We start from the raw sequence: 144,179 nt of genomic DNA, 5'->3' as shown, positions 1-144,179 counted from the left end.
AGTACACGTCCGTGATACATTGCAAAGTCCCTTTTGGTACCTTTCTTACTTAAATATTGCAGCTAAAATTATCCGTGTTACTAAAAGTTGGTGTAAAATAAGTTCAAGGACAAGTTAAATATAGTAGATTGTCTTCATATTATGACTAGTGAAAAACAGTATAAAAGGTATCTGCTGAACGATTGGAGAAAATTTTGCAAACCATAGCGACATAAATAGGTATGTGCTATTAAATTTTAAGTTATGCATCCTTTTTATTATTGTTTTGTATCAATGTCTAAGGAGTGTAGGTTTGTTATTTTGAGCATAGCCAGGTTCCAGTGCATTCACACAGAGAAACATAATTTTTTCTTTCCCTTAAGCACTCCAGTAATTTCTGCCTGACAGTCAGAGATGAGCAAACTGAATGGCCAAAACTTGACCTGGTTTGTTTTCCCTTTGGCAGTGCCTGATGTGTTCCATGGCCAACATTTCTCCACCTTCAATCTCCCCTGCAGATTTTCTCTTTCCTGGAGAAATCATTAACGTTCTGTGCACTGTTCAACATCTCTACAAACCTTGTGATGCAATATGGACCAACATACCAACAGCCAGTGTCCCTAGCGATCCACAATTCACTCAGCAATGTGTCAGACAGAAACTGCACCTTCTTTTCCTTCCTTGAAGCCCAATGAAGCAATAAAGTGTTTTTTAAAAGAGGGAGGAAAAGGAAGGAATGAAGGCAGGCTGGACAGCTGGTCAAGGGAGAAAAGAGCAAAAGAGCACTTGGGAGAAATCAGGAAAGCTGCCTCATGATGAATTTATTAACTGGATTCATTAATGTGGATCCTTCCTGGTAGTGCTACCGAATACCCGAAAAAGGCAGTTTCCATCTGCGTGGGCCAGAGTACTGTCTTTTCTACCAGATCACACACCTGCCTCCGTTGATGCAGAAATCCTTCCCTCCCAGACTTGACTAATGCAATTCTCCATTCCCAGGAATGAAGGAATGATGTTTCATAAACCAACAAAGCCACTATTTGTTTGAAGCAGAACAGCAGGGCCCTGCTTAGCAATGTGCCATCCTGAACACGCCGCCGTGCTTTTCTTCTCTGACCATGCTGAGCACAGGAGGGTATTTAGGGACTCCCTCATGATGTTTTTGGTGTAGATGTGTAAATTAATAATTGGGTTTTTTTCCTATTTATTATGATTTTCATAGGCAATGCATTCATTATGATAAATATATTATTTATATTATATTATATATTATATAAAAATATTATCATTGCAATAATAATTATAATGGTAATTTTGTTATAATAATAAATTTGTACCTAAGACTATTTTTAGTCTTACTCCAAATTAGAGACTATAATCTCTTGAGGAACAGGGGCAAGAAGAGACTGGGGGAGTGTCCAGAGGGACGCACAAAACCTCCCTGATGAAGGAGGGGACATGCTGTGGCAAGAGGTGCTGCTTTACATCAAAGCATTCTGCTTAGCTCTGCACCACTTCTTTGGGGCTTGTGTCCTTCATCCCTCTGGAATAATTTCTAGCTATTCCAGCACAGGAATAATTTCTAGCTATTCCAGCACAGCACTGCTGGCAAGGTGAGGTGGGAAGTGGAGCTGGCCAGCCAGGAGTGGGTGGACGTGACTCACCAGCTGAGTGGAGCTGGCCCAGGCATGAGCAGTCTGGGGGAGAAGATATGTGTGTGCAGCTCATCCCCTGAGAAAGCATGGCTGCAGGCCTCATCACATTTGTAACAAACCAGTGAAATTCCCCTGTTTAATTTATGGCATGTCTATTCTACAGGCCACACTGGAGAGTGGGATTAGCCCAAGGTAGCTGTAAAGGAGCCAATTCGTGCATGAGACAGCATGGCCACAGCAGGCTGCAACGCGAAGGTATGAGCTTTGCTTCTCAGAGGTGCATTACAACCTGACCACATCCCAGCCTCACTTGTTTAAAACCTACTTCGGGTATCTCTAAATTATTCTTCAGAAAAAAGCATCCTTTTATTTTTTTATTTTTTTATTTCTTTTTCCTGAGCCTTTACTCAAGCTCAGAAAAAAAAAAAAATCAAAGTCAAATAGATTAATCAAACTGTGTTCTGTAGACTGGAAAGACAGGAAATAAGAGAGAGAGATTTATTGGTTTTAATTTTTAAATCTTGGGAGGTGCTCAAAACCTATGCTGATGGGACCATATAAGTAGCTAGATAAAGACAGTAAATATCAGGAGAAGCAATGGTAAATCTCGTTCATGTTTTTATTGGGGCAAATCCTGAGTTTATATAGCTAAATTACATGCCAAAAATTTTTCAAAGTTGAGTGTCTAGAAATAAGTACCTATATCCACGTGGGAATCAGTGAGAACTGTGGGTTCTCAGTACCTCTAAAAATTGCATTCACATAGATACAATTTATAGGACTACATTTAGACATCGAGCTTTGAAAACTTTGGCTAGGATTCCTACCTATTTATTGTTTCCTGGGCCAAAAAGAGTGATGAAAGTAGCTGGCTTTTTATTATTATTTCCATGTGCAATGTATTTATAAGAATATTTATGCAAGGAATGTTACAGAAATTCCATGATTTGTTTCCTTTGTGAAAGATACCTTCCTCATAAGAAACACATTATGCTTGGTCAAATATTTCTCTCTATGGGAGGATTAGATCCACAGAACTGTGGTGCTCTCATTTATCAGAAGCACTTAATTTATCACCTGGCTTTTATTAAAAAAACAGAGAGAGATCTATTCTGTTTGGACAGCCACTGTACACTGGATTTAGGAGATTAAGGGTTACTCTAGAAAAGTGTTATTGTGAGATATGATATGAATAGCATGACATCATTTCTGGCAATATGGTATCAGTGAGTGAAAGGGAGGAAAAGAAAAAGCCACCAACATGCAGACAGCTTTCTGATAAAGGGAAAGAGTTCTATACTCTTTCCAAAATTTACTGTGTTTTAAGATTGTGTGTGTTATATACCAGTCTAGAAATAAGAATAGACAAAACAGCAATAAATTCTTCAGAGGGCATTATTTGAAAATACATTCAAGTTTCTAAGTGTGGGAGAAAGAGGAATTTAGGGCAGATTAATGAGAAGCCAGTGGGCTTGGATATATTTTCTTACTTAACAGAAAGCTAAAGATTTCCAACTTTTACTTTAAATCCTTGCATGGTTACTTAAAATTAAAAAAAAAAAAAGAAAAAAGAAAAGAAAAGAAAAGAAAAGAAAGGAATCTATTATGTCTCTCTTTTGACCAGCTGTATGACCTTGTTCTAACTTGCATGACAACATGGGAGGACATATTTACTCAAAAATTAGTTCATTATAATCACTATATTCTCCCCAAATCAGGACAAACTTTTATTAAATCATTTTGGTTATTATGCTTGATAAATTAATTTGCATGGAATAAATAGATATGAACTATCTATAACAAAATATATTTAGTTACACAAGATTTTGTTCTAGCAAAAAGAAAAAAAGGCTTACTCAGATTTGGCTTTGCTATGCAGTTGTTATAACATATTTTCCCTACTTTTAAAATAATTTAAAATCTGGATATTATCTGGTTTATCAATACTAAATTTCACTCCCTCCCCCCAAGTTTGGTGTTTTAGATCCATTGGATTTAAAGCCCATGAGATACCATCATAAACAATACTCGTTCCTGGGTGGTCTTAACAGCAGAAATGTTGAATGCATATAAGGATAAAAAAAAAAGTACATGTATTTTTCTGAGCTTTTGGATTGCAGAAAAAAAGCTTAAAACCTTTTTTTACCTTAAAAAGGCTGAAAGGTATTGCTGGTTCTAACTGGGGTGCTAAGAGGTGCAATAGGCACACTAAGAGATATTCTACACCCCAAAGTTTTTAGCCAAAGGTTTAGACATCACACCTCATAGTTGCAAACTCAATGACTGTTTTTTGCTGATTTCTTAGTTTCAAGATCTTAATTACTAGATCACATCACATCTACTATGTACCACAACACTATTTTCATTGTTGAGTTTCTATTGTCATACCAGTTTGCATTACGTTCATAGATCACTAGATTTAGTTTTCATTTCTTTAGTGTACCCCCTAAATTAGTCTTTACTGTAACACATTGTTTGCCATTCTTGAGCAGCCATGCTGTGTATCTATAAAGTATTCTTTACAAGAAAAAAGTTATAGATGTACCTCCATTGCTGCAGTTCAGTTGAGCTCTTTAGTTATTAATTACATAATTTCTGTATAGATTAATTATATAGTTTCTGTATCAAGTTATTCTTATATCAATTTTTTTGAAAGGATTTTGTATGTCTTATAGTCTGTTTGTCACTGTATTCACCCTGTATTTTAACAATCTTTGACAACTTTCTTACATTCTTCAGATTAGTTTATATATTGTTTTGTCTTATGTTAATATTTGCAATCCTTTCCGTTACGTCAATTAACTGCTAGGACATCTATCTAGACACCGTGTACTCAAGTATAATAAAGAAAAGAAAAATACTTCAAGATGCTAACAAATTATAACCATGCCCAGATATAAACCAGATGTATGAGTGATAAACAAAGAGATACAAAATTGTCACCACCCTTCAAAATCACAATTTAAAGTGTCTCCACATTTGGCCTGTGGTAATAATCTTTACTAGGGCATAACAGATGTAAATCTAGCCTTTGTTTTCTTAATGAGTTTCTGAAAAGTTTTTCATTGTTTTTTCTTCTTTTTTTTTTCTTTGTTGCTTCTTTAGTAGCAGCGTCTCTCACACTACCCCTAAAAACGTTAACAAGAGTGGGGAAAAAGAAGTGGCTGATGGAGTTGTGGGTGCCTGTTAGCATTGTTCAATGCAAACATGTGCTTCAGGTTATAAAATGGAGAAAGGCTCCCACTACCACAGAGTCTGCTTCCTTCACTCACTCTTTCACAGCTGTGTTTAGGGCTGGAGGATATATGTGCTGATATAAACCAAGAGCACACATAGGCCAAATACATTTTATCTGTGCTACCTAGTAACAGCATAGCTCCTGATCAGGCCTCCAACTTTGGAAGATTGATTCATTTCTAAAGACAATTTTGTCACCTTTGATTTGATAGCAGTGGCAGTAAATTGACTTTTTTTAGCAATCCAAAGAAAACACAAATCATTGAGAGAAAAAGGATTTTTTTTTTTCTTTTTAATCTCTATGAAGCAGTTCTTATGAAATATGAAGTCAGGCAATATCATCTGGATTTCAGTTTTTTTTAATAACTGTAAAATGAAAGCAGATTTTTTAGGTTGTTTTCTTGGTGTTTTGGTTTGTTTCCTTTTGCCTGAAAGATGCATTTTAGCATAGTGGTTTTCAACTTGTACCCTGTGTCCCCATGTTGTTGCAAGGAAAAATCATAAGGGTTTTAGAAAATGTGATTACAGAGAGCACAGCTGACACTCAAAGGCTTTACTTCCCTGTACTTCTACTGTAGTCACTGGGGTCTGAGTCAAAAAAGGTGTCAAATTTTTAGTTCTAGCACGAATGATAACCAGAAGTCTTGAGGTCTCTGTTGAGCAGGCTGTACCTGCCCTCTGACCTTCCAGGCAGTGAGATTTGGCTGGGCTTCACATGACCTTGGACCAAATTTCAAGCATAGCAGTTCATCCTTGTACAAGGAAATCATGAAATTGACTCATCTAATACAGGTTTTCTCAAAAGTTAGAAAGTGATAAAAGGCAGATTTTTTGTGGTTTTGGTTTTGGTTGTTGTTTTTTTTATCACAGTTTAGCAATGGGATAGTCTGGTTGTACTTTCTGGATACATCTGTGAAGGATCTGCATTAATATAAAGTATGGGGATTATAAACCAGCAAAAATACAAACTAAAAACCCTACTGTGAGCTGAGGACAATATGGTTAATATACAGTCAGTGCTGTAAATACAGTAGAAGATAATTCTATGAAGGTCAAATTGCTGAGCACAATTTTACTTGAAAAACATTCTTGGATCAACTGTTTGATGAGCCTGCTTGAAAGGTTCAAACTAACCCCCAAATTCAGCTTTGAATGTTGGGGAAAATGAGTGAATTCAAATCTCAGTCTTTAAGTTTTATGTGCAATGCAAATTAAAAAAACCCCACTTCTCATTTTTAAGGAAAGTTGCTAAGTATTAGCCAAATGTGAGTGTTATTAGCCAGTTGCATTTAAAGGAGCTAACTCATTTCAAACACGAGGTACCTAAAGGCCAGAAGGGATTCCCACCTCTGAGTACTTGTATCATATAGATGCATTTGCATTTAGGACTTAAATTTGCAAGAGGCAGAAAGGATTTCATATGCATGAGTCACCTTAACATTTCTTATTTAAATATCCCGATGCTCAGCAGGCTGCCCATTGTACCCTGTTTTATTTACTGGCAGGGACATCAGCGTAGTGTTTGGTGCCTATGAGTCTGGACAGAGTGGCAAATTTAAGCTGGAGCTCCTGAACTGAATCTAGATGCTGTCAGCATCAAGAGGCTGCCAACACAGGCATTGCATATCAAAGACAGGCTTAGCTGCAATATAAAAAAAAAAATCAACAAAAAAGCTACAACTTTTAATCCTTTAAAGGATGGCTGTATCATTTCACCCAGTGCAGGCTGCACATATCTATTGTTCAGAGGATATTATGTAAACTGCCAAAGTCCCTGTAACACCAGGGGTAGTTACATGTGTAAACAGAAATAATTCTATATTTAAACATTATAGTTCTTCTGGTTGTTAAACTATCATTAGAACAGGATAGAAGCTGGTTTACAAGCTCCAATGTTGTATTTCTACACTGTGGGTGGTAGAAGCCAAGCCATTTTAAGACAATAAAATTTCTTTGTCAAATATACTGTAGATGACTGTTTATACATAGCAAGATTTTCCTCTCACCTTCTGAACCTTCATGATAGAGCATGGGTGAAATGGATATGTTATTTTTAGTTGTTGTAGCAGCCTGGAAAGTCAGGGCGTGAATCTGCTGACATGGCTGTGGTTATTTGCCAGTTCTTTCCCTCTGTTGGAGAACTAGCCCTACTTTCTTCCTGAGTACATAAGACATGCTGAAAGATGTCTCCTTTAATACTGCAGAATGAAAAAAGTGAAAAGTTGGAGCCTGCATGGACTTACAGGTGCTCTGCTGTCTAAAAATAACACTAGTTATTGAGAAAATAAATTTTTGCTATATAAAAGATGTTAGAAACCTACTGAAAGTACTGTTAGAGTGATGACAGTATTTACCATGTTTCTGTGGTCCCCAAATGAAAGTGTTATTTACCACATAATTTACACTTTAATTGAAAGTAAAATTAATACATATTGACAAAAGTTAATCCTGTTAGTAAGATATTAAGACTAGAATCGAAAAAAGTTTCAGCTGTCATGTATCAGTGTTTAGTAAGCTGAAACGCTTTGAAAAACTGGGGTCCTAAATCCACAGAAGGACTCATCCTGCTATTGTCATTTAAAACAGTTGCTTTTTTAGGTCAAGCACCCTTGGGGATTTGGGCCAAACAAACACCGTTAGCTGCAGCAGCTGAGTCTCAGATTCACAGAGATGTGCCACCTGGCTGTGCAGTCTTTGCAGAGCTGCTTTTTGAAGACCATTTGGGAAGAGAAACATCAGCAGCAATCCAGCCTCAGAAGCAACCACGGCGACACAGTGCATGTGCTTGGATTCCTTCCCCCTTGGTCATGCAGCCCAATAGGATATAGGAAATGGGAGTAGATTAATTTCTCTTGAGGGAAGGGAATTGCAATTAAGTTTTGAAAAGTGCAGGCCAGGATGTTTATTTTAAAACACATTATCAACCCACCACTTTACCCTGTAACAGCCTGGTGGTTAGCGTACTTATCCAGCGCCAAGGCAGTGAGTCGATGGCCTCCTGACCAAAGCCTTGGAAAATGTGCTGACATTTAAAGGCTGTTCTGAATGGGGATGTTCTGCAGGAGCCCGTTCTGGGTGGAGTAGTCCGCAGGAAAGGCTACGGGATTTGTGATGTCAGAAGAACAGCTAAGAGGTCACTGACATGGGAAAAAGCAGTCCTGTACACCTGCCTCTGCCCACAGATTTATCTCTGCTCTTTTCCTTCCCCTTCCAACTCCCTGCTAACTGTGTAATATAAAATCCCAGCAATAATTAATTAAAAAGCATGGTATTTCTGGGTCTGAGTGCTGGATCCAATGGATAAACATTGAAATTCTCTTTTTGGAGATACTTATTCATGAAAACCAAGGAATAAAGTTTTATTTCAGGGAACGCTTTGGGAAAATACATAATTTACCACATTTTTCTTATAGGCATAATTCTGCTTCCCTGACATGAACAGTGTTCAGGGCACTGTTTAAGGTAGCATTTATAGTACATTTCAATTAATTTCAGTGCTTCTTTATTTTTGATAACTTTAAATATACAACTGACATAACTCTAATCTAGACTCTAGCCTAGCAGATTGAATACTCGGGAATTTTCTGTGATCTATTCAAGTCTACCTATAAAGGTAAACATTCTTTCCACTGCTATATCTCAGGACACATAAATACCACCATTATAAAAAAAACAACCAAACCAAAACAAATGAGAACAAAAATAACCCTGAAGAGCGAGCTAGGGTTTGAAGAAAGTACATCAGCTCCTTTCCTAATACATATCCCAGAAGATGCATGCAAATAACCCCTGAATCAAGTCACACTGTTATTCATACAAATAAACTGTATCTAGTTTTGGTGAAGTTGTTTGATAGTATTTGAATTGTTCTGAAAAATCAACACATTTCTTACATGAAGTATGAAATCAAACCAGATCAAGCTCATTTACTGAGTGAAATATGAATTCAACTATCTGTGAATTGACGTATACAATTAAATGAAACTTTTTATCTGTTTTCAGCTTTGTCATGATGTTTTTTCAGTTGCATCAAATTTATGATCTGATCATTTGTCAACAATTCATTATTGCAACTTGTATTTATTGAACTCATTATCTCATTAAGTTCAGCACATGTAAGATCAGATTGCTCTCATTTTAAGACTGCATTGTTAACAATTTTAAATACATTTGAAAGAAAACTAAATCACATTCAATCATTGAAAGATACTCTTTATCATTCCCATCTTAGCTTCTTAAAATAATTTATAAACTACATCTGGTCAGTCTTCATCTAATGTACAACAGCAACTTCTAGTTGCTGAAAACATTACCAGCAAGTTTTCGGTTAGAGAGTATGGAAATATCTATTTAGATAGGGGAAAGTCCTCAACATTTCCACTCATTTGAAGCTGGTTTTGGTTTGTGGTTTTGTGTTTCTTTTTTTTGGGTTGGTTGTGGGTTGTAGTTATGTTTTTGGGGGGAGGGGGAGTTCTTCTGAATGCATTTATAAAATGAAGATTAGAATGCAAACGTGGCTATCAAATATTGATTTCTCAACCTATCTGATCAATCTCAGCATAATTTGTTGACTGTGCAGCATAAACAAATGGTCAGTTACCTGGAAGAAAACATTTATTTTTACTGTTCTATTAATTTGTAGTAAATTCAAGGTGTCCCAAAGATAACATAAACAGGGTTGGAGGTGTGGTTCCTGCGAGGAGCAGTCAGTGCCCTGGGCTGGACTCAGTCGGCTCCCACTGGCCGCAGCCAACCCCCTGCAGGGCACGGCTGGGCCCCTTGGCTGAGTAGATGGCACCCTGGGGAAAATGTACTTAAGAAAGGGTGAAAAATGCCACCCAGGCAGAGGAGAAAGAAGGAAAAATAGTGAGAAACAGGAGAAGGAACCAAGGTCAGAGAAGGCAGGTGACACCACTGCAGGTGTCCAATGTTGTAGGGGAATGAAGCTGAGTTAATTATCATTGATAATATACAGCTGTGGGTTAGCTTCAGGAGCGGTGGGTTGGCTGATTAGATAAGGTGCAGGTGTGGCTGGTTAAGTGGTTGAGAGCCAATGAAGAGAGAGCAGCCGAGGAAGAAGCGGAGAGAGGAGAAAGCAAGAGAGGAGAGAGTGGGCTCTGGATGAGGTGAGGAGAAGGCAGTGGAGGGACTGTGTGAAAAGTATGCTGGTATGAGATGGTGAAAGACCTTGTTGCAGCTTGATAGTTTGGAGAGTGCTGTGACACACTGTGGCCCATGAAGAAGACCATGCTACAGCAGCTAGATGTTTCCTGAAACCCGTGGAGAAGCAGAGGAAATGTGCGAGGAGGAAGGAGCAGCAGAGAGGAAACCATTATGCACTGACCATAATGCCCTGTTCTCTATTACCTGGTGCTGTTCAGAGGAAGGTAGAGGAGGCAAGAGTGAAGGAAGCGTGGGAAAGGGGGAAAGAAAGGTGTTGGTTTAGTAATTGTCTTATCAAAGTCTATTTTAATGGACAATAAAATTAATTTTCTCCAAATAAAGCCTGTTTTGCTCATGGTAGTAACTGGTAAGTGATCTCCCTGTCTTTACCTTAACCCATGTGCTTTCTTTTCCCCATTCTTCAGATTTTCTCCCCGCTTCTGCTGAGGGGGGAAAAGTGAGTGAGCAGCTGGGTGGTAGTTTGACTGTTAGCCAAAGCTAACCTACCACATACAGAAAAAGTGATGGTTCACCTATATGTGTAGTCAGCATCTGAGAGATGAAAATGGCAGTCTGATATTACAGAAAGATGCTCTGGACTTGGAGGGACTGCGGCAAGATTAATATCATTAAGAACAGAAGATCCCAGATCCAGATTTAAAAAAAGACTTTGCTTTTACGAGAACACATTTACTTAAGATCTCAGTACTTATCACCAGAACAGAAATTAGTCAAAGTCTGAATCACAATAATAAATAGAGCTCCAGAGAGTTCAGTCCTATTCCCAGCTGTACCAGGAAGCTGCATTAGTAACCTGGGCAAATTGCTTGATTCTTCTTTCAAACAGACTTTGCTGACAGTAGTCAGATTGCTTTAGACCAGTGCTTAAAAATGCTTACAAAAACAAGTCAAGGTTTCATATATGGAAGTGTAGCAATAAGTTAAATACAGGCTGCTATGCCTCTGCTTCCCCTGCAAGACTTTGTCTGTTTAGTCTATTTAGCTTACATGCCCTTGAGGAGGAGTTGTCTGTATATAGTGTTTAGAACAATGATATTTAATCCAACTGTATTACCATGCACAGTTTTTAACTATAGGAATGGTCGCAGAGAGGCCATTTGCAAATCCATTTGCAGAATGCTAAGCATGAGCACAAATGTTTATGGGACTTGAGCCTCCGCGTGCCTGAAAATGTAATATAAAATAAGCAAAATTGGGAATGGTTGTACTGAGGTTAGCCGGGAGTTGGGTCTGTGTTAAACCAAGGATGGAAGTGGTTTTTATAATGAATGAAAAAAAATCAGGTCTATCTTGAATTGCTAGTCATATGAATGTCTATTAAGTCACATGTTTGTGGTTCTACAGAATCATGTGGAGTTTTTTGAATGTGTTTTTGCTTTTCGTGGTATCCAAACACATAGCAAGGGGCTGTTGAGCACCGCTTTCAATATGAAAAGGTAATTTCCATTAGGATCCAAACACAAGACTTCTCAAATAAGACATCTCTGCAGACTAAGACATCTTTGAGAATGGCGTTTGTGTAGGGTTTATCACAGTTTTTTAGTTTTCTTTCATATCCAGTCACTGATTAGTCATAGAAACATAGCTCAAAGTTATTTTCCATTTGCGTATGTTTAACTCTGCTGTTATACTCAAAAGGTTTTGCTGCTGAAACAAGGATGATTCTGAAACACATTTACAGGAAAATTGTTCTGTCTTTGATTTCTGACACTTGGCTATCCACAGATGTATAATAGGAATCATCCATGTTAGGGAAGTGTTCCTTATAATTTTGGGAAGATACGCTTCCAGTTAAGTCAGGAATAAGATTTTGTGCGTTTTCTCCTTTCCCTGAATAAAATGCCTTGCTAAGCATTTGTCAAGTGAGGTGTCACTGACTGGACTGTGAGCTGGGCAGAAGGCCCTACGGACCATGAGTGATTAGACTGGTAGGTGAGAAGCGTGGCGCTGGTGGTAACACGGCGCTTGGTTATAGAGATTGTTCGGTGTGTGTCAGAGGTGAAAAAAAATGCTGTGCTGAGAAATATAAACCAGATTTCCTTTTGTTGGCCTGAGGATAGGAAGTGGAGAGAAGAAGAGAGAGGGGGAATACTGTAAATTGAGGCTGAAGTGAATTTTCCACAATAAGACTACTATATGAACTAGTATAAGATCCCTGAGGGTGAAATTCACTCTTCTGTACTGGGATAACACATGACTGGGGTTGAATTTAAAATCTCTTTTGAAGACTTTAGGGCAGCTACAGCTCTGTTCATATAATCCACTGGCTGGTAGCCCTCGCTCCCCTCTGTGCCTGATTCACAGTGCTTAATCCCCATGTGTTTGATGTTCACTAGTCAAGGTAGCAAATTCAGCACGTTGAGAACTAGAAACAAAATATGCTCTGTAGCTTGAGCCAAATACTGAATCCTTATTTGCTGAGATGTTACAAATCTATGTTCTTTGTGCACAGTGTAGTGGGGGTGGTGCAGAGCTTGCTTTCTCAGCTAACATTAGCATTTGCAAAGACTGAAAAATTAATTGAAAAGGCACAACTAGAAAACCTAGTAATGCAAGAGCAGAGTAAGAGGGAAAAAGGAAGGAAATTTTTATCATTCATTAATGTAATGCATTAAACACTGCCTCTTGCAGCACAAACCCCCCACTAGAACCAGTTGTGTGGGCTCAGTGTGGCAGATGGAAGAATTTGGTCAACCATTTATTTTTGTGCCTATTTTTTCATTGCAGTGAGCCATTAGAGACTTATTTTCCCTTTTAAAGAACAAACACTTTGAAAAGTTTCCTTTAATAGTGAATTTTATGTATACTTTCCCAACGTTGCTATGTTAAAAGAAATTGTATAGTAAGGACTGTTTCTGTGGTCACCTCTTGAGTTAACACAGCAAATTTACTTATTGTTTATAACACCTCCATGGGCCTGACTCTCAAAGCATAAATGAAAATTCTTAATAGCACTATAGATTTCAACAAGGAGTTATTAATCAACCTGAATAAGAAGAATCTAGTCTTAATTTCATTTGCAACATGCAAAGATACTGTATGATCTAAACTGTAACATAAATCTTAAAACGAGCTTTAAAAATATGCTAGAATTGTTTTTTCTTCCACTGCTTCCCTAGCAGTTATGATTCATGACCTATTCTTCCTGTGAAAGGATAATGGATGTTTTAAATTCCTTTAACACCAAACCTGCAATTTCAGGATAAAATGCTCGTGGGTGGAATGATTCTTAATGCTTCCTTCCTCCTCTCAAAATGTTAACATACCTCTACCTGGATGGTCACCTAATGTCTTTATTTCTTGGTGTTCTTGTTTTATCTCTCCCTCCTCAGTTGTGAGGCCTGCCATCCTCTTGGCATTTCCCTTGAATTTATTAAGTAATTGAAGGGAAGGCCTCCTGCTCTATAGCTGCTGTCTGCCTTCCCCTTCTTTTTTTTAAAGACAGCTTAATTCCAGAATGCAGGTGTGTGTTTTTTATTTTCCTTATCTCCATTTTCACAGTAAGATTAATGACAGAGCTACTTAGTGAGCAAGGTTTTCCGGGTAGAAATGTAGTTACTAAAAGGGAATGACAAATATTTTAAATGTATTACCTCATTATTTAATGTCATCATACCATTCAACTGCCTCAGCTGACATCAAGACATTATTGTTCTAGGAGACGTATATGTGCTTCGGTGATGTGAAAGTGTCTTTTGCTACAGTGAATCACCTCCACTTTAAACTAAACTGTACAGGGCCTTTCTACTCTGATACAAACTAAGGTGCTGCTAAAGAATGCCAAGTGATTCGTACTACCGCTTTATTTCTCATTCCACTGAGACTTTTTTCAGTATATATACTCTATTGTTCCAATCTAAGTTCTAGTGATTTCTTATGTATTTAAAAAAGGTTAAAAAATCACCAACACTTGTATAAAAAACACCACATCAAGACGGTTGTCCTCTGAAGAGAATAAAGATATTATAAGATCCGTTCTTTTTCCTTTGTTTTCTTCCAGGCCCTGTTTAAGGCTTATTTCCCTTCACCTTCTGCCTTCTATTTTTTTTCCTCTTTTTTTTTTAATATAATGATTAATCATTAAGTAGAGGTACCCAGCTAATATACCCAGACAACTAAACCTATAAGCCTGCAGAGCACCGTTATCGTAAAAGGAAAGTAAATTCCTCCATCAGAGGTAGATTCAGCCTAAAGGAAGCTGAGTATGCCCATTTTCTACAGAAGTGATTGAGCCTCGCTTTGCAAGGGAAACAAAACTATCATGACCTTTTAGTCCATGTCTAATTGAGAGAAATGACATTGCTGCTGTACTTTGTTTTGAGCTCGATGCTCTTGACACAGAATGGGTTTACTTTGTGCACAGTGATTTGTTTGAACTGCTTGGGAAATGCATAGGTGAGCTCAGGTATCTGAGCAGTTCCACAGAATTTTCAGTCCTATTACAGTGCTTTTAAGTAACTGAAGTTGGTTTGGGGAAAGAAAGAGGTCTTTTTCTTAAATGATTTAAATATATTATTTTCTGAAGATAACTTACACCTTGGAAGGCATAAGCTATGTCCACTCTTCTCAGGAGTCTGGTGAACACTGAAATGACAGCATTAAACTTCTTACTGATGATATTTGGCTAATCATTCTGAGTATCCCCAATCTGCTGTAGTGTGGCACTGGGAGCTTTCTATGACAGGACTCTGAAAAGTTTTTTTGCACATGTGGCAGTGTTTTAGAAATCTAATTTAATGTCACAACCATCACCACCTTAGTTCTAGAGTTCATCTTTTATTTCTTAAAATTTTTATTTAAAAATGATGACCATGCTGCTACTGTATAATGCTGTAGAATTTCTAGTACATTAGAGTCTGACTAAATGAAGTTAAACTTTCTGTTTTTATACATACTTTAACTCATTTATCCATAATATTAGTAATACTAACCCCATACACTTAGAGACTGTTCTGAATATGAGGCATGATTTTCAGAAGCAGATGGCTTGGGACTACTAAAGAAATGGAAAGAAACTTAATCTACCATGTATTTGTTTCATGTTTTCTGGAAAAAAAAAATGTGTGCTTTAAATTGGATATCAAAGTTCCCAGACTTTTCTGGTGAAATTTTCAAATTTCTTGTGATTCAATTTTGTATGAAAAACATCTAAGTTATGCACTTGCAGTACTTGGGATATTTTCATTCTACTTCCTTTCGCTACCTCCTTTTATATAGTAATTGGAACTTTTGAAAGGTTAACAATAGTAGACACTAAAAACTGTTTTAGGGAATAAAATATCAATTAGGGATGGATATGTAATAATTGGAAACAGCTTCTCAGGTGCTGAATGAATCCTGTTTCTCTTTTGCATCCCTTAAGGATTTGCTGGCAAACTTAGCTCTGGCTAATGTAGCCTTTTTCTAATGGACATTTTATGTCCTAGGCAAATCATCATGGTAATTAGCTTACAATTTAAGGCTGAAAGAAGTGTATTGTTTTGGTGAGGAGCCCAAGAACCAAAATAATTGGTTTAAAAATATGATGGTTTTCAAACATTGATTTATGCTAAATGCTGTGCTGTGAGAATGACATAGGACTCTGCCTGCATCTGACTGTCCAGAGAGAATTAAAACTGAGAACCTTACTCTCTGATGTTGATTATTTGGAGCTGGGGAATCCAGTTGAAAGGATACAGCCGCAATTTAATGCGATTAGCCTGCCGTATCAAGTCATTGGATAATTGTAGACCTTGCAAGACACTGCTCTTACGGTGTTGATATGCACTGGCCTTTGGGAGCACTGATTGAAGAGAGCTGATGAGAGTAAAACAGATTTGGATAAAATTAGAGACAACTGGGGCAAATAGATGTGGATTTTCTCATTTTAACACAAAAGAAACCTAGCTGAGGTGAAATGGAATCTGGCTGTAATGCTGAAAAGCTACTTATCACAACTCCCCCTGGTATATGCAACAAACATATGGAATAAGCTTGAGGCTTAACTGGTCTGCTCAGGTTTGTATGACAGATTCATTATTTTCCGCATTAGAGAGAGAATATCAAGATCAAAGACGCAGTTCTGATTAGCTGGCAAATGTGCACTATTGTAGTACAGAGCATGCATTCATGTACAACCACTTTGCTGTATTTGGAAATCAATTTGTTTCATTCCTGTTGAGGAAGTACTATAGTATCATTTCACAAGAATGAAAGGCCTCAGTTTAATTTCTGGTTGTATGATTCTGAACTCTTGTTCATTGCCCCATACCTCCCACAAAGCCTATGTGGACTCCACTGCTGTAATTCTGTTTTTTTCAGAGATTACACCAATTTTGATTCACAGATACTAGCTCCATGCCTGCCATTTATCTAAGGATGGAACAATCCAAGGTTCATCAAAACAGATAATTGATTTGCTGTTGCAGATACAAGCCACTGATACTGCTACATATGGACAGCTCTAATTGAGTGAATGGAAGCTGTGCCTTTGTAGTAAAAGCAAATTAAATTTGGGTTGCTATTTATAATCCAAACTTTACAGTTACTTATGCAACACTATAAAAAGCAATATTAACACCCTCTACAACCTGAGGGATTTAACTTGCTTAAGTGTTTTTAAGGATCTGTGTTCAAGTCATTAATGGTTCTTATTTATATAACACATTATGAATTGCCCACAGTCAATTAATGATGATGAATCTAGATTAATGACATCATACCAACTGCTCAGTGTTAAAGAACACAATCACATTCTTATGATAATCAGAAACCTTACCTTGCTGCTTTTCCCTATTCCAGATCATTGCATCTGAGAGAATAGTTTCCACTAAAAAACAAACCCAGTGTGTGGCCTGATCTCACTATGAGGGGTCACAGTGTTGTTTCATTCAAACATGCAAATAATTTAAATTTAGGATTGAAGAATCGAGGTGTAGAATCATAGAACCATTTAGGTTGGAAAGGACCTTTAAGATCATCAAGTCCAACTGTCATCATTGGGTCCAACCATATACAAGCATGATAAACTCTCATTGTAAATTTTAAACTGTAAATAGACCTGTAGAAGCCACCTGTGCTAATGCCTGGTTAATTTGAATTTGTAATCATTGGAAGTTTCATTTTATTATTTCACTGCAGAATAAAAGTCAAGATTTTATTCTTATTTGTATTTAGACATGGTGCCTCCTGGCATTTGCACTACAGTAAAAGTTATAGATCATTAGCTGGTAATGTCATACATTTTATTAAATATTCTAATGTGAAAATATTCCTCCTAAAGTAGAGACTTTGTATGAAAGGACTGTAGGAAGCTCCTTCTTCAAATTCTTCAAATTGATATTAATGATCTAGAGTGCAGAAAGTAAAAGTGGGAAATTCAGCCTATTTTCTCGTAGCAAGAAATGCAGATGACTGTATAGTAAGATAGTTTTTTGTATGTTTTGTTCTTTACAGGCTTGCACACATAACCATACTCATTCACCCAGATATTTCTAAATAAAAATAAAAAACAAACCAAACCAAATTAAAAAATAAAAATAATATAATCAAGTTGTTATGCCTACAACTCTCTGCAGCTTTCTAAAAGCTGCCAGCCCCAGGCAGTGGACACGAATTCCTGTCAGAGCAGGCATTAGCTGCCTCTACAAACCCAGGAGATACTACAGCTGCCAGTTAACTGCAGGCCTCTGTCTTGTCAGAAGCAGTCTCAACTAATATAATTATAATCAGAACTTAACCCTGTGAACAATAATCTAAATTTCTGATGACCACAAGCTGGGAGACTAAAAAGGGAAGGGTCATTCAATAGTTTCCATATTTTCTATGAACTTTCTGTGGTATTTTGATGGACATAGGATGACCCTTCAGTCACTGATCAGAACTCTTAACTGGTTTTAACTTTCTCAATGTTTTTAATTGATAGTAATATTTTTGGGGACTATCCTTCTACCCAGTATCTTTTTCAGTTTTTATTGGATCCCGAATGTCAGGTATGAATTCTTTGATTTTTAAAAGCATCCACATGGAATTTCTCAGTCTGCTTAGAAATTCTTATTGTACGCAAGTTCTTGCAAACTACTTAGACCCATTCAAGTTCTTAAGAGTGACTGTAAACACAAAGTTTATTAATAGATCCATAATAAAATTTGGAGCATAGGAAAAAATGTTTTTATATTAAGCCTGCATAAAATTTATTGCATGGAAAATATGTTTCTCCAAAATATATTCCTTTAGAATTTATTAAGAACTAGAAGAATCGAATTTGTATGTTGTGATTCCATGTTGTATGCAACTTCATTCTCTCATTCAATACTGTTCTGTATATTTGTTTTTAATTTTTGAAAATAGTTCCACAAATGTGGAGCAGTCCGATAGTTTAACTTTTGCATTAGTTGTTTGTGATGATATCACTTTTACAGTTGAAGCTATTAATCTTAAGACCCTGAAGATGTCTTTATATCAGCATATTAAATGTGAAAATATTCTCTGGTCCTGAGTCCAGACTGCATGGAATGACTTCCAGCCATACTACGAAAATATCTCATTATCTCAAGGTACTTGACTATAAATTGCCAATTAGAAGCAATGCATTATTTTTTTATCTTCTGAGCTATGCCCAGGAAATATTTGGGAAAGTGCTAGTTAGTCCATGACAGAGGCTGTGAAAATTTAACAGTATGAATGGTGAAGCTTCCTAGTGCCTGGAAAAGTTTCTTAGTACCATTTAATTGATCAATGTAATTTTAGCCTTAGAATAAGTGGACTGCATTTCAGGGTTCTGCAAAAGGAGATTAGGGAAAACAAATTCTTAAACATTGTACAGCAGTCTATGTACATGAAACTCCTAAAAGAAAGGCGCTTACACTTCTCTTTGAAAAACGTTCATGGGTCCACGTATCATAAAAGTTTGTAAACTTGTTATTTAGTTAATTCCCTGGAGGTTTTCCAAAGCTCAAGTTCCTTCATTTTTGATGAAATATATCTTAACTACATATAGTACTTTTGTTCTACTTATAATCAATGGCTTGGCTATAGATCTGTAAGACATCTCATGGTTCTTACAGGGTTTGAAATGGTTTTCTTTGCTTTTCCTCCAAATTTTTGAAATGCCATCTTAATTTTCCAGTTTTCATATTTGAATGTAAAATCTCAAAGTTAGGTTTAGTCAAATCTGAATGGTTTCTTCCGTGTTTGCCTCAGATCTAGAATTCCAAATTATTTTCTTGCAGATTATAAATCAGACCTGTTTTGTTTGATACTTTATCCTATCACGGAAGAAGAGGGTGTTTAGATTTCATACCAGTTTGCATATTTTCTGCTTTATGTAAAAAACAAGGACATGAATTTCACATGATATGCATTTATAGATCAAAATAATATTTTTTTAGGCACTCCTCCAGAGCTCAGATATGAACACTTCAAAGGAATTTAACCAACAACCTTTTGGTGTTTCTTTCACAAAATATGAATTTTTAATTAATATTTTATGCAGTGTTTTTATTCTCTCTTCTCATTATTTGTGACACCTATAGACATCTGTGAAAGATATGGTATTAAATTCTTCCCTGTCTGAAACCAAATACAAAAGTTCTCAGTAAGACTGGGCTTTACTCTATATCTCACCAGACTTCAAAAAGCTACCTTCTAACTTTAAAATAAGTTCTGATAATTGTTTGTCTTATTCTGCTTCTCTTCACTTTTGTTGCAAGGAAAGATTTAAGGGGTACCTTGCTTGCTTAAACACAACGTAATTTTACATAAGAGAACATCAACAGTGAAGTTACTGATGTTAAATTTTTTAAAAAAAAGTCAGACTTCACTGCAGCAGTAGGTCTCTACAAGATTTGATAGCTTAATAAATTAATACAAGTGTTATTCAGATGCAACAATCATCTGTATTACTTTCTAAAAAGGGAGCTTTTTATATACAAGCAATAAGGTTCACAGATTTTTCTCTTCAGTTCTGTGTTTCTTTCAGAGGATAATACTAAACTAATATACAAAAAAGGTTTGTAGAACTGGATGTAAGCTTGCTTTTTTATGAAAGGGCAAGGAAGAATAAATCTGGTGTGTCTTATGAGCTATTCTAAAACAATTAAAATTTAATTTCTAACTCCAAAGTCACATTTCTTCATCCTGACTTTACAAAGCTGAATTATTCATCATTTTATTGTCACTGCTTTTTTACATTTTGCAGTAAACTGGCATTGCCAATAACTTAAATTCAGAACAGATACAAATAAAGTCTCACGTCAACATATATTAAATCTAAACATATAGTAAATCAAAATAGTACTTCATAAGAAAATAAATTGTGTTTCAGTTTCACACTATATTCATGGGTGAAAAATACCTTGGTAATGGTAATGATAGAAGCGTTGCTGCACATATTCTTGCATTCCCCTTTAGCTCAATGACTTTGGATATCCTTGGAGAGGACCCTGAGGAACCAAGACTTCCATGAACTCTGAGAAACCTTTCCAAACAGAGTAGAGAGTAGACTAGTCTAACAGGGTCAGCAAGCACAACGTGGACACATTCAAAAGTATTAGTAACCTTCTAACTTCTTTTGGAACATTTAGTAGAGAGACATTCCAGAGTAAAGTTAAAAGATTAGTGTTCTTACCAAGTTCTTAATATCATAATTCATAGCAAAGTAAGTAATGATGTCAATGACCTCTGCATTCTCCCTGGGTTTTAATGGACTTCTTCCATAAAGATCTATTCTTCCAACATATCTGTGATGAAGTTTTATCACAATCATATGCACAGAATAATTATTCCTGTTTCTGGTATTCAGAATGCAGCGTGAAGATGGTGATATTTTTTTTTTTAATTTAATGTTCTGTTACAATTGTAATTGTTGCCTTCAGTGTCCCAAAACTTACACATTTTTGCTGCTGATGTTTAATTTTTGCTGATCAGAATACTGACACTGGTGTGATTCAATAGCTTGATGAAGCTCAGTATCATTCGCCTCTGCTGTCTAGGTTATCAAGTCAATTGCTAGTACAATGACAGTGATGATATTTCCTTTCCTCTTATCCTTCATACCACGTAAATGTTGAATAGATTTTGTCTGGAAGTAACGCATTAAATTTGGCTTCTCGTGCTTGATGGACCTGGAAGAATACTAATCCAAAGGGAGCTGTTCTGCATTGTAAATCATAAAAATCTTGAGAAAGAGGAGAAATGTGTCAAATATGGAGCAGACATGAGTTAGAGGACAAGTGTCTTCATAAAATTCAAGTCCTATTGAGTATATTTTCTTCTATTATGTCAGTGTGAAAGCAACACTATCCACATCTAATTTGAAATGCATTTTCTTGTGTTTCAGTCATTGCTATTTTCACCCACCAATAGGGAAAAAGTTAAACTTAATTGGGGTCAAGAAATGAGAAAAGTATATTGAAATTCAAAGTAATAGCCTATATCCATCTTAAAATTTAGATAAAAGATTGAAACATTTATAGTTGTTTTCAGCATAACTATAATCTAGCTGTAACATGTCAGTAACTCCTGTACTACTGCTGTAAAAATGCAGTTTACCATATGGCCAGACCCAAATCATAAATCTACTGCATGAATTTACTTGTGTGCTGAACCCTATACTGCTGAATGAGATTTTTTACGTGGATTTGCTAGATTAAAGGTGTCTCAGATGTGTTAGATGCCCTGATTTTGTGCTTCTCAGTTACATTATTAGGATGCTCCTCCCCAGCTGGATTATGTACCAGGTAAGAAAATATAGAAGAAAAAGAATCAGATTCTGTTCCCACTCTCTTTCCACAAGAAAAAGGTCTTATTAATGCTTGTAAGATTTTATCACATTATTTAGGAGCAATGAAGATATTTGTCTTGTTTTAATTAAAATTTCCTTCGCTGTAGGTGGCATGGCATGGGGAAAGGATATGGAGGTATTACTGTCTGGGTAGACTCCATTACATTGTTGGGAAAAAGTTACAAAGTAGACCAACAAAGAATTTAGCTAAATATTTAGCATAACTTCCACTACCAAAGCATGCAATAGTCACCGGAAGATGCTGGATTCTCAGTATCCATGTAATCTTTGAAAGATATTATTCCCTTAACCATTATGGCAGGTTATGAACTCACATCTCATAATATCAGCACTTTTATTTATTTATATTAAGCCAGCCATTTCTTCATCCACCAGGCCCAGAAGGGGAAATAAAAGATACATAAAATGTAGTCAGGTGTAAAAACAGACTCTCAATCCCCTCCATGAAGCATGTCTTAAAGCACATATGTAAACAAACCAAAGTGAGTCATAATTAATAATTTTTACATAAAGTAAAGGTAATAATGACTGCTATTTCCATTTTGAATTAGGACTCACTAACCTTACAGAACAGAAAAGACCACTGTGACTATCCATTCTCTCCTCCTTTTCAGTATTCTGTGATCATTTCTGCTCTGATTTTTCTTTCTTTAAAAAATAAAAGCCTTTCAAAGATACCTTCTAAACTAATTCTTTCTTTTTCTTCAATGTATTTGCCCTGTTGCCAACATCATTCTGTTAATTAACCTTTATCAGCCTTTTTTAGATCACTTTTCTAAACTTAAGCACCAAGTAAGAGAACTGTTCATAGAAAACTTATGGGAGAGTTGACTGAAACAAAAGCTTGAAAATGTTTTCAGTAATGAATTTCAGATTGGAGTATTCAACTGAACTTGAGGAGATTTAAAGTACATTTTTATTATCCATTTTCTAAGTTGTGTTACTTAGATATAGTAAACGTCTCGTTTTAGCAGCTATTGTTTACACCTGAAGCTATTGTAAAAATCTAGGATCTCATCAGTTTGGGGTTTTTTTCCCATCATTTTCTTGGTTTTTGGTTTGGTTTTTTTTTTTTTTTTTTTCTTTTTCTTTTTTGTGACAAACGAGGCTTTTATAAATTAACTCAGCTGGTGCACATTTGACCCCAATTTTTGAATGTATTCCCTGGGTCAAGTATTTTTGTGTGTGAGAATAGAGTCATTCTTCCCACCCCGAGGCAATCAGAGTACTCATGCATTTAACTTACCATCAACACATTTTTAATCACAAAAAGTTTTCTGAGTTTCATCTAAACAAACTAATCTAATGTGCTTAAAAAATTAAAGTCAATTACCATTTATTCTCCAGCCTCTGCTTACCCTTATTAAATTATTTTATGGAATAATAAATTAATAATAAATATCTGTTACTTTAGCTAATATTTTTCAACATATTTAAGTGAAAAGTTATTTTGCTCTGAAAAATCCAACAAATCTTACCTTCTGATTTTTATGTAAATGTAGGAATGATATTGTTATATATGTATGTGACTGTCTCTCTCCCACACTGTCTTATCAATTCCTTCCACTGCCGGGAATTTTGCTTCTACGACCTAAGTGCCAACATATGGTTGCATTCTGTAACATGAACTCATAGCTAAATCTATGAAGTTCATTCTTTAGTCTCCACCGTTGGGACATCAGTAGGTGGTAATCTTAGCAACCTGGATGTGATATCACCATTGTGGCATTTTCATTGACACAGCTCGCTACAGAGACCCATTGCCCCCAAGTATAATTCCTGAAAAATTAGCCTCTCATTACAAAGCATTAAATCTCTTGTCACTCAACCCTGTAGCCTGGTGGAAGCATTGGATATGCAGTGGGGGTAAAAAGCTCCCCATAGGATTAAACTTGGCACTTCCCTGCTTGGTGATATGGGTTCTGGATGGGTGGTCCCTCTGGATCTCCTTTCAATAACAGGTTCATGGGCAAGTAGACAGCAGCTCTAGAGAGGATTAAAAAGCTTTAATTCAGCAACCCTAAAAATTTATGAGTTTTTATGTGCCAACTATATTATGCTTATCCTTTATTACATCGGCAAGGGGAATGGATTGCCTTTGATGGGCGAGTAGTTTCTTATTTATTATCATAAAAGATCTTACAAAATCTTCCCTCCTGGGTGGTTTACCTTTTCTTAACTTAACTTTCTAGTGAATGCTCAAGTTGCCCCTTCTTCCCTCCTTGTGCTGGTTTAGGTTTGGTGAAATCTAAATAATGTGTTTCATATTTCTTATTTGCTGAGAGACTTTTAGGGAAAGGCTCAAAGAACGCAGTGCTTTTGGTTAACATCTCCCATGAAAGCAATATATCTAGAATAATTGTCCTGGGAAAAGCAAGCCAAAGAAATTTGCTGAGTGACTGACTGAAGAGCTCAACAATGTGATAAATAGCTTACTTTATCTGAGTGCCGAACAATGTCAACCTGTATATAACAGCTTTGATATACATGCAAATTGTTATCATATTTAGGTGAAAAGGAAAGTTCCTCTAGGAATGTAAATATTAAAAATGTTCCCACTCCCTACAAAACACTATTCATTAGGGTTGAATACTCAGAAAAAATCATATGTAGTAATCATGTTTATATAAAATCTTTCTGGAATTAAAAATGTATAAAATAATTTAAAAAATCTTAATAAATATTTTGTCTATGCTTAAAAACTAAACGACTGAATAATAATCATCATCATCAATCATTAACACAGAAGTTGGCAGAAAGAAGAGAAACATACAATGATTTGTTTATGGTATCATCAGGAAAGGACAGTTTAGGACAGTACTTTTAAACATTGCTCAAGAATTTTTCAGAAAACTTGGTCAAAGTCATTGTTATCTCGTAATTTGAAATAAACCACACTTTTTTTTAAGCAAATGAATGAATTAAAAATGAGACTCTAATTTCTCCTTTTGAAAGGTAAATTATAATGGCAGTTTAACAAATTTGCATTACCATTTTGAAATCTGCTTTTACAGACATATTTTATTTAAACTATATGTTAAGTGTGCAATACATCAGCACAGAAACTGGAGAGCAATAAGAACCCCAGTTCAAGTATCAGAGGATACAATAACTAAATGACCATGGCTTGGCTGGATTGACTTTGACTATAGTGTTAGTATTTATATGCATAAGTAATAAGAATTAAAAAAGAGGCATTTATTCACTTCAAAGAACATAAAATGACCTGCTGAGCTATGTTCACTATAGTTTATTTATACTGCTTTCTGGAGCTGAAGGGCACTCTTCATCTTATTTGTGGTTTAAATTAGAAGGTCATACAGCCCACGGTAAAAAAAAAAACAACCAAAAAACACAACAAAAAAACCACACCCCACCCCCCCCCACCCCCTATATTTCTGGCTTCTGTTGCCTATTGGCCAGCTTCGTTTGAAATAGCACTTGGAAGAGATTCATTCCCTTGAGGTCTCATGATCATTTTTCAAGTACAGCCCCTGCTCATTCTCTCTGGAGATGCTTTGATTCACTTTCAACCTATCAGCTACATATGTAAGGTACTTTTTCAAAGTATCTATCAGTGAAATTCTTCTCCTGGCTTTTCACCTACTAATTGCAAGCAGGGAGCTAGTTCTCCTTTTTCAAACAAAGCACAATTTTTAAATCTTCCCTCTGTTTAACTATGGTTGTAGAGCCATATACTTCATAAATTGTCATCATACTAATGTAAAGCTTTCTTTCATCTTAGCTTGAAATAGCATCTGTCTGTTACAACATCTTTGAAATCTTGATTGATAAAGGATTTAGACCTGGTTTTAATTATTGACTTATGTACTTGGCAAAGGTTAATATTTTGCATGGGGAAAAAGATCAGGCTATAATTCCTGAGTTTAAGGGAAGCACTCCAGAACTTTGCTTACCTATGCCTTCCAATGCTAGGGAAAACCTACATTTTTGAAATGAAAAATTTCACTGTTTGTTTAGAAAAATATGAATATTTTTTTTTCATGGGTGGTTTGGTTTATAAACAGAAAGCTTATTAGCTCTGTGTAACCGGGAACCAAAATAATTCCGTATTTATTTGTTTCGTAAATCAAGTTTTTAAAGTAAAAGGAAAGTCCTAGATTGGAAAACATTTTTTTTTTTTTTCCTGTTCTGTCTTTCAAATTCATTAATGACTCATTAGTCCTAAAGTTAAGGGAATTACACTAGCTGTCATTTGGCCATATTTTTCTGATAAACTAAAGCTGATCAGACCCAACCATACACTAAATCAAAGAAGTTTGCAAACTCTTATTTCTTCAACTGCTGCCAATTATATGAAACATATAATTAAATCTTACTGTGTCATATTAATTCTTGTGATGTTATATTTTAGGACACGACCAGCATCAAAAAATAGATATATTTTCATTTCAGCTGTCAGCATTTTTTGAGGTTTTGGGTTTTTTTTATTATTGTTATTTTTTCCTGCAAGTATTTCTTTGCCAGCTGGATCTATTATCAAATATCAATATAAAACCTGGATGAATATTGCATGACATTAGTATTTTAAGGAAATAAAAACCTCTGCATTTTCTAAAACAGAAATGGAGTTTTCATATCATTCTAAAGTCACACACTGAGTTTATTTTTCTATACAAAATGTACAATTGGGTTTTTTTAAGTTTATAAGAATCATGTCCTGTGGTTTTAAAATGGTTCCTAAATTCTTATGACTAAGAGGATTGATAAAGTCACTGACGTTGAACTCATAGGTTTCTGGTTTTATATTTTAATCAATAACTCTCAATACTCAAAGTTATCATCCAGACTATATGACTGTCATAATCCCAATTCCTAATCCTCAAAAGGAAGTAAATACAAGCTAAATTAAAATACAACCTCGTATCATCTCCCCAGTCTCAGCCAAGAGCAAGAAACAATTTGACATAAAAACTGGTTACATTTTCTTCTGTAAAGATTATGTGTTCTTATTTGAAAAGGGATTCTGAGAGTTCAGTGTGTTCAAATTGCAATCATCATGAAATTACTTTTATACAAAAAATTAATTACTGCAATGTGAAGTGGCTGGAAGAACAATTTCATACACTATTTAGTGTATAATATGTCTTTACCCCAAATCTTCAAACTGGCTAAACTGACTTGTGCAAGCTAGTGATATTATTCAGAGACTATAGGCTATTTGTAGATGATTACAGTAGGAAAGTTTGTGATCTACTAGTTAAAGAGCTGTGTTTATACTAATGTTAGTTTATTCTAAATATTGAAAAAGCTCTTTAATTCACCAAATATCCAGTTTTTTCAGAGGTTTTTCTGAATCTTCAGGACACAAGAAGCAGGAATTTATCCAGTCTCTGTGGTGTTGAATGTTGGGTTGATAAAGTCTTTGGTTTCCAGACTTAATTTACTTTTTTTTTTTTGTGCCTAAGACTTCCAGAGTGACAAGCTCACATAATTCAGTGATTTCACTTATTTAGCTTTTGATTTTCATTAAATCTGCTTGTGTGATATTATGCAGAACACACTCATAAAGTAATTTTTTGTTTACTTAAAATATGGTATACATTTTTTATATTTCACAGAAGTTGTCTTTGGCTGGCTGACAGTTTATTTGAAAACTGTTTTAACTACTTTATTAATAAACAGTGCTACTTAGAGATCATGGCAATATGTTTTGCATTTTCATTCCCCATTTTTGCATTATTCAGACATGTAATGAAAACAGTATAAGGGGCTAGCTTTTAAGCATTTATTTTTAACTACTGTTTATGCCTCCAAATTCATTCCTTGTGAAAGATGTCCCTAGAAAGTCAATGAATATGGATGAGATTGACCCATGTTCCTATATTTTCACATAATTTCTGCAAAAGACAGTTGTCTGTGCTAGCCTCTGTGGGAGAATTGTAAAATATGCTAACTTTGAAAGAGGATTGAAGAGATGATATAATAATTTTTCTAAGTCTAGTTTGATGATTCTTTATGATGTGATTATGAAGCGAGCAGCCAAAAGATAAATAAAAAAAGATGAGCTTTCAAACCCGAGGAATAGCAGTTATTCATATTTATCTTTCATAGAATAAAGAAGGAGGGATCAAATCACTTCATATATACATGTCAATTCAAGAGAAGACAACAACCTTCTCTGAAATGCCAAAGGAGCTTTTAGGATTCCATAAAACTTATTTGTTGTGGATGTGTCCTTTGCTGAAACACATTTTCCCAAACAGTATGACATGCCAGACTGCTATGGCAAGGAAAGTCTCTCTCATGCAGAAACGTCTGTTCTGCTGCATCTACATGAGTAATTTTCTACCCATGAGCTTTAGATCATGCTTTTTGGTTTTACTTTATAAAATATGCTTATAAACTATTGAAGACTGGGAGATAGGGGCCTAAATGGAAGAAAAACCCCCACCAACATCAAAACACAGGGAATTAGAAACCCAATTTGACTCGCTTTCACTGTGACTTCTGGATTTTGAAGATTCCCCTCAATGCTCCCTCTTAAATCTTGAAACATTTTCCATGAAGCATCATTCATTAGTCCAGGTTCCCCTAAGATTTGCTGCTGCCATTCAAAATGTATTCTGCTAATGCAAAGAGAAATGATCATTCCAATTGTGTGGTCTTCTGTAATCTCTGCTGTGAGGCCAATAAACCTGAACTAAGCATTTGTAAAAATGTACTGTAAAACACTCCCCAAGGCCACCAGTGCCAGTTAAAAGGACATTTTTTAGTTTTTCACAGATAAAGAAAAGCACTTAAGGAATGAAAGGTTTAGTTTGCTGGTTTTGTGCAAACTAAAGCTTGGCTGTAATGGCAAATATTTTAACATTGACCTGAGAAATAGAAAGACATTTGACACTTACACTTCCATAACAGAGCTATTTCAGGGATGAAGCAATTTTGTTTATTGCACAAAAGGAAAATCATATGGAAATAACTGCAGGAGAATACCAATAAACAAAATATACACATACTCTCAGTATTTCTTCAATATATTCTGGTAGAGTCACTCCAAAATTACCATGGGTTTGCAAAACTCCTAAAAAGTAATGTTTAGTTACAATACAGCCTGCTTGTGTGATGATGTCTTGTTATGTGGTCTAATTACAGCTAGCATAAACAAAGTGGTGGTTAATCACACACAAAATGTCTAACAGTTTATAGGCTTTGGCTTCAGTTGTACATTCTGAATGTGTAGGAGATTCTAGTAAAGTCCAATCCTGCTGCAGTTCCCCACAATTATCTTCTACCCCAATGTATACACAGTGACCTACATTCTGCAGGGAAACAGCTTCTGCTGGAGGAGCCCACATTTGGAGGAGCCCACATTTGGAGGATGTTCTGCCTTTTATGGGCACAAGCAAAAATTTTTATGTGGTTCATGAGCAGAAAGCAGAGCAGAGATCTCCTGCATTGTGTTTTGTTCTCTCTGGTTTCCCTGGGTTAAGTATGACAAATCAACAGTCCATCAAAGTTGCTAATGTCCATGGAGACACCATCTTTAGGAACAGGCATAGTAGTATTAATACAGGCAAACTCTCCCTTAACCGCATCTAGGGCTAAGCAAGGGTTCACAAGAAGAAAGCTACGTTTGAAATAGTTTGTTTTCCTTTTCTGACTTCTGTGATCTACTTTTTATTTTTGTGGTTTATCTTTTTTGTGGGTTTTTGGTGTTTTTTGTTTTGTTTTCATTTCGTTTTAAATATTCTTCTAACATCTCCTTCTGGTCAGGCATGCAATGGAAAAGCTGGTAAAAGACAAGAAATTAGCCTTTAGAATGCTATAACTCATCACAGAATTTCATTATGTAACAGATTTTAATGTGCAGTGTTTTATAGTGGTTTAAATTAGTAAAATTTAATGTTAATGTGTACTTTCACTCAGTAAATGACACTGAAAAAACAAATAAAGATTTACATCTGAAGACTTGCCATCTACTAGTATTTTTCATTATCTCAGTCACTAGTAGCTTACTTTTATTAATAGAAAGTATTTGGGGAAACCAAGCAGTAATAACTAACAAATGTAGAATTTTTTTCATTTCTACTTGCAGAGTAATTAGAGTTCATTCAAGCCATATATAGTTACAAGGATAGTATGTAGGATTATCTGCCCTATTGCTATGTTGGCACAAAAGAATACGCTCAGAAGATAATGAGTTTAGTAATTTTGATGATAGGCAGCTGGTAATATTTGCCACCAATACAAGAATGAATACCACAGGGAAAACAAATGGGAAAATAAGGAAAAACTGAAAGGGAAATCAAGATGAAGACAGCTGAATTAATTTTTTCATGTATGTCAGTTCATTCTGTCTTCGTATCACATATTTTAAGTGATTTATCTTCCAAGTGTGGAGAAAGCAGCATATTTAATTGATTCTATAATTTCTTTGAAATTAATTTGTAGTTATCACTAGGGGTCTATTCTTATTTATTATAACATCAGCAGGTACATGATTACATGTGAAAATATTTTAAAGCTATGTTCTTGTACTATTTTAAAGCTATGTTCTTGTACTATTTTAGTATTTCTTCATCCTTTCTCACCACAATATAATTTTCATATTTTTGAATATGGGTTTAGGTTAATGACTCCTTGTTTGACTAGTCTGAAAAAGACACTATGCTTACTGTCTGCAAAAGAATCTATAAATAACAAAGCAAAACAAAAAAGATTTTAAAAGGCCAAAAGTCAAGAAAACAAACAAACAAAAAAAACCCTCCTCACCAAAACAAAGTGATGTGAAAAAAGAAAAAGAAGATCATCTTACCTGGCAAATAATAACACAGATGGCTTTCAGGTGTTTGTAAAAGGAATTGTTATGTACAAAGAGGTTATGAAAACATTGATCCCAAAGAATGTGTTAAAAATTTCTTCTATAAATTACATAGTTTTAGGGACTGAGGTTGATAGGTGTAAAATATAAAATCCAAAAATTATGTAAATTGCAAACTGTGTAAAATAGCAGATTGGAACAGTTGAAATAGAATAATCACGGGCAGTTGCAAAAAAAGTGATGTTGCAAATGTCAAACAGGTAATAAAAATATAACAAAACAGATTGATGGAATTTTAGGATGTTTATATTTATTCAAGCACTGGCCATTGAAAGGATATTTTATGATGCAAACTGGATTACTTGAAAAGACAGTAAATAGTGGAATAGTAATAATTCCTGATTTTAATGCAATGCTTTTTTAAAAATATACTTATATAAAGAAATTATTTAGAATGAGAATAAGCCCTCTCAGGAACTGCATATAAGCTGAGGCTGCTTAGCAAACCTACAGATCAGATCTTGAGTAGGAAAATAGGTCGTAATCCTATAATTATATATGAACAGAGCTTCTTTTTGTGTGCAGTGGGAGTCTCAACTTATTTTAGCAATTTAAAATTTATCTTCTGATAGCACCTTGGGACCCTCTTATGGTCAGTAATGGAGCCAGAACACAAAGTTTCTTAGTCCGTACTTGGCCGTATTCTCATTAATGTTCATTATTTACACTGGTCATAGTTTATGGCAGAGAGGAGCTGAGATAGTGTGCCATGAAGTAAAATAGTGAACTTATTTTTTTGTTTTAGCTTGTCATGTATTTGCCTTTTAAATTCATGAACTGATTCTTTCCACCACAAGTAACATCTTCAGCTTTCATGACCTCTCTACTGCTTTGAACAGAAAACAGTTCTTAGTTGATTTAAAGGCTGTGAGGGGGAGATGGAAGAACAACTACTCTAAATATAACTCAAAAAATCATGACAAACTTAGTAGTTTAATGATTCTGTGGTTTCAGTAGAAGATATTCTGTCTGGTGAAAAGCTTTGTCAGGAGAAAGCTGTTACCACATAGCTTGTGGAAATGCTTTTTATTATACATATTTTTTGTTGGGTTTTTTCTGTTGTTTTTGTTTTGTTTTGTTTGTTGAGGGGAGTTGTTTTGTTTTAAAAGATTATGTGAATTATATTCATAGGCTGACCTGCCCAAAGGCAGATGTCACTCTACCAGAAAACAAAGCTGGCACAAGCAATGGGAATATTCTCCCTGAATCTTATGTTGGCTTCAACTGCAGGTTAGTTTAGCTCTCACGGAGTTCATAGAAGTTTGTAGACTAACGCTGATGGACACTGAAGTGCTTGGTTTAAGTGCAAGCTGGCCACAGCAGGAACACTGCTTTTACTCACCTGGCAAGGGAGGCACCGTAACCAAGAAGATGACTTCCCTGGGTTGGAACTTCCCTAACACTTTGGATGTGCTAACCCTTCTGGTTGCCCCAGCTGAAGGAAACCTGGCTGTATATTTCTGCTATGGGGAAAGTGTTGTGAAAACATTGAAAATAGTGTTTTTCTCAGATACTAGGCAGCTATGAAAGCACAGGAGTAATAGAATAAGTCACTTGACAAAGAACAAAACAGAACACCTGTATATAATGCTCAGTTTCTGAAGTAGGAAAAGGAGAAGCAGTGGTAGAGATGAGATTTACTCTTTGCAAATCTATCTTCACTATTAACAAAATTGGATTTATGATAAAATAAGAAAGTTTCTATCTCCACCTCACCATTGCCCAGTGTGTTGTTTACTCCCAGTCACTTCACAAGGAAATAGCAGCACTTCTATATGCTGACCTTATCACCATTGTAAGGCCAACCATGAACATTTTGAAGAATTATAGTGGCAGGTGACTAAATTCTGAGCATCTGAATCCTGGTTTCTGATGCTGTTATTTTCCGAGTTAATTTTGTTGTAGTAATTTATATGGGTGATTAATATAAGAAGATGTTTACTATAGATTATTTCCCAAATAGCCATAAATGTTGTTGTGTTCGCTCTGGTTTTGCAATCTTTTAGAAACTATAGCCTGTGTTGTACAGATTGAATTACATTTCGAACTCTCTCTGGCTTTGGAAATTAGTAAGAGTTTAGGGAAAAAAAGAAAAGTAAGATCGACCTTGTAACCAACTGAACATTCAGAACATTAAGGAGGGAAATGTAATTTACAGCTGCACAAAAATAATCTCCTTTCAAATTTGACTTCCAATGGCGTGACAAGCCAAGTTACTTAATATATCTCTTTTCATTTGGTTGTGTAAATGCTGTTTGGTGTGTGATCCTTTGAAAATCTTATTAGTAGAAAGTAGGAAGGACAGTTACCTTTGGTCTCAAGTGTTGCCCTCTGGGAGTGCCCTGGAAGGAGAAAAAAATTGTTTATTATCCTCAAACATCATCCAAGATCAGCATAGAAACCTTCCTGAGCCCTGCAAGAAAGTCCTGTACATACTGTCAAAGTCGGAGGGCACAAGGCAGGTGAAGGCATGAACCAGAAAATGAAGAGCTTGCAAGTGGAGGGCAGAGGAAAGAGGGTCTTGAGCAGAGTCATGCATGCAGAAGGGAAGAGCTGCATAGTCAAGCTTCAGTGGTGATGGAAAGGAGGAATTTCCTTGTGACCCTGCGGGAAGAATGGGATTTGATGGTTTGGCCAACCCACAAATCACTGAATGTGGCTGGACTGGAAGAAGCAAAGCAGAAATTGCATCCTGCCAGAAATGAATGAGTGTCTTTGTTTTGGCAAACTCCTCCTGCACAGTTTATTTTTCCCTAATTACCAAGCTACTTTGCTCCTATGCAATCATTGTAAACAAGTTAACTCTTAAGAGATTGGAGGGTATGCCTTTGTATTTGTTCTTCAGGGAAAGGGGGAGCAACTCTATCTCTCAGTTTGGAGTCCCATCACACAGCAATATATTTAATAATATTTTTGTCATTTCTATTTCTTTAGATTTGGTAATACTTATTAGCATTAATAAAAACCTGTGAAGCAGTTAGACCCATAAAAATATAGATTTTGTTTATTCGGTCTTCCCTCACCTGCAATGCAGCACCTCAGTGAGTAATTGTATTCAGATTAAATAGCAACTTTCATGTTATTTACAGAAAAAGTATGCCACAAATAATTTTTTTGAATTTTATATAAGACTACAGAAATATTTTATAGTTTATAAAACATTGATTTCACTCGATGTCTTGAATAGGATTCAGCTGAGGAAATCTGATTAATTGGATTGATTCATTTGGACTAATCACATGAAGTAAAATCCTGCAAATCTGGGACAATCTCCAGATTGTGAAAATTGTCAGACAGTCACTATGGATGCTGTTGTTTGCTACTGCAAATGGTGGAGCCATCTGAATTTTGCCCAGGATGTGGGCATAATGGTGACTGGTCCAGTGTATAGTCATTCCTGCAAAAAAGGCAAATAAACCCCTTCCTTGGTATATCTTATAATCAGAAGCATGGTCTGCTTTGTGCTGCAGACATTAGCGAGGATAATTATACAGTATTTTTTTTTCTAGCATCATTCCTCCTACAGAAATAAAATGAAAACTGGGTTCAGATGCAGCAGTGTTTGTCTCCTCATTATTACAAAAGAGTGTAGGCACAAAGCTGATCTATCTTTTAATAACACAAAAGGCCTGTTACTTACATGCATTATTTGACTGGTTTCATTGTGCTACTTGTACAGGAGGGGATATGCCTGATCAAAGTGAGGGACCATTAACTTGCTTCGAGTTATTTATGTTCTTTGAAACAAGATGCTGTACTTTGAACAGATTTTTGTGGCAACAAGAAAAAAACATCTTTAAAAGTGCATAGTACAGGGTAGAAAGAGACATTATCTTTCTCAATTTACCACTAAAATCCTTTTAATCTCTGCAAAACCAAGAAAGAACACAGTGAAGTCTTGGATGTTGATGGCTGGAACAGAAAATCTGTTAAATTTAAGTTACAGAAGATAAACTTAAGAATAAATCTATCTACAGATGACAGTTTAAAGGAATCCAAATTTTCTGAACTGCAGAGGGTGTCAGTAATATTTTAACAAACATAACAATGCATGGTGACATGTAGCATAACCATAGATTAACCCATCAGAGTTCTGGATTAAGAGATAGGTGATATTTTTTTTTTTTTTATTGACCTGGACCAGGAAGAGAACACACTTTTCATGTATATTGAACTATTTATAATAATCCTGACCTAGAATGGATTGTATTCCCTATGTACTTTTATGGGTTTTTTTCCCCTAATTAAAAGTACATACCTGAATAATCTGAATTAACACAGTGATATTTTCTAAATACAGGCTGATGTCATTTTGTCACTGGAAGATGAACTAAATTCAGTCCAGAAACTAATATGTATAAGCACAGATGCAGCATGTAGCAAACAAATCTGTGTGCGCCCCTTGGTATGTAACTAGGTTTTCAGCAGTAAAGGTTGTATCACCAAGTCTTTCTCAGTTTGGAACTGGTATGACATTAACAGATTCAGCCTAGAGCAGAATCTGCTTTTTATTTTTTTAAATCAGTTGTAAATTTATTTCCACATGTTTCTTCAAAGCATCTGTAACTTTCAAGTATTTTTTCTTGGTGAATTTGACAACAAATGAGCTATGAAAAGGCTTTGTGTGAAAAGCACATCTCTGAATTAGTGTTTTAGCACCTTGTTTCCATTTTGCTGTAGTGTACTTTTCCTTCTGTTCCCATCCATACTGATAATTGCAGTTCTGGAAGGAAAACAAAATCACATATGCATATTTCACACTAAATGAAACTCTTCAATGGTAATGCAGAAAAATGCTAAATAAAAAATAAAAGTTCGCTACTGCATGCAATAGTTAATAATTCATAAAAGGACTAACGACAATTCAGCATATAGGAAAAGAGGAAAATCAAGTGTCCAGGCTTGAAGCATGGATCTTAAATTATTTCAGTTAAGCAGGAGGTGGTAAAGCATATGTTCATTTGCTCAGCAAATGTGACTTATTGAAAATACATTTTGCTGACTAGATCAAACCAATTCAAAGACAGCAACCAAAGGACCAAACAATTCTAAAACAAGGGGACCTTGACATCAATTTAATTTTCATCAGGGTAGGTAGATAGATTGTTCTCAAGGAAATATTCTGGGTTTGGAGAAATTAATTTGAAAAAAATGTATATCATTATGATTCATCATGGCAGAAGGCAGAGACTGAGCACTGGAGAGGATGAGGAAAGATTTTCTCTATTGCTTGTAATGGCCTTTAGCAATCTGCTGGGAACTATTTTGTTTTCTTAAATTAACTGCTCTAAACTGCCTGACTACAACCCTGACCTATCATCATAGTAACAGATAGTGTCATAACACGGATCCATCACAATTTATTATCTAAATTATTACATATCTTTTTTTTTTTTTTTTTTTTTCTTTTTCTTTTCTCTCGGTGTCCTCCAGCAGTCTGAAGCTGCTTTTGATGACAGCTCTGGAAAATGAAAAAGTAGAGGAATGTGTGGGAACCAAGAGCCTGGGATGCTACTAAACTGTCGTAACTTGAAAACTGTGTCATCCGTGAAATAACGCATGCCCTAGTTTATATTGTACTGTTTAGATTAGGACATAAACTGCAGCACATGGAAACTTTTCCATATGCACTGTATGCCTAGTGCCTAGAGGGTTGTCTCTAAGCTTGGGACCAGGAACATCAAAATCCCACTCAGATATCACCTATCTCTCCTCTACATTTTAGAGGAGAACTGGTTATTTTATGCTGAGGTTCTCATGTTGCCTAAAGCTTAATGTCTGAATAGCCCACAGTGTTTACATGTTAATTTCATTTTAATTATTTCTGGTTTATTTGACTAAATAAATTGCAAGTTGAAGACCAGAGTTCTGAATAGGAAGTCAGAGTCTGTAGATACTATAATGTGGATATAATGAAGTAACTGTTAATCAATATACATTATTAGCAGGGAAGTCTAATGGTAGCTTGAACACAAGTTAGAAGTCAAAAGATCTGTTTTGTATTCTAACTACTAACCACTGTTTTATTTGTGACTCTGGATAGACCACAAAGGCCCAATTTTTCTCGTGCTGAGTTATAAAATGAAGATTAAAGCACTCCTCCATTTTTGAGAAACTCTGTGAGGTCACGTGTATTAAAAGTACAGAAAGTTTGTAAGTAGTTTGGAAGGTGACACCTCAGGTCAGGATTGTGCATGAGGCATTCTTAGATGCTTAGAAGGCAGGCTGATTTTAACTACTCAAAATTTTCATTATCAGACCCCAGGATGAAGTTTTCAACAGATAATTACGGCATAAATTGCCCAGCTATTTCTTATTCTGAAACAGAATTAGAATCATATGGAGATCAGAAATTACCTTCAGGAAAGGATTTTGAGGAATTAAAATGGGTATCCATGGGAATCAGAATCATCCCACAGAAATGCTGGTAATGTTTGGGAAGAGTAATAACAAGGGATTATTGTCCTTATGTTTTCTGGTTGAGAAGTTCTCTGTTATTAGATTTCATCAGGAAAGAATGTTTAATCACTGATCATGTCATTTCTTAACCTTCAATTTTTCTTTTTCTTTTTCTTTTTTTTTTTCTTTCTTTTTTTCTTCTTTTTTTCCCCTGTAAGAGATGTTCTCCGGTCCCTTAATCATTTTCCTGGACTTTTCCAATCCTTTTATTATTTTCCATCCTCTTTCTTTGAACACATAATTAGATACAATGATCTAGCACTGATGGCTTCAGTGCCAGTACACATGTAATATAAACTTTTCACTCATACTTTGCATTTTCTTACTAAAACTTTCAAGGACTTTTGTATTCCGCAATTAAAACTCATGTTCAAGTAATTAGCCATGCTGACCTCTAAGTCACTCAATATTTCTCTCATTCCTTAGAATTCCCAGTCCTGAAGAATGACTTACATTCCTTGTTCATAATTATGTTCTTTCTACTTGGCAATGTTGAAACACACACAATTTTCCCACAGTATGTTTACCGAGAAACTGAGTTCATCCTGCATCTGTGACACAGTCTTTTTGCTACTACTGATTCTCTTGATCTTTATATCAATAGTAAGTTTTATAATAATATGTTTACATTGTCTTTCCTCAAGTGATTGATTAAAAAGGTTAAATAGCATCTATTCAAGAAATAAAATATATGGGCCAACATGAGAAGCACTACCTTATTACAGTAATTTTTAATTTTTTGAAAATATATTTAGCATGTTTTAAGCTTTCAAGTCTGTAATACTACTTATCAATTTTCAAGATGTGGAAGTCTAAGTTACCTACACTGAAAATATGAAGCTTATCATCCAACCACTTGATATACTCCAAATATGTATAATAGTTTGAAAAACATATTTTAAAAACTGTCAATCATGTAGATATACAGACTGTAGATTTCTCTTTGCTTCCCTTATAAATCTTTTCTATTTCCTATCTTTTTCTATATATTTACAACTATCAGCTCCTCCTCTTTTCTATCATAATTATAAGTTAATTAACTGATGCTTTCAGTTTCCTTCTATGTCTGCTCTAGCTAGCATAGCTTTCGTCCTCAGCAGAAATTTTGACATTTTTGGCAGTTAAGGAATTCCCAATTATCAGTCATATTTAATTACTTTCTCCCAGTAGAATTTTCTCATAATTGTTATCAACTTCATGAAGCTAGCCTATAAAATTTAAATGAACTGTAAATATGTTGGAGGCTGGGACTTTGCTCTGCACTCTCAGACGTAATTGACTCATTATTTCTTGTACTGTACCAGTTAATTTTTGCTCTGAGATCAATGGTTCGTTATACGCGGAGACAAAAGCCTGTAGTTCCTCTATATTAGACATTACATTTTTATTTCAGATTATGTTCTATAATCCTGTAAATCCTGAAAGTTTTGAAAGATGCATTCTCTGTATGTGACTTCTAACGCATGTCAGTAAGAACCAAAACCCCTGACAATAACGCATCTTTTTCCGCCTGTGCATGGTATATTGCTCTTTAAAAGGTTGATCATCCTGTTGTCTAGTGCGATTTGGTAATCTGCAGCTCCACATGTAGTGCTTTATTTATTACCACAGCAACTCCTAATTGCTAAAGTATATTTGATTCACAATGTCAGTAACTTAGAATCTGTTAAAGATATTTTTAACACATTATACCACCCCTCTCCTTTTTTCCCTGCTGACTTCTTCTAAATAGGTTATAATCACCAATTGAAAAGGCTCCAGTAATGTAAATCTTATAGCGTGATTTCATTTAGGAAGTACTGAATATCACAATGCAAATTCAGTAATTCCAAAGTAGGTCAAACTCATCCCAGACATGAGCAATTCCATTTTCATTTGTTTACTACCTAGACTTTTCACAGTAACATGTAGGAGATAAATAGTTTCTCCTTTGTGTTCATCTGTGACTTGGTTATAAGCGATCCTGACTTCATAGTTTAGTGATAAGTGTACATGTATATTTTTTCACCTTTTCACTTCCCTCTCATGTTCATCCCTCATGGCTACTTTAACCATACTTTTCACAGAAGATTGATTCCGGGAAGCTCTAAGAAGGGCACATCCTTCTTTTGGTGTACAAAAAGGTTATAACTTCTTTTGACCCCTGACTGCTTTTGCTTATGACATGGGATGAATTGCTGGGAAATGCTTTAATGTTCTCCTTCAATGCCTCTTAGAGATCTCCAGAGTCTTTTACAATTAGTCATATATAGTGCTAGCAGTTATAGCCATGATCATGCTCTTAGGATCACGTTGAACTACAAGATGTTTTCTTGATTACCTATGAAGCAAACTGTAGTAAACCCAGTCTTGTAATGGCATCTTCCGCCTTGGCTCCAAGGGGAAAGCACAGCATCCTTTTGTTGACTTGCTCATCACAGTGCGCGTATTTTGTTCTTTGCGGGACAAAATACTGATGTCGGGTGTTTTCTTTCCTTGGATCGCTGAAGACCTTCCTGTGTCCTTTAAAACCAGCTTCATTCCTGTTTGTAAACTCCACATTCCAACAGTAGTGACGGTCTACAAAGATGCGCCTTGAAGGGAAAATGTAGTGCGTTGTTTGAATGGTATGTTTTAATGAGGTCCAGGGACACAAGTTTAACTATGAAAAAGCAACTATTAATTGAGTGATGCCTGTTCTGAGCAATAAATGAGGTTTGTTTTGTGGTAAAAATACAAAGTGACAGGAAATTAACCCATAAGTGTATGTGAGTATACCTCGATATATATGGGTTATACTAAAGACTGACGTATAAATACAAGAATAAGCAGTAAATTGAAGGATCAAATTAAGATAATCTCATTTCTGCAATTTTAAATGTTTCTGTTCCCTAGTTTAACAATACTAGCGGTACTAAACTATAGGTTTTACATTGCTGTTAACTATTATATGTAATTATTAAAAATAACTTGCCGTTGTTAATATAGTTTTAATCATGATCAAACTAATTTTCCTTAGAATCATTCATCATTTATAGGGAGTAGGTCCAAACTACGAAAAGTACAAACCACCTTGAGATCATTAAACAAAAAAAGAGAAAGAACAACTCCCTGCAGACTTCAGAACTCCCTTTCACAATATATATTCTCTAAGGCCTAGCATTTCATATGCTTTTCTTTAATTTTATATGGCTAAAACAGTGCATTGCACTAGAGAATACTCTATGATTTATCATTGCTGGTTTAATCAGGGAACTATTCTTTCAGATAAGCTGTTTGCCTGAAATACTGTCCCTGCTGGACTATTTAGTTCGATTGGAAAAACAGTGGCAGATTCTGTGGCCTTTTTCTAGTTAAAAAACCCTGATAATTTAGTCTTTCTTTTTTCTTGAAAGTTCTTTATTAATAAATCTCTGTGTATGCTTCTCAGATTACTATCTTGCTTAGCATCTTGTCCGAGAAGGTTTAATTAGCTGATGAGCTAAGGAGCTGAATAGATGCCTAAGCATTCATGTATTACATGTTACTCTATCACATTTTACACATAATTCCAGAATGCTCTCTGAAAGTACGTTTGATATGTACAATCTTGTCTGAAGTAAGATGAAGGTATTGGGACTAAGGGTACAGGTTTTGAAACTTTAACTTTCTTCCGTAGGTAAAGAAACATTTTGTATTTTTGGCTCCCCAGATCTTGGGTAGAGAATGGAACTTGGAATGTGGCTATATACTTGAGGTGTTTTTATAAATGTCGTATTTTCTTGGTGTGACAACTGCACCGTAAACTCCATGGTGATGATACCAGCGGAAGATCAGTAGAAAGACATTTGTAAGATAGTTTCATCAGTCATGGATAACTACATACCTGTGTATCTTTGTGTATCAATGGTCATACTGCCGCTGTCTCCTTCGAAATTCTCAAGCCTCCTAAAATATTGGTGGGCCCATAATAATTTTCCATCTTGGTGTATACTCTGTCCAGTTCTCAGCCAACATCTGATTATGTAAAGACAACAGAATATAAACTTTGTTGGCTTATGTTTTTTTTCTTTATCTCCAAATTTGATCTGCTGATATCTACTCACTGAAGTCTTATGTTGAATGTAGTCTTGATTTTCTTTTTCCTCAGATCAATACAGAGTGGCTTAAACTGACCACGTAGTCTTATTTCTTTTGAATTTAAAAATCCCTTACAGATACAATTTCCTACTTTTACTGCTGTAAGTGCTTACAAAATTTCGGATAAATAGCTAAGCAAGTGCTGGCCCTAAAATGTTTCTTTAAGTGGACAAGACTAATGGCTGTTGAGTTAATAGGTGTAAGGGAGAGCTTTGAAAATTTCACTTACTGCTTGGGAGCTTCTTTTTGAATTCTTAAAGCTGGCTCAGTAACAAGAAAGTTTACGTGATCCTCCAGGTAACAAAGCTTTTAAGTCAGACTGTTAACTACTGAAGTCTGGGAAACAACTCGCAAAGCCAGATAAACACAGATGACTTCCACATGCACACTCACATTCTCACTTTGACTGGGACTGACTTTGGTGTTAGAATTTAAATGAGTCCTACTTTTCTAGCTCAGCTTTTAAGAGTTCTTTCAATTTGGTACAAGTCCCCTATGTAGATACTTTTCATAAGGTTTAAATCTTAATTAAATTGGTTTAGTTTGAAGCAGTAAATTAGGAAATTAAATTGCTTAAAGGAATGGCAAACTGTTTGAAATGTATTTTCATACTGAATTTTGCTATGAAGTTTTGAAATCTATTTTAAAATGCTTTAGCTCTTCCTGAATGAACAACAGCTAAACAAGCCATAACTTTGTGGCACTTAGACCTAGTCACACGTGACTGATTTTTGACCATCATGAAAACCACTTGAACTTACAAAAGTTATTTGTATTTTTGGTTTAGACATTCAAGAAAATACAGAAAATATACATCAAGTCACAAGCACAAAGCATCTGCCAGATCTGTCATGCTATGTTGCACACAAAACAAGTACTAGTATCAGGCAGTGTGGCTTTTTGCAAACCTTCAGTAGCATGTCTGCCACTGAAATTGAAAAAGTGTGTGTTCAGATATCATTTTGGACAGCAATACTTTTGCCTGGAAAGCAATACTGTCTGGGAATTAACTTCAATGATGCAAATAGAAGGAATTTTAATAAAAGTAAACTTAGGGTTTGTTTGGGGTTTTTTTTAGTTTTTCATAGAAACTGTTTAAGAGATGCTTAAGTCTCCTGTGTCATCTCCTTTAATGTTCAGTGAAATAGTTTGTCTGAGATGATCTTGAATATAAATTACTCTTGTCAGCAAATTAAGCTGTTACTAAGGAATGGCAAAGGTGCACAGAAAGGAATGCAAAGGCGAGCAAATAAGGATTTGGCCTTCTGTCCTAATAGGAGTTGGTTGAAGTTGGCCAAAAGTAAAATAAGATTGATGGAGTCAAAACTTTATACATGGGTCAAAAAACATGTTCTGAGTTATGTGGGAGGATGTTACAAAGAAGTCTGCATGGAAATTGGAGTTTGAAGGTAATTTGTAGGATTAAATTCAGATAAAGATGGCACTTTTAAACAAGAAAAATGTTATTGATCAAAACAGAATAATACCAGATCTCAACCAGTGATAAGGCAGAAGTTATCAACAGAATGTTTTGTAGGAATGTTGATTGTTATAAGATTTTAGTTTTAAACACATGGGAAAACTTGTATTTTTCTTAACATACTGTTCTTTGAAGGCTTAAGTATCCTCACTGTACTTTACTGTAGAAACCTTAGACACCAGAGTGAAAATAATTAAGAAACTCTTTTTCTTCTGTGGGCTTTGGGTTTTCATTTCAGTATCTTTGTTCCCACTGACACTGCACTGAGGAATATTGTATGACTTCAGTAAGCTGTGAATCTGGTGCACCAGTTGTAATAACCTTACAAGCATATTCTTTGCATTAACCTCCATAATTACCTCTGGACAGGTTATTTTCCAAATTTGCCTCCTACACATCCCCTAGCTATTCCAACAGCACTAGAAATACAACAGTTGTCAGACTTGTCTGTGAACACAGTGGTAATGTTATCAGGGACTAATAATTTTGAATTGCTACAAGTAACACTTTACTAAAACAGAAGTCTTCATAAAAAAAACCAACCAAACAAAAAACCCCAACAAAACAACAAAAAAAGCAAAAGGCTATTTAATTCCTTCTTATCCTACGTACAGTTCTGCTTCTTGTCAGAAAAAGTACTTTCCACAAGCCCCCTCACCTGGCTTTGTTAGCATCACACTCACTTTCCTGGAGGCTGTGTGGGAGCTGCTGTCCTGTTTTCTGCGAAAAAGCTCAATATGGCTGTTGAATTTGGTCTCCATGGATAAGATTGCAGTTTCCTATGCCTTGGACTTGTACAAGAAAAAAGAATTCAGAAATCTACCAAGAATGATCTAATGTAGTCATAATACTTCTTTTCTCTTCTGCTCACTTAGACCGTTACTTCAAATGCTGAGGGGTATTGGATGACTCAGACTCCAGGGAAGTATGCATGAGTTTCACACCTCCTCTTTAAAGCATCACAGTAAAAAATTGTTTTGTTATCTCATGCTCCCATCTCTCTTATTATTTCTCTTTCCCATTTTCTCCCCCACCCCCATCCCTTTCCATTTGATATGGCCTGAATAACTGGGAAGTCTACGTGAGCATCAGACATCAGAAGCCTGAATGTCCAGTGCATAGATCACTGAATATCAATAAGCATAATTCACTTCTGGATGTGAACAAAATTTTTGCACAACAGATATACAACAGACATATTTTAAAATAGATTTGTCATGTTGATAAAAACATTTAAAAATACCCAAACCATATTTCAACAAGAAATACATATGGCTTTACATACTTAAATACTGCAGTATCAACTTCTGTGCTTTTATTGTGACTCAGTTCAGTTTTGCAGCTCCTACTAATGTGACTTAGTTATGTGTTGTTAATTTTTAGTGTGCTTCCAGCTGTAATCACTCTCACATAAAAAGTCAACTGCTACAAAGCTGGCATGCTTCTGCTGTTAAGATTTTGAATCCTAACACACTCCATATGGGTTACTCCCGTGCCATTGTCAAATATTTGTTCACAACAGAGCTGTGTGATTAATTATTTTTCCAGGACATCTATAAAACTTGAAAAGGAATCCTTCTTGAATGAAGTAGTGTGAGTTTTTCATTACTATCACCAAAACAAACAACTCTTGGCCCAGATTCCATACTTGGCCAAAGCAAATGTAGGTTTCTTTTCTAATCTGAGGCAAAAGGAAAACATATTTAAGTATATTTAGGAAAAGAAAATTAGTTGGTGGACTTACACAGCACTCACAAAATAACAGTGTCTTCCATGTTACAAAGTAACACATATTCATAACTTTTTCCTATGGCTATGGAAGAAGATAGCTTCATCATTCTGCTGTGCTTCAGGAATTTCAAATCTAAGTATGAGAAAGTTCTCAATCATTATGTTTTATATCCAAGATAAAGATAGCTTAGGCCTTTTCTGTTTAAGTTATTTCACTTTGTGTAAACTACTTGGATATTCTCTAGATCACAGACTGTATATCACATCTCTAGGATAAGTACCCTAAATACTCTGTGGCAGATGAATTATCTCACAGTCCTGTTTTGTGCTTCAGCAAACATCTGAATGTTCTGTATGGAGTGGAAAACCTCTCAAATGGACAAACTGAGAAAAACAGCTTAGAAATGTTACCCAAGACAGAGTCTTGGGAGATAAGAGATCAAATGACTTCTTTTACACAGATACTAAATTTGTATTTGGTATTTTTTGCAACTTATTTTAGTACCCGAGCATCTATATCTCTTGTTGAGAAAGTATTCAGATTGCACATGAAAGTCTGCTGATTCTGGTGTGTGTCTGAAATACAGAAGACTGGGTTTCCTCTCTGTGTTCCAAGTCAGCAGAGCAAGTTGAATCTGAGTTTTTGCATCCAGCATGTATCCCATAACTCAGCTATACATGCATTTTCTTCATTTTTCCTCATATGGTTACAAACTTGTACAGCAGTGTCATGGAGAACAGCCAGCACACAGGCTTCATTCTTGCTCATGAATCCTATGAAACCCTTGAAACAAATGTAGAATTATTTTCTTTTTTTTTTTTTTTTTTCAAGATTAGAGACACTACCCTTAAAGTTTATACTCTGTTTCTCACTGCAGAAATAATGTGGACTTAATCTTAACTGCCCATGGGGGATGAAGGGGATGATACGGTTTACGTTATTTCTCTTTTAATAGGTCCTCATGAAAGTAAGTACTGTGTCAAATGTTTAAAAAAACTGAGATGTAGTCCTGCTGTAACCTATATTGGTGCAGTTTTGGAACCACTTTGCTGGAGTTTCAATGACAGGACTGTGCCCATAAATTTCAGTAAGTGCCTGGAAAAGTGTGTTCCTTAAGAAAGAAAAATCCAGTCTAGTCAAGTAATCTTCCACCGTTTTCTGTTCTAAAAGAATTTTTGTTTGGCTATGTTATAGTAATAATTTAAGCAACATGCAGGAACATTCTTAGGCAGTTGCATTATCAAGCAGTTAGACTGTTTCCTGAGATTGTTTTGGAAGGTGTCAATTGTCCACTCAGAGAATTTCCTGGCTTATTCAGGAGCTGGAACTTCTTGTGGACTAGTCTCAAAAGTTTGCATAGAGCCTCTAAAAAGTTTGCATAGGCTGTTTAGAAGGAAAGACATGGATGAACACAGATGCAAGCTGTACTGTGTCACTTGGCTTTTGTGCCAATAAAGAATTCCAGAATGTGTTTAATTTAATAACTAAATTAACATGCTAAGGTCACAGTTTACATTAGGAGGTCAGTCAAAAAAATTCCATTCCTTCATTGTCACATTTTTTTTAAAAAAGGTAAAGTTTAGTGTGTTTCATGTATTTTCTAAAAATTCATGTATTTTCCAAAAAATTATTGGAGTTTATAATAACAATGTGAGTGCAAGACTTTTTGTGGCTGCAGAAAAGAGAAGAGAATACATCCTTCTGTAAAGCAGTTAACACTGCTGCACGTCTTATGGTCAGTCAATGCTGTTGAATACACAGGTCTGAGAATCTAGCAGCTTCAGTAGGCATCATGTTGGTGTTTGAAGGACAGAAAAAACCCTCGTACGGTGATCTTATGGATGGATCTCAGTAAATGTATATTATAATATCTGAAACATGATAATTCCTTCTCTTATATCATTATAGGAGATACATTTAGAAGAAAAATGTATGGATGTGTTTAATTACATCTAATTTACCACTCTCTGTTGGGTATTCCTTCTAGCCTTCCACTGATACAGCAATAACGGGAAATGAAGAGGTCACTGATGGAACTGCTGTAAAAAAACTTCTGTAAGGCTTCAGTCCTACAAAAGCACAGGAACAGCACATCATTCCGTTATCTGTTCACATGCTCCCTTTAACACTCCAAAAGCAGAAAAAGAACCTCAATTTGATGTTGAAAGAGCAACTTCGTTTATGTCAGCCAGAAGAGGATATTGATGTGTTTGCAGGAATACTGTTGTTCTTTGATTCCTACGAGATGAGTACAAAATACCTGTACAGACATTAAATGTCTGATTTACAGGGACAGAAAGGAAAGAGAACTCATAATCCATTAAAGCGAGTCTTTTCATGTTGAGGTAGGGGATGCCCATGTACTCCCAGGACATCCACAAGCTTCAATGCCTGCCTGGTTATTCCATTGTTCTCATACATATTCTGTAGCTCTGTGGATATGTCATTTTGTGCTTTCAAGGCTCTGCCACTTTGGCCTTCAGAAAGCAATCTTGTTGATGATGATATAAGCCTTCTTACAGAGAGATTCTTACTGAGTTAGGTTTCAAAAGAGGCACTTGAGCCATGTTTTCTGTGCACCAGCCTTTTGCATGGCTGCTGCAATATGGTAAAAAATTCACACATTTTCTTGGGAGGCTCCTACTTTTCCTGTGATAATGTTACTCTCTGTACCATCCGTATGTTTTAGTTTTTCTGAATCTCTGTGTTCACTCATGATTGCTCAGGTTCAACCATTGGAAGGGGGGTTAGAAAAGGAAAGGCTAGCCAATCTGTTCCCCTTAAAAATGTAGCAGAGGTGTGTTTAATATGCTTTGAAAATTTAATCTATGATGTTGAAACAGACTATTGTAAGTAAACCTGGGTTTAGGAATCCCCTTGGCATCTCCAAAAAAGAAAACATTAATGAAATGGCTTCTTCTGAAGCTGTGGAAAGACATGTGAGAAAGTAACTGGAATGCGGTCAAGTCCATGACCTCTTCCACTGTTATTGCTATGATCATGTTTTTGTAAAATCTCTGGTAATTTACACTGCAGTTCAAGGCAGTTGCCTATTGCTGGTGTATGTGGAGGAGGAGGAGGAAAAAAAGTCAATAAGGTATTAATTTTATTTTTTTTTTACCAAGAAAGAAAACCACGTACTAAAATTTATATGCACATTTTTTGAATTGCTTTATGACTCTTTATGACCTACCCTAAAGCAATGCATGATACAGTAGCTGTTGGCTTATTTGAACTCTGAGTGGTTACATGACATTTGTAGAGTATGTAAGGCTTTTCTGTATGATCCTTTCTAATTCTGGTCTTACTACAGCTAATTTTTAAAATGGATGCAGGGTTAATACCATAGTGTCTTTTTGATACACAATACCAATGCATTTAAAATATGTTTTTTAGTCCTAGACTCTGAGCATCAAGGTCTAGGACAGCAAAAGAATCAAAAAAACAGTTAATATTTGAAAAAATAGTATTCAAGATTCATTAAAATCATCAAAAGTTCTGGGTATGCAATTCTAGTTGCCTTAATTGAGAACTTTCACCCTAACCTTAAACTGTTCATATTTCATTGCTGTTGTTTTTACCCTTAAAAGGGAATGCACCCCCCAAAAAAAGAACCTGCTCCCCCAAAAAAATTGAAAGAACAACAACAAAAAATATTAAACAAAGTAAAAACCCTCCTATATTCAGTTAACACAAAATATTAAAATAGTGATAAATTTCCTTACTGCAAGATTGCCTTTGGTTTTATGTTTGAGTTTTAACAAGGCATAAAATGCTTTTAAGCACTTAGTAAAATTAGTAAAATTGTAAGATTGTAAAGGAACATGAACCAGTAGTGCTGAGCAATTTTTGCAGTTTTTTCATTTTAAGGCCTTTATTACTCTCTAGTTTTCAAAGCTGCACTGGAATGCCAAACATGAACTGAACAGTTTCATTCATAGACTGTACTTTATTTCCATTTGTCTTTTTACATAGTACTTAACTCTCCCTAGAAAGCCAAAAAATTCCAGATGACAGACAGAAGACATGGACATTAATACAGATCATTCCTGAGACAACTGATGGGAATATTTTTTTAGCCAGTTCTAATGAAAGCCATAGCAGTTGCAAATAGAGTTCTATGTTTATACAATAATTTATGGTTCTAATAATGCCACTTATATGAATAACATATTTCTTATAAACTGGATAATAAACTATATGCTAAGACCATAGCAGGCCAATGGCACATTAGTTCCTGCATTTTTAATCACATGTGACTCTAGGGGCTAGCCACTCTAGTCCTGATTTTACATCCTTTCATTGTTAGGCAGTGTGTGGGGGAGGGAAGTCACCTGAAATCATAAAGGGAAAGTGTAAAGCAATATAGCTTAGCCTCAAAGCTCACCAAATCTTTCATTTCGATGTCTTTGCATGACAGGAAGGAGAATATAAAGAAACTGTCATTTGGAAATGAATGACCTTTGCATCGAAGTAATAAAAGCTAAGCTCCTCAGAATCCTTCTAGATGAAAGATGCCATACAAATGTATGATTGTTAGTGGTGCTTTTCAGGTGCAGTGACACTGCTTCGTTACGAGTTACAGAAAAACTAAAGAAAGAATTAGAGTATTTGTGAAGTAGCTTTGTAAAAGCACTTTAGGACTATTATTGTTTTGCAGATCCAAGCATGCTTAGACCATGGATGTATTCTTAGAACAGTCTTTATGGAAAATAATTACTTTGGAATGTATTTACTACTCTATAGGCCTGTGTATATGTGGAAGTTTTCATATGGAAAAAAAAAAATATACTCTGTCCCATCTTAGTGCTCTGAAAAGCTTCTAATTCTAGTCCTGATCTGTATTTCTACAAAGTTACAGTGACATAAACCATTCAGTTATAAAGCTTAGTCTCTTTTTTTTTTCAGATTGTCTGCTAAAAGCACATTATTATAATCTAATTTGCTTACTGCTGTTTAAGCATGGAACTCATTGTTTCAATGAGCTCTGTGCTTATTGAAAATAGTATGATTGACCAGATAAAGCATTCTTCATAAAAACTTTAATTCTGGTGAAGTTTCATTTAAGAAAGGAAGGAGAAAAAAAAAAAAATTACTGCTTTTGAAATGTTACATTAGGCATTTCTGCATTATTACTTTCATTTTTTTAATTTCAGAACAAATGAGGCAAATAAGGTCTTGAAAATAGTTCAATGTATATAATTGAATGAAAGGTGACAGCTAAGCTTGTTGCAAGCATACAATCCATGGTGGTATGTCCTATTAAGGCAAAGGGTAATACGGGTAAGTAAAATAAGCCTGTTTTAAAAGTAAATTTAAAAGCAAGTTTGTTGTAATGCCTAAGGACATTATTTTTGTAACTGAAGGACTAGGCTAAGCTAGAGAAATGTGACTTCAGTGCATGCTGCTTCTAGAAATTTCTTTTGTGATCTCCTAATGTAATTTCATTGTAGTTCACAGGAGCCCACAGTCTGTGCAATGGAGATGGTACCTCTGGAACAGACAAAAATTAACATTACTTTTTCTTAAAAAATGGGAAATATGTTTTACTGGTGTTTTCTGGCTTCTTGTTGAAAACCAGATATTTATTTTTTTTTAATCAGTTGCTGTCTATGTAAGAATCCTTCAAAACTGCCAAAGCACTGCAGGCAGTGCTTCATCCTTCATCTAAATATCTTTTAGCGTATGAATTCTATTAAACCAGGATTGTCTCTTGGAATCTCAAAGTTTTACATCAGAACAAACAATGTAGCAATAAATTAAGTTGTTACCTGGTTAAATTGTTAGATCTTTCCGGCAAGTAACTATTTGTACATTTCTGTAGGTTGGTATCTACTGAGCTTCCATGCCCCACAGAGACATGTCAGTTCACTTTCATTTCTTTCTGTCTAGATTCCTGCTGTTCTTTCCCAGCAGTTCTCTTCTGCTTCATTACCCAAGCAATACTATGAAATCTGTGTAGACAATAAAGGCAATGGGCCTGAAAATGGTTCTTCATTTGCTTAATGCTGCAGGTAAGACCAGGATGTTTTACTACAGGATTGTCAAAATGCCATATCAGAAGGTTTGGAGAGCACACAAAGGCAAAATATGCTTTAAAAATCTAAACATAACTAAACTTAAATATTACCTGTTCTGCTTCCAATACCTCCTCATTCGTCTTCACCCAAAATACTGCAACCTAGTTTGTTCATGACTTTCTCAGATTTTTTTTGCAAGGGTAAATAGCATCTATATAACTGGGCTAATCATGTCAGCAAGTGAAATGTATTATTACATCAATTAGAAAAGATGATTTATGGGAAAAGGAAGTTCAGAAATGAAGTGACATCTTCTGTTTCAGCAGGATGCCTTCCATCATAAAATAGGTTACAGTTTGCAAGGCTGAAGCAAGACCAAACACATGGTTTTGGATTGAATTCATGCACCAATAATTGTCATCCTATGTTACTGAAAACTCCTTGAGTGGAGATAACCATAGTTTTTCCATTATTTTTCTTCTCTTTTGTGGGTGACACTTCATTATTGGAAGCCTGTTCCCTTTTTTCCCTTTGCCTCATAATTCAGATTCTTGGCACACCACATTGAATTTTATGGTTAAGGGTAGAGCAAATCATTCACAGCTGTCTGTTGGTTAGGTGTGTTCTGTGCTTAAAAAATAGTCAAATTGGTGTTACTTCAACCCAAAATCGAGAGTTCCCAAGGCTGCAGCTTAAACATGCCAATTTTCATACCCAATTTTCTTCTTGCTTTACTATTTTGAATGTGTGGCTGACATTTTGCAGGCGGTGTTGTCCAAACACTGATGCCTGGAGCCAAACTGGGTCTGAATTAGTAGTCAACAGATATTGCCCCAATGGGAACATTAGTTTAATTTTCCATTATTGTACTCTTTCTTCAATAATATATACTTTAATTTCAAATCAAGATAATAAACATGATAAAGGATTTGAATTAATGGTATTTAACATTTGGAATGGTGGATTTGCAATGGTTAGGTGTAAATCCTTGGAGCTTACACCTTGAAAGATATCTGAGCTCCGTGGGCAGCGCTTATTCAAATAGACTTTTTTTTTTTTTCTTATGTTAGCAAATCATAAGATCTATGACTAAACAGAGATATGTTAATACATCATCCACCCACTATCTATTAATCGACATTTAGCCACCTGTCTGGGTGCTGAAAAATCCATTTAAGACTTACATATCCAGGATTTATATGTTTTATTGTTAGGCCTTACTAAAGATATTCCATCTTATCTTTTCTCTTGTGTCCTGTAGAGATGTCAGTTTCCCACTTCTCTGCCCCAGAACCAATACCAGGAAGCTGTAAAGCTTTGTATCATTTGGCAAGAAACCCTAGCATGCAGGATGCTAGCTGAGCATAGCCAGCCTGTACTGTGGCTACAGCCTGCTTAGAGGCTGGCTGTGTCAGATCTATGCCTGCTGGAGAATCTGAACTGCTAGTAACCTAAACAGAGATTTATAGCTAAAATCTGATTCCTTGACACAGTTGAGAAAATGCAAAGGAAATAAACAAGGCCAGAAATGGCACTCTCAGTCAATGAAGTGAGGTCCCATGCTCACTGCTTCTTGATGGCTCCTGGTCAAGCTTGCACAGATTACAAGTTAAAGGATGGACTGAGTGCTTTTGTGGGTTTTACTTTAAACTATCAGCTCTACCAGCATGATTTGGGATGTAGAAGTGAACTTGTAGTCTCTCTGTTCTCACACCACCTAGAGTTATGAAAATTCTTGGGCTGAAACAGCTGCTTGAGGTACGTGCGCCAGAAAACAAATCTGGCTTGTACATTCCTTTCAGGGTGTCTCTTAAAAGTTTAAATTATGGGGGGCTTCTAAACAACTGAGAATGGTGAAATATCTTCTCTTCTGAACACCTTGACTCTCAGTTAAGCTAAATTAACAAGGTTCCTTACAGGCATCTTACAGGAATCTAAATAGAGTGCAGTATACACTGTGGAGAACTGATTCTCAGTTAGTTTGTTCTGCAAAGAAACTCATACAGAAACCTAGTGAATGATGGTAAATGTATTTCTAAGATCTTCTACTCATAGAAAGACCTCTTGCTAGAGCAGATATTTATGGACAACATGAGTTTTTGTGTACAACATATAAGAAACACAAATTTCAATACCAAAGGAAAACAGTGCCTTTGTATATAAAGTGAGATGAAAGATGTATATCACTATAGAACCATGCCCATTAATTTGATCAAGAGTACTTTTTATCATGGCTTTTCAGTAGTTGCATTTGAAGCAAATAAATCATTTGAAAAAAAAATTGTAAGATGGGACAGTTGTTCCACTTTTCCCTCTATGTATGTTTACTTTGCATCAATGACAACCTCATGCTTCAGTGAATTTGTTAGATATTGAACTCTTCTGTTGGTAGTTGCCATGATTTAGAAAGTCATCCTTTTATTTAGCGGAGCACATTTCAAATATGCTATGGTCTTCAACAACATTACTGAAGATGTTGACATCCTGCTTTTGTTTCTCAGCAGATTGCTGACCTCCTAATGCCTGACAGGCTTTTTTGCTTTCACAGATATGAGCATCTTGCTTTAGACCATAAAGTGTAAAATACTCTAAACAGATGGACATAGCAGTAAAATGGTCTGTTGAAGTCCAAAATTATTTTTAGATTTGTTAAGATTTAGTCTTATTCATGTACATTGGAAAATATTTCCCAATGTAATCTAAATTTCTGTTTCTTTACAAACACAGTAACAAGAGACAGAATGCAGCTGTCATTATTTTAGTTAATCTATAGATAATTTAAGTTACTTATAGCAATTTATGAAAGAGAAAGAAATAATATATTTGTAAACAAATTAGCAGTAAGCATTGAAGATAAATGATGAACTAGTTAGAAAAAAACCCACACGTTCTGAAACCTAATGTTAAAGTAAAGCATTCACGGAAATATTTTTGGATTGATAATAGCTTTAAGGATTTAGAGAGCAGTCAATAATAAATATATACATATTTATTGTTAAGTTATTGCAGTCTATTTAATTTGTACAAAGAAAAAAGCCACTATCTCTCTCTCTTATAAAATAAATGGTTCATAGAAAATGGACAGAGATTATGGTGTATATATGGCAAACAGGTGATGCTGTTGTCAATTCAGAGTAGAAATTCAGTCTTAACACATCATATCCCCCACTCAGTGCTTTGACCAAGAGGTCAAAGAGGTCTACTAAGTATTGTAGACTCTGGATCTCATGCTGCTTTTCCTTGTAAGTGCAAGTCAGAGCAATGTAGAGAAACAAGCAAATATTTTAATAAAAAAAAGGAGGGAAAAAAAAAAAAAAAAGAGAACAGCTTTGAAATATTTTGTTTCACCCCTGTGTGGATCAGGACCACTCAGAAAATTTTCCTGCTGCACTTTTACTGAAAGCAGCTGTGTGCAAAATATGGTAATAAATGGTGCTATCAGCAGTATTCTTGGCTTGGCTAAATGTGGTAGTCCAGCCACTTAAACAAAAGCAACATTTAGTTGCAGTCTTTTGAACTCAGATAGTGTTAAAGATGTTCAAAGATGTACTTAAAGAACTCAGGTTCCAAAAGGTGTTATTTTAATGCAACCTACTGCATATATTGACTCAGGGATAACATTCATTCGAGTTGTTTGTTGGCAGCTAGGTTAAGAAAAAGTTTCACTCTACACTTTCTATCTTGGATAAACAAACTATTGAGTCATAGAAAGAGATATGAAGGTACATCAGGGAACTTTTAATCATCATAGGTGAAATAAGCTCCTCAGTAATCTGACAGAAAAACAAAATAAAAAAATATATTCTCTTTTTCTTTTTTTCTTGTTAAAATATTGGTAGGCATGTCAGTGTTTCTGACTGCCTGCAACTGGAACTGAGGCTTGGTATTACAAATTCAGTGAAACTTTGGAAAGAAGTATTGAGCTTCTTTCAGACTTTAGCGGAAATGAGCATGGGGGTTAAAGTTTACGTTCTCATAAATCCCAAGAACAATTTATATATTAGTTCTATGTTAAACAAATAATTTCTAAGTACTCAGTATAGTTACCAAGAAAGAAAAGAAATATTCATTGCTGCCCTTATGAAAAATTGGTTTTGGATTATTGAAAAAGACCTGCTTCTTTAAAGAGTATGCTGGCCCAGCCCTCTGCTGATTCACAGTGTTTTACAGCTGCCATAAATATGGTAGTACAAAACATACAAAAGTTCAAAGAACAGCTGCATATTTGTGATCCAATCCAGAAATGTGATAAAGACAGTCAACAATCAAAGCGAATGAAGGATGGTTAGTATATTCCACAGGACTTGCTCACATTCTTGAAGCTTCAGTCTCCAAATAAATTACTGTGATAAACCTTCTATAATAGGGAACCTCCATAACATTTACATCTCTGTAAACAGCAGAGTGAATGGCAGAGCATAAAGCTAACAAATGTTCTACATTAAAGTTTCAAGATCAATAATGTTTTTAAGATGTTATCAAACAAAGCATTCAGTGTTGAAAATAACAGTCTCAGCTTTATGCAGATTAAAAAAAAAATATCCAAACCAACAAAACCCCAGCCTCAGTGTCTATTCAGAGATGCGGCTGAAGAGCCCAAGTTCCCCTTGCTCCTTAACATTTATATTGCACTGTAATGAGAAGATGCTCAATAGAAACTGAAATTAATTGCAGATGAACTTAGAAGGAATAAAAGGTATACATAGGCCCAATAATAACCTTTTTCTGCTTTGTGGTGAGAAGTAGTCTTCCAAGTGTGGAATACAGTCTTCCTACTTAGTGCTCTTAAGGGAAGATGGAGATACTTCCATGACAAGGTTTCCTGGCTCAATGGTAAGCTGAGGTGTAGGTAACATGTGCCCTCATTGTGTACCAGCTGCAAAGATCTGATATTGTCAGGTTAGTGAAGCAATGCTGCTTCAGTCTTCAGAAGGAAAACCCTTTCCAGCTGTTGGAATGAGCTGATGGAGTAAGATTAATTAGAAGCAGAGAAGTGTGTCAGCTTCCTGAGACAAAGACAGCTGAGCTGTTCTTCTCAGGATGACATTATTTCCTTGTCTATATGAATTAGGACTCTACGTGGAAACACATTAAAGATTAACTTTGTCTATACTACAGAGACAGAACTATAAACTGTGCATGTAACCATCTGGGGTGGAAAGCAGTTCTGGATTTAGACACCTAACTATGGACGTTTCATGTTTCTCATGGATGTCTCCATATACAATCAAGATGTCTAAGCTCCCTTTGTAGTCAGTGCAGACCTGTTGATATACTTAGAGTCTATAGAACAATAAGGCTGTGCAGATCCAAAGCATCTACCCTTGCAGTCAACATTTCTCCCCTATTTAGCACCCAAAATTTATCTTGCTCATTAAAAAGATAGAAGCCAATATAGCATTAGGCAGTATTATTCTGTTTGCATTAAATCTCCCTTGAACATTTTACTCTTTCTCTGTGTTCTTGTTTTTAACAGAATGACAATGAAAATTTTAAAACGGAGAATAAAACCAAATATTTTTCCTGTATGCTTTTCTGAAATTTTAGCTGTAATCAGGAACATGACAATATCTGGAAAAATCCATGCAGTGATTTGCTAATTTATGATAGGAACAACAAAAAAACCCCCATCTTTTCTTTATCTTCTTTCATTTCTTTCCTTCCCTTCTGTATTCCTTCCTTCCTGTCTTCAGTTCTTCATTCTGTCTATAATTAATTGTTCCATTCCTTCTTTGGAAAAAAAAAACAAAAAACCACATGTTTATCCAGACCTCAATTTTCAGCAGTAATGTAATTTTTTCTATATTTCTATATATAATGTAATGTAATTAAAAGTCTAACATCTGAATCTATACTAAAAAGGCCTTTATCTGAATAAAACATCAAGTTATAACAAAAAACACTTTAACTAATTAATTTGCTCACTAACTGCTAAAAAGATACGGATGATTTTCCTTGTCCAGGAGTTTGTACCGTGGGAAACAGGGCAAAATACAGCAACTGAGAAAGAAACATGTTCTGATAAATAGAATAGTTTAGTATTCAAATTTAAAACCTGCATAAATTCACATGCATTTCTCTAAGCTGGTGAGTAAGAAGCAAATACAGTTTAACAGCTAAAATTAGAAGTCAGTGTGATCCTCAGGCACATTACTAGAAACAGATGCAAACCCAAACTTTTGATTTTCACCCTGGCCGGGACATTGATTCAGTATTGACTATGCTTCATTTTCCTCATCTTCGAAATGCAGATAGTGAAACCCTCTCTCCCCATAAAATCCAGTTTAAATTTGAATGAGAAACCATTTGATGTGTTTAATATTGGTCTTTCTAAGATTAAAAAAATATTGTAGCATTTTCACATATTTCTCAACTTTTATGCTGATGCCATATAAACTAAAAATGGATAAGTGGAAAACACCAAATTAATGAACTTCATTCCTCCTGCTTTTTATCTAGATGATACCACTAACTTTTGATCAGACAGTAGGCACTTCTTGCTTTTTATTATAAAGGAATATAGCTTTCTCTTGACAGAGAAGAATGAGATTCAGAAAACTGCAGTCTCTCAAGTCTCTGTTAATTTTCTTAATTAAATTCTGTCTCACTTTAAAAGGTTACAATGTCTCTTTATTTACAGAGCAGCTTATTCATTCAGCTCTTTTTTTTCCCCTTGAGCTTGTCAGAAGCTGTTAATGTTGATACAGTTTGACATTTTGCCCAGACTGCATCAAACCACAAACCTGAGAATAGAATGTGGCCATTAACAATTTAATAACCTGTTGCAATACTTAATTTTTTTCCACATCAGCAGTGTCACACTTGATAATGGTGTGATTTTTACTTTTACTGAACAAGACGTGGCTATTTACTTTACATGCATGGTTTCTAAAGTGCTTCAGAACCGTAACTAGTCAGAGGTTTCATTTTTAAGTGCTGGCTAGTTGAAAATGCCAGAATCCATAAGTATACTTGAGCTGAGATTTGACTAAAAGGCAAAAGTTTTGTCTGAGGAGTAGACATGAAAGTCTTGATTCAGTGTAGCAGATAAGCATATGCTTAATCTGAAGAATATGAAAGCCGCTGACATCAGTGGAAATGCTTTCACACATAAGATAGGCATATGGTAACGTACTCTCGTGGCGAAATCTTAAGCTTCTGTTCATGTTGCAGTTTTGGTAAAAGTTAATAAGACCTATAAAACCATTTCATTGATTTCAGCAAGCATTGACTTTTACATCGTAGTTGACAATATGAAAACTTTATACGGAACGCGGTTATTAAAACAGTTTCCATAATCAGTGGGCTGCAGTAGATTTTGGATAAAATGAGAAATAGATCAAGCAAATCATGGCTAAGATAAAATACATGTGATTTCTAATGGTGGATTTGCCAAAAAGGTAGATGATAACATGAATATTATTTTTTTTTAAAAAAAAATAGCACTCCAAGAGTATTTGGGTGGAGCAGAATTATTTGGAGAAGCTGTCCAATATTTTATCAGTGTTTAATATAGACATGCTATATATTATATATAATATAACAGGCAACTGTGTAGCTTTCTCCTGTCTCCTGGCTAAGAGTGTTTCTTCCCTGGTGATACCTGTGGGAAACTTTTATAGACCATTGGTAATTCACCACAGTCTATTGCCCCCAAACCCAATCCAGTGCTTACAATTCATTTTATGAAAGCTGAAACTGCTCTAGTCTGAAGGATTTCATATCTTTGTGTTGTTTCAAATACATTTACATAGACTACCATCTGAACTTGGTTATACTTCTATAAATTTACAATAACTTAATTGGTTTTCAGGGAATTCTTGCCAGTTTATATTGGTCTGAATGCATACTTCGGCCACACTACAAGCAAATCTAAGAATAGGTAACTCTTCTTTTGTAGTACAGGAAAAGCTTTTAAATACAGGGGTTTTTAGGTACATTTCAAAAATTCTAATCCTTAATGACCACTGTTTCTTAGTGTGATGCTGACTACTTCACCAAAGTTCTGTCATAATATCCCTAGCTTCTGGAACTACACTTCTGTTCATTTGCAGCTCTAGAGTTATTACTTATGCTGGCTGATAATCTACTTCCTTGTGTCTTGTTTTCCATCAGTATAAAAAGAATGTAAGACATTTTGTTCTGACACCTGCTGAGTACCTTCTTGCACAAAAAGGTCTTTGAGAAATGCAGAGTGGTAATATTTCTTTGTGGAAGTCAGTTTTCTTTTTTAGTCAGAGCATGACTTTTCATGTAGATTTGCAATTTAGCCTCTGTAGAAGAAACTAGAAAAATACCTAAGTCTGCCTGAGAGACAATATTATAAAAGAGTGTGTATTAGAGTACCTGTTTTACCTTTCAAAGTAGAATAATTTGTGATTTAGGTTTTTTTTCATGATACTGTTTAGATTGAACTGATGTATTCTTTATCATATTTCTGAGCTTATTTTTGGTAAAGCTACGCAAAATCCTCTAGAGATTCTCTGCAATGATTGCTAAGGGTCATTGCCTTAGATGTGAGTGGGAGACGCAGCAGGACCTGTCTGTTTCAAAATTTCCTTGGATTTTACAGCTTTGCGTTCTTGTGGGCTGGCATCATTGCAGGAATTCTTGCACTTTCTACCTGCAGTCAAGCAGCAAATACCTGACATCAGTTTTCCTAAAGGTAGCTAGCATAGTATCTAGTAGATGGTGGAATACACTGTCCCAAGAGACAAAATAACCCTAGATTATAATTTTTTCAAGAACTAATGAATAAGATAATAATTTATTTCAGTAACTTCATCACAAATGCATGTATTGACCTACAAAATATGCACTTCCGCTTGTGAAAAGATAGGTACTAGATCAAAATGAGCAGACTTTTTATCAGGACACACTTCCACAACCTCTGAAATGAGATGTTGAGGTGAGGTTGTATGCGTGTGTCTCTGCGTACATAAACCAGTCAATCCTAGATAAAAGTCTAAACTCAGTAGCTGTCCCCATATGATTAAAAATAGGTAATGGGTTAAATAGGTGCAAATTAGAATTAGATTAGAATTAATTCTTTCACACACTGCTTCAAGCACCGTATTCTCATCTCACGGAAAACTGACTTGCCCGGAAAGTGCCTTCAGGTGTATAGGATAGCTCAAATCAGCTGAGAAATCTATGAAGCTTCAATTTAAAGATCTTTTTTTTTGTTTTTTGTTTTTTTGTTTGGGTTTCTGTTGTTGTTGTTCTGTTTGCTGCCTTTCATTTTTAAAGTCACTGTGATTTGCCTTTAATTCCTGTTGAAAAATACCTAATTCAGCATGCAGGCGATGTAAACATTTGGATGATGTGCCTGGAAAGGCGTTCAGGAATATACAGTGCAGTTCTGGTTTTCTAGTACCAATTATATTTGTTGTTCACTATAAACTCCTTCAACAACTCTTCGCAAATTTGAACCTTATTTTACAAGTCCATTTTGTCTAGGAGACAGTAGATCACATTCCAGGGTGTAGCACAGTTGATGGCTTCTGCAGGACCAATAAAATATGATGTGTGTTTTAGATATATTTCTCTGACAGTACATTCCACCACGACTTAACAAATTTGTCCCTCATTTTACAACTCAGTTTTTTGTAACAGCCAGGAGCCTTACCCAGAAATGGGATGAGCACTCTTGGACTGTTTTTTGGATTTGTACAACTCTGCCTTTATAGCACCTTGATAAGATTATAGAGATGCTGTAGTCTGATATCAAGGGGAATTTCCATGTCAACTGAAAAAGCAACACCTCAGGAGCATTAGGAGAAACAGACAATATGATGTATCTCCTCTTGTATAAACAGTGACATCTAGAGTTGCCATTAGTATTCCCTAATATGCAACTAAGTTAAAGGTTATCATCTGCTTCAGATTTAATGGATTGCATTAGAATTACAGCAAATGACCCTTGCAGCTCCTTTAAACTTGATCGATCACAATGTAATTGTCAAGGCGGGCTAGCAATTAATTTTCATTAGTCAGGGAAGTCATTAATGCTTGCTGTTAGGGAAAATGACTATTAGATTGAAATGGAAGGGATTCAATCATTTTTTACAATTAAGAAAGTTGGCCTAATTTGCTGGTTCCATATGTGCAGAAGAATATCATTGCAGCTCCATTACCGTTCCTGCTGTGATGCACTGGTTCCAACAAAGAGTTCCTTTTCATTCTGAAAGGGAAGGCATTTATTACAAAATTTCTATTGGGAATATTACTTTTAAAGAGCTCTCCATCATTTTTTCTATCGCCTTTAAAAATATGCTGGAATTTAATGTTAAGGTGAAAAGTGTGCATCCTCAAGTCAAAGTGCTATTTGGTTTTCCTTTGACATACAGTGCTTTTTTACTGAATAAGGCAAAGGAGGTGAAAGATCCCAGGGTCATTCAGCTGCCTTGGTAAATACTAAATTGCCTGGCAATGACTAGCTGCTTGAAATCATGGGTGATATAACAATGCTCTTCATTCATGCAGCGCATTTCACCTGAGAACTTCAAAATATTTTTTCAAACTCTACCTTCAAAAGGTTCTAGTCAAGTATGGAAGTCAAATTGAAACAGAAAATCAAACACTTTAAACTCCAAGATGGAATTTTTGCAAATACCTTGTCTTGCCCAATTTATCTTCCATTCAATTAATTGCTCTTTTTTCCCCATATCCTCAGTGTTAGGATGCACTTTGCTGAGACACCCCTTTTTATCCTAAAAGCATATTCTGATTCAATGCATAACCTTTAATATCTCTGTAATTGTGCTTTCAATGAATCTGAGTAAAAGAAAACTATCTAGGCTTGATGCAGTCCCTCTGAGACTAGATTTCACCTGCCTTTTAGGTGCCTAGTAAACTGCTCTGTTTTTTTAGTACATACCACCATTCTTTGTAAAGTAAATGCTACAAATCAGTGGTATTTGAATGTTTTCATAAAATTTTCTATCTCAGTTTAGGTCAATGAGCTAGGTGAACATAATGTAGCTCTAAAGGCTTTCAAAAACACTTTATGCTTTTCCTTGACTAAAAGAATTTAGGCATTGCAAGGAGTAACTCAATACTGATGTGCTTAAAAGATGCAAAATTTGGGTGAATTGGCTTTTACCATGATGACTAAAAATATTGAAGAAGATATATTAATATTACTTATTATACTAAGAAGGGCTTAGAAAGTTTAAAGACAAGCATGAAAATATAAGATTCTCAAACGTACCTAAGGAAATATGCATAGGGGTAAGGCAAAGTTTTTAGACTTCAAAAGTTCAGTAAGCTTTTGGAAAGCTGCTGAATACCTAAAATTACATTGATTTCAGGCCTGGACAGTTGGCTTGGATACTCTTTTCTAGTACTTGTGTGTGTGTGTGTGTGTTTGTGGAAAGGATGTTAATGGGAATTAGGTACTTAGCTTCTTATGTAAATGCCTTCAAAAACCTTCACCTTTAGCGATCTAGGATAGGTTTCAGATCATTTAGTTTGACATGGACATTGGCTTCCATATAGTCAATGAAGGCAAAGACATACTCAGGAAGTGGAATTCATCTGACCTATTATGATGTCTATACCATGAGGAGGTAAGCAGTATCTTAACATCATCTTTTCTTTTCTCCACTGATTTTAAGGGAAACTGGGATGAGTAGCTCAAACCTAGATGTCTGTACCGTGAGAGTTTAAATGTGTATGACCAGCCCCTCTACTGGTGTTTGTAAATCTGACCTTTCCTGACTCAGGAGCCTGAAACAATTTCAAAAGCTACCAAGCACTTGGATACCTAAAAGTCCTTAAAGTGATTTACTTGATTCAAGCTTCGAAGTCACTTTTGAAAATGCTATGCTTTGTTATAAAATATTTATTTTCTCACTTGGAAGACTTCCAATACCACTTTCATTGCATAGGATATATTGTTCTGTCATTTGATGAATTGCCTCTTTTATAAAACAAAAATACGTTCAAGATGTGTGCGTGATAGTCTAACCCTATTTTCAGGTATGTGGCAATTTAGATGTTCCACTTGTAGAAGAATATTTTCAAAGTTGGGATCTGAATCAAAATCCTTTCTAATGTACGATGATGATCCACATTCAGCACTTCCTTTAGACGATGAAGTTCAGCAGTTCTAAAATTTGAATATTTAGGAAACTGAGCCTTCTTAAGTCATTGAACACTCAATTCATACATTATGTGACATTTAACTTATTTGTAAAAATGGCACTTCCACTCTTTTAGCTGATGCTTTACTGGCAGTTGCCAACTAGCAACTGGCAACAGCCTAATGGTTAAGAAACAGAAAATTGTTAAGATGAGTAGGACTGTGTTCTTTAGAATTGGCGGAGTGTTCAGATGGACTCACATTTCTCATCTTGTTCTATCTTTCAGTTTGAATACATTTCTGTTACAAGACTGACTAGTGTCAGACTTCTTCCTGATTTTTATCTGTCACTCAGAACTGAATTCTCAATTCATTACGCACATTTGAGTCTAAACATTTTTGGGTTTTAAATGAAAGTCAGAGGACGAAATCTGGCATTTTCTTGCAATGTATTATATGGTATGCATTAATGGTAAAGCAGTACATTGTAATCAAAAGTTTCTGTGGGAGCTGGTGTAGGCAGACTTTTTGACTGTATAAATCCTTTCCTATTAAAATATTTTTTTCCTGAAATGAAACACATATAAGCTGTCATAAATCATATATCATAGTATTTAAAAAAGGAGTAAGAATAAAACCTTTGTCTTCTCACTTTTTATGCTTTTACTGTAACTTTATTTCCATTTAAAAACTGCATTCTTGCACTACTGAACTGTCTTCACAGAACTACCTACAAAATAACAATCCTTTGCTACTGTTGTTGATCCAATTAAAAGTACCATTTTTATTTATTAATTCTCCTTAAACAGTGATGATATTTGAAATGAAAAGCCAGAAGCTATAGGTCCCTGGAAACTTGCTACAGAAAATCCTGAAGAAAAAGCATACTAATAGCTCTCTTCTATTTTCTAAAGATACAAAAAGTTTGGGGCTAGAACTAGAACTAGAACTTTGGTGCTTTTCAGAAGCAGAGTGCTACACAGTTCTCATGGGTTAGACACAAAGATAGAGGGGACAAGCTGGGAATCAGTCTTATTGTGAAGTACTGTCTTGTGAGATTGATGGCTAACCTTACACAAGATCATGTTAAATAAGCAGAAAAACATCAATGAACTCCTGAAACCTGTATTACTCTTGTGTTAGATGACTGTGCAGAGGTACAGAAGTGACTAAAACAAAAGCTTGGTTCTTCAGGAATCGGTAAAGTCTTCTAAGCACAAGCCCTGGCATCTGGAGAACCATAGATTCTTTTCCTCATTAATCCTCAAAAACCTGAAATATCAAGGTTGTACTCAAATACTTCTACACCAATAAAAGAAGCTCAAAAAATGAATGCAATGTATCTGCATTGTCACGGCTAGTGTGTGGTCTAAGTAAATTTTTATATTGTGTAACTTACTATTTTGCAATATATAATCTGTTTAAATATGCCAATTTCTTACAGTCATAGAATCATAGAGTGGTTTGGGTTGCACAGAACCTTCAAAGATCATCTAGTCCAACTTCTCCACCATAGGCAGGGACATATTTCACTAGATCAGGCTGTCCAAAGCCCCATCACACCTGACCTTGAAATTCCTGTAGGGTCCTGCTTCCTCTGCAGGGTCCTGCCGCTGGGGCGGGACAGCCCCACACACCAGCACAGGCTGGGGCTGAGCTGCTGGGGGGGCAGCTCTGTGGAGACAGACCTGGCAGTGCTGGTGGGCAGCAAGCTGCCCATGGGCCAGCAGTGTGTCCTCATGGCCAAGGGGCCAAAGGGACCCTGGGGTGCTTTAGGAGGACTGTGGCCAGCAGGTCAAGGGAGAGGATCCTCCCCCTCTGCTCTGCCCTGGTGAGGCCCCATCTGGAGTGCTGGGCCCAGTGCTGGGCTCCCCGGTTCAGGAGAGACAAGGAGCTGCTGGAGAGGGGCCAGTGGAGGGCTACAAAGATGATGAGGGGGCTGGAGCATCTCCCTGGTGGGGAAAGGCTGAGAGAGCTGGGGCTGTTCAGCCTGGGGAAGAGAAGGATGGGAGGGGATCTTGTCAATCCATACGAATATCTTAAGGGCAAGTGCCAAGAAGACGGGGCCAGGCTCTTGCCAGTGGTGCCCAGTGACAGGACAAGGGGCAATGGGCACAAACTGCAACACAGGAAGGTCCATCTGAATATGAGGAAGAGCTTTTTTACCTTGAGAGTGGCAGAGCACTGGGACAGGCTGCTGAGAGAGGCTGTGGGGTCTCCTTCCCTGGAGATATTCAAACCCACCTAGATGCGACTCTGTGCAACCTCCTCTAGGAGTCCCTGCGTTAGCCAGGGTTTGGACTAGATGATCTCCAGAGGTCCCTTCCAACCCTGGCTGTTCTGTGATTCAGTGATTTCAGGGGTGGAGCATCCATAACTTCTTTGGGCAACCTGTTTGTGTCTCATCACCCTTACTATAAAAAATGTCTCCCTTATATCTAATCTAACGTACCTTCATTTAGTTTAAAATTGCTGATCCTTGTTCTGTCACTGTAGAGCAGGAATCAAGTTATTCATTCTGTCATACCAAAGAATTTGCATCTACACAACAGTGTGAAAAGTTAAAATATGATATATTGTTCAGTGATTCAGTCCAGTAAATAAAAGACATAAAAAGAAACGTCATTAAAAGATTTAGCTTCTCTTTGTGTTCCAGTGTGCCTTTATGTAATTTCCATCAGTTATGTATCATATAAATACCAAGCTGTTAAAGCCTTGATCAGGTGTTTGATGGCAGTGTACAGCTCTGCGGTTGCCATCTATCAAATACATTTAGGCTTTTCTGAATTAATATTGAAGGAGAAGAAAATTATAAGTCTTGAAATTGGATTGGAACAGGTTATTTTTGGAGTGTTAACTCTTCTCTTGTCACAAGCAGCCACTCTTGTCATTTTCTTTTCTCATTGACATTCTAGGAATAGGAATGAAGTATAGGCATTTTAATTACTCCTGTTAACTTTGAAAATATTTAATTATGCCTTTCATTGCTGTATGTCACTGATATTTGAGGAAAAATAAGTTAATCAAAATAGATGTAATAATCAAAATAGAGCATTAATGAGATCATATTTTGAGTCAGTCTCTTTTCACAAAGTTTCAATTCAGCAATTATTCATTTTTCTGTTCAGATTTTTTAAAGTAGGGATATTGAGAGTATAGTTTTCAACCTATTGCAGAAATCTATATTTTTGCAGATCTCCTTTAACTGTCGTAATCTTCGGATGGGCTCTACTCTTAGTGTGTTATATGGGTTTTGAATCTTGGGATGCTGGTATTTTCTTTTCTGACTGAGTACCCAGGAACTTTATTAAAGGAATAATGTGTAAAGTTGCAAAACATGATTGGATGCCTGTACAACTTTGATTTGGGACCCTTTTTACATGTGCATTGTTACAGTTTTTAATTGTATGGACTCATACTATTTTTTCCATACAACTTTGAACAGTGCTCTTTAGTTAAAAGCTATAGTATAACTCTTCTTCATTATCTTCACTTCTCACTACAAAGAGCACCCAGCTTTTTCCAGGGATTCATATATGATACTGATTTCTGTCGGTTTTGAATGCTACACAAATATTAATTTTCTTTGAGAATTTTTGAGCTAAAAGAATGATCTTTTCCATATGTTTTAGATCAAAAGGGCAAGGAGGGAGAGATTAAAGGTCAAACAAATTTGCTAACATAAAATGAACAATTTGAGACACACATGGCCTAATTTTTCCAAATATATGACAGCAAGGAATTAAAAAAATTAAATCTTCTCAATTTACATTGCAATTTTGAAGCTTAGCACATCTCTAAATCCTACTCCTTAGTCTTGAAAGGATCTTTCAGCAAATGGAAAATATGGTGCTAGTGAGCACCAGCTGTAAGTCTGAGGTGAAGTTTTTACTTACACATGCCTCTGTGGCAGAAGGAAAGATGCAATTACAGGGGGTGTCATCCAGTCCACTTACCTCACTGGCTGCTTTTCGCTTTGCATATGGGAGTGCATTCATAATTCACCATAGCTAACCCAGCTCTTCCCAAGACTAAATGCATTAAAAGCTATCTACATGATGAGATGATTTTCAGACTCTTCCTGGAGAAACTTAGGAATTCAGTATATGATTTTTTAAAATATATCTATATGTGTATATATTGCATTACATATTGCTGTAAGCAGATCAAAGAAATTAATTTTATCCATCAAGGTGAAAGGTGTGTATATGCAGGCAGGAAAGAGTACCCAGGGAAGAAGCTGAACTGGTAAACTGCTCATGTCCTGTGTGAGTTCATTCTACAGTCTGAAGTGGCTCCTAAACAGATGTTCCCTTCTGCATGATCAGATTACTTGGGAGCCCAGTTTTGTGTCTAGAATCATAGAATTATTAGGTTAGAAAAGAGCCTTAAGATCTTCAAGTCCTACAATTAACCCAGGACTGCCAAGCCCACCACTGAACCATGTTACTAAACACCACATCTACCACATCTTCTAAACACCCCCAGGGTTGGTGATGCCACCCCCTCCCCGGGCAGCCTGTGCCAGGGCTCGGCCACCCTTTCCATGAAGGAATTTCCCCTCACACCCACCTAAACCTCCCCCGGCACAAGGTGAGGCCGGTTCCCCTTGTCCTGGCGCTTGTTCCCTGGGAGCAGAGACCGACCCCCCCTGCCTACAGCCCCTGCCAGGCAGCTGTAGGGAGCCACCAGGTGCCCCTGAGCCCCCCCTCTCCAGGCTGACCCCCCCAGCTCCCCCCGCCGCCCCCCCCCAGCCCCTGCCCCAGCCCCTGCCCCAGCCCCTGCCCGGCTCTGGACACGCTCCAGCCCCTCTGCGTCCCCCCTGCCCTGAGGGGCCCGACCCTGAGCCCAGGCCCCGAGGGGCGGCCGCACCGGTGCCCAGCACAGGGGGACGGGCACTGCCCCGGCCCTGCCGGCCACAGCGCTTCTGACAGCGGCCAGGGCGCTGCTGGCCCCCTTGGCCACCTGGGCACGCTGGGGGCTCCTGCCCAGCGGCTGTGCCCAGCGCAGAGCCCCCCCGGCCCGGCCGGGAGCAGCCGGCTTCTCCAGGAGATGCTGGGCGAGACGGTGCCAAAGGCTTCGCTAAGGCCCAGGCAGGCGCCAGCCACAGCCTTTCCCTCAGCCACCCAGCGGGTCCCCTTGTCCCAGCAGGAGATGGTGCTCCTCACGCAGGACCTGCCTCTCACAGCCCCATGCTGGCTGGGCACTATCCCCACAAATCTAGTGTAATTCCAATTTACATCACAAAGATATACATCTATCTATCTATCTATCTATCTATCTATCTATCTATCTATCTATCTATCTATCTATCTATCTATCTATCTATCTATCTATCTAATTCACACACCAAATCCATAAAGTAAGAAGTATATGTCTCTAGGTCACACAGCTTTTCGTAAATTCAGGCTGTAGGTACTCTTTTCTTTAGACAGAAAGAAAGAAAGAGGGTTTTGCTTGCCAAATTCTGTTCCTTCTTGAAGCAAAAAGGATGGTTATACAACAGACTAATTTATGCTGAAGGTCATCTAGACCAAGCCCCTGCTCAGAGCAGGGCTAATATTCCAATTAATCAAGTCATTCTGCCCCTGGTCCTGTTGAATTTTGAGCATCAACAAAGGTGGAGTTTCCACAGATCTTTTGTCAACCTGTCCCATATACAGTCTTCACAGTTAAATCAAAATAGTAGCATTTTAAGAATAAAATCCTTTGGGTTTTGGACAAACTAATTTCCATTTCAGATTGAATGTATTCAACTGTTTACAGTAATGAAAAAATAGTAAATAGTACCTTATGTAATCTTTCCAATTTGGGGGGGGGGGGGGAAGGGAGAGGGGAGGAGACCCCTTTCATACTATATAAAAAAAAAATTAAAAAAAAAATATTTTGAGCTTCTAGCACAGCCTTAAAAGTGTAGTGAATGTTTTTAAACCCCAAGACTTTGAGGTAAGGTTTTTAAAGGATTACGTTTGAGTAGAGGCTGGCGCTATGAAGGAATGTTACTCAGTTGCTTTATTTCATATTCAGTTTGCATGTAGACCCACTCTTTGATGTATCAGATTGGAAGGGTTAACCACATAGGTCTGAAAATGTTTTTCTTTTTTTCATTTTTTAAGTATTGATGGTCATCATTTGTAATTGAAACCTTTGCTCATTAGTGAGAACATTTGTGAAAGACAACTCATCTGGAAACAAGTTTTTTTTATGTGCTTTTATAAAGTATTTATGCATCATATTTCCCAAGTAGATATCCCCAAAATGTTGTCAAAGCAACTTAGCTTGCCAGCTTGTTTCCCATAGTTCCTTCTCTCCTGTGGATCCACTTATTTCTTAGACTATGAAGTGACTTGTCCTCAGGTTCTGTCCAACTTGTCCTCATATCTGATAAGACATACTTGTGCATTAATCACTTTTAGCTGCTATTTATATTTAGAGACCTTTTCTATACACTTTTTCAAATAAGGCATCAGAAAATTGTTATTACTACTTGCTGCATACTTAGTGCTTTAAAAGTTAAAAGACCTGGGCAAAGGAACTTTGCTTTAGGATTAATCACATCTGTGACCCAGGGGATAAAGGATCCCCACCTGTCAATAAGGCTTATAAGTACTTATACTAGCTAAGCTGAGTTTTTAAATAACTTGTCGTGAAAATGACTTTTACTTCGTTGGGAGTTGAAATGAGGATTTCTCTGGCCATCAAAGTTTTATTTTACAATGAAAATTGCATAGAGATCAGTAATTTTCTTACTCTTTCCACCTGTTAAATCACATTTTATGTAAAAATAAAGTAGAAGCTCCTGTAAAGCTACTTTTCATCATGAACTATTGCTGTCATTGCCACTGCAGTACTGCAAGATGATGAATGGGACAGGGAATTGATTCAGGTAGCTATGACTGGGAGGGAACACAGCCTTATGATCCACAAACCAATTTTTCTATTAAGGTGTCATCTATTCCAGAAGTGTAGCTTCAGTTCACTGCATAAATCAGAGACTCCCTGTATCATTTCCCCTCAACTCCTTTTCCATTTTGAGCTACATGCCATTCCCAAATCCCTTCTGCTTTCAAGGATACTTTCTTTTCTCCACATTTCCATCCATTTTCCTTTTTCTTTGATAAGTCAGAGTGCCTTTTCACCCTCTCATTGGCACATGACTTCATTTCCACCTAGAAGAGGGTCTCTGGGAGCACTCCATGTCTCCAAGACTTCATACTGTCCGTGTGCATCCCTGCCTTCCCTGCCTGCTTCCCAGTGAAGGTCCCTTGGCCTGCATGCAGCTGGGGTGGCAGAGGCAGATGGATGACTGCAGTGTGTGTGCACCCCACAGGTTGGGGGAAGAGAACACCTGCCTTGCAACCCAGAGCTCTGACCTGTCTCCTTGAAAGAGAACATTTTGAGTTTGTCATCATTTGCAGACTGTTCAGGGAGGAGCAATGATATGTATTAATGGCCTTCAGCAAGGTGTTATGTGTTAGGGTGCAAAATCACAGAAGCAGTTGAAGCTACTGCTACTGCTAACCTGTCTAAATAAGTTTGTATTCTCCATTATTGGGGTTTTTTGGTCTGATTTTCTCCAAAATTGAAAGACAGACAGCATTAAAGGAATGCTGAATTGAATGTGAACCATTGTTTCTCTTAGTATTCACTTAATAGATGATTATTTTTTTTTCTTTTTGTTAAATCCACTGAACCTTTTGCCCTCACAGGTTAGCAGAGCAGTAACCTTTGAAGACTTTTTAGACTGCTGTTGAGTAACTTCTTTCTCCTTGATCAAATAAAAGGCACATATTAATGCTCTCAAAGGAGGTTATTTATTGTTGTGGTGGTGTAAATGAGGACAGGATTTTGCCCATAAGCAATAAAAGAGGAGTGGTGCATGTAATTCTTCATGCCATAGTGAAGAAAACTCTGTCCAACAACAGTAAATTATTTTAAATTCTTGCAGGATAGATGAATGACTCCATAGTCAGAGAAAGCTTGTGAGGTTTAAAGCATAAAAATGACAACCATAAATAAAGGTAGAGACCCCTGATCCCTACTGAAATGAAATAAAATAACATTCCTGAGGCACTGGTGTCTTTGGAAAATGCATTGCCTGACTGAGTAGGGAAAAGGGAGGGAGGAAAGTAAACCCATCATGCTACTTAGGTCTTTGTCTTCCAAAAGTAAAGTTTAATGCTCCTGCTTAAAAGGACAGTTTTCTTTAGGAAGATGTATCCTGTAAGGATGTGAGTTTATATAGCTTCTAAGGCTTTCAAGCATACATAGATCAACAAATATTTGCATATATATTTTAATGGCTAGGTTTATTAAAAGTATTTAACAAGATGGGCAAAATACAGAGAATATCCATATCCTTTAATCTGTAGGGTGCAAAGTAGCAACAAAGGACAATAAGCCTTTTCATAGGAAGGTGGGGGGGGTGCACATAGCTTATACTGGGAGAGTTAAACTTTCTAGAAAAGTTCCTGCTGTACTCTGGACATTTTCAATATCTTAACACTGTTAGCCTAGTCGCATTTGTGTTAACATTACTCTATTTCATTGGCATAGTAATGCCCACTGTAGATAACCTGATAAAATACCTTCCCAAAATATGTGCCTTGGAAAGGACAAATCTGCAATCCCTGTTTTGATTTGGCATATTGCAAAAGCTTTGACATCATTGCAGCAACAATTTAGAGGACAGAATCAAAATCTCTAAACACGGGGTTAACAGATACATGACCTCAATATGCATTAATTTAGTTTTTAATTTAATATTAATACTGCATTGAGTTTAAATGCATTATGATGCTATTGATATGTTACTTCTTTGCTTCCCATTATGCCAGAATGAAATTTTAACTTTGCAATGGATTGCAAATGAAATTCAATGCAACTAATAACGTTGAAGAAATTTGTCAGTAATTTCTTACTGTTACAGTAACAGAAGTGACACAAAAGGTTTTAAATAAAGACAGTCATGAAAAATATTAAAAGCACAGAAGAGTGACATAAGTTTGTAGATGGACAATATTCAGAGGTAGACTCCCGGTGAAACCTAGCCTATCTCATTTGGTTGGAGATGGTCTAAGCTAAGACTCTGTAGTCCAATACTCTCTGTAATCGATAGCAGGGATTTGTGTTCAGCACCTCATGAAAATGGGTAACGTAAAACTGAACCATAGATGTTCATGTGCAATGTCAGCATAACTTTTGACTCCTTACACAACCACGGAATATGGTCCACTGAGTCTATGATAGCCTGTGATGATAGATTCTTTGATGAAGGTCAGATGTTAAGGAACTAATAAAATGACACAGGAGGTTCATATTAGTCTAGTCCCTATTTCAGCATAAATCTTTTTTCAACTGTCTGGCATATACTTTGTCTCAATATAGAAATTATATAATATTGTGTTCTTTCCTTACTAAAATATCTTGGCCTTGCCTTTTTATATAGATTACTCTTACCATAAAGTGTATGTACACGTCTATACACATATTAAACATAAATGTAAGAGGTAACCTTTTATAATAATATTTTAAAAAATGAATAGAACTGCATTTGTATTCAGGATTTGCTCTCAAACAATAGATTGACCATACCAAAAGCAGATTGCTTTTATTCGGGTATTTTTTTCCTTTGCTTTTCTTAAGTGGTCAGTATGTAAACATGACTCAAGATTAAATAGCAGCAGGAAGTATTATTTTATGTTGTTTACCACCTGATAATTTTACTACATTTCTCTTTTTTCTCTTCTTTGTTCATTCTGGGAAAGCTAATATTTTGAAAAGTAGAAAATTAATTTAAATGTTAACTTAAACATATTGATTAAAATATATAGGGCTAAGACTACTGACAGTTTTATACAGTGTGAGTATATTTTTACATTCATTATGTTTTGATTCAGTCCTCAAGAAAACACTGGAAGGCAATATCATTGTACTGAAACATCGACTTTTGGTCTTTTCAAAACAAATATAAGATAAAGGAGCAGTATGTAATATGCCAGCTATAAGTAACATGCTTTTAATTATGTGTGATTACTCTAGAAGGGCTTCTAAACATGGAGTGTCCCTGCAGTTTTTATCACTAAGACATATTACTTGATCCTTTTCTTTACAGTAAGACATTGGACTGGTAATTCAAAGTGGCAATGAGTTCTCTTCTCAGCTACACTACTGATGTGCTATGTGATCTTAGAGTGAGTAGTTTTTACCTGTCACCCTCTGTACTAAGTGCATATAATTAAAATATATTTTTTGTTACTGTGCCGTACTGAAATAACTGTTTAGCTATTGCACATGATATTCTTTAAATATTGAAATTGTTGGAGAAATCTTCTCTGGCAGTGCAAAACAAAGTTACCAGTGACAATTAATGTTAGTACTTCTCTTAAAACTGACTGCAAGATAGCAATATGGTACAGTGAAAGTATTGTAATGCTAAAGACCTTTTATTTGTATCAAAGAAGACTGTCCTGATTGGTATTCTTAGGATAATCCTGTAAACAAAGGATTTGACAAATATTGACAAAGAAGTTAGCTTATCACAGTGAATTTCTTATTAAAATAGACCTGATTATATGATTCATCTGCACTGTGAACTCGCCTCATCGATAAAGGCATTAATAACATCAGCATTCAATCTTTATTTGCATTGCTCCATTTCTCTGTTTGCAGGTCTCAGCTGTAAAATGCTGGGCTGTGAAATGATGGCTGCTTTCCCAGGGAGATGGAGAGCACACAGAATTTCATAAGGTGGACTCTTTGAAATGGTGAGGGGTTATGTCTGAAAGCAACTTTTAAGACAACTATGAACAGGGCACAAAATCAGGATCTCTACGTGTTTTATCTTAGATAAAACTGTGCATCGGTTCAACATGGAACATAACAGCAGCTGAACGTTAGCTTTTCCTGTTGCAGGTACCCAGTGAGAATTGGCTAAGCCTCTTGTACTAATAAAATGAGATCTTGCCCCAGTTGTTCACATACCCAGAGAAAGAGATGCAAGAGAGTGGAAGTGATTCCATTCACGTGACAAGATGACTTAGTGGCACAGCTGGAGTTTGAACCCTCACCTCCAGAGTGCTGGCACTGAGTCCATACACGTGGCTACCACGTTAGCAGGCACAGATGCTGGGACAAAACTGCTTGATGGGCAGGGGCTCAGTGGATGGGTGAAAGCAGAGCACACTACCCAAACAACATTTTGTGCACACACAGCACAACTTCTCACAAGTCAGGTGTGGTTTGGTCATCTCCACATCTCGAAAATACCATACTGAATTTCATCTCAAGACAAGGTAACTTGTCTGCCAACTTCAGCCGTATTGCACAAGCAGGTTTTCATGAACTTGTAACTCCATGTAGTAGGTAGAAAAGTTCTTTTGTCCACATTAAGCAGCTGTGTGGGTTCTAGTTTTCTGCATTACTTTTGTAAGTCATTTGGTAAAATGACTATGTCTGAACAAGTGTTTTATACAAATGGTCAGTAACATATATACATCGATCCAGTGTAAGGTCTGAACAATTCTTAAAATATTGGATACTTATTCTCCTCTTCTAGGTAGAATCAGAAAATGAGATCAAGCCCATGTACAGCCACTCAGCTGCAGAGTAACATGTAGCAAATAAAATCAAGTCAGTTCTTTGTCACTTTTCCTTATATGAATTCTGTTTGGATTTTTCTCTTATGCATTAGTACTGGCAGATTTTAGCTGAGTCTCTGAAAAGCATCATGGTGTTAGGAAAACTGTGGATAAAACTATACAGGCCATGAACTTGAACATGAGAATAACTTCTAATTTTGTATGCCTCTTCATGTATTTTATAATATAAATACAGAGTAGATACAACAAACAATTTTAATTTCAATATTTTGTCAACAATCATTTTGCCACCAACATGTTAGTAGAAAAAGGAAAGCCATTACAAAAGTATTAAATGAAGAAAATGATAAACATTTGAAAAAGCAGTTCCAATGTTGTGCCAAAAAATAAAATCATGTATAAAAGTTACTTTTGTAAAATTTTATGTGATGGGGAAAACATGATTTTTTTTTAAATAATATGATCTTCTATTGTGCCTTACCTGAAGACATGTATTAAAACATGTATAAACCAAATATCAGAGAAGAGACTGAAAAAAGAAAACATTGTCTTCAATTTTTAGACATAGCACAGGGAAAAATAAAAATTAAGTGCAAGACTTCCAAACAAGTATGTAGAACACACATAGGAAATCGATAGGGAATTGCATTTGTCAGGGTAGTTTGGAAAATCCCACCTGATCCCATATGAATCTTGTGGTGACACAGTATATCTATACACGAAAGTGATTTGCTGAACTTCCTACAGAAGCCTATGGCAGAGGTAGGGATTTTGTTTCAACTATCACAATGCCACATTAGTGCCTTACTAGCACAACTACTCAACTATATTCATGTGAGTTCACAGAAAACTGATTTCTGTGCTATAAACACTCTCTGGTTTATAATGAAGGCTAAATTTTCTTAGATGGATAAAAGTCAAAAGAGTCCATAAGCCTATTAATCATGGAATTACACCTTCAAATAGTGCTACTTCTGCACATACAGGGATTGAAATTGGCTCTATATGAATTTCTTGTGGGTATTGAATGATAATATGATATCTCTGTCTCACATGCTATGATCAGCCAGGCTTTCCTCTTTAAACACTTTGACTTCAGAAGCTTAGTGTGCATAATCTGCAAAATCTATTTAAAAATAGACCTAATTTAAAAGGATAGGGTTTAGGAAGGAAATAGAAAGGAGGTGTCTTCGGGAAGAGGTCTGAATCCTTGGTTTTAGAGCCAAGCATTAATTTATTTTTTCAAATGCATCATTGTATTTGAAGACCTTATATGAAATAAAGAGTCTTCCACACACTGTTGCCTAAGTTTATGGCCCAAGAGAAACCATCCCCAGGCCGTAACACAGTCCATATGGCTGGTTGTTTGAAGTGCGCTTAGTACTCCATTAGGGATTCTCGATTTGTACTTCTCAATCTGATTTCGATAAGACACAGGTTTCCTTTAGTGGCCTGACCTGGTGCAAACACATAATAGATTAATTCTATAATAAATTATGCTGGCAGTAAAGCTTTCTGGACCATTTTTCCTTTTAAGTCACTTTTTTTTTTTTTTATGTACCCTTATAAAGCTTAACCAATATTTCATTTGTAAGTCACTTGATGTATATACAGAACTACTTGAAACTTGGGAACGTAATTTTGTACTGTGTGCATTACTTCCAAGTGTATTCCATTTTATTGTGTTTCGGGAGCTACTGACACATTCTAAGGAATACTATGAGCTTTCTGAAACAACATTATACCTAGAAATATGCTGAACTGCTATTCAGGAAGCTCCACCTGGTTTCTATCTTAAAGGTGGCATAACTACATGATTTCTATATGCAGAACTGCATTTCTATAAATTCCATCATTACTTTCTACTTTTATGTATTTTTTTACATGATACTGTTATTTTCAACCCCTCCCCTGAGTTTGTTTTAGGTTTATTATCTACTTAGCACTTTACATAGTTCTGCTGACATTTCTAAATACTGTTGGTACCGTAGTAGTAAACTGTGTTATTTTAGGCATTGCTGGTAGTCATAGTTGAGGACCTCAATGTGCTAGCCATCCTCCAAACCCAAAGACAAGATCTTACAGATGAAACACAAAGCAAAAGATGACAGATGTAAGTAGGAAAACAAGGAAGTACAAAAAAACCCCAATGAGACAAAATCCTTTAACAAGGCTGACAGCCTAGCAAGAATCAAATATTATTTAAGAATCATTTGTATTTTCAAAGGACGATATTAAGGAGGGTAGTGCAGGAGCCTTCTAGATATTTCCAGTGAATGCTTATAGGCATAAGGGACAGCATGGGAGAAAAACACTGCAGTGCTTTTATATATTCTTGCCAACCAAGTGAACAAGACCGCTAATCTGTCAGCTTCTTCCACCTTTCCTTTTCAGGCTCCTGAGCTCCATGATATTGCTCTTCTTAGAGACATTCAGCCCCATCTCCTTACTTCACCTCAGGCCTTCTTACAACTACGATGATATGGTAGGAAAAGGAAAAGCTGTGAAGGCTTTGTAATTGACAAAAGGATGTCTCTTAACCAGAAGAAACATATAAAATATGCAACAAGATACAGTGTTTTGGTGTTCTTTGGGTTTTTTTCTTTATGGTCACATAACCTGTGAAGGCACACCTATGTATGTGCCATGTGATAAGATGATTCCACAAAAACTCAGAGAACAATGATCATGAAAGTAAACATCCTACTGAACTATGCAGTAGTCTTGGTAGCAAGAGAATTACATAGTCATCTGACCTTCTACTGATTCATCAGCTGTCTATCATGATTTATCTGAACACATTAGAGAGATTCATCTATACCATACACGAAAGAATGGAAGAAGAGGAGGAAGCATGGAGTGAATGAAGGGGAGAAGGGGACATTGTAGGTCCTGTGGAAGGGCACAGAAAATGTAGAAGAAGCTGAGATGGAATCTGATGAGAAAGGAGAAAGATCTGAACCATGGCCAGAGTGTTTCAGGGGCAGATGGCACGGAACTCCAAGCACCCAGTAAGCAAGGAGGAAATAGTGAACAAGGATAAAAAGAGAAAGATGAACAAATAAGAAAAAGAAAGGGAAAAAATAAAGAGGTAGGACATTAAAATAAGATAATTAAAGAATAAATATGAAAATATTGTATACAATAGGAAAGGAATAAAATCTACCAAAGGAGAGCAAAGATACAGCTGAATTAAAGGAAAAGACTGACATAACATAATAAATATTTTAGGTTATTTATAATGAGCATGAGAGACATAGGATTTCCTGAAATGCATGTCAGCTGTTGATTATGAATAAAATTACATTAATCCAAGTACATAAATTGACAATTTCCAAAAGAAAATGCATAAAGAGAAGGAAAATTTTGCTATATTAAAGGCATTTAGCATTTTAGTTTAACCTTAATGCCAAGATCAAGTTAATCTCTTTATAATCAACTGAATTATCTTTTCCCCAGGTGGAAGAGCTTTTTGTGTATTGCTCAATGGCTTTCAGAGAAGTTTGACTTTTCTTATTAAGTAACATATTTCTTTCTTATTTGATCTTAAAACAAAGCCTCAGTCATGATGACAAACAAAAGGACACTGGCTGGCAGCAGTAAGGAAGGAGTTTTGCAAATCACTTGGTAAATTTGTGCAGGTAAAAGAATGCTGGGAACATTAATTGCCTAGTCCTGATCTTAAAAAATGTTATTTTATGCACAAGTAACCCCAATGAACCCATGATATTCATTCCAGTACAAAGATTTGTGCAGAGGCAATAAAAATGTTTGCATATTTTTTAAAAATTATTCCCGCTATCTAGAAAAAAAACACCCTGAAAGTGCTATTATACATGCCAACTCTCCAATATAGTTTATTATTACTTGCATTGATTGGATTAAATTGATTTACTTTCAAAGTAACTGCAAAGATATTCATAGCATTAAATAGATGTAACTACATAGATACTTTTCCCAAGTTTCATGTATTGAGGCATACTTTGACAATTAATTCCAAACATCAACAATTATCTGATGATTCATCAGACATTTAGGCAGCTGACTACCTGTGAAAAATTACTCTTTTGTCCTTCATCATCCACGTTCTCAGCTTTGTTCATAACCACTCTTTTTGAGATGACTTTGCATTGCATTTGGAAAGTCATCAAGTGAAAATAAAGAATGGTCTGTCCTTGGAAAGGATAGCAAAAAATAGAAATCCTTTCATTACTGTGATTTTTAAGCACTAGATATTGAGATGGACAAAGCTAATAAGCATTTTCAAAAACCCAGTTTAATTTTCTTGAATTTCTGAATTCAAGGAAACACAGTAACAGCCTTTTAATTAAAATAAAGATCCATTTAAGTATGTGGGGTAGTTAAAATCTATGCTAGCTGAGGGCTCTAAACACTGAAAAAAAATTATCGTTACAGTGGACCTCCTGACATGGTGTATGGGACAGTGGAGCTTGTGAAATAATTCTTATCCCCTACATACAAGTTAAATATTTCTATATATATTTTAAGGACCATAGTCTGATTCAATCCTGCCTTAAATGTGCACCTAGTGATGTCATAAAAGAGTGTATTAGTCACGTAAACTCCCCATGGGGAGGGGAGCAACTGTCTCCACTGACCCTGGTGGGAACCTAAGGTAGCTAAGGCAGCTGTCTCAAAGCTTCTCAGCTTTGACCAGATGTATCAGACAGGGCCTAAAATCATTGCCATAATTCCAGACCAGTATCATATAGAGGAATGGAAGAAATGTTCCTTGTGTTACAAGGCTTTTTCCATCTTTTCACTCCTACACAGATAGAATGGATTTTGGCATAAAAGAAATAGCTTCACATTCAGTTCAAAGATGTCCTAAACTCAAAGCCCTTTTCAGTTCATATATGTTGTAAAAACTGAAGTATTGTTTTATTCTTTGTTTCAATTTGGGTTCACAAATGCATTCTAACTGAGAAAAACCTTCTAATGACAAATGACTTCCCCTATAGGAATTCCAGATAATGGTTGCAATGATCAGGCAGGGTTGTTTAATTTTTAAGCATAAAACATTTGAGTCAGTTAAAACTTCCTGGTTGATGTCATATTGGGTCCTTCTACTTTTTAATACATGTGTCGGCACTCAGTTTTGCACGCAGTTTGTTCTAGAATTTCTTTCCTCCCTTGCAGAGAAGTAATATGAGTGTCTGAAGCAGGAGGATTTTGATTATCTCAATATCAGAAGGCACTTCAGAGAATGTATCTGCAAGTTAAAATATTTTTAACTTTGGAGCTTTTCTGTTTAGAACTGATTTGGATGCACAGCCAACTCTTCCTGGGTGACATGAGATCCAGGGGATCTTTGTGGGGACAAGGCCTCTGACTGGAACCACTGTGTCCTGCTTCCCCCCGACCGCCCAGGAGCAATATAGGAAACTCACTGGAGAGGCAGATTTTGAGCCATAACTCTCATTATGGAACAGGCTTAAAGTTTGCTCTGGTGTCTCAGCTGGCTCCAAATCAACTCAGAAATAGAGTCACTAATCAGAAATAGTATGCCTTAGAAAGCCAAAGTAATTATAGTGAACTTTGCAGAGTGTGCTGCTGGGGATAGCAATGTCACACAGGACAGTGCATCTTCCAGCTGTTGACTGAGCAAATTAGTACCAAAAAAATGACTACGTATTTCCTGAGTTTCCTTGGACGTGGAAATGAAAATTAATTATTGTTCATGCATGATTATTCATATTTCTTATCATGGTTCAAGACAATCCGCTAATAATTACCATTTTAAACCAAATAAATGTATCCCTTCTTAATGTCTCAGGTTCTAAATTTCTGTGGGAGTAACAAAGCATGCAGCGGGTTAGACCGTTTCTTTCCTGAGGACTGTAGAATCATTTCCAGGATGCTCCCAAATCCATAGAAGAGGCCTATTTCTTTTTACCTAAATTTCTCAGAAGGCTGCAATTGCAACTATGTATCAGAATACAAAAAATAAGTTTGCTTTAACAGAATTACAAGCACTGACTGGTCTGAAATTTTTCATAAGATTTTAAAGCAAATTTCTGTTCTATGATTTCTGACAAGGTCTTTTGTTTATTTATTTTTATGAAAGCTCAAACAGCTGTCTGGGGCACAGCATAAAGTAAAATTGGCAATAGGTAATTTTGTTTGGTACAGCTTCAAAAACTTGGAAAAACATTGTTTAATAGCTGATTCTGAAAATATATTTATTTTTTGTATGGATGTTATGTATTCTTAAACCCAGGAATATTTAAAGCAGTTTTCAGTGAAGAAGAAGCTGAAACAAAAACGTGCCAGTGATTTGGGAGGGGGCAGAATTCCCATGTACTTAGAAGCGCAGTCTCAAGAAAGGCTCTTGAGTTTATTTGATAACCAACATAAACCTTATCCATCCATTTACACTGAGCTGGGTCGAAAATGTGAAGCTTTTCTGAATTCAGTGCTGTTTTGTTATATTAATTGGCCAAAATTTTGGTCTGCTTTATATCCAAGTTGAAGCCTGTAGAAGACTGCAGGCTCGTAGTAGTATTATAGAGGGCAGAGTTTATCCTACTCTGTTTTTTTCCAGACTGCAATTGGCATCACCAGGTAACGATGAAAGAAATCTGGAAAAGTACTTGTGCATTTTGATGATTTGCACAATTTAGTTGGAGTCTAGATTTCTTAGGTTAAAGAAAGTGCCAAACAATTGATGAGCCAAATGAAATATTTAGTATGTTTTGCATGGAGGTGCTGAAAAGTGAACATTTATTAAAAAAAAATGAATGGCAAGATTAATTTTAGAGAAAATTAATAGAACTGATAGTTTAGACCAGCCTCTCCCTGCTGAATCAATAATATCTAGTGACCTACTTGAAGAAGTACTGAGTTCCAACAGCAGTGATTGACTTCAGTAATGGCTGTGGGTTCTACATACTTTTTCAAAATCAAGACCACAAGCTCTTAGACCTGGAGCTGAATCCTTAAATTCAACCTAGGTATCTCAAAGACAAAAAGAAGCATTCTTGCAGAGCTATTTTTGTCGTGTTTATAGAATCCTGTCCTTGATTAGCCTCACCATGTGATCACAAAAGGAAGTCAAGCGTAAAAATAAAAATATGAAGAACTTTTATGCTTTTTCCTGCAGATCCTCTTCCTAATCTAAACAGAAGAAGAAAAGAGAGGGAAAAAAAAAAGGAAAAAAAAAAAAAAAGAAATCCCCAACTCCACCACCACCTTTGGAATGTATTACTAATGGATATGAGATTTAAACTGAAATTTTCCAACTTTATATACAATTTAGGTTGAGGAAGCATATTGAGATGTAAGTACAAGAAAAATCAGGTTAGATTAAAAATCCATCTAGGCCAGTAACTATCTTCAATAATGGCTAATTCCCAAATGCTAGAGGAGAATACAGTAACATGGGAAAAATACAATAATATTTCCTCAGAATAAACACACAGCTTTAAACAAGTATCAGGAACTTCTTTAGCCAGCAATTTTCTTCCTTAGGTAAAAACCCCATTATATGTCCATTTTAACACAATGAAGAATGAGTCCAGAATTTCCTCTTTCCTTTTTTTACAGGCTTGTATCATGTCTGTTTTTGTCTTTTTTCTTGTGTTTTACTCTATTTAATTCTTCCTTATATCAAACCTGCTCCATAACCTTCTAGCTTTTCCTTCCAACAGGAGGAGTAAACTTGAGCATCTCATAGACTTATATCCAGGATTTCTGTTTCTTTTATTACCTATCCCTTTCCTAATAATTGCAATATTTTTTGCCTTCTTCTGATCACTGAGGCCATATTTTCATAGAAATACATATCATACTTCTAAGATCTTGTCCCTGGGGCACAAGAGACCATTACTTTATTAGTAAGGTCAGAACTGTTTTTCTCATGTGCACCACTAATGAATTAGTGCACCCAGCTGCAATGAATTTTGTCTGCCATTCTAATGTTCAGTCACTTTCTCTAGTAAGGGTCTCTTGCAGTTCTGCTCCACAGACTTTTGTCTTCACTGCTCTGAATAATTTAGTGCCAATAATAAACTTTATCATCTCCATAGTCACATCTTTCTACATATAGTTTCTGAATATATGCAAACAGCATGGAAAGGCACAGACATTCATGCAGAAATCCACCTGTAATTTTTATTCACTATAAAACCTGATCATTCACTCTGCTTCATATTTTAATTAATTATCTAGCTATGTGAGAATCTTCCATTTCATAGTATTTTATCATTCTATCCTTTACAAAATTTGCTGAGATGCTTTTTTGAAGTTTTTGAAACCCAAGTGAGACAAAAAACAAATTGATTTTGCTTTACGATTTGCAATTGCCAAGGAAATGAAAAATTGGGCCAAACTTTGTCAGCCCATCAAAGAAATTGTATAACAAAATTTTCTGTAGCCAAAATCTTTTCTAAAATCTGGCTTGCCAAAATCATCTGATAATTAGGTCCTGGAAAAGAGATAGAAGCACCTAAAAGGAGACAATGAGAGAATTTGACAAGAACATAACCTCTCAAGACTTTATAATGAGAGTAGGGAGGTTGTCAAAGTCAATAATGAGTCAACAACTAATGAGTTGCTTAAAGAATGCTATGGAGGTCTTAATAAATTATTCTCAGCCAGTTAAAAGTATGTTTGAGGGCTAGTAAAATATTTTCACTGGAGTAAGCAAAGGCCAAAGTTACACTGATAAAAATAAATAAAAATAGACATGTGGGGATGTATAAAGGCAGTTGTTAAGTACAGAAGATGGACAGGGACTTGGCATTGGAAGGTAAAACAGAGTATGTGAAGGAAAATTAATAAGCCACTAGTAAATTTATTAGTGAATAAATGATTCTCCGGGAGGGCAATAAACTCTGCAACAAGGTAATTAAACATTCAGAGACACAACAAGAGTAATAATTTGAAGTATTTGGAATCAATTACAGAATTAAGCAGGTGATAATGAGGCAATTTAGGGAAAATAGAACTATAGACGCAAGAAACAGCTTATTCTGAGCAGACAGTTACTTATCCTGGAATCCAAGAGGAGTAAGACACCAGGTCTCTTGAGGTGGATATGGAATGAAGTCAATGTATGGAGCCCACACCCTTAATGTTGCACAGCTCTATAATGGGTAAGTCCCAGAAGAGGGCAGTGGTGCTCCATGGAGACCATAAAATGATGGTGGACAAGGGTTTTAATGACTCTGGTCTGGTGCCCTTTGTGAACAAGTACTTGCCTATGGAGGACTGAAGTCGGGCAACAGAGTGCTGCAGACTCATATTTGAACCTTGGTTCTCATGGAGGTGTAAGTCTTTCCTCTAGCACAGCAGTGAAAATATTTAAGCTTTCTGTGCTCCAACATGTCTTTATTGTTGGGGGTGGCGCTTTCTTTGAAATATGGTGAGCACTGAGCTTCCATACCACATCAGTGCTTATCTTATTTCTCCTTGTGCTTGTCTAAAAAGACTTGATATGAAATGACTTGCATCATTTGGCCTTTATGGGAGAAATGGTTCACTGAGATTCCTGGGGTCCCATTATAAGTTATAGCAGCTGTAATTTCAGCCACTTTATGGAGCAGTCCATTTCTGTCTGCTCCAGTTCCTAACGCTACCAGCCAGTCTGTAAAATGATCCTAATCTATTACATTTAAGTCATTTGAGTCATCTTTTTGAAGATTGTTGAGCGCAGAGATACCCATAAGGAAACAATGTAAGTTTTCCATATACCACATATGTTATATGTCTGGTGAAATGTACTGCACACATTTAAAAAAGTGACAGTATTACAAAACTGACAACTTTTCATGACCTTTTGTATTATAATGTATTTTAAACATATGGTAGAATTCTGTTCTTCTCATGGATGTGGCAGCTACAGTATGAATATTTCATTAATTGTATGCGCATGTGAAAAAAAAACCTTCAAGGAACAACAAATTCAAGAAAACACATTAGCCTTTTACATTTAAAGTGGGGAAATAGTTACTCATTAAATGTACTATAATGAATATTTACAGAGAAACAGTCTATTGAGAGACAAAGAACATCAAGAGGTAAACCGCTGAAACAAAAATTATCATGCACTGGCATTCTTTACTTTTTTTCTATGTTTTGCTATTAATTTTAGTGTGGCATGTTTTGTTACTTCTTTTCATCTCTATTTTTTATTCTTCTACTTCTTTGTATTGTTCCTTTATTTAAGATACAAGCCGTCTAAATCTTCTGTCTTAGCTACTTTGACGTTCACATCTATCAGTTGTTATACTCAATTAAAGTTTAGAGTAATTAAAGTCAGATGCTTATCATAACAATGTATTTTATGTGTATCATAGGGGATTCCCTCTATTTGACATGCAGTAAGAAAAAGTAAGAATACATACTCTCTTCTGTGTTGTGCAGAACCTACTTTTTAAATTTTGCTCTTCCAGCATCTTAAAACACCTTCCCCTCACCCGTCCCTTCTTCCCAGGCTCAGCTTCACTCCTGATTTCTCTCCCTGCTCCCCGTCAGCAGTGCAGGGGACAGGGCTGCAGTTAGTCCATCACACGCTGTCCCTGCCGCTCCTTCCCCCACAGGGACAGGACTCCTCACACCCTGCCCTGCCCCAACCTGGGGCCCTCCCATGGTAGACAGTCCTCCATGAACTTCTCCAGCATGGGTCCTTCCCAGGGGCTGCAGCCTTTCACGCCAGGGTCCCTCCCATGGGATGCAGCCCCCACCAGGCCCAGACGGTCCCCGGCCCTGCCAGGAGCCCTGCCCCAGCCCACGGGGCCACAGGCCCTGCTGGGGACTGCTCCAGCACGAGGTGCCCATGTTCCTTTGGGCAGCCCCTGCCCCAGCACGTGGTCCCCCATGGGCTGCAGGTGGGGGTCTGCTTCCCCATGGGCTCCCCAGGCTGGGGGCACAGCCTGCCTGGCTGAGGGCTTTGCACAGACTGTCAGGGAGCCTCTGCTCCAGTGCCTGGAGCTCCTCCTGCCTCCTGCCGTGGCCTGGGGTCTGTAGGACTGTTGCTCTCACATAATCTCACTCCTTTCTCCTGCTGTTGCAGATTTTTATTCCACCACCACCACCCCCCTAATATGATATCCCAGGGGTACTCACACTGTGGCCAATGGGCCCACCCTTGGCCAGTGATGGGTCAGGCTGGGAGCCGGCTGGCATGAGCTCCATCAGGCATGGGGGAGGCTTCTGGCTTCTCACTGAAGCCACCCCTGTAGACCCACTGCTGCCAAAACCTAGCCATACTAGCCCGATACATCATGTCACTGTCTTAGAATGAATATATCTATGGTTATTGTTAGTTAAATGTCAAGTTAAGAGTAACTATAACTTTATAGCTGTCATTGGGTTAAGGTACAGTATGCCTGGAGAGGACACAGATGGCTAGCTGAGGCTAACAACGAAGGCATGTGGACCAGTGGCTTTAAAGAGGCTCGTAGTTTTAATGAAGAAAAAAAAAAGTCCTGTTCTGCAGAGGCACGGCAGTGTCTTGAGACTCTAGTAAAATTCATGCTTAGGAGCATCACCCAAGACATGGGGAAATTTCTATCAGTGAAAGGGTGACTTCCCCTGAACTGTCCTTAACCACCATAGTGTTCCTATACCTTTCCATAGAAAGACTATTTGTTCAATTTAGAATGAAAGTGAAGTCCTCATTTATTACATCTATATTGATAAATATAAACACAGGTATATGCAAATAAATATGTATGTGCATGTGTGCATACACGTAAATATATAAAAATAGGGCTGTATAAGTAGTGATGCTGCCTTCCAGTACTCCTAGCAACCATGCTGATGGACTACACTAAAAGAACTGTGTCTCATTCTTACCCCTCTGCATACCTGTGCTTGGGTTTTGCTGGATTGTGAGGTGCCTCCACATGCTACTGCAGTAAATGTCACCTTTCCTGGTGGAATCAGTGGAAGGTCATTAGATGGTGAATGGTTATAGGGATGTAGCACCTAGTATAGAAGAGAATGAGGGAGCTGCCAGGGAAAGATAAGGCTAACAGGGAGGGATCTACTTGCTGAGTTCAAATAACATCACAAGTCCAGTTGGATTCAATCAGCAGAGAGGCTGTGTGCTTCTTTAGAGAAATCCAAAATTCAACTGGATAAGGGTGGGAGTCACTTGATCTTACTGAGATAGTAGGCCTGCTTTGGGGGGCTTACACTCAATGACTTACAGAGGTTCTTCAACCCCAATTCACACCGCAGTTCCATGTCTCTGTGATGTAATGTCCCAAGGCAAAATTTGGTGCCTGAAAGTGTGTGGATGGAAACGTGGGTAGACTGATGTAGACTTACAGAGAGCAAGATATAAAATATTCAAGTGTGGTGTTCACATCAGGTGGGTTTTCCTCCAAAGATAATAATAATAAAAAAAAGTGTAAAAACAAGTAGCAATTTCAAAGCTTAACAATACATTAACTGTTGATTACATAAAAAATCCCCATTATTTTTAGTCCAAGAGGTACAGTTATTGATTCCAGATGGTTTTTTTGCAAATTCTTAACACTTAAAACATTTAATGTACAAATAACACTTGACAGTCCACGTCTGGCTATAAAATGTCCAAAAAACCTGCAAACCTTAGTAGTAATTTCTCAGTGTTTACAAACAATGAAACTTTGAACCCTTTATATTTTTATGTTTGTTTTTCTACCTCTAGGGCCTGTAGCTTGTGTTCTTTTTCAGGAAACACCTGTCTTGTTTGGAAGTTCTAAAATAGAAGACATAAATTATACTCCTTGAAAACTTTTACTTCTTAAAAAGCATTTTACTTGTTTTAACTCCTGTAGTAGAGATGTATGTTACCTTTTATCTTGCCAGTTTGGTGCAGCTTTTCAAATGGCAAAATGACCTCTACTGCTGTAATTAGATGCAAATCACATTGATAATTCCTTTGGAATTTATTTTCTACTTGTAATTGAAATATAACTTCTGTTAGCTTTATGCTCTTTGCGAGTAGCCTTTCACTTCAGCTTCTGTGTTATGACACTTTTATTTTTGCAAGTTTCATTAGTTTTCCATTACTATTTTAATTGCTGTAGTATAGTAAGAGTGTGCCAGAGACTGTAGATGGATTCTGTTAAGCAGAGAAGACTTTTTAATAATGGTTGGCAATGACTATCTACATTTGAATTTACCACAAAATGCGTGTTTTCTGTACTATCTACATTTGAATTTACTACAAAATGTGTGTTTTCTGTAGAGAATATTTACAAAGTCTGGTTATTTCAATTATGCAAAATCTCCAGCTCTGTATTATTCAAGACTATTTTTTGAGAGGGTTTGGGTAATTTTTTCAATTCTTGTGATGAAAAATACTCGTTCTTGATGAAATATATTGATATATGCAGAAAGTGTATAAGAACTCAGACAACTGGATAGAGAACTGGAAAAGTTTGTAGAGAGCTTGTACAGTCGTGCATCTCTGAGAAGTACTTGGAAATCACACTCTGAAAGAAACAATAGATAAAAAAGTAATATCTGCAAGGTAGTCACAAAACTAACAGTGATGGGATAAGCATACGTATAACATAACCATGGTGTGAAAGAAAGATATAAATGTCCTGACCAAATATTGAGTAGATTTATATTACATAGAAAGAAGAAAGCCTTCACAATGAGTGTGATGAGACACTGGCCCAGGTTGCCCAGAGCAGCTGTGGGTGCCCCAAACCCTGGCAGTGCCCAAGGCCAGGTCGGATGGGGCTGGGAGCAACCTGGGTTTGTGGAAGGTGTCTCTGCCCATGGTGGAGGAGTTGGAACTAGATGGTCTTTGAGGTCCTTTCCAACCCAAACCATTCTGTGACTCCATGGTTCTATGGTTGCTGATTTGTTTACCCACAAAACATCATAGGGACTGGGAGGTTGCAAAAAAGTGTCACAGGTAAAACACCATAAGCACATAGGCTGAATGGCTGAGACTTTATATTTGTCACAGAGACTTTAAGGTGTCCTGGTTTTAGCTGAGATAGAGTTAATTTTCTTCATAGTGTGTTTTGGATTTGAGATGAGAATAATGTTGATAGCACACTGATGTTTCAGTTGTTGCCAAACAGTGCTTATACTGTCAGGTTTCTCATACTGCCCTGCTAGCGAGGAGGCTGGGGGTGCACAAGACACTGGGAGGGGACAGACAGGACAGCTGACCCAAACTGGCCAAAGGGATATTCCATACAATATGACATCATGCTAACCAATAAAACTGGGGGGAGCTGGCCAGGGGGCTATGGCCTGCAGCTCAGTGACTGGCTGGGCATCAGTCAGTGGGTGGTGAGCAATTACCTTGTGCATCACTTGTTTTGTATATTCTTTTATCACTATTATTATTTTCCCTTCCTTTTCTGTCCTATTAAACTGTCTTTATGTGAGCCCATAAGTTTTACCTTTTTTCTGATTCTCTCCCCCATCTCACTGAGGGGGACTGACAGAGGGACATAGTTTTCATTTCCTCAAGAGTAAAATAGAAAGATGTAAACAGGGAAGAGCTTTAAGGTGATTTTGGCCATAACATCCAATGCTTTCCATTCTGCAAGTACTTGTAAACATGGTTAATTTTGTGCATGCATTTGTTAGTAAATAAGCTGAGAATAAGCAACTTTGACACATCATAAAGTGAGGAGCTGTTTTCATCCATATACAGGTTCATAGTTGATACCTTCTCTGATTAATTTGCCCCTTTTGATCAGGCTTGTGTGTATGTGTGTCTTGATGTGTGTTTAAAATTAGTGTATTTCAGTATGTTTATTGTGTGAACCATATGTCTTAATCTGTTTTGAATATAAAAATAGATTCTTAAAAATATCTTTAATAACTATCTTGTAATTCTATTCTTATAAACGTTGGTGTTTAACAAGTCAAAAGTAAACTTTTAAGTTGACTGAGAAAAGATTAGGAAGCAGTTTTTTTCTCAGTTGGAGTTTCTCACTTTCAGAACCGGGTATTTAGAATGTCATCAGCTGGGGATGATGATACCTGAGGGCAGCTGAATTTAAGTTCTGTACAGAAAAGAGAAGAAGAAAGTATTAAAAAAACCTATTTCTCTCCCAATGACTAACCAGTTTTTCTAAAATAATTCTAAATTTAAGTGATTTCAATAGAATAGTGATTAAAACAATTAAGAAAACAAACCAGCTGACAAACAAATTGCTTTCAATGGCTTTCACAGGGAGACACTTTTGGCAGGGTATTGAGGAAAGCAGTATTTGGGGAAGCAGTTCAGGAAAATCCTCCTGGTCCTACTTAGAGACATTTGTCTTCCTTGATCTGAATGTTTAAATGTTTATCCCATCTGGCTTTCAGTTAGGGCACATCCCAGTACCTGTCAGCATAGGAGCCTTGGCTTCAGGGTGAAGTCTGAGTAACATGTGAGGGATACATATACACCCTGTAGAGCAGGAGTGACCACACAGTAACTAGCTTACTGTACGTTCACACCTAAACTTCCTTTAGACTAAATTTTGGTGCAAACTTGCTAGTTCATTGTTACCCCTTCCTCATTAAGGGTTACTAGTGAGTTTATTATGAACACCCACTCTATAATCCCTTCTGAGAATGTGCATGGGGCTCAAGCTATGCAGTGCTTTTGCTGGATCTTTGAAAAAGTGGTTTTGTCTCAATTTATCACCAATCCATTAAATACAAGGAACAACCATAACACTAAAATAGAAATTTCTAAGGCAAATTTCAATTTTGTGTGTGCAGTGCATACACATTGTTAAGATTTTAGAAATATGAATAATTTAGGCATGGAAACATGGGAAAGATGGGGAAAATAGAATCTTGCTCATTTGGCATCAAGAAGACAAATTATTAATTCAGCCATATCATCTAACTGTACCTTTACATATAATTTCTCTTCTATTTTCCAGTGCTTGGAGAGCCCAGGACATATGGTAATGCTTCTGAAGGGTTATAATTATCACAGAAAGGTCTGCAAAGACTTCTCGGTAAGCTAAGGTTGGACTAAAGATTAAACTAAAACAGAACTGTATACCTGAGAAGCTTAAGGCATTTCTATCGTTTCTGTTTCTATATAATGGAAGATAGTGGGCAGAATAAATGAAATACAACTGTTCTTTACTTTTTTATTTTCTTTAAGCAAAATACACATACTTTGTTTAAAATACTGAAATTTTAAACAAGTTCAAAAGGACACTGGTCTTGGGGTGTTTTGCCAATGTTTGTACTTTTGATAATGGTATAATTGAACAGATTGAGTGCAAGTCACCTATTCTTAGAAATAGTAGGGACATTTTATTTCTTGTTTCATTTATCATGACATTAATACTTGTGCTGTGTCTAACATCCTTTCTAAGACAGCATCCTGAAAACGTTTTTATCTTGTTTTAAAGATTTAATAATTTTTTAACATTTGAACAATGAATTATTGTTTCATGAATCAAAAGTGTCGTACAGTCTTCAAAAAGCACTAGACAGTTATAACATTTAAGGGCAGTTCATGATCAGTGAAATCCAGTCCCTGAAAGCAAATACACTATCAAACCACTGCTGTGGAGCTTAGAACCTCTGGAGAATGATTGAAGATCTTGGCAGGTGTCATTTACTATGTCATTTACCTTGAAGTTTCCCTGACTAGACGTCGTTACTTTACTAGCAAACTTCAGACTGTCAGGGTAGACAAATGTTCTGTCTCTCCGGTTCACTCAGCACATACATCCAAATTTATATTTGCCCCCTTGGGCAAAAGTCAGTGCTATTATCCATCTGTCCTGTATTTTCTCCTTGACCTCTCCACGATCACTTCCTGGTTCAATGGGATAGTTTAACTACCTGTGCAATTTTATTTTATCAGTCTTAGAGATCTTATGTGCACTTTCCAAATTCAGATAAGCAAGAAACTGGAATGAGGCCTAGTAGATGATAAAGAATTCTGCAGTTAATGGCAGGTCCTGCATGAAGCATAAAGGATTATTGTTTGAAATTTATATATGTCTTAATTCCAGAAATATATAGTTACATATAATGTATATAAAAATTCAATATATAGTTACACATAGCTGTATTCTTCAAGCAAATTGCCAGCATTTGCAAAAAAAAAAAAAAAAAAAAGAAAAAGAAGCTAACAGATGGTATGCTGCTCTTTGTTAAAGTCACACCAATTATGTAAGTCCTTTTACTCACAGTGTTACATTATTCTTTTTTTGAAGACCACAGGATAAAAAGCTATTGCTCATGTGAGACCTGCCCTTATTTCCTTTTGGTGTGCAGGACTTCAGTGAATCTGTTATGAACACCATTTCCTATTGAACTGTCATGACGAACTTGGAGAGATACCATCCAGGATGCAGGTGTTCAGGTCAAACGAGAGAGAAGGAAGTTCAAAGGCATTCCGTTCCACAATTCCCAATGCCGTAATGCCAGGACACTGTCACAGGAAGTCTCTGAAACACCCATGTGAGGGTGTGCTCACCCACTGAAATGCTCACGCATATTTCACAGCAGCTGAAAGTCAGAAAAATGAATGGATTTTATTCATTGGTAACTAAAAGACAACAATTTGTTCAGATGTATTGGGAAAGCATGCTCAATTGTACAAGAGTCTTATACTTTGTCTTCTACAAGATAGACATTAGCTTCATCATCCTATCTAGATTTTTCACTGTAAATTGCAATAAAAGGTGTTGTTCAATAAGCTTGTCTTCCTGGCTTATTTCTGATTGCATATAATACCTGGGAAACTCTTCAAACTGTGCATGTCCCTGTTGTTACCAAGAAAGCTAAAATTCTTTATGCTTTCCTCAGGGAAAGAGGGTTGGAATTAATTCTTCCCACCTCTCCTCCCTGGAGACATACGTAACTTGTGTGAGTTTAATGAAGTTTACTAAGATTTCTGTATATGTCATTAAGCAACTCTGTAAAACAATTACCATGTTGTTCTTCAGTGGTGTGTAGCTATCAGTCATACCCAAGCAAGCAGGCAGCTTCTCTGTTCACGTCGGCAGGTGATCTATACAAAGAAGGCATGCTTTATAGAATAGTTTGGACTGCAGTGTAATAGAGATGTAACGCATTGTTGAGATGTCAGTTTAAATAGAAGCCATTATGTCATCTAATAACAATTGCTATTTAGGCCGTAGGCACTGGTGCTAATATTAGCATGTGAGCAGTAGTAACTACATGTTGTATGTAGTAGAAAACAGAAAACATTAAAAGCAACAATAAAACAAAGTCCACGCAAATAAATAGCTGACGTCTAAGTAGGTCATCTTTTATAGATACTGAACCAAGAGGGAAGGTGGTGCCTACCTTGCCTAGTAAGATTTATTTAAAAAAAAACAAACAACAAAATGCAAAAGAACCCCTAAATATTTTTTAAACGACTGTGCTGCAAGATAGCAAGAAAAATAAGATTAAATCTTTAAATGTTGCAATACAGAGGTAAAATCACAGCGCTTTGCTGAAACTCTGTGGCTAGTACTGCTTCTGTGAGATAATCTTTTTCTGTGTGTGCATTATAATCAGCTGTGTGATTGTGTGTTTTATCTTCAGTTTCCAGAGCAGCATCTTAATGACCGCTGCCCAGGACTGCTGGCTTTCCCTAAATGTTCCCTGGAGTAACGTTTCACTTATAAGCATCATTTTAAATGTAGCCTTCTGTAGCACTGTTCTTGTGATCCTCAACCTCTGCAAAGAGGTTATGTTTTAAAAACATGTGGTGAATGCTGGCCACCTGTTAAGAGCTAATGATGCCAAAAGAAAGCCTGTTATATCAGGATATTTTCTTAGGGAATGTAATAAAAAAGACAGAAATCCTTCAAGCTGGAGCAGCGTTAAGGGTAACCTGTTTTGGACTCCGCCCTTATAAATGGTACTTCAAAGGTAGACATAATCCTCCTCAAAGAATTGGGTGAGGGTACGAACAGTGAGCTTCTGGCATGGTAATTGCAAACGTGAAATCTTTTGTGCAAGTTTTAGCTCCTATCTAGAAAGAAGATTGATTTAATCTTTCTTTTCCTCTAGAGAGTACTCGATTATAATAAAAAGATCTATAGACAGATTAAGATTAATCTGTTCAGTAATTGTGGGCCTGTCTTTTCTGGTACACTTGGCATACAACATTGTCAGCAAAACAGAATGGATGGTTTCCAAACCCACTTGAAAATTATGCCATTCTGGTGACAGAGATCTCTTTAAATGAACATAAAAGACAGACAGATTTAGATCTTCAGAATTAAATAAAGGGGTAAAATATACATAAGGATCAATATAAAGGTAAAAAAGCACTCCCATTTTCCTCTGTCTCTCCTGTCAAGATTAAACTGTCTTGGAAAGTATCAAATATATTTAGATATATTTAGATAACATCTAAATAAACCTGATGAAAATGCAGGATAAGATGGTTTTGGACATATTTGAATTTAAGTATGCAATCAGTAGATTTTAAAAGAAAAAAAAAGGCGTGGGGGTAGATAGAGTTACATATTGCTGAAGAAACTGGAGCCATAAGGTTATAACTTTGGCTTCAAAATGCATTTTTTCCGTGTTCCAGATGCCACTAGCAAAGTGGATAGTTTGGATCCACAGAGAAGAAAGGGTGTATTTGTGCCAACATATGTTTGACATCCTTTATTTTTGTTTGGCACCTAGGAGAACCAGTGCTTCTCAGGGGATTCAAAGTTAGGTGCCATTTTTGTAATTACCTACAGATGCATAAGTAGGATTATAGCAGACAAATGAAGAGCTTTTTTACATAACAAGGTGCACTTGTCTATATTTCTTCCTAATCAGTTACAGGGATTGCCATTGTTTTAAGCAGAAGTAGAAATTATAATGTCAGAAAATGTCTTGGCCAGTAACCCTATGCAAACTTTTTTTTTTCATAGTGATCAGCTAAATAACAACCGTGTATGTAAACGGTTCCTTTTCTTTCTTGAATTTGTCTGCATGTTGGATGCCTTATTCTTTTATTTGTGTTTGTACTGAGAAATAGTTTCTTCCATGACAGTTCAAGTGATGTTAGCAATGTAGTGAGGCGATTAGGTTATAAGTGACAAATGCTTCTCCTCAAAACTTCATGAATACTTCTGAAAATAAACATGAATATATAGCATATCTTAGCTCGTATAAAATAAATTTGGTGCAGAACTTTTCTTTCTTGAATGCCCTTCATTTTCATAAAGCCTGAGTGATTCTTCCAGCCTTGTTTTTATTTTGTTACCATCGTATTCAGTTTCAAACATGGAAAACAAAGACAATGCATATTACATTAGTAGAATATGTAGAAAATCAATCCTTTGAAGCTATGAGTGCTGTAAATGCTTTCAATGGAAATATAATCATAACCATAATTACTTGGTTTTGGAAGTAAAGAACAGTAGCATTTTAAAATTACTTTCTAAAATTACTCCTAGTGAAACAAAAGCAAAGCTCTATTATTAGAGAAACAACAAATAAACAGTATGATTACTATTTTTAGTCTAAAATGTGGTACTTGACTGCAATTGTATCTTGACTTCTGTAGCTTTCATTTTAGCTAAATGTCAATCATTAAAAGCTAAATGTCAATCATTAAATTAGAACCTGTAAAAAAGTTTTATACTGCAATATATTGAAAACTGAAGTGGTAAAAATATTTTTTCTAAAAAGTTGGTCTTTTATAAGAATCTTTCAATGAATCATCTTCTGATGTCTACCATATTTTTCAGCTAATCTCATTTCTCAAGTGACTTTCAAGAAGATGCTTTAAATGCCTCATTTCACTAAGTTTTACCTATTTTCTGTGGGTAAGAACTGTGTGTCTGAAAAGCTCTGTAGCCTCAGTGCACGAACTCAGGTGTTCGTTCTTCTCCTGAACCGTCACTGACAGAGGACGCGAGGAGGAGGCTGCGCTCCCGGTGCTCTGCAGTGGGTGTTGCCAAAAAAGGCAGCTCCAGCAGAGGGAACACTGAGTCCCATCTGACCAAAAAATCAGCATGTTTTGTCAAACTGCGTTTAGCAGGAATGCTATGCAAACATATATAATACAAATACAGTATGTAATACAGCAGGCAAATGTAACAACAAACCTGGAATTTTCAGCTAAAATGGATGTTGAATGCAAAATAGGTTTTACCAAAACATATAGCCCTTGACTTTGTCTACAAGGACAGAATCCTCCATTAAGTGCTGAATTGTTATGCAAGCAGTGTATTAAATTTTCCACTGAAGTTAGTGAAAACTGTTCTGTCTATTAAATGGAAATAGTAATTTAATAATGTAAATCTCTGTAAGAACAGCATCAATAACTCTGAATGAATTGGAAATTCTTGTCTCAGTCCAGGAAATGAGTGCTTCTGGGGTTAAGTGTTATTTTAAAATCAATAGACATACTATAAGATAGCAAGCAATCATCTGATACTAAATTCTAGTCTTACTGAGATGCTTCAGAGTGTCTAAATTTCATCGTAGTAGAACTGCTGTTCAACTAACATTTAAATAAGTAACTGTCACAAAGTGATTTCCAAAAATCCTCCTCTAAGTTGCCTATCTACATATGCTTACATATTTTCTGTAAGGCTGGTATTTTCCATAAGAGGAAAGACTGTAATGGATTCTAAAAGCATTAACTGTCTTCTAAAAGCATGTAATTGTCTCCATTTAATGTTTGGAACACTTAGGCATCTGCCTGATGATCCATGGACCAGACGTCCGAGTTTAATCCATTTCTGTGTTCAAAGGCTTAATACCTAACTTGCTAGGTCAATCCAGGAATATAAGCTGGGCCTTAGTACTGGCCTTTCAGCAGTTCCAGTTTTATCACGTGCATATGCTAATGACTGAACATTGCAGTGGAAAGGAATCTATAGCCATAGTAACTGTTCACAATTTCAACCATCTTGCATAAACAATCATCTCCCATAAGATATCTGGTTAGCCTTATTTTGTGCTGAAACTTAAAAAAAGAACATTTTTTCCACAATGTTCTATAACAAAGGAATGTGCGTTTTATTGCAGACATAATAAATCAGATCAGCATTTCTGTTGGGAAGTAATATTTCATGGGAACAGTAGCACAGAGACCTACAGTAAAGTTCAGCCTTGTAACTCTTTCTCTCATTGGTTTTTTTGTGTAACAAAACAGGTGTCATTGACATTTGGAGCCAACATTCATGCCCGAACAGCTACTTTCTAAACACATTTAACAAAAGACAAAAGCAGTCATTACTTTGGAGTTTCTTTTTTTATGGATTCATACCTTCTGGGGACAAGAGATAAATGAAGGTAAGATGAAACCTTTAGATGTTGTCTTCATTGGTGTTGACACTCTTCCTTGGGGGCTGACAGCTGCTAATGAATTCATTTTAAACATGACACACAACAAGAACAAAAATGTTTTGGTTTTGTTTCCTTCTTGAAGAAGAATAAGAATAGCAACTAGCATTGGTCATAATGGGAAAGCTAACCTGTACTGATTTGTGATCAAATAAAAACAATGAACGCATTCATGAAGAAATCATCACATTTTCCCAACAGATGAAACTAAGTTGGCTTGTTTAGTTGTATTCTGACATTCTACGCATTCATATATATATATATATACATATTTACCTTCATATATGCTGTAGCTATTAGCATGCCAGAAATACATCCAGAAGTTCAAATTCAGTGAACTGATTGACCAGAACTCAGGGATCTGTTGTCTTCTCTTCACCGGACAAAAGTACTTTTATTGTATTCTACCTTCCATCACTGAACTTCTGGCATGCTTTTTAGTATTTATATGAATTAAACTTCTCTTAACACTGCTTTGATAATGAGACTTTTACTTCTAATTTAAGGAAAACATTAATTAAGATTTTAGTTTTTCCACAGAATTTGAATTCTCTATTGAAAAGACAATGGTCCACATCCATAACTGGGTAGTCACTGAAATTCTTCTGCATTCATTTCAAATAAAAAGTAACTCAGTCTTATTTTGTGAATTAGTACAGTTTATCCTTGTCAGTTGAGTGTGATAGTTATCATAAATCTAAGGCCTGTCTGTGGCCCACTGGCTTATGCTTATTGATAACATCTGGTATGGTTAACTATACACTGTTAGCTAACTGAATGGCATATAATTATAATACATCCATGAAAAGATTTTTTTATGGTTTTCGATTGCATTAGCACAATACATGTAATGGCCAGTCCTGATTCCAGTCCTGTGTTCCTAAGTCTTTTCAGAAGACAAGCACAAATATAAATATTTCACTGAGTCAAAGAATATGGAAATACAAGGGTGATTTTTTTCAGCTGAATATGTATAAGTGTTTGAAACTAATTAATTTATACCACTTTCATGCATTATGAAATGAAAGTGTGCACAAAGCTCTTCCCACATGATTTGTGTACATAAAGATGCATGGAGCCTAATAAAGGCCATATACACCAAGTGTCCGCTAGAAAAGATCCTTGAACAGTAGAGGCAAGACTGGAGGGTAAGGTTAAGTGTGACAAAGAAGCAGCCTATGCCTTATCTGCAGAAAAAATTCAAGAGAACACAATGATGCTGTCTAGCCTTGACATACTTTGGAGAGTGGGGCAAAGCTCTGTAACACCACATGCCAGCCTGCTGGCTCCTGTGAGGGTGAATAAACCCAACTCTAGTTTTCATCACTTACATGTCAGTGATGTCATTCAAACGCGGTGAATAATTTATTTAAAGAGAAGACAGGCATGTAGATAGGATGTAATATGTTCTTCTGAAGGTGTGGTACACTCTACTAGAAAGTTTGCCTGCTACAGGTAAAATATTTTCTGAAATAAAGGTAAAGTTCTGTTGCGAAGAAATATGAGTCAGGTTATAAACAGCTGGAACTCAGAGGCAGGTAAGTACAGAAGACAGAGGCAGGTAAGTACAGAAGACCACTTTGCCTTTAGAAAACATACTTAGGCAGAAGTGTTTTCATGAATCTAGTGGAAAGAACATATGGGGCAAATATTCTCTGCTTATCCATTATTAACCTATCCATTGGTTAGGCAGAACTCAATTTAATTTACACCTTGGTAAACTGAGAACCAGCTTGTAAACTTCAACTATAGTAAGTATGTTTAAGTCTTCAAGACTTAATGGCAATTTAGATATATACTCAATTCCTTGACTGAGAGAATCAGCCTTGAGTCTTAATATAATCCTGACCAAAGCAGACAAACCAAGGAGGTATAACTTTGAAATAACATCAATAAAAGAGACATTAATATGTTAGCAATGGTTCAGTTTAAGAACAGTTGTAGTAGGGAGCTCAGGTGACCTAATAAAATGATAAAAATGGAAATGAAGCAGGGACCATAATTTTCCAAGGCAGCTATCAAAAAAACCCAGGGTTTATTATGGGTATAGACTTGCCTTGCATACTTAATTTTTTAGCATGTGGTCATATATTTTGTACAGACAAAATGTTACACTGAATTTCCTAAAAATATGTATATAAATAGAATAAATAGCAAATAAATAGGCAGAAACATAGAAATGTACTTAGTTAAGACATCAGCATAGAATAAAATTAGCTGCGTGTAATTCCGGATTGTTTTTGAAAATATTTAACTCGAAGGAATGAGCCTACATTCCTTGCCCTTTTCTATCAGGTGGGACTGCATTTGGGGCATAAAAACACACAGGATCAAAGTTTTCCCATATTAGTTTCCCCCTTGTGACACAATTTTTTTTTAAAAAAAAATATGTCTAATTTGACTTGCTACTCTTTGCTTTTTAATGAAATTCAGAAAGAAAAGAATGAGATAGCAATCTGAGTAGAATTAATTCTGCTGACAGAAATTTCTTACAATTTATTGAAATGTCTGTTGCTTTTTCCTGCAAAATGAATGCGCTCAACAAAGCATAAAACCATGTTTGCAAGGTTCCTACTCTTTTCTGAAACAAAATTTGCTTGTGGTCAGCTTGAACCTGTTATTTTGTGGACTCTGTATTACAAAAAAAAGTCCTCCCTCTTTCTAATATTCTGCTGTTGTTGTAGCAGATCCTGCTATAAATTTGATTCTCAAAGGTGCTGCTTAACACAAAAATGTTTCATAGGGACATTTTTTCCCCCAGGCTCCTTTTTGTCGAATGCAGTTTCTATGTGCAGATACTGATTTTTACAAGTCTATTATTTCCTTACTCTCTGCTCTGATCTATATCCAGTCTGCCTGCAACTTTTTGCCGTCATTGGAAGGTAGTCGCAATATTTTAAGCAAGCACGTTTGATGTAAAAAGCTGTGTGCTGGACTTGCACATTTGAAGGAGATTATTTTGTGCCTCTTTTTATTGCCAACAGAGATTTGAAGTAATAGCAGCCATTGTTAAAGAGAATGGAACATAAAATAAACTTTTATTGCTCTAGAAACAGTCTGTGTTTCTTACCTTTCCATAGTGATACATGAGACCGCTGCACGCTTTGGCAACGGATATCTTATAAAACATTTATTTTTTTTGAAAACATCAGGCAAGTATATGCCCTTTTGTACTTATATCTGCAAGAAAGTACCATACACACTTAAAATCTAAGCGGTTAAACAGCATTTAACTGTTTAAACCAGCAGTTCCATCCTTCTCTAAACTGCTATACTTGTCAGCTGTGGCAAAATTTACTGCTAGAGAAAAGTGTCCGGAGTCACATCTGTTGCTGTTAAGCTTTGTATAAATGAGATCACACCTCCTGATCTCTTCCTAGTGATAGTGCCAGCGCTTAACACATTGCTCAGAAGTTGGGACAGGACACAGAGTAAGTTTTTAAAGTTGCACAAGAAATACTATAACCTCTGGCTTTCTGGATGAAAAGTCATGGAAATGTAGATTGATCTTAGACACAGTTGTGTTGGGTGGAGGAGAAAAATGTGACTTCAAGTACATATAGGTATGGTTGGGAGCGACAGAACCTCAGCCCTACCCTTGTGCACTTTGGGAATGAGCCTGTTACTACTGAATAGATACAATGCAGAAAAATTACTCTTAAATTCTTGTCCTCAGCATGCAATATCAATTGTCTATTCATCTTCTTCCCTGCACTGTGTGCTTCAAAACCCAGGGCCTCAAGTCATACAAACTGTGCAAGACCAGTCAAGCAATGTCACTTATTCTCTGTGTGCTCTCTGCGAACTTCATACCTTCATCCGCTGCCATTGTCACTCCTCATGCTTTTTATTCCTTATGCATTGAGATTCAGATTTTGGAAAACAGCTGCTTTTGCTGTGAAAGGCCATTGTTCATGATGATTAAGACGTACACAGTGACATTTTTTAGACATATAAGAGACAGTCCTTCTCTCAAAGATCACACAGTCCAAGAGCTAAGAGGAAGGAAACCAGTAGTACATGGGAAGGCAGTAGTCATAGCAAACACAAGGTGGTGGTGGTTGTGGTTTTGGTTTTGTTTCTGTTTTTGTTTCTTTCTCTCTTTGCTTCTTTCTTTTCTTTCCTTTTTTTTTTTTTTTTTTTTTTTTTTTTTTTTTTTTTTTTTTTTTAAGCAGCCAGTAGTATGGGATGGCTGGGACAAGTTTGGCTACAAGATCAGGGAGAGGAATATATCATGCATAAAGCAAGCTGGTATTCAAAGGTCTTTTTGTGAACACCTGCAGCTGCTCTGCTGAGTTGAACCTCCAGCTAGCTTGTGACTGCTACTTCACCAGCTTTGCCAGCTTGTAATGGAGGGCTCAGTGTGTGATGCTGGGACTTCAGCTACCACAGGACGCCCTGCATGATCCTGGGCACACAGCACAAGAGAAGACACCCCTGTTGGACCCCATTTTTTCCCTCCCTCCCTGCCATTGCTATATACTCAATTTTCTATCTATACTGTGGAGGCTCTGTTTCTGGGTGGCTACTCCCTGCATTTCCTTTGATCTACCAGCCTAGGCTTTTATTTCCTTTTTTGAGTGCTTAATAAAAGGCAGAGGTTTACTTCTTACTGGAGAGAAACTGGAGGAGGGAAATGTGTCAGAAAATATCTGTGTGGCATTGGTCCTTTCCATGTTATAAATAGCACATATCCTTAGTGAAATAAAGCATTTACACCCTCGGAAGGAAATCTGATCACTCATGGATTAAAAAGGAGACATCTCCTAACCTTCCCAGAAAGTGGCTGATGGAAAAAATAAAAGTTTTGGGGGTGGAGATAAAAGTTCATTCTTAGGTTAGATTCCAAATGCTATGTAAGATCCTGAACCGCATTTGGCTTTTATGTTATAGCTGAGACTGTGTTCTTACTGCCTGTATAAATCTTTAATCATGAAGACCGTAATTTCCTCTTCCACACAGAACTTGTCATTAGTTGTTTTTAGTGCAGTGACTTGTGTGTTTAACATTGCATTTTTGTAGAACAGTGAGACTCACTGTGATCTCATTTAAACTGAGACACAAGTCAGAGATAATTCTAGTTAAATCAGTGCAAATATGACAATAAAAAACATGGATGAAAAAAGCCTGAGGTTTTTAATATTGAATATATGCACCTTCAGTAGTGTTACCAAATAAGAAATAACATGGATGACAGTAAAAAGGAGTACTTCGTGCTTATAACAGGGTTACAATTTAGATTTTCAGAATAGTTTATATAAATTTAATATAATTTCTGCTGGAGAAAGGCAAATTGCAAAAGGTCAGTGAGACAGAAACTTGTGTTCCTTGCCTAGAGGGTGTAGATTCTTGCTGCTAAACTGTTTATTCTTGTCTGGTTTGTGTATGTGATTTCTTTGTGATTTATTGCTGGTGAGAGGAAGCCTATATATATCAGAGAACAGTTTTGGTACCGTCATCCAAATGCATCTTTTGTGGTTTAACCAGATTAGTTTGGTCTTGCGTGAATGGTCAAGACAAGTTCAGGTTCATTTGCAATGTTATTTCTGACTTCATATGTGACTGTGGGCCTTTGTGCTGGTGTGTAATAGCAGGTAGAGATGATATTTATGTTTCATGGTTCACCATAGAGCTTATCAGCACTCAGTCTTAATGGACTTGCAGACCTTTCCCTCAGTAGATTGGAAGGACAACTCAACCTTCATTTCTTAAAGAAGAGGAAGGAGAAGCACCATCTTTCACATACATTTAGCAAGCAGTCCCAATATGCAGGTAAAGATAATACAGAAACAGGCTATAAAACCCTAACACTGTGTTATCTGGTGCTTTCTACAGCATACATTTGTGTAAATCTGAGGTAAACCTCCTACAGTCCCATTAAAGTCAAAGAAGACATGCAACAGGCAGAACTTGATTCCTTTGGCCTCTAGGCATTTATCTAGGGCTTAGATGAGCAGTCCTTTGGAGGTATTATCTCCACGGGCTGTGGAAGGGACCTAGGATGTCTAGCACACCCACACTTCAGCATTTAATTTTTTGGTACCTAAGATACAACGTGAGTTTCTTCCACTGTTTCTACTGCTGGCATAAAACTGTTGGGGTTTATTGCATCATCCTCATTCTTTGAATATTTGTCATTTTTACATTGTTATCACAACCTTTTCTTTCACTAACTGACATATGGAATTCTCCAGTAATGACCTGAATCTACAAGGAGACATGATAATTACGATTTGCTGCAATATTTCAGTGGAATATTGTCATTAAAAATTTCATGTTTAACAGGTTTTACTCAGTTTTACTTGCTGCTAATTTCAGTAGTCAGCAAAGGTTTTCTGTGTTCAAACCAAACCTGAAACACTCTCTTGACCTGCTTTTCATTGGAATCCAAGTGAAATTACAGACCACCAATTAAAAAATCATTTCAGTGTGCTGATTTATTTTGCTTTCTGCTTTTTTTGTGGTTTTGCACCCAGCTACAGGCTCAAACATGTGGTTTTGTAATTGCGATATGCTGGGAAAGTTCAGAGTGCTCATTGGCCTTTTAGTTTCTACTTCCACCTGTGTGCTCGTATGTCTAGCATTAATAAATTGAACTGCAAGTCACACCAAATAGCTGGCTTGAAGTTTACATCTACATTTTCTTTGAATTTGCACCATCTACGTCAAATCTGCTTTTCAATTACTAAGACCCATCAACAGATTATTACAAGAAGTGAAGAACTACCAGGCTTTGTCCTCTTAAACGGACGTTTACTCTTCAACCATATTTCTTTTCCCCTCATGTAAATTAGAAGCCCCTTAGAGCAGGATCCCATGACGTGTTTGTGTACTGGCTAGCATATTGAAGGCCTGCTTTTCATAAGGGCCTTTAAACTTCAGTTTAATAACAGTAATAAATAATCATAACTACTCTCCATATTTAATAGATTATCCTTGATTAACCAAGGGATGTTTATTCATCTACTTTTGAAAACAGAAATAGAGGAGGGCCAATGAGTCATGGGTCAGCATATGTGTCTGGAACGTGTGAGCCCAGAGTTTAGACGTATGCTTCAAATCAGAGATGAGAGTTGTGCACACTTCCATGGCATACAATAGATACCTTCTTCTTTCTTTCTCTAATCAGATATGAGACTGCAACATTCATGTGTATGCTTCTTTGTCGTTTTATTATCAATACCAACTATACTCATAAAAATGCAATTTAGCCTGCCCAGATGACTGTTTCTGCCTACTTCTCTTCCTTATTAATGTAAAATAATACAGTTTAGGAAAATTGAACGTTATTTTGTTTCAATATTCCAGAGTATGTGAGTCCTAAATCCAAACCACAGAGACTGCATAAATTCTATTTTAAAACAGTAAGATATATATTGGATAAAACATCTACATGCAGAATTTTATCCACAGTAGATAAAGTCTCTGGAAAATCAGTTTATCTGACCCATTTCCTTTCAAGCCTGCTTAGCCTAGATCTTAATAAAGACAGTTCTCACTACATATGGGCTGACCAATTTCTTAGTCCCTAGGTATTTTGTCATAAAATTCAGTTTTCCATCAACAAGCTTTAGAGTGCCCACCTGCTTTTCTGTCATCTTGAGAAAGTTGTCTTGGCTGAAGACTTTGGTCTTCGTAAACCCTCTTGCCACTGTTTGGTTTTAACTTTTGATTCTGAATCATTTTGTATAGCAGTGTTATTTGCTGGGTATTTTTTTCCTCTGTAAATATTCAATAAAAGTACTCTTCAAGGTTTTTTTAGTTCACAACTAATTATTTGCTCCTATTATTTTGCATTCTTTACTTGTGTCTCTGTCATGATTAGTGTCGTTATTTATAACAGCTTGATTTTATTAGACAGCAGTGCATTTTTTCTAAAAGAATGAATGAAGTCTTGCAGAAACCAAATCTACACTAACTTTGCAAAAAGATATAAAGAGGGTTCCTTTACGTTAAAGTACAGAAGTATTTTTAAAGGCCAGAGATCATACAATCTCTGTCATGATCACACGTGGTTATTGAACTGATGTTGTATAAAGTCTGTAGTTGGTCATCTTCTTTACTATTAAAGTACCTAGAAAAAAACTTTTCCAGGGAGATGTAGGTTACAATGGAAAATTTGACATAGAATTGAAAGTTTTAATTTTTTTTTTTTTTTTAAGAGAGAACAATGTTAGGTATGAGTAAAGGAAACTAAATCATCATGCAAAACTAGGACTCTAAATTGAGAACTTACAACAAGTAAAAACTTGCATACTGCATACGCACTTCAAGCAACCAAATTTTTATCAGTTTGTGTATCTCATCCTGTGAGTATACATTATTCAAAGGCAAAAATTGTACCCAAACCCCTGAAATACTTCTAACCCATAATTCACAGCCTCTATTGATTTTTTCCAGCTTTGGCACTGCTATTAGTAACTAATTATATACAAGGAAAAAATAGACACAAATTTACAATCATTATTTAATTTTAGAAATTGATTTTATTTAGAAATCACATTACTTTTGCTTTTATTGTTGAATGTTACTTAAGAAACCAAAGCAGGGAAATTTCCTGGTGCAAAACTTCAAAGCATTTCATCCCTCCTTTCCCAGGGAAATATACTCTTCATTAACACAGATCAGTTTGGTTTGAGCCCGTCAAAATGTGGAAACTGAAATTATAATCTTATTTGCCTTTCTGTGGCTGCTTTTCAGATAAGACTGTAATTTATCCTCCCTTTTTGGAGCTGTGTTAAGTGTATCGTCACTTAGTGAAAAAAGTGCTGGACCAGACCTAGGGAGCTACTTTTCCCAGCTTTGCTATTAGTCTGAATAAAAAACCTAGACAGTTTTTAACTCTTAAATTAAAATTTCTTCCTCTCCCGTCAGTTTCGATTTTGTCATTTTGATTTGAATAAATCATTTGTCACAATTTCAAAACAGAAGCATAAGGAAACACCTGCCTCATAGACACTCATTGCTCCTGATTGAGTTACCGTTTCCTGAAGAGAATTCCAGTTTAGTCGTTCGCGGTAGATTTTAAGTATGACAACTGTGCCTGTTGTTAAGGACTGACCTTCTAGATGATTAATGAAGAAATATTGATATTCTCATCTGCTCACTTTTTGACGTCTCTCTTCCTTTAATAAACAGCTTATCCCAGCGAGGACCTCATGAGTGGTCAGACCTGCTCTGTTCTGTGCACTAACTGTGTAATGGATATGCTTTCCTTTAACCTGTCAGCGTATGGGACTCAAACCTGACTCAGATCTGCCTTGTTCCTCAGTAAAACAGGAGTAGCTCTTTTGAAGTGAACAAAATTCTTCTGGTTTCATGTATGGGAAAATGAGAGAAGAATAAGGCCTTTTGTCTTCTTCCAGGGCAGCATGCTGCTTAATAAATCATCATATCAGCAGCTGTTTTTCACTGGGGAACAGCACAATAATTGATGCCGCTGTCCAGAAATCCACAGAGGTTATTGATCAGGCCAGGCTGTTAGCATTTCTGTAAGCCTACAGCATAGGACTGAAATAAATAGGACTGGGAGAAATGGGAATATATTCACATGGTCACTTGCAAAGTGTGCTTTATGCCAACATTTCAAAAAGAATAGCATTAACAGTTTTGTTAGTATTTTCTACTCTGTTCCTGTAAATATATCTCTGCACTCAAAAAGAAAACCAGAGCCAAAAATAACTTTCTGCTTACAAAGCAGGAGACCCTGTAAACATTTTAACTGTGGTAGTTTATTCTTTTTACTAATTGTGAAGATTAACGATTTAGACCTGAATGACTGAGTACGTGACTTACAACAAAAAAATAAGAGTAACTCATATCATGGATTGTCATCTTTTAAAACCAATAACTAGGGAAAATTCCTAACCTCAGAAAAACAGTTTTCTAATTTGATAATATTCTCACAGGGTTTTTATTTGGAATTATTCCAAACTAGTTTGTAATAAAGTTTATAAATGAAAGTTAAACACAACATGCAGCATCTTTTGAGTGATAAAGTAATCACTTGAAGGCTAAAGAATATCCAGATTTTTTTTTGCCTTTCTAAAAACAGAGTATCCAAATATCTACTACAATCTCGTATTCAATGAAATGTAAAAGATGTTTGTCAGTTATTGCTGAACAGTATTATAAAAGCATTTTTTGACTATTAAACAATCTACTGTATGCCACATATATACATAGTAAAACCAGAGAGCAGGTAGTAAAGAGTTGTTGTTATTATTATTATTATTATTATTATTATTATTATTATTATTATTATTATTATTATTATTGGTATGCTTAAAAGATAACAGATGTAGTCATGACTGACTTTTTGATAATATATAGTTTTGTTGGAAACAGCTGACATGGCTGCAATGTAAATGAATTTATGCAAAAGGGGACTCCTTCAACAGGAATGGAAGAATCATATACTGATTCTATAGTCCACTATTTAAATCAGTTACCTAGAAAGAGTGTCCTGTCTGTCAGACTAGTACTGAGCTTGGCTCCATGTCCCATATAAATAACTCTGATGTCAACTTTTTGCTGCTTTGGGGGAAAATAGAATTTTGATTCATTCTGCCCCATCCCAATATTTATTTTAATTCTTTTCATTCCAAATGCAACCAGACATGAAGCCCATACTGCTGTTTATAAAACAACATTCATTTCTCTAGCTAACCCTAGAAAGTGAAGCAGAATATAGCTACCAATGCATAAAATTTAGGGCCTGAAAACCATTGGTTTCACTTATGCAATAGAGCAGGAGCTCGTAAGTCTTGAGGAAAAGAGTGCTCATCACTAGAACATTATCTCTGAAAATCCTGGAGAACATTTATATATTTTTTTTTAATTATTCGGCTGAAAACCAAACCAGAAGATAGTCCTTACTTGGTCCTGTCTCCTTATTACTGACTTGTCTGTGACAATTTATGAAGCAACACCTGCACTGATAGCTTGCTGTCATCCCACTTTCTTCCTCCATTTGTCTGTTTGCTCACCTGTCACTTGGTGTCTGGGTCCCCATTTAGAGCTCTCAGAACGAGGAAGGTTTATTTTTGTTGTTTTAATAGGACCCTAAATATGAGACTTTAAAACAAGATTTTTTCTGCAGCAGAAAGTAGTTATAATTCTGAATTAAAAGAATCCAGAAAACTCAGTAAAGGAATTAATTTAGTAAAAAGAAGAAATGAAGAGTAAGTGTAAATTGAGTTATCCTGGTACTTTGATATATAACTCACAGCTGCAAGCAAGAAAACAAATGCCAACAACAGAAATGAGTGGAAAATAGCAGGTTTGGATGTTACGAGGAAAATAGCAGTTATATTTACTGTCTCATGCCTTATCTCGCTAGATGAGTCTGTTTTATGAACAAATAGTTCTCTGTATCCTTACCGAGTTTTCGAGTATTCTGACAGCTTGTAATGGAACTGAGCAGTGTGTTGCAGCTGTTTGTTCAGAAGACCCTAAAGTCCTCCTACCAGACTCATTCCTAATTTAAACAAGCCACACTCAATTCCAATTACATGGCTGCACCCTGGGACAACACAGACCTAACTGTAGACCTGCTTGCCTTCTAGGATGAGGGAGAGAAATATCTGAAGCATGTCAATATGTACTATCCATGTTCCACATGAAACCCTGTGCTGTTCTTACTGTGTATCCCAGAGGCTGCACCAAGTGGATACAGAATTCTTAACGGGAGAAGCCAGCGCAGCAGGTGATTTTGAATTGCATGTGTTTGGAGCTGCCTCACGTACAGCTGCGCTGGGAAAGTTGGTCTGTCTGTGCTCCCTGGAGATGCTAAACTCACAAATACTCGGTCTTCTTATGGATCAACAATGAAACTCTTCACAAAATAATTAATGGACAAGGTCCCTACTTCTGACAGCTGACATTAAAATTGCAAGCAGCTGGCACAGCTGGCATGTCTGGGCAAAGGGGATAAACTAGATATGGCCTGCCAGAAGAGTGATAAAAGGATTATAGCACTGAAATTGTGTTTGTGCTATAGGGGCACTCAAAAAATACAGCTGTAAATAAGAACCAATAATAAGCCTAATTCTAAAGATGGTTTTGTGGTAAATACAATAACAGAAGGGTGGAACTGTAAGGGGAAAAAATAAGAAGCGTACACTAATTAGCAGCAGTATGTGATATATGAATTAATCAGTTTTCTTTATAAGTAACCGTTATACCATCCTCCCACTTCTGTTATGTTGCAAAAATATCACCTGTGGTCATACTATTTGTTGTCCCTTTTCTGTGTTCTAAAAAATGGGAAGATAATAGTGTAATCAGAATGCAATTACTGGCTTGTCCATTAGTACATGGATGTCCATCACAGTCAGTGACCACAGTTTTTCAAGTTAACATATACACTTCCATTGTCAGTGAGTTTGTGAGGAATATATCTTGTTACAAGCCAGAAGGCTGCCTGAATTTTGGCTGTTTGGAAGACACTGGTTTATTCTTTCCATTTTTGTTCTATCTCTGGTGTCATTGTTCATTTTAACGCAAACTCTATGGCAGCATTGTAATCAGTTTGGTTTTGTCTTACTTGAAATTCATTTTCTCCCAGTTACTGATAGTGTTTTGCAAAGCTTTACAGAAGGATTTCAGACTATTCAAAAAATGCTTTTATTGGCCTAAAGGTGTGCTTTTGCTATACACAAAGTGGCCATTAAAAATCTGTGTGAGGATCCTGAAGTTTTCCATTCTGGTTTTTTACCTAGCCTACTGCAAATGAGACACGTTTGAGGGTAACACAGGGGTGATTTCTAAAAATAATATATGTGCTGTTTATACAGCCACACTAGTTTACACCAGTGTTCATGCATGGGTAGTACGGACAAAATTGCAGACTGGGATAACTATAGAAGAGCAGTAATTAGAACATTCTCATCTACAGCAAACTACAAACATAAGTTTGCAAATGACCAAAGGATGAACTCTCTTTAGAAATGCAGAGAAATATTTCACCATCATTTGCTGCTGCTTTGGAGAGAATGCTACCAAGATAGATAAACTTGTCAGCCATGTTAAATTCCTTTGATCTTGTGCCATAGCATAAACGTACAGCTTAGTGATTAACTCTTTCTTCTTATTAGTAATTTTATTACCTTTGCTTTTCTTTTCTTATCCTTTGTACATTTTCTCTCAAAATTTATTGGAAGTGGGCTTATTGAAACAGTGCTTAGTTCCTGAACTGTTCAAGGACTAAGATCCTGAATTTGGACTACAGGAAAATCAATGGAGAAAAGACAATTGTCCTACAACAGAGAATAAAACACTAGTAGAAGACAGATCTTTGTCAGAGATGTTATTTCTTCATGATTTCATTACAGTTCCTCCAGAGTGTTTTCTTGATGTATCACATTAAATCTAATACCCAGTTCTCACTGAGTATCTCAGTTGTTGGTCAGTTTTTGACCAGTGTACTGATCAAGATCCTCCTAATAAGATTTAATTTTCTATAAAAGTTACAGAAGATTTGTATTCGACTGGAGAGTGTGAGGTAGAAGAACCTCTTTAAATAAACTTTTCTTCTTTCTTTTCTGTCTGCATACATCAGTTTTGTTTTCTGTTTCAGGGGAAAAGAAAGTGGTCTGGCAGAAGCATCTCTCTTTTTTTTTTTTTTAACAAGAGCGCTGCCCTATGTTTATATTTTTCACTAAATGCCTGCTAACTTGTAGACTACTTGTCATATGTGGCTTTTCACATTCCATTTTCCAAAACATATTTAGTTCAAGCTAGCACAGAACATGGAATATCAACTGTTCTTGTCAGCTTTTCCTTCAACAATGGTCTAGACAGTTATGGGAAACAAAAGCTGTTCCAAATGAATTTGCTGGTATGGGAAATAGGATGACGGTGAGGGATGATGTGGAATACAAAACTGATGCATAACAAATATTAAAAACATCTTAAAAGAAATAAAGAAGTTAAATCCCCTCAGCTGAAGAATGAGGAGAATTTACTGTTATACAGAAGCAATGGGATAAGAAGACACACTAACACAAACTTGGGCTTCATTTGGAATGCGATTCAAGAGTAGCAAGCAAATTCAGCTCTGATTTTGGCCTGTTTCTTTAACAGAATTGAAGTGGTTTTGCTGTTACTAAATATACCAGTCTTGCCAGTATATGAATACATGATAATTTAATATAGTTATATTGAAACTGAGTCTTCAGTTCTGTGGATTGAACATTCTCAAATATTCAATGAATCGTTGGTTTCCTCTTTCTAGGTCTGATCTTGAAACCTGTTGAATTCAAAACTTTCTTGAGGGTAGCAATCTTTAATCAGATTCAGAATATAAGGGGAACCACTGCTGTATCATCAGAGAGAAAAAAATATCTTCATTACTCTTAATTTTGTTAGTTACTTGCTCTTCTATGAAATAATTCGTCATGCCATTTAAGTAAGTCATTGTTTTGTCACTAACACAAAATATTTTGTTGTGTTTTTAAAATGTAGAGTGTTGAATTTAGAGAAACTATAAAAGATTTTCATTTGAGGAGTTAAACCAAATTAAATGTAATTCAGAAGAATCTATTAGTTCAGTTTGATTTAACCTTCTTAAAATGGCAACTTAAACTTGGAGGCTTTAGTAGGCAAACCTAGTGTTTTAAAAGTATCACCAACACTCTGGTGGATATCATTGTTTCTCTCAATGGCTTCTGAAGTAATCTGAATCACAAATGACATCAATGTTTGGGAAATGGCACAATGGAATGCTAACTTCTCCCAGCAGTAAGAAAACAGAGGATGTCTGAGAGGTGACAAAGTGGGGAAAAGAAACCAGAGTAGAAGGAAGAGAGAGCAAAAAAAGGATAAGAGAATATGAGGAGACTGTGCTGGAGGAGAAAAAATTTGATTGTACTTTTCACCTTCTCTGGATTGTATGCAGAATTTTTTTTAGCAGATTTGTACTAGAGAAAGACTTGTTCTGGTATGTCTCATAAAAATAGTTCCATCTTAATGGTGGTTAGTCTGAAACATAGTTTGAAACCCAGAGGTAAATGAAGACTCAGTTTTGCAGAGTGCTCAATTCTCAATGAAAATTATAAGAAATAAGAAACTTCAGCATAAAAGAAATAGCCGGGATCTTGGAGGAACAGTCCCAGAAACCTGCTGTAAATCCAGTTCCTTCTATTTTGTAAAGCTACATGATAAACCTTTAAATAGTTTCCTCACAAATTATACTTCTAATCAATTAGTGGCCTATCTCCACGCTTACTCCTTTTGGAAGGACCTGTATTTTGTCCCATCCTCTCCTTGCTTGTATACCACAACTGTAAACAGCCATCTGTTGAGTGAAGTTTCTTCTGTATTCAGTGCAAGAATAAACCGATATTATAATTTGCCTTTGCATGAGCAACTAGTATCACACTATGGACTATGTGCTAGCCTCATGTGTTAATAATTTGCCACCTTACCCTGTAAAGAAAAAAGGGAAGCAGATTTTGGGGCAGGTGTGAAATACAGTAATAAAATCTGCCTTATGGAGACAGAAAGGAGACCTTTATTGCTGGCAAAACAGCAAAGAATAGTGTTTCTGTGGGGATGTGTAACAGGTAGAGCTATTAACGTTGGTGTCTCAGTTCTTTGTCATACTAATGAAAATGTATTCACAACGTTAAAATATATTAAACATTAGATGTAAAATGCATGTGTGTATATACATATACCTATATGTCTATACATGAGTGTGCTGTGTATCCTTGTTCCCTAATCCTATTATTCACAGAGGTATCTTCAACCCTTTCACCACAAATGTATGCATCCCCTTTTTAGACATATAAAACAGGAGAATACACTTGGGGCAAAGTGGAATTTCTTCAGACTCCCCTAATGTTTCACAGATTGGATTTCTGTGGCTTTTTCCTAACTTCCTTTTCTGGGAAACAAGGTACCAATTAAATGGGATGTTTTAACTCTGAGTTATCTGACAAGAATCTAACCTGCATGGCAACTTGTTAACATTGAATAGGAGTTTGTTCCAAGCTGTTTTATGTCAGTTCTACTATACTGGGGCAGGAGAGGCAATGTGACATTAATATTGAAATGGTTTAGGTCTCCTACTTGCACGGGATCAGATTAAGTTCATTGCATAATTCATGCTTGTATGTTCAATGATTGCTGTTTAGGAGTGGATCTCTTGATTCACCTCCACCTCAGTTTGCTGTAGCAAACAAGCCATATTTGCTTTTGAATTGCAAGGGAAAATTGGATGAAGAGGAATGCAGAAATGCTTTCTGGGGACCTTTTACTCTTTAAAAGGAAACTTGAAATCAGAGTTTTGATTGCTTGAGTGTTGTTTACCATTCAATCTATCTTGATAGAGTAGTAATTTAAGAATTCTCAACATCTTGCTTCAGATGCTTAACAACTTTTAGTATTTGGGTCCCAGCTGAAAATTTTAACTCATGCAAAGGGGACAAAAAAACAGTGACCTACCTCTGAAAACATCTTTTTAAATCAGAAAAATGTGCACTGTATGACTGGAAGGAGAATTTTGTTAGTATCAAAATTGGAATTACGAATCAAAGCCCACAGGCTCCAGTTTCCTCTAAATGAATAAGCAATTGCACGCGACAGGATGTACATCAGCTGGCCAGTGTTTGTAAAATACTGGTGTAGTGTTGTGCCCTAACATAACATATAGTGTGCATATATTGGTTGATAAATAGTCCACGAACCTACTAAACTTATAAAATATTTTATTGGAGTCAAAAAAAGCTACACATAAATTTAAGAAACAATGTTTAAAAAATTGCTTTAGAAATAAGCAAATTGTTCTCTAGGGAGGACTGCTGAAGAAAATTGCAGTTACTTCCATGTGTAGTAAAACCTCAGACATATGTCTTTTCCCTACTACTACTACTAAACCAGCAGTGCTTCAGATTCAAGTTACTAATCCAGCTTTTCCATCCAGTTCCATTCCCCCTCTCACCTTTTATCAGTTATTGAGAAAAGTGCACTCTTAATGCAGATTTTTAAATGCAAATCTTGGCTCTACATAAAAAGGCTGAGGAATAAGCAGAAGGATTAGACTAGAGGATCTCAAGAGGTCTCCTCCAACCTCAATGATTCTGTGACTCTCTGAAAAATTCAAAAACTCTCCTTACTTGGAGATGGAATATGTCTCCACAACCCGCTGAGCTGTAGGAATGCACACCTAGCTGACCATTACCTTCCCTGTTCCCACAAACACACAATGTTTTGTCCTTTAAAAACGGGCAGCCTCCACCCAGTTCTTAACCTAACAAGGTGTTAATAACTAACAACATAACAAAAAGGAGTATGAAAGGATTATTAATATTCAAATAGTGGTTTCAATTACTGATTTTAATTATCAGTTAAGAAATGGACACAGCCAAAAGGTACTTACCTGCAGAAGTCAGGACTATGGTTACTATTCTGTTTCCTTTCTTGCATAAATTTTGCAGTACTTAACTTCATCCTTTAACATCTAACAAAATTATTCTCAGGAAAAAAGGTAAATTTGAGATTGTTTCTTTACATGTGAAACAAGCTACAGTTGACTGCATTTATTCGTCTTCGAGGATACATTTTCTCAGGTGTGAGTAGCTGATGGCATTGGTGTGGGTTTGACACAGTTACTATAAGGGGTTCTAATCTACAAGTTTTACACTTCTCTACTGCCTTATAGTTGTTGATATTCTTCTTTTGGCAACATTTTTGAGATTTCCTTAATATAATGGGTATATATTCTTATGTTGGAAACGTAATATGGCCACAGCTGCAAAGATACTACCTATCAAAAATCTACTTTCCATAATAATTGCAGAGCAGGAAACTGATTAAAAAAATACAGTAATGTTAGGTAGAAATTATATAAATTACATAGGTTTCATAAGTGAAGAGTATCACTAACTGTAATTGCGCATGAAAAGAATTATAATTATGCATATAAAAGTGGTATTAAAACTAGCGGTTGTATAAGCATATCCTTTATAACCTAAGACTCTCCTAGCTAATTTCAGTGCAATACAGAAAATATGTCACTACTACTGCTTTGAGCCTAGTTCACCTGGCAGAGGGATATAAGGTCAGTTTAAAAATCCCAAACCTATTGGTTTTCACCAGTATAGCTCCATGTACTTAAATGTTAATGATATCTATATCACAGAAAGAGATGGGTTTTCCATCATGTATAAAATTGGGAAGCTGCATCCAGCATGTCCAAAATGTTAACATTTTGTAGGCACTGAAATATGAATAAATTCCAGACTTCAGTGTACCCGTTCAATGTTCATTCTTCTATCTACTGCAAAGGCTGCAGGCAATTCTGATTTGAAATTTGGTTCCGTATGTATTTCCTCACAAGCTCTATCATCTTCCACGATCACAAAATGACGAAAAATACCACTTATTTTGCAGAGAAATCATAGTCTACTGCCCCAAATATGTGAAAGTTACTAATTTTTGTCTGAATCTTAGCTTCCAGAGAAAGGAAGAAAATCCATAACATATTCTGATCAGTTGAGCTGACATGGATTCAGATTAAGTCCACTGAAATCAATGAAATATCTGTGAATTTTCACCATAGAAAGTCTTCAGGGAAGATCCTCACAGAAATCAGCAGAGATACACCGCCTTATGCCAGCTGAAGGTATATTGTCTGCCTGTGCAACAAGACAGTGAAAAATCTGATTATATATATATGTGTAACAGAGAGAGCTATACATTTAATGTTCAACACTCAGCGGCACATTCCTGTTATTGCTGGAATAACAAAATCCACAGTGGGGAATTCTGTTTAAATAAATAGTCAGCCTGTTGTTGAATACAAGCCAGTTAGGAGATTGACTACAAAGATGCCATCAATTTGAATCAAGAGGATGCTTTTACAAGTTGCAAATGTCTTCTGACTTTTTTCTGACTCATTAAAGCTTTTATGAATCTTGCCAGATGTTTAAGGCCTCAGGGAAAGTCAAATGTACATGGAAAGATGACAAAAGAAAAATGGCAGGATAGAAATACTGAGAACTAAGCTGCATTTTTGTTTCTAACGTAACATGCCTGCTCTGGAATTGGCATTTTGTGTCTTTGGGGACATAGTTTCCTATAGTGCTTTCATTCTTTTATAAAATAGAGCCCTGTATTTTCTGACATTCAAAAAACCTTCTGGTTAACCATAACGCCTCATACCTTTGAGCTGGCATTTTAGCTCCAAATTATATGTTGTCTTACACACTCTATGGGCCTGTTTTGACCACTGTTGAAGTGGAAGCATAATAAACACAGACTGGAAATTTGGTAATCTTGATTATTATTTTTTTCCCCATGTGTACAACGATATTCATTAAGCATTATGACTTTTTAAAGTGACCTGAACACCCTTCATCACAGAATTTTACTGAAAATCCTTTGAAATGTGTATAATTGCTATGTTCACGCTGTGTTTCTACAGCAGCACTACAGCAGCAATCATGTACGCAATGCAACAGTCAACTTTCCACAGGACATTTAATTCTGCCACTGCCATAAAGCATAAAACATTCCTACTAAGCTTGAAACACAAAATCAGTTGCCAGTTCTGGGTCTGTGTTAGGAATATTGGTATCCCCATTTTTGTCGACAGACTTTATTTGCAAATCAATTAATCTTAGCAATGTTGCCACAATAGAGGGGCATACTCCAGGCTCACAGAAACATGGGTGGTAACACAGCCTGCAGCCTGGAATAACACAGGGAAGGTGCTTGATGCCAAGGAGATAGGCTTATATTAAGGCTGTGGCAATGAATCTGCCTTCCTACAGTTCAAGAGTAGAAAGCCAAAATCCTCTGGCTCCAGGCTCCGGTAGAATTCAACATTTCCTCTTAAATGATCCATAAAGAGCCAGGAAAATTCTCACCAGCACAAGCCAAAAAGAATTGGATGAATTAAAGGATAAAGAAAAAGAGGTTCTACAGTGGTATAGTGGATATTAATACTTACATGCTAGGGACAGTTTTGAATTCACTGCAGTAGCTTAATTGCTTTCCATCTCAGCTAAATCCAGTCAGAATTGTAATAAAACCTTGTAGTCAAAGAAAAGCGGTTTAATACCACATGTCTGTTGCAGCTGAAAAAAACCTATCTTAGAGCAGCTCCTTCCAGTGATGAGGAACAGGATTAGACACTAGTAGGAAATGTGTCCCTAAAGACAGTCTACAAGACCACAGCTCTATAATGATGAATGTTTCATTCCAAGAAGATATATTACAGTAAATAATTAATTCTTAATGATACAAGGTGATAGAAATGTAATAATTACACTACATTTCTTGGTAGCACTTCCCCTTGCACAAAATGTTTCTGAAGTCGAACTTGGGCTGTACTGAATATACATGTCAAATATCAAACAACCTTCAAACTGCTTTTCACATAGGAAGTTTGTTGTTAGATTTTTGTGTGCTTCTTTCCATATCCCTCGCTAATCCAGTCTTCTGCGGTAGCCCTATTTACTAAAAAAAGATATTTTAAGTAAACCGCCCAATACTGTGGCCAACATGAGGTAGAAAATAGGGAATGAAGGTGAAACAATGGTCAGCTGTGGTCATCCTGACAAATCAGTACAGAAACAGAAGGCAACTGCTCATATAATTTGATTCATATGGAAGAGCTCAACAAAATGAACTAAAAGTATCAGAACTGAATACCGAATAATTAGTCTTTCAACTGTTGGAAAATCTTGGCATAATAATGTAAGTTGTGACTGGAACTATTAAAAGCAAAACTTTTGATTGTTGAGAAAAAAAACTTAAAAGGTCATATGGTAAAAATAGTTACACAGACAGACTGGGAGAGACATAATTATAGTCCCACTATTGTCTGTGTGTGAATACTTTATGACATTAATTACTGAACATATGTAAATGTATTTTTATGACTACTTTAATTGAGTACATTAAAAACAAACCCACGATACAGCATTTATGTGCTATTTTTGGATTGAAATCTTATCTAAGGCCGTTTTAAAAAGCTTTGTTTATTTATTTATCTATCTATCTATCTATCTATCTATTTATTTATTTATTTTAATTTGGGAAGTTAAGTAGTTGACTGGATGTCTTGCAAAGTTTTTCAGCTTCAAAGCTGCATTAACAAGTACTCTTTTGACTGTGGAGGTAACCATCTCACCAGATACTGCTTGTCAACCTGCATATAGCAATTTGTTTTCTAGCTTCTCCTCTCCCTACATTCCCTCACTCTAATATGCCTGATTTAATGGTGAGATTTTAAGCTGTAATGCTAAACAAACGAGTTTCCAGGTCTGGAAGTGCAAAGTCTACAATGGCTTTATGCCCCTTCTATCCCTTTCAGTTCCAGGGATATTTCCAGAGAAAACAGTAACTTCAGCTTTGATTTAAGCAGTGCCGAGGGCTCATTTCCACTGTAGCAGTCTCCTTAGGCTTTCTGTACTGCAATCACTCCCGCACTGGTGGCAAGCAGTTTTGTTGGCAACATGGCCACAGCATTCAGGATCCCTTTAACCTGCCCTGTTAATTTATTCTGAGAGGATGAAGATGCTTTCATTCTTCAGCTTCTGACTCTTTTCCTCAGACTAAAATCATAATTACTTTATGTCAGGGGATATTTTTTACTACACCAATGTATTTTGCCTCACATAGTGGGGCTGTTGGACTTGATATTGATAAAAAGCAGCAGTAAGGAATTGTTTCATCCCTACAGAGGTGGACCAGATTTTGAGGCTCTACTTAGATTTGCTTAGGGTTAATTTTGACTTTGGGGCTTTCCAGAGTCAGACAAAATATAAATTGTTAGAAGGATGCCAAGATTACCTCTAATGCCTCAGTTATTTTTGTTGACCAGAGCCAACTTTCCCCCCTGCCCCCCCCATCCCCCCCCCACCCCCCCCCCAATTTTTACACAGTTTTATATCAGACGGCTTTGGAGCTGTTCAAATTCCACACCCCCAGCCCCCCTTACCCCTCCAGCCCTGGCCCGCTTGTGCCCGTGCTGTGAGGTTGCCTCTGCCCAGTGATAAATTTAACTGTTCCCTGTGAGTCAAATATCCATTTGGAATAGAAAAGAACAGGGTATCCCCAGCTTTAATGGAGCTAAATGTAACTTCAAATCACAGCAAAGGAATTTCTAAAGAAAGTCTGGGGAAATCTATATAGCCTAATAGCTATTTACATGCATACCTAACTCTCTCCCTTTGCTGACCCCTCATGCAAGCATCTTACCAAGTGCTATACCCTTCTTAAATTTTCAGGATGCATGTTTAAACAAGTTGGTAAAGAAGGAATCTGCTGAGGGACAGTGTCCTTTTCAGGAGTCCAAGGAACAATTCTTTTTTTACAGGGATGAATGTGAGGAAAACTTTTTAGGCTCAAGCAGATGTCAAAGCTGCCTGATAACTGCCTTGCATGCTTTCAAAGTTACACATGCTGCTGGTATGGTATAAATAGGTTTCAGTTGCATAAGACATCAGAAAAAAAAAATGTCTGTGAGCTAATTTGGGGAACAAAATGTGTTTTTTTCTCCAAATGTATATGTTGGTTTGTTGTGTCATTAAAAAACTGTGTGATGTTTGTGTATGCATTCACACATTGTAATATTGCTTATTTATTTTCTTTTGCTAAATACATTTGTCTGAAAACTGAAGGAGGACACTTCGGTGTTTTCCATGTAATGCTTGGTGTGATCTGTATTCGCAGTTTATTTATAATTGTATGCATTTGGATAATCTATATTAGGCAAAAAAGCATTCCAAATACCCCCAAAATTTGATACCTAGTTCATTAATAATTATTTTTTCTTAAAATGCCACTCACGTTGCTGCTGCTACTTTTTATTTCTCTTATAGGAACAGTTTCAAGGTGGAGTCCCTTTGCTTTTCAAGCTTACAAAAATGTGGATTCTCTGCCCCAGAGACTACATCTAAATAGATATGAAACACAAATCTATTAATCATTATTTTACGTATTAAAAATGGAGTCAGAAAGGAATTAAGACACTTGTCTAACATCACAGAAGGATTAAGGATAACTTGCCCTTTGATGAAAGCCTAGTGAAAAAATGTTGATGGGAACACTAAAACCAGTCAGAAAAATGAACTTCTCACATTCCTAGTTTCTCAGAACCAGTTCAGGATTACCACTCTTTGTCCCACTCTTTTTAAAAAAAGCAGATATGAATTGGCAAAGGTAAGTGAGTTACCATGAATTTCTGTAAGTATTATTGTCTACAGTAACCTACCAAAAATTTTGAGATTGCAAAGCATCATTCTTTTATTCTTCTAAAGCAGCCAAAGGATTGCTGTGATTTTTTTTGTTCTTTCACTTCTGATTGGCAGAAAAGATTCTCTTTATGAAAAGTTTGTTATCAAAAAGGCATACAAAGCCAGAATTCTAAACAGTCCGTTATTTTGAAACAAAGACACTAATATCTAGCAGAGTAAGTGTTTTTGTAATGCAACATCTTGTGAAAAATGAGTTAGTCCTGAAGAAGTGTTCCTGCAAGCTAGTTTTGGCAGTAAGCTTATATACTTCATCTCATTTGAAGGTTACTTTGGTTTCTGAAATGGAATTCCTAGATTTATTGCAAAATAATCTGGGACAAATCTCTAAATATTTGACAAGGTAATTTTTAACGAAATAAAATGTCACTTTACTGTTCATCCATTGCTACGTATAAGGCTTCTGTCTGTCTCTTGAAGCTGTTCTAAGAACAAACAACTTCTAGCCAAATCCTTCTGTTGACTTACAATTTCCTACTAGTGTACACTTTAAAGCACTGTTTATGTCAGAATCCAAGGGACTGATTCTCCACTACGTTACACTACTGTAAAACAAGCCTATAAAATATTTTGTAATTGCCATTTTTAATAGCACTGGATTTTTTTTTGTTCTGGTAAATATTTGATTCTGGGAAAGTTTTTTTTCTTCATCCAGGAAAGACTGAAAAAAAGGTTTTAAATTCTAAAACCTTTTCACTTACAATAGTTATTTCTATTATTTTATACTCTAACAGGTATCAGCTTTATAGCCAATACCTACCAGAAAAATACTGAAGTTTTTTGTTCGACTTTAGAGGGCTCCTAGGCCTTGGGGCTCACAGAAGGCCCTGCTGCAACAGTTGCCCAGCTTTGCTTTAGGGATTTTGAACCACAGGTATGATTTAACTTTACACCCAATATATCCCACTGAGATATAAATATCATCACAGAATTTGTCTGTGGGATTCCTGTTGCCATGAAGAGCTGGCGTTCAGTGCTTGATCTGGCTTCAGAGAGTTCAGCACTATTGTTCCCAAATATAGGTGCCCATAGTCAGCTTTGTTATATGCAAACTAAATATCATTTCCCAGCAAACTCGTACCTTGACTTCTTCATCCACCCACTGAAGACAGATTATTGCAGAGAGCATGTTTAACTAATTTCCTGTCAGTTTGAGTTTAATTGTCCTAACTATCATTTCCTGTGATGCAGTGTTATTGTTACATGTCCACCTAGTTAACAAGGATGATGTGAAACATGTTTTTTTTGTCTTTTCAGTGGATGTACTACTGAAAAATAACCGGAATATGTACTTTAGCAGGTGTGTTAGTTTTGGCTATTCTTCCAAGCTGGATTTCCTGATGGCTTTTGCTGTTCCCACATCTCATCTCATCTCATCTCATCTCATCTCATCTCATCTCATCTCATCTCATCTCATCTCATCTCATCTCATCTCATCTCATCTCATCTCCCATCCTGGATGTGCAGCGTAAGAAAGGGCAATCCATTCAGGGAGGAGTATGCCAGTATTGACCTTTAGAAGGCTTAGTAAATGAAAAAGGACATATGAAATTGAATTAGATGGATTTATAGTGTTTCTGGCAGTACAGGTTAAACAAATACTGAACAAACTCAAAACAGAGCTGTCCAAACTGCACAGTGTAACACTTCAGCTGTAGAATGGCTCATGGGAGACTGGTAGAGGGGTATTTACTTATTTTGGTTTGAACTATGAATCATGCCTAGCAATACTGCAGATTGAAAGGCTGGCTAAGTGTGCTTGTAATGAGTGTCCCTTTGCAAGCCCAGGTCAGGCCCTGTGCTTTGACACCGACATTCAGCCTGTCAGATGTAACCATTTCACATCATTAGTTGACAATGATGCCTTCAGCAAAACAGAAGTACGGGAAAAGGAGTAGGGACCTCTCCAAGTCTTTGCTTTTGCTGAAACAAACTTCAGAAGGTGTGTCTGTACTTAACCAGGGCAAGGAGGCAGTACTTAATTGTGTGTTTGAACTAGAATTTACGATATGGGTCTGGGTCAAAATAAGTAGAATAGTAGGTTCGTGCTCTGGGAAATTAGTATTTTGTGAGTTATCAGTGCAAAATCTACTTTTGAAAACAGCTAAACCTTAAAACAAGCTGTTTTCAGAGTATTTCTAACCTACTTGGCAACATTAACCTAAATTTGGATGTAGACATTTTTCAGGTTTGGATACAACCTCACATTATCACTATGAATTTGTTTTAGATCTTGGGATTTCAGTGCAAATGCCACTGAAAATGTGTGTGTCCTTACACTGCATCTCAGAGTCTAATCTGGAATAATTTAGAATTTCTTGGGGACCTTTTTGTCCCAGAGAATGTCTATAAACATTAAGCAACATTCAGAATGGAATTTTACAATACCAGAGAGCAAAAGTTTGGGGACTGAGGAATTCTTTCACTTATGAGCCTTTTAGAGTAATTTTAGGCAGTTGACTATAACTTCCCAAACAGAAAATTAGTCACAATACTTGGCAGAATGGCTTTATCATTGAATATTATTCATAGATCTTTAATGTGTTTGAGAAGAGGCTTTATTATTGTTCCAGAAAGATAATCCAAATAAAATTCCCTGGTGTAACAGAAATCTGTAATCTCTCATATTCTTACATATGTGAGCTCCTGGGAATAGAGGAGAAAACAAAAAAACTTTGGCTAAGTAAATGAGTACGTACGATATACAAGCACAAACAGACTATTTCCTAATGATGAAAAGCCTCAGGGCATGAAACTCTTGCTTTTATTACTTTAGATCCCAGAAGGACAAAAGCGTTTGCATATTATTCTGCTGATTCTATCAGTCTAATCACATGTGCTCACCCTGTTGGCCAATGACAAACGTACTTTAAGGTCAAAAGCAGAATTTCTTACAGAAGCAGCACATTATTATTTGGGCCTTCCTTTGTTCAGTTTCATCCCCTTGGCAATCTGTAATTTTATCTGTCATGGTAGGAAGCATCACTGGGTTTTGATAAATCAATTTCAGTCATTTGAACACGCTGAAGTTGGCATATTTTGTACGTTCATGCTTGTGAGCCTTGGCTTTAAGTTGGATAGACCTGGGGGGGAGATGCTATGTTAGTAATTACTGAACCCAAGAGAACATCTAAGAGATGCTACATCTGAGAGAGACCTCCAAGACACATTTCTACCCCATCTTTCTTCAGAATGGGTTAGGATGATAATTTGGTGATGATGCATCTCTCTGCACTGTTTCATAATCAGAAATCCAGCAGGGAGAGCAGACAGAGTATTCCAGGTAGTCCTGCAGCCCTCTTAGTCTCTGCTTAAAATAGAAAAGAAGATAAACATATAAATTCTTAGTTTCTGGGAATCCCTGGGTCATTATCCTGGAACTCTGCCAAAGGACAGTGACATTGCAATGTTTTCAGAAATATTTTATTTGGTTTGCAGTTTTTCAAATCTTCAAACAGATTTGCTTTTGGTTTATATAGCGGCAGATTCTCATTTAGTTGCCCACTATTCAGTCACTGGAGTTCTGATATGAACCTTAGGGGTACACTGTGAAATTGTTTAAATAAAGAAGATTAAATGGTTAGGTTAGTGGTGTGTTGCTCATTGATTCTCTGTCCACTCTTGGATTTTTTGTTATGCTATTGTACCGTGTGTCACTAAGGAGCTATTATTTTCACTTTCTGATTATTAACAGTAAATTTAATCTAAGAAATACTATGGTCAACGAATTTTATAAGGTTTGTTCTCTTTTATTATCAGGTAGGTTATAAGAACAATTAAGGTTTTGTATTGTTTTCCTCTATTCTCAAGAGGACATGAGTTACAGATTTCAGCTACCTAAAAGAAATAAATATTTTTGACCTCGCTGAAGAGATTTAGATAGTGTTGCTAAATTTCTTTTTAACATTCTGTTAAAATGCTGAAGTTTCTTGCTGGAACCTCCAGCAAATAAAGTATATAGCAAAGGACAATCAGCAAACCAACTGACTGAGATTTATATCATACTAAAGACTGATGCTTTCATGGTAACATCTGAGCATTTTGTTGACAGTCTTCGAGTCCTGCATTCATTTCCAAAGCCTTTGGTCAGACTTTAAAAATGAAATCCAACGAAAAATTGCACAGTTAGGTACAATCCTTTGGACATAGCCTATCTAATGAGGTAGTTCAATAACGGATTATTGGATAAGTCTATAATTAAATACTGGCCTTCAAGAAATTGTCTTTCTTGGTTTTTTTATGTTTTAAGCACTCTGAAACATAATCCAGCAATAAGTAACACATAAATCTTATAATATACCTGTAATCCTGCTGGGGTAACCTTATCTGCTGCTGTATTAAAGACAGAATGTTCTCTGCTTATAGTACCTCGATATAAAGGTGTATAATAAGTTTTTAACGGCAATCAAGTCCTTTCTCCCAGCTAGTCATGGATGTACTTCAAGATTTATAAAACCTTTCTATCCAAATTCTTCAGTCTAACATTTTTTCTGATATAGCAGTATTCAGCTATTGCAACATTTTTGGCTGCATTGTAATTTATGAATCCATTGCTGTTTGAATCACCTGTGAAAGTACAATGCATCAGCAGTGGATACTAATGGAAGGAAAGCACCGGGCGGAGGCCAGGACAGTTTTATAATTAGAGCTCTGGGTTTGGACTCGAAATCTGGATAATATTCTTATTCCTGTTAAAAGCTTCCTATTCAGGTTTGAGTATATTGCCTCATGTAGGGTTTATCTCATCAGCTCTTAGCAGACAAAACATTGTGTAAGTTACTTAATTAGACTTGTATGTAGTAAAGAGAGAGCAGTATCTACAGGAGACAATCCATCTCATCTACTTTAGATCTCTCATTCAGTCTCCAGTTAATAGATTTTTTGAGGGTTGTCTCTTGTCCCAGTTTTTGTTACCCAAGAAAATTAAAACTCAGCAGTGGGAAAAAAAAAAAAAAGAAATTTCACAGCAGACATTATCAAAATGAATTTGCTGATTTTGTGTTTGTCTCAGCATGTTGACTTGGGAGCCACTTCATGTAGTCTTCCTCCTTCCCTCCCTCCATTCTTCAGTGTCTTATCTCAAGCTGAGAAATTATAGTCCCAAAGTGGGAAAATGGGGTGTGCAGGGGTGGGGGAAAGAACAGTGCATGAACATTAACTCACAAGGAAATAGTAGTGATGGGGAAAAGCGTTGCATTGTGCTTTGCAGCTCTGCTCCTCTCAGTTTCTTCCAGCCACCCCTACAAGTCTAGCAGCAGCTGTGATCAGCAGCAAAGAAAAGCAGTGAGAAGGAGGATGGTAGCTGAAATAACTCACTGGGCCTCCATCTAGACTCTACACTTGTTTACACATTTCATTTCCATTAATTTCATTTAAGGTGGATGGATATTGGGTTAAACACATTGACTCACATTTTGTCTTTTTGATAATGTCTGCTGTGAAATTTCAATTTTTTTTCCCCACTGGTAAGTTTTAATTTTCTTGGGTAACAAAAACTGGGACAAGAGGCAACCCTCAATAGTTGCTTTAATGTATCTTAATTGGGGAAAAAAATCCTTTACTTTTTTAATGACTGCTGCTCAAAAATTGAGTGTACCAAACAACAGCTACTGTAAGGATATTTATGTTAGAGATAAAAGTAATGATGTCTTGCCACAAGGTTAGTTTGAGCAAGGTTAGAGAAGGTGAGCTACTAAGATTTCAGCCTAAACTTTAAATTCTGGAAAAACAAAGACATGGCTTGGAACAGAAATCCTTAAATTCCCATAAAATAAAACAATTTGAAATGAAATGAGAGAAATATTTCATTTTAACTGTGATATTTTTCTTACATTATTCAGACTTTTATGTCTTTGTACCTGTAAATTCCAGATAATTTATTATGATACCAATTTTTAAACAACAGAGAATATGTAATCAAGTTAACCATACTAATTTTCATTATCAAACTTCTGTCATTGACAGTGATATGCTCTTGCAAAGTATTCTTGATTGGAAAATACTTTCATGCATTTTTAACCAGTTTTAATTAGTTGCTCTAAACTAGGAAAGTCATTCTACAGGCAAGGCTTTGGATGAACACTTTAGAGATTGATATTCGATTTGGAAACAGCACTAATAGCTCTTCCATGTGTTTGGGAAAACTATTTATTCACCTGTGTGTCAGTTCATCTTCTTTAAAATAGGGTTTACATTAATCAGTGGATACTTGAGTATACCAGTTAGGTGCTCGAGCCAAATAGTTTGACACATTTCAATTTGAAATTTTCAAATGTAGATGGTTTGACGACAGTGTTCACAGATATCCATATAGATAAATAAACTGTTCAAATGCATAACATGAAAATGTAGCTCTTCACCTTCAGCCAGCACTCTGGTCTGATCATTAGAGACTGAAAATTGTTCCCATCTGTAGGCCAAGCTGTGCAGGTTTTTGGTGGTCTTAGCCTATTTCTTAATGGACAGATGTCTATAGCATTAAAAATCCCCTTCACAATTAGTATTAATTGACATCAGTGGTGGGAAGATTGGGAAATGACCTGGGCTGTGCAACCAACTTTCCTTTAAACGGTACAGGTGATTTCACTAAAACAGCAATGAAAAGTAAATATGGGGAACCACAGGAATTTTCCTTCTCTGTGCACCTGCTGGATTATTGATAGATTTCAGATGACAGCACAAACAAATCAAATATTTTTAAATAATTCAAGTGTGCGTGTCAGGAAAACAATTATTCAGATTTCACTGAAATATTGAACTCACTTTCACAGAATTCTTGAATCTCTCCATACCTTCAGAAGGGAATTATATCTTGCTGTTAGAAGTAGTGCAATTTAGCAGGTATTTTCATTCTGAGGAGAAGGAGATTATTTATTTACTTATTATTTATTTACTTTTTTAGAATTCTTTCTATTATTGTGACATCTTCCATTCTAAATTTAAACTTTCTGGACACTGCCTCAAAAGAAAATACAATGTTATTCATGTATAAGAGCTGGCTTAGTCTTTTTACTTGATTGACTTTTTATGTTACGATACTTGGAGGAGATGAAAATAGTTCTACAGTTAGTATTAATAAAGGTCATCCATTTACAGTTTGCTTTGAAAAATGACATTCAGCCACTTCCTTCCCTTGATGCATTGATACCCAGAGATGGCAAGAAACTTCAAAGAATGCCAAGGAAATAATTCATGTCAATATATAAATTTTTATAGCAACAAATGTATCCTCCCAGAACACTGAAGGACAGCCTTATTATCAAGACTGTTTATGCTGAGAATTATTGGCATTAGACAGCAATTTTGCTGAGAAATATTTGGGCAAGATTAAATAGATTAATTTTAACTAACACCATACCATGTAAATTAAAACAAAAACTTTTCCAGTAAGTATTAATAATTGTGGACCTGTCTTTAGACACTTCACATTTCTATGCACTGCAAAGACAGAACAAAGTAGTTACTGATTTAGGTCAGTAGGTTTTTATACATACTAGTGTAAATACAGACTGTAGAGTAATTGAATATCATTACTTATTATGTTCGAAGTTGTATGATTTTAAATAAAATAAAATATAAAATATTATTTTAAAAAAACTAACGTGGTTGGAGCAATCACCTATGTTCCATTTCGACTATGCACACTGACTGTATCTTTGGACAAATAATTTAAGATCTCTGTTCACTGATTGTTTTCTGAAAGATGTAAAACTCAGCAAGCCTATTTGTGAACCTGAGAACAATGAGATTAAATAGTGTGAACGTCAGTGTTTTGAATGTACTTGTTCCTGTCACTGTGCATCCACTTGTGCTCTGGGTGAAGACACCCTCCAGCATCCTCCAGCAGTGGTGATACAGAGGATACAGCTACACAAGGGGGCTCAGGTGTATCTGTTACTTTTAAGAAAGGAAGAGAAGCATTTTAGACCACTATTTGGATTCTTCAAATATGTTAACGTGGTTTATTATTGAAGTTTTCACCTTATCTTTAAAATAGTCTTGTAAGCTGTTTTTTGGTTGGTTTTATATTTTGTTTGTTTGAAGGTTTTTTTGGTGTGTTTTCTTTTTTTTTTTTTAATGACATGTTGTTTTTAGTTTCAATCATTTGTACTGCAATAGTGAGTCAAGACTGCAGAAACAATCACTAACAGTATCCAACTGTAATATGCCACCTGAGTGCTCCTACAAGGATTTCTTTTTGGGTATTGCCTTTGGTCATCAAAGGCTTAAGTAATTTGGGCCACACCTGCCCTAGCATTACCACACTTGCTGTGCTTTTTGGTAACAGGGGAGATAAGGCTTAGATTCTTACACTCATGATTTGTCCAAAGTTGAGTCCTCTTTATATTCCAAGTTTGTCACTCATGAGCATGAGACATGTTTTAGTTATTTGCAAAATAAGAACAGAACATGGCTAGGATGAGGCTATGGTTTCAACTGGACAGTGTACTCTGAGTGTAAGGAGAAAACCAGCCTGGTCTTACACTTGCACAAGATACAGTTTTCTTCAATATACTATAAGCTGGTTTGGTTTGTTAGAAATGGTGACCATAACTAATCAAATCTGATTTGTGCTCTGGTGGCTTGAAATAAAGAATCAGGTTTATAATACCAAAATTCAAAAAAGAGGATATTTTTAAACAGTAATTAAAAGAAAAACTCAGGAAATAAAAATCCAATGAATTGTCACTGAAGTTGCTCAGAGAACATATAGGATCCTTACATATCTCAAAAAAAAAAAAAAAATATATGAGTGCATTGAAAGGAAGCACAAAGGGATAAAGGCTAATTTTTATATGGGCAGGAATGAGAGGTTACATAGCCCAGTTTAAATACTAGAAAGGCAAGACAATTGCTGCTAACATAAAAGAATTTAAGGTTTGAAAGGTAAAATATAAAAGATTAAGAAAAAACCCAAACCCTGAAGACATAAAGAAAAAGAAATCCTCTTTGAAATTTTTCTGACAGATCAGAAGTATTGCAGAGTGAGCCAGTGGGTCTGCTGGTCCTCCAGAGTACAGAGAAGCCAGTCAAAAAGCAGAGGAATACAAGGAAGATAAATGGTCTCTCTGCATCTGTCTTCACCACAGGGGGTGCTGGGGAGATGTCTACATCACAGCTACTCTTTACAGTTGCATTGATACAGAGGTATAAAAAAGAGGGGAAGCAAAGCAAGAATTTAACTGGTTAAGGTTCGGTTAGGGGCTGCAGAACAAAATGCAGTGCTGTAGTAATCGACCATGCTCCACACCAGTCCTGCTAGTCACTGTCACGGGACGCTGTTTTCAAGACTCTACTGTCTAGTCCAATGATGATTTACCTAACAGCATGGGAACTTTTTGCTTTAGGTGGGGAAAAGCAAGTAATGTATTGCTCATTTTTACCAAGCATTCAAATGCCTAGGTGAACACAATGAAAGTAAAGGAGGTTCTTCTCTACCGTTGCCTGACCTGCAGGGTATTTCCTCCCAAAGTCTTTCTGCATGCAGTCAGGCACATATATATGTATGAAAATCTAGCTTAGCTTACTAACTGTTCTAGGTTCCCTCTATCGTCAGTTGACAGAGAGGCAGAACATGATTCCATTAATTTATATCCTGAATCACCTCCTGGAAGTGTCTTATTCAGTAATTCCAAGTTCAAATTTCCAGAATCACAGTCAACTTTTTCTTTCACTTTGATGATATTTTTGGTCTGGAGCAATTTTTTCAACCAGCCCGGCTGTAAAGAAAATAGATATAAAACAACTGTAGACTCTGAGAGGACCCTGACTTTTAAAAGCTAAACATGATGGATAAACATCAACATGATTTTTCAGCTTTTCAAAAGTGTTTTTTCATGAAATTTTGTAGACAGCAGCTAAATTTTATTCCTACAAAGCAGAAGGCTAAAGCTTGGCATAAATTAAAGTTTGTTCATAAGGTAAGAAACTAAAAGAATAACAACATTTCTAGGCAGCACCAGTCCTTTCACTTTATTTTCCAAAAAAATACTTTCATAATGCTTCCAAGGACCTCTTCATCTGTTTCTCTTGATATTGTTCACTGGTTAATTTTATTAAAGAGTAAGGAAAATGTCATGACAAGTGATGTTTTATTTCGAAAGATGATATTCAAAACTGGCAAAAGATGATGTAAATTATCCAAATACTGTAAGATTCATTATTGCTCATAGAAGTCCCTATTAAACCTCATCTTTTATAAACCATAGTGAAACTGATTTTAACCAGTTCTGCAAGTTTCCTTTAAATAATGTCAGGAAAGCTGCCACCTTTTTATGGACAAACAGCAAGAGTCTTGACGTTTATGAAAACTCTTTATAATTTAATTAAAGCTAATTACCTATAAGTAATTGTTCTACTTGTTGATGCAGGGAAATACTGAATTTAATTGAACTATCATCAAACCATAACAATATTAAAGAATAATAACAAATTTCTAAATTTCCCAAACCTAGAGAAAACCCACAGTTGGATTTGAGCTGGTTCCTGGGGTCCTTCTGTCGTTTTAGTCAATTTTTGCCTGTATGTCTACACCTATACAGGCTTCTTTCAGGGCCCTCATGCTTTCAGACACTTTAATTAGCATTCGTCTTGTCTCTAATCCATGATCTAAGCTGCCAGCAAAGTGTGAGACCCACACAAAGTGGTGCAGTTTTTTTAGGTGTTTCCATTGACATTTTTGTGGGATGACATTTGTGACCACTGTATAGAGGTGGGTCAATTTTCTTGACTCGTAAGGATGAAAGGAGATAGGGGTAGATAGAGCCTTAGCATTTCACTATCTGTCAGTTTACCTTCCTCATGTCTTGGGTCTCCCCAAACCAGAAGTACAGAGGATCAGAGTCTGGTTTTTGTAACCTCTTTGAACCTGTGCACACCTGCTTGATGCACACAAGAAAAAGTGTTTATACATTTGAAATAAGTTAAGGGAACAATTACATAACATTGTCTGGATCTGGCCAAGAAGCAATTGCTTTATTGCTGCAGCATGTGTTGGATCTTTATTTTCTAAACATCCTGCTGGGAGACATGCAATAAAACCCTTTTTGCAATCGTTTCTCTCTCCATGGCGCTAAGGGTTCCCTGTTCCATCCTGCTCCAAATAACACATGTGAACGCCTTGCCTTTTGTTTGTAAGTTAGGACAGCTCCACAGGGCACATATTAACACACATTAATGAATGGATTATGGGCTTGTCAGAGCTTCCGGTGATGAATTTAGAGCCCATTAAAGACTAGGCATTGATTGCACTGGAGACTGTAGCGCTCTGTTTAATCCCTAGCAGGTGGGCACTGGTGCAAGCTTCACCATCTTGCATCAGCAGTGAACCTCGAACATGACCTCTCCAGAGGGAGAAGGGTAATTCATTTGCCATGTTTACTTTATCTTCAGCTTCTTTTTAAAGGGAGGCTCCTGACTGTGCTGAATTGTTCTAAGTGAGGAGTGGCAGATGTGGCTCACGTTCTTGAAGGATTCTGAAGCAGTTGCTGCATGCTTGACCTTCAGACAGTTTAAAGTCAAGTCCCTATGGCTAAGAAATGAGTGTATATTATGAGCTCTGTTAAATTAACTGTAGCTTTCTTGGTGGACTTCACTCCCAGGGCATACATTAAAGTTACGCTCCTGCACCATGACTTTAATTTCTGTTAGGCAAAAGAACTGCTCAGTTGCTACAGTGCTTTGTCAAAATGATACCTAATGAAAAAGGTGAAAGCAGACCAAATCAGGACAAACCTGAAATAAAGACAACTTTTTAGCTTAGGGGTTATGCAAACACAGCGTAGTTTCTTTGCTCAGTCACAATGCAGACCCAGGTCTCCCTTGGCTATCGTGGTAGTGATCAGTTTTAAATAAAAAAAACAAACAAAAACATCTCCCCAAAAACAGAGGGAGGAAGAAACAATTACCTATTTACTGAAGAAACAAACCATCTGCAGATTGCTGTGGCTTAAGTACATAGGCTAATGTCTCATTTCATGTCAGACAATTTTCCTAACTGCTGTCAGTTACTGGAAGAGATTTTTGCCTTGAGTCTTGTAGGGATAGCTCCCTATCTGCCCCAGGCAGGTGAAATGGAGGGTGAAAAGGGAATGCAATCCATCACTCTTTAGATAATCTGAAAGATGTGCTGGAAGATGGTGTACTCACTGGTGCCTCAGTGCCCCAGTTCATAGATTTTTTTTTTGCATGAGGAATGAACTCTTTATTGTTATCTGGCCACTTAATTCACCCAGATTAAAGGAAGTGTGACTAGAATAATTTTCTCATAAGAGCCAAAATAGATAATACTGTTACAAAAAGACAAATGTAGAAACGATAGATGAGAAGGACTGCAAGAAAAAATATGCTCCAATTACTTTAATCTTACACTCAGCTCAAATAATGTTTTTCTGTCTTTCTCTTTACCTTATCAAGCTGATTTGCTCCTTTTTCATGACTAGGCGGTTGCCAATGTTTCATTCCTTATACATACCATATGCCTCACTCTAAAACTTTTGGAGATAATTTCTTCACTGGAGAGCCATCATCAGAGTGCACCTCTTCTTGCAGAACATCAGCTCTCACAGATTGTCTCCTCTGAAGTCTTCTAGGAGGCCCAGAAGGATTTATCCTTTCTTCTATAAAAGCTCTCCATTTCCTCATTAACCATGAGAGAGGCTTCCCATGTTTCTTACTTAAAAAAAAAAAGAAAAAAAAAAAAAAAAAGTCAAAACTTTTGTTTTGCTTTCTTAAAGTTCAAGGTCTTATTTTGTGAGATAGTCCATTGTTTACTTGGCTGCTTTATCAATAGTTTTGTGATTTAACAAGGGATAAAACTCTTTTTTTCTTTCCTTCTTCCTTCTTTGGGGATTTGTTGTCATATTTTCACTTGGAATGTGCTTTGTGATGGACTCTGTGTCTGTACCTTGGTGTACCTTAAGAAACACAGTCAATATAAAACCCTGCACAGATTACATACATGGTAGTTTATTACCCGGTTCTTGACAGAGGTGAGACATGGTGGAAATTCACTCCCTGTTCTATCATACTATCAGTTATACAAGTATCAGTTGGTTTAGGTGTTTTTATTATATTATGTTTCTTTTACAAAAACTGTCGAACCAAGCAAAAATCTAAAGATGTGAGAAATATGTACCTGTTTATTTACTTTGATGTATGAAAAGAAATCAAACTTTAACAAGGAGGCATAATGAAATATTGAAATGTCACCCCAAAATATAGATCTTCCTTCCTTCTTTTTTCTCCAACCCTTAATTAAAAGAGCTAGTTGTTTTAACTTACATGTTCCTCTTTTCTGGAAGCCTTCTCTCCCCATTTGTTCTTTTTTGCCTCTGTTTTCCTGACTGAGACTGTAGATTGATTGAGATTCACTTCTGCAAATAACGTCAGTGTGGAGGCTAAAAATGAATGTTGGTACAACATGCTCAAACATCCGACAGACAAATATGTGGAATTTGCAATGGACTATGGGGAAAACAGGTTTAGGATGAACTCTCCTGGCTTTTCATTAACTCGGGAAGAACTAAATTTGTTCAGATGCTTTGACAGGACTCTTCATGCTATTAGGACACAACTACTGTTACAACAGTGTATGTGTTTTGTGTGTGACATGGTGTACCAAGAACACCAGAGAGCTCCTGTCCACCAGAATTTTTTTTCGTTTCAGATGCTTTGATGGCCTTGGTTTTGTGTTACATTTATGTCTAGCATTCCTTTGCTTCTCAATAGCTGGTCTAAGGTCTGATTTTTGTTGACTTCAGAGATGTTTTATCAGGCCTGAACTGGAGCTTGACCAGTGTTTATCTAAACACTGACCTGGAAGCTGTGAGGCAGAGGAGGAATAAGCCTGCGTCTGTCTTATTCCCCTTCCTTCCTTTGGCACTGACCTTGCTGACTTCACCACTTCAAATTTCATCACAGCACTTTGTAATCATTTCATATGTCCAGAGTCATGGGGTTTTTTTCTGCTTATGAGAACTAGTCTTCTGGTAGATTATATCATTCTTAGCACCTGTCCAAATTTATTAAACCATATAAAAGATTCCTCAGTTTGGAGACATTCAGATTGTGTAATTTTACTTTGGTTGATTAGGTGTAAGACACATGTCGCAGTGGACTACCTATGCAAGGTGACTGGCAACCACCACACCTGCACGAAACTTGATTTTCTTTGGGTAGAGGTACACAGTGTCAAGAGATTAAGCTCCGCTGCTCCATCTCGTGGGAGGAACGAAGCACATCACGATGCACTTGTCCGACAGGTGCAACATCTCTGCAGCTTGTTGTAACCGCTCCGAATAAAAGGATAAAACCATCTGCTTTGAAGGCAAAGATTCAAAAAGGGGAAACAAATGACACGAGCTCAGCAATGTTCTCTGAAGATGAGTTTTAATCTACATGTAAGTTTTCCTAAGTCCACTTTCACATCCCTCAAGAAATTAATTTCCAGAGATTGTTGTACGTCTCAGACATAGAAACAAAACCAGGCCGATCACCTCGTCTAGTCCCCAGATAATATGTAGTAGCTGAGAGTTGCTGCCTTGTAGCTCTTTTTAATATTCAGACTCTCTGATTTTGCATAATCCTATGTGCTAAATCCTCTCCCACTCCTCTGGAATCTATTAAAACTGCATTTACTTAAAGCAATTACGGCTAAGTGGTCTTCATGCCATTAATGGTGGCAATGGACTACCTTTGTTGTGTTGTTCCCCTCCCATTTATTTCTAAATCTTTGTGTCCTTTGATCGCAGAAAGGATGTCTGTTCCTTGGGATGTGGGGTTTTGTGTAATCAACTGGTAATAACAAATCACCACGCACTCTTTAGTGATGATTTCGTCAATTAAAAGGTCAGTAAATTCCCTATTTCAACAGCTTGGGTCTGCACAGTCCCTCAGTGACCATTCACCTTCGGAGTCCAGCCAGACAGGAACATCTCAGTAGGCCATAGAGCTTCCCCTGTAATTCTGTTGGCTAACAAGTGTGAAACAATTTTTTGGGACTGATTATTTCATAAAAAAAGAAATGTCATCTAATATAAAATGAAAAGGAATTCTTAGCACAACATTTAACACAACAGTTAAGAATAGTAAAAAGGTTTTATCCTTTAGTATTCCAAGAAAGGCATGAACTTTTTATGCACACACACATTTTCCTTTTAACAAAATTCTGCTTCCTCTGTTTCTTTTTAATGTACTATTTACATCTTCATAAAAATATACATACACATTTTTTCAGTTTAATAATAGTTTTAAAGGAAAATTTTGCAAAATCACCAGGATTGTCTTCAATGTGATCTGGTAAAACCATGGAACTGAAAAGGAAATTTAGTCTGCTTTTTATATTCATCAGTCCTTTGGAAGGCAATCCTGATTCCAGCAAATATACCTTGTAAGCAACTCCTTTCCCTTGAGGACTGGTAGTGTACAGCCCTCAGAATGTATTATTGAGAGGGGAAATCAGCTGAACAGCCTCTATTACCCTAGTCTGGGAGGAATTCCATGAAAGTCAAACATGAATATTTTACTGAGGAAGGGAATGCCAGTTTGATTTGCTGTAATTTATTTATGAGTTAAATTTCCAAAGCTTTTTAAGACACATGTAGGCTTTTTGGGTCACACTCTGCTTTTATTACACCATTACACGGGATAACTGCATTGGCTTCACTGAGATCATGACATAGTTACATGGCTATGAATGAAATAAATATTATTGTTAAAATGTTTGGGTCTAGATTCCTTCACTTTGATTACTTACACAAACAGAAAGGACATCGTCACTTCAAGCATTAGATGTCTTAAGGAAATTTAATGCATGGGGTCTAAATGTTCCCCCATGTAATCCATCGGGGAATGAAGGCCTCACAGAGCTTGTGTTTGGCCATGATCTGCAACTATCTCTGTCTTGGCTTCCAACCAAATGAAAGCAAGGTGTACTTTTACCAATTAGGTATAGCAAGGTTTGACAATAATTAGGAGTTTCCTCCCAGTCCAAAAAGCTGCCTGCAGCTATCTGACATGTAGAGGGGCATAGGGTGAAATCCATGACAGCCCATGGCACATCAGAAGAAAGGTTTGGAATTACTAATTGCAATGCTATCTGCAGTACGAATAAAGGTAAAATTTGCACCCCAGATTGAAGAACATCTGATAAAAAAGAGCCCGAAATCCACCAGGCAGGCATTTTAGATCAGAAAAATAGAAACAGTGCAAGTTTCTTACCTATTTTGTGGCCCTTGATTTATCAGTGTGTTTATAAGAAGGAGGAATTGTCAAATTCTTAGATGTTAGTGAATGATTTATTAGGTGTCCAAAAGCAAACCTGTGAGCCACGAGATATAAAGAAAACAGGCCTCAAATGGTCACTCCAGATTTCCTGTTAAGGTAAAGACTGTTATATTCATTAGGGAATCTAACAAAGAAAAACATTACAAATATCAAAACCACGTCTGATCTTAAAGCTGCAAAGTAGGAGTTTAACAAATTTCAAGATGTGTTTTGTTTAACATTTGCATTACCTGCATGACATTGTATAATCTCAGTGTCACAGTCTTGAATGATAGCTCTGAAGATCAAACTGGCCACTTTGCCTCATGCTGGTTTCCCATCCATTGCTAATTACGATGTTTGCCTTTCTGGGACTTCTACGTGCTTGGCATTCAAATGCCTTTTCCACTTGTGGCCTCAGCTGGTGTGATCCTACTTCAACGAGAAGGTATGAAGCAGGGGTGTTTTTGTTTCCATGTCTTTCTTTCTATGCTGTCACCTGCCTGCTAGAGGTTGACAGAATTTTGTCAGAAACACCAGAATAATTCTCACTAGGTCAGCAGACAAACATTCCAGCTCAGAAATACCCCTTAACTACCCCATGTTGTGAGATTATCAGATAATACCTGCAAAGTGCTTCAAAATACTGGGATGCAGAGCAGCATGAATGTGAAAAATGATACTAAAAGTATATCTAGAATTTTAAATATACATGGGCGTGTGTGTGCATAGGTGGGTGGGTGTACATCTGTGTGTATGTTTAAGCATATATACATATACATTTCCATATACATTTAGAAACACTGTATTTAGGAATCCGTAGCCTCTACGTATCAGCCCCAGCCAGGGGACTTCTCAACACCTCTCCAGAACTATATATGTGACTCCTTTTTTCACTACTCAGAAATGAGCTCTGCATTTTCCCCAAGAAAGGCAATCCAGGGCTTTAACAGGGAAGAGAGTGGTCTTCATCACATCAGCTGTGAAAACTGAAAAAAATAAGCTTTTATAATAAATTGAAATATTCACTGAAGAAAGATATAGTCACATCCTTACAATTGGGCATTTTAGCCTAGAATGCTCCAGCAGAAAACATTCTTCTTAATTGTTTTCCTTGCTGTCATGCTATACCTCTCAGCTGCTCAGTGATGAACCGATTAAGTATCTGCATAGTAGATATGTATTAATGTATTCATGTAGTATTAGTGCAGCTGTGTGCCCATGGCTTTCTGAACATACAGTCAGCCACTCTCCCCTTCTTTTTTTCTTTTCCTTTTTTTCTAGTAGAACTCAAGTGGTTTGGAGTTTCACTGAGTGTTTCCTACATTTCAGTACCTGTGATCACATCCAGTCTTATTTGCAGGGTCTTTGTAATAGCTTGACCTGGTCGTTTCCTGAGAATTCTGATTTTAAAAAAACCTTCAGAGTTTAGGCACATGATGTGGTTAGGAGATGACACTCCTTTGGACTAATACCCAACCAAGATTGTTACAGTCTGGTTCGCTGCTGAAGTTTTTAAAGTTTTCTTTATTAAAAATAAAATAAAATAAAAAATAAATAAAATTTGCAATTAATTTGCAGCAATAAAGATTCTGGAGCACATTTCACATCCTTACAATGTTTTTGTCTTCCTCTCAGAGTCAGTTCTATTCAGTAACAGATGTTGCTATGTTTCTTTCATATCAACTTTGGAAAGTACTCTCGCCTCCTTTGGGATGAAAAGCACTTTATAAATGTAAGCTTATTGTTATTTCTTTATGAGTATCTTTGACAGTTCACTGCTGTTACTCATGGAACTTTGCCCTGGTAATAAAGCTGTTAATAACACACTATCAGTCAACCTTAAGAAAGTAATACAGTATTTATTAGGATAGCATCGATGTTTATCGTTCTTGGTTCAGTTATATACATTACCTGTAGTATTTCTGGGGGAGAAACAGCGTTGCTGGTGAAAAGATGGAGCTGATTCTGCAAAGGGCTGGGTACAAACTTCGAGTCAACATTAGTGGAAATGCAAAATTTTGATACTAGTGTGCTGTAGTTTAGGGCTTGTTGTGTACTTGTTTACACACACACTTTTAACACTGTGAAAAAATGACATTGTTCCTTCAGTAAATAATGTTGGGGTGAGGTGGGAAAAAGAGCCCATCTGAACATTCATAGCTAATTGTATGTTAATGTTGAAGCTTGGAGCCCTTAACCCCAAATCTCCGTACTTTGATGTTTTGTCATCTGCTTCCGCTGGAAATTAAAGTCCTTTATTTTCAGCAATCTAATTTTTACAATTGTAATGAAAATTTTACTCCTGTTTTGCTGATCAAATAATGCATGCGTGTGTTTGCCCAGACCGCAGCACAGTATCACAGAATAGGAAAGCAGTGTGTAACAGAAACAATTATTGTCAAACAGCGCTTTTCTGTCTTCTCAAACTCTACAGATTATTGTACATGCTTTTATCAATTTTGTTTATGCTTTTCCATTTCACCTTTACAGTGTTATCACACCAAATGTAACACAGAGGAGATATCAGTGTCCTAGATGTTTTAAAAGCACACAGATGCGAAGGCAGCCATACAAAAAGATGGTGCCTGGCCTAAAGAACTCATAGGCTAAACCAAAAAAAACCCCAAAAGACAGAAGGAAAAAGTTAAGAATGACATGTTTTAATAAGCATGGGAGTCAGAGTTTTAAGAGAGAATTTGAAAAGGGAAAAATTACATAGCCTTGCCCAACTTTATAAGTAACATAAGAAGCAGCATGGCAGGAAGTAAGAAAGTGCTTGTCTGAAAATGTAACGCACAGATAGAAGAATAAAATACCATGAGCCAAAGTCTGTGGCCAGATTCTTGATACTGAATGAGATCATATTCTGTCCTCATTTCAATTGTTTCTCAATAAATCATACACACAAACTCTTGTGCTTTTCCTTCTAAACAGGCAAAAATGTAGAAATATGTACATTTTTATTGATGTGCAAGTTTTCTTCATATCCTACAAAACTTCTTCCACTAGGAAAGCTTTTTCCTACACTAACTATAGTATAGTACAGTTGATTTCAGCCTTTTATTATTGGGCTTTTGGAGAATGAGAACCTCAGGGATTCATGAAAGAAAAATAAGCATATATTTGCAGTGCAAACTGGAAATAGAAAATGGCACTATAAACTGGAGAAGGTTGAAAATTATTGATATGAAGAAACTGGAGTCTTCTTTTGGATAAGTGTAATTAAGAATAAGTTCCAGCTGTGATCTCTGTAGGCTTTGGAGTTCTGTTGAATTAAAATTCAGCCTACCATGTTCTGCTTAATGAATGTCATTGTATCGGTGTTACAGAAAAGGAGTATAACAGACCAAAGTAACATCCAGACTTCTCCTGTTCTTTGTTTTAACATTGTTCCACATAACTTCTGTTACCAAATGCTTACTGTTACATAATTCAATTCCTTCAGAAGCATCTAACTGGAAAAAACACCCAGTCTGCCTGAATATGAATCTTCACCATCATTCAGTCATTAGTAGATGGCAGCAGAGAAGGCACTGTAACAGAAAATATAAGGAGATAGTCTAAAGCAGTACATATTTGTTCAGTTGTCTCTTCTCTATCACATATGCTCTACCAATACCTTTGTCATAAGCCAAATGAAAGTACCAGGGTTTTTTATTTTGTTTTATAAGCCAAGATGGGTTTCTTTACAAATATGTTTGTGACAGACCTATTCTTTACATCATTTTGAATGAAGTCCATTGCAGCTGATGTCACTCCCTGTAATGTATCCCTTTAAAATTCTCTTTACCTTCATAAACCAATGGATCTAAAATGTCTTAAAACTGATGTAATGAAGAACCACTTAAACAAAAGAGTGTGAAACTTGCGGTTTCATTTCTATAAACCAAGCCTGCTTCCAGCAGCGTGGCTTTACAATTAAAGTGGTTAGAATATTAAAGTTTTCTAGTTAAGACAATGCTGTCTGGAAAGATTGCCTTTATGGGTAAAATGTTTTTTTTGCCAAGTCATTTCAGACTTGAATGATGGATTGTCACTTGCCATGTAGCACTGTTCAAGAAAAGTCCAGATAAAGAATTATGGCAGGGAATCATGTATTTAAAACTGCAAATTCAGTCCAAGAGAAACAGGAACAATGCTTTAATAAACTTCATCCCTTATTTAGCAGTAGTTCCTTCATGTCTGAAATACAAGATACTTAAACAAAAGGGGGGGGCAGGGTGTGATGTTAAGATGAACTGAAAAAGATACATTAGATGTGGATTTGCAACGATAGTACCTCAATTCTTTTGCCAGAATGAAAAAAAAAAAAAAAAAAAAAAGCAGCTCTTTATTGTTTAATTCTTTAACTCTACTAAAAGAAATATACAAAAAAGAAGGTTTAATATCTCTTTCTGTCTTAACAATGAAGAGAAAACCAGAAATTAATTGTGTTAGAAAGAAATAGCAGCTGATACCATTAAAAAAAAAAATAAATCTTAGTGTTGAAAGATGATTCTGCTAAGAGATTTGCTTGTTCATTTGTTCTGAGATCAGGTCCAATGAAGTTATGCAATACATCATGTCTTCCCAGCACACTAGAAATTAAAACAAAAGGAATTCTTCATATTTCATTGGTATTCAGACCTAGGCCAGTACAAAATGGTGTCAATTATGTTGTAGACTTCTTCAGTTACAGTATCTGCTAACAAATTCATAGCAAAGTAACTTTCCATCTCTTGGACAAATAGCTGTAGTACAGGAAGGGAAACAGTAACAACCATGCTTCATATTGACTGTGTCACAACAGAAACAAGGCACTTGAGTGCCATGGAAGCATGGATGCTTTCAGAGTATAAATAGCTAATTAAGTATATAGTTTAAACCCTTTTTTTTTTTTTTTTTTTTTTAACCTTCCCTCTATTCTCACATTTCTGTTTTCCTCTTCCATTAAATAAGGAAAATTTTTTATTGTCACCTACAACCCACTAGACTACACACTGTGATAGCTATTGGTAGCTGAAAATGGATGGGTGACGCTAAACTGGAGGGGTGTAATCCATCAGCAAGTAACACAGACATCATTGGTAAGATGCAAGGTTATGATACTTGCTTATCCCAGGAAATATTGCCCATTTGTACTGTGATTCAGTTAATTAGTGGACCCTGGAGAAATTAAACTGCATAATAAAACGTTTCCCAAAATCAAGCAATGAATATAAATCTCACTAGAAGGATTTCTTGTTTAAGAAATCACAGTGTCGTGGAGGTATTTTCAGAATAAATGCATATAGGAACCTTAGCTAGGATGAAGATAGGGATAGTGGAAGAAGAGAGAGAAGAAAAATGGAAGGAAATGAAAAAATCTGAGGTCATGAATAATAGTGGTATTACAAAAATAACTTTAGAGCTGTGGATATAGGAACAAAAGTCAAATTACTCGGTAGGAAACTGCTCGAAAGACAGGTAATTGGCAATATATATTTTTCCCATTTAACCATGTCATTCAAATTAGAAATACCTGCAGCTGTAAACATGTATTTTAGAAGCACAGAGAATTTTCATGCCAGCTGATTTTAACAGATACATTTCCAGCTGTTGTTGCCTTATGGCTGTTTCGAGGCTTACATCTCTTGGTTCCCACCCATGAGCAAAGTGTCATCCGCAGTCCAGCTATCGTTTAACTGAATTTTGAGATGGTTATCTAATACCCTCACTTGTTTGTGTTGTAACAAGACACATGAAAGCCGTACAGATTGTGGAGGTGAGAGTGTAGCAGGCTGTGCCTAGCTGGGAATGCCACAGACAGTAGCTCTATGCTGTCCCTACACCTCTGCCGCCGTGTTGCTGACCTCACCAGAGAGGCAGAGAGTGGCAGCAGGGTCAAATTCTGTCTAGCTGAGCTGTGATTTTATTATGAAAATTAAATGTGGCCTGCATTATTTCCAGCAACAAGACTCATTTTTATTATATTGCAAGGTAAATAATACTGTCTTGCATTTCTAGGGACTGTAGTGGGCCTGTGCTGTGCTGGTATGCCCTATACTCTGTTTCATGGTAGCTGAAGGAATGTCAATGAGGTCCCTTCACCACAAGTGAATTATAATGATATTTTAAATGCTACCTTACAGTTCATAACTAGGAATTAAATGCAAGACACACACCTTATGCAGCAGAAAATGTCTCCCAAATGAAAATCTGGCAACAGCAATGTAAAGAAATAAGATAGATCATGATACACCTCTGCTTGGGTTAAAGAATCACCATCATAAGGAACTCACACACAGAGACACAAACCAACAACCCCCACCCATAACTTCAGATGATAACCAGTAATAAGTTATTAAAAAGACAACATATTTTGGTGTACATTGTTGAAAGATTCTCCTGGAGCCAGACCGCTCATATTTTTCACTGATGTTGCCTTTGAGGAAAGAGGGCAAGGCAACACATTTTGTCATATGTTGATTCTGTCAGATCTCCATGTTGTTTAAAGGCACCATGATTTCTGGATAAAGCAGAATTACATGAGTAATTGCATAGAAGTAAGAGAGAGATCAGGAGAAAATTTGCAATACAGCAGTGACAATAAGAAGCATATTGCATGTTTTCATCATCAGATTTTTGGAACAATATTTCAGTAGCTGAGTATGTGACCTGCGTATGTAACAAACGGAGAGATGTATGTTCCTAACTTAGGTACTTACAATTAGTTGTTGAAACACTGATGGAGCCTGGGTATTAAAACCGGACTCTGTTCACTAAACCGGGGCCCTGAAGTTAGAAAGTACCAAGTGTAGCTGTCATTTGAGAACATAGACCTTAATTTAGTAGATAGTAAATGTGTGTTCTCTATTCAAACCACAGCTTTATGAACAAGTCTTTAAATTGTCTGCTTGTCATGTTAGGATAGATTGCAGGATATAATATAGTAAACATTTAAGATACAAAAATACCCTTAATAAAAATTAAAAAGATTAAAATATTCATTTTTGTGCTTCTTTTCCTTTCCTTTAGCTGGATGCATTTGTATAGCATAGGTCTGATAACAGTACATCACAAAAAATTCTTCCTGTGTCTCCAGTGCAATAGTATCTGTTTATCTCTTTGTCTGCTGAGAGAAGTAGAATGAATCTGCAATGGAAAACTTGCTACCAGGTAAGAAAGTTGTGTTAATAAGTTAACTTCTATCTTGTGTCTGTTTTTACAAAACGTGGAATAGGTGGATGAAGTGAAAGGATGCATGAACAGGCTGAGACAATCAAAATGAAAGGATGGGCATACCTGCTGTGTAAGAGCAAACAAAATACAAACCTAAGTTGAACTTAAATGATTTTATCAATTCTTTGGAAAAAAAAAAAAAAACCACAACCAAAACCAAAATATCAGCAGGTCTGAACGCCTCAATTAATCCTTTATGTTTCATAGTTTCTTAACAGTACATTCCTTGGTCACCTTCTTAGCTTCCTAGTGTAGTAGACATACCTTCACACCAACAATGTGAAGTATGTTTTCATTTTATCAGTGGAAATACAAGCTATTAAGAAACTTAGTGTCAGGAAACAGACTGGTAATTTCTGTGTCATAATGTTTTTCAAAAACCTGTAAAAGATAAGACCCTTGAAGATACTTCATTCGTAGTCAAGGAATGTGTTTCCCTACCTGGAATAAGTTCTTTTGGCAGGATCATCTATTAAGCTAAGCTGAGTACTACTGAGCTGTCTGACAACCACTTTCTTTCCTATGAGAGGTTGGATGAGAGACTCTGAAACTGAAATCCATTTTTATCATTGAAGGCTATATTATTGTCTAAAAGCAGTTAAGCATACATTTTATGTTTATTACTACTTACGTGTATACTGCCTAGCAAAAGCAAATTCACTCCTGAAGCAGAAATCAGATTTTACATTTCTCATTAATTCCCATGAAATTCAGTGAGGTGTCCTGTGAACTTTAAAAGAAATTTCACTAAAATAATTAAGCAAATTGCAAATGAGTTCCCACATCTGGCTTGAACTCATCTATCATTCATTGTAACATGAATAAATGAAGACATTCATCATAAAGCACGCAACAGAAATTGTGTTCTCCTATTGATATAATTAAATACTCATAGAGGGCTAAATGCGTAATAGCTTCCAGACCTTTTATTTCATGCCAGAATTCAATGGCTCCATCCTCATATGTTCCTAGTCAGAATCATTGTGAACCCTCTCCAGTTTCTAAACATTTATTGCTA

General features: G+C 36.4%; 1 long non-coding RNA gene across 1 annotated transcript; it reads left to right on the top strand.

The window, feature by feature from the left end:
- The first annotated feature begins 25,333 nt into the window (after positions 1 to 25,333).
- On the top strand, positions 25,334 to 143,092 carry LOC114017120 (uncharacterized). Its single transcript, XR_003561991.2, has 3 exons — positions 25,334 to 25,391; positions 96,238 to 96,377; positions 142,958 to 143,092. It is a non-coding gene; the product is annotated as an uncharacterized LOC114017120 (long non-coding RNA).
- The last annotated feature ends 1,087 nt before the right edge of the window (positions 143,093 to 144,179 follow it).

Source organism: Falco cherrug, chromosome 5 (assembly GCF_023634085.1).
Source record: "Falco cherrug isolate bFalChe1 chromosome 5, bFalChe1.pri, whole genome shotgun sequence".
Taxonomy (NCBI): domain Eukaryota; kingdom Metazoa; phylum Chordata; class Aves; order Falconiformes; family Falconidae; genus Falco; species Falco cherrug.
This window is presented reverse-complemented; position numbering and strand designations above follow the sequence as displayed.